General features: G+C 35.0%; 13 protein-coding genes and 1 long non-coding RNA gene across 22 annotated transcripts; 9 read left to right on the top strand and 5 right to left on the bottom strand.

Moving 5' to 3' along the window:
- Positions 1 to 3,576: 3,576 nt before the first annotated feature.
- LOC148933139 (uncharacterized) lies at positions 3,577 to 4,161 on the bottom strand. Its single transcript, XR_016135643.1, has 2 exons — positions 3,987 to 4,161; positions 3,577 to 3,910 (listed from the first exon to the last, which is right to left on the bottom strand). It is a non-coding gene; the product is annotated as an uncharacterized LOC148933139 (long non-coding RNA).
- Positions 4,162 to 16,107: 11,946 nt separating this feature from the next.
- Positions 16,108 to 17,204, top strand: LOC125219853 (ethylene-responsive transcription factor ERF039). Its single transcript, XM_048121938.2, has one exon. It carries the CDS (start codon positions 16,302 to 16,304, stop codon positions 17,013 to 17,015), a length of 714 nt encoding a protein of 237 aa, XP_047977895.2. The 5' UTR covers positions 16,108 to 16,301; the 3' UTR covers positions 17,016 to 17,204.
- Positions 17,205 to 24,334: 7,130 nt separating this feature from the next.
- On the bottom strand, positions 24,335 to 35,280 carry HUB1 (histone mono-ubiquitination 1). 3 transcript variants are annotated; one of them, XM_048122366.2, is made up of 19 exons: positions 34,739 to 35,280; positions 33,344 to 33,505; positions 32,614 to 32,701; positions 31,490 to 31,723; positions 31,163 to 31,324; positions 30,519 to 30,712; positions 30,348 to 30,431; positions 30,120 to 30,239; positions 29,820 to 30,006; positions 29,592 to 29,752; positions 29,420 to 29,491; positions 29,081 to 29,157; positions 28,582 to 28,776; positions 27,635 to 27,707; positions 27,390 to 27,476; positions 25,838 to 25,975; positions 25,567 to 25,769; positions 25,319 to 25,484; positions 24,335 to 25,017 (listed from the first exon to the last, which is right to left on the bottom strand). In XM_048122366.2, exons 1-19 carry the CDS (start codon positions 34,847 to 34,849, stop codon positions 24,886 to 24,888), a joined length of 2,646 nt encoding a protein of 881 aa, XP_047978323.2. In that variant the 5' UTR covers positions 34,850 to 35,280; the 3' UTR covers positions 24,335 to 24,885. The 3 variants fall into 3 exon arrangements, with proteins under 3 accessions (XP_047978323.2, XP_047978321.2, XP_088918561.1); XM_048122364.2 differs by having other exon boundaries at positions 27,635 to 27,710; XM_089062435.1 differs by lacking the exon at positions 24,335 to 25,017 and adding an exon at positions 25,045 to 25,158 and having other exon boundaries at positions 27,635 to 27,710.
- A 6,110-nt stretch (positions 35,281 to 41,390) lies between these two features.
- On the top strand, positions 41,391 to 43,435 carry LOC125221823 (pentatricopeptide repeat-containing protein At2g20710, mitochondrial-like). Of its 2 annotated transcripts, none has more exons than XM_048124097.2 (2): positions 41,391 to 41,925; positions 42,009 to 43,435. In XM_048124097.2, the coding sequence occupies exons 1-2, from the start codon at positions 41,665 to 41,667 to the stop codon at positions 43,233 to 43,235; spliced, it is 1,488 nt and encodes a 495-aa protein (XP_047980054.2). In that variant the 5' UTR covers positions 41,391 to 41,664; the 3' UTR covers positions 43,236 to 43,435. The 2 variants fall into 2 exon arrangements, with proteins under 2 accessions (XP_047980054.2, XP_047980056.2); XM_048124099.2 differs by having other exon boundaries at positions 41,802 to 41,925; positions 42,013 to 43,435.
- A 100-nt stretch (positions 43,436 to 43,535) lies between these two features.
- Positions 43,536 to 49,914, bottom strand: LOC125200448 (alpha/beta-Hydrolases superfamily protein). Of its 4 annotated transcripts, none has more exons than XM_089062375.1 (8): positions 49,814 to 49,914; positions 49,540 to 49,674; positions 48,587 to 48,839; positions 48,289 to 48,417; positions 48,166 to 48,215; positions 44,808 to 44,905; positions 44,445 to 44,732; positions 43,536 to 44,114 (listed from the first exon to the last, which is right to left on the bottom strand). In XM_089062375.1, the coding sequence occupies exons 1-8, from the start codon at positions 49,836 to 49,838 to the stop codon at positions 43,638 to 43,640; spliced, it is 1,455 nt and encodes a 484-aa protein (XP_088918501.1). In that variant the 5' UTR covers positions 49,839 to 49,914; the 3' UTR covers positions 43,536 to 43,637. The 4 variants fall into 4 exon arrangements, with proteins under 4 accessions (XP_088918501.1, XP_047954051.2, XP_047954052.2 ...); XM_048098094.2 differs by lacking the exons at positions 48,166 to 48,215; positions 48,289 to 48,417; positions 48,587 to 48,839; positions 49,540 to 49,674; positions 49,814 to 49,914 and adding exons at positions 45,185 to 45,234; positions 45,308 to 45,436; positions 45,657 to 45,909; positions 46,639 to 46,773; positions 46,901 to 46,948; XM_048098095.2 differs by lacking the exons at positions 48,166 to 48,215; positions 48,289 to 48,417; positions 48,587 to 48,839; positions 49,540 to 49,674; positions 49,814 to 49,914 and adding exons at positions 45,185 to 45,234; positions 45,308 to 45,436; positions 45,657 to 45,909; positions 46,648 to 46,773; positions 46,901 to 46,945.
- A 1,253-nt stretch (positions 49,915 to 51,167) lies between these two features.
- Positions 51,168 to 54,245, bottom strand: LOC125200443 (type III polyketide synthase A-like). Its single transcript, XM_048098086.2, has 2 exons — positions 52,477 to 54,245; positions 51,168 to 52,249 (listed from the first exon to the last, which is right to left on the bottom strand). Exons 1-2 carry the CDS (start codon positions 52,658 to 52,660, stop codon positions 51,270 to 51,272), a joined length of 1,164 nt encoding a protein of 387 aa, XP_047954043.1. The 5' UTR covers positions 52,661 to 54,245; the 3' UTR covers positions 51,168 to 51,269.
- Positions 54,228 to 55,626, top strand: LOC125221395 (deoxypodophyllotoxin synthase-like). The gene is made up of 3 exons (XM_048123513.2): positions 54,228 to 54,668; positions 54,797 to 55,127; positions 55,232 to 55,626. Exons 1-3 carry the CDS (start codon positions 54,229 to 54,231, stop codon positions 55,478 to 55,480), a joined length of 1,020 nt encoding a protein of 339 aa, XP_047979470.2. The 5' UTR covers position 54,228; the 3' UTR covers positions 55,481 to 55,626.
- Positions 55,627 to 70,653: 15,027 nt separating this feature from the next.
- Positions 70,654 to 74,378, top strand: CCD7 (carotenoid cleavage dioxygenase 7). Its single transcript, XM_048122011.2, has 7 exons — positions 70,654 to 71,429; positions 71,561 to 71,689; positions 72,508 to 72,639; positions 73,022 to 73,288; positions 73,386 to 73,471; positions 73,560 to 73,880; positions 74,003 to 74,378. Exons 1-7 carry the CDS (start codon positions 70,661 to 70,663, stop codon positions 74,216 to 74,218), a joined length of 1,920 nt encoding a protein of 639 aa, XP_047977968.2. The 5' UTR covers positions 70,654 to 70,660; the 3' UTR covers positions 74,219 to 74,378.
- A 5,841-nt stretch (positions 74,379 to 80,219) lies between these two features.
- On the top strand, positions 80,220 to 84,903 carry LOC148933140 (uncharacterized). Its single transcript, XM_089063908.1, has 4 exons — positions 80,220 to 81,668; positions 81,735 to 81,800; positions 82,921 to 84,170; positions 84,387 to 84,903. The coding sequence occupies exons 1-4, from the start codon at positions 80,220 to 80,222 to the stop codon at positions 84,901 to 84,903; spliced, it is 3,282 nt and encodes a 1,093-aa protein (XP_088920034.1).
- A 1,015-nt stretch (positions 84,904 to 85,918) lies between these two features.
- EMB2766 (structural constituent of nuclear pore) lies at positions 85,919 to 90,859 on the top strand. Its single transcript, XM_048125995.2, has 9 exons — positions 85,919 to 87,611; positions 88,274 to 88,367; positions 88,649 to 88,727; positions 88,834 to 88,956; positions 89,478 to 89,555; positions 89,929 to 90,032; positions 90,242 to 90,329; positions 90,398 to 90,496; positions 90,592 to 90,859. The coding sequence occupies exons 1-9, from the start codon at positions 86,012 to 86,014 to the stop codon at positions 90,682 to 90,684; spliced, it is 2,358 nt and encodes a 785-aa protein (XP_047981952.1). The 5' UTR covers positions 85,919 to 86,011; the 3' UTR covers positions 90,685 to 90,859.
- Positions 90,860 to 91,413: 554 nt separating this feature from the next.
- LOC125224249 (PLAC8 family protein) lies at positions 91,414 to 93,492 on the top strand. Its single transcript, XM_048127615.2, has 5 exons — positions 91,414 to 91,546; positions 91,638 to 91,760; positions 92,270 to 92,384; positions 92,722 to 92,987; positions 93,053 to 93,492. The coding sequence occupies exons 2-5, from the start codon at positions 91,665 to 91,667 to the stop codon at positions 93,278 to 93,280; spliced, it is 705 nt and encodes a 234-aa protein (XP_047983572.1). The 5' UTR covers positions 91,414 to 91,546; positions 91,638 to 91,664; the 3' UTR covers positions 93,281 to 93,492.
- A 600-nt stretch (positions 93,493 to 94,092) lies between these two features.
- LOC125221543 (Translation elongation factor EFG/EF2 protein) lies at positions 94,093 to 100,051 on the top strand. Its single transcript, XM_048123662.2, has 20 exons — positions 94,093 to 94,533; positions 94,650 to 94,871; positions 94,999 to 95,120; positions 95,199 to 95,349; positions 95,564 to 95,635; positions 96,406 to 96,501; positions 96,588 to 96,676; positions 96,782 to 96,848; positions 96,998 to 97,036; positions 97,421 to 97,481; positions 97,644 to 97,753; positions 97,859 to 97,933; positions 98,047 to 98,115; positions 98,188 to 98,309; positions 98,470 to 98,595; positions 98,871 to 98,991; positions 99,149 to 99,249; positions 99,339 to 99,399; positions 99,544 to 99,597; positions 99,682 to 100,051. The coding sequence occupies exons 1-20, from the start codon at positions 94,126 to 94,128 to the stop codon at positions 99,784 to 99,786; spliced, it is 2,271 nt and encodes a 756-aa protein (XP_047979619.1). The 5' UTR covers positions 94,093 to 94,125; the 3' UTR covers positions 99,787 to 100,051.
- Positions 99,934 to 105,584, bottom strand: LOC125221544 (3-hydroxyisobutyryl-CoA hydrolase-like protein 1, mitochondrial). Of its 2 annotated transcripts, none has more exons than XM_048123663.2 (14): positions 105,356 to 105,584; positions 105,189 to 105,269; positions 104,828 to 104,896; positions 104,605 to 104,668; positions 103,494 to 103,573; positions 102,788 to 102,871; positions 102,220 to 102,304; positions 101,543 to 101,628; positions 101,305 to 101,426; positions 101,028 to 101,088; positions 100,664 to 100,762; positions 100,479 to 100,580; positions 100,351 to 100,392; positions 99,934 to 100,257 (listed from the first exon to the last, which is right to left on the bottom strand). In XM_048123663.2, exons 1-14 carry the CDS (start codon positions 105,557 to 105,559, stop codon positions 100,138 to 100,140), a joined length of 1,299 nt encoding a protein of 432 aa, XP_047979620.1. In that variant the 5' UTR covers positions 105,560 to 105,584; the 3' UTR covers positions 99,934 to 100,137. The 2 variants fall into 2 exon arrangements, with proteins under 2 accessions (XP_047979620.1, XP_088918587.1); XM_089062461.1 differs by having other exon boundaries at positions 104,828 to 104,909; positions 105,356 to 105,372.
- Positions 105,585 to 107,109: 1,525 nt separating this feature from the next.
- On the top strand, positions 107,110 to 110,670 carry LOC125218373 (P53/DNA damage-regulated protein). Of its 2 annotated transcripts, XM_048120027.2 has the most exons (6): positions 107,110 to 107,239; positions 107,713 to 107,828; positions 107,909 to 108,167; positions 108,904 to 109,048; positions 109,136 to 109,197; positions 110,194 to 110,670. In XM_048120027.2, exons 2-5 carry the CDS (start codon positions 107,751 to 107,753, stop codon positions 109,152 to 109,154), a joined length of 501 nt encoding a protein of 166 aa, XP_047975984.1. In that variant the 5' UTR covers positions 107,110 to 107,239; positions 107,713 to 107,750; the 3' UTR covers positions 109,155 to 109,197; positions 110,194 to 110,670. The 2 variants fall into 2 exon arrangements, with proteins under 2 accessions (XP_047975984.1, XP_088923121.1); XM_089066995.1 differs by lacking the exon at positions 107,110 to 107,239 and having other exon boundaries at positions 107,894 to 108,167.
- The last annotated feature ends 6,362 nt before the right edge of the window (positions 110,671 to 117,032 follow it).

Raw genomic sequence — 117,032 nt, forward strand, 5'->3', positions numbered from 1 at the left:
CATCAGTTAAACATCAATACTTATTTAAAAATAACATATAGGAGTATATAATTATTTAAATTATTTTTATCATAGCAAGGGACAAATTTTCAAATTACCAAATATAGGTGATTGGAGAGAAATATTTTTTAAATAAAGTTAATATATAAGTTATTGAAATTTCCTTTAAACATTTCAAAATTGCTATGGAGTAGTGGGCCTGTGGATTCTGGGTCAGCACGACTCTGTCATATTAATCTGCTAATCCGGACCGTTACTTTTTTTTTTTCTTAATCTTTTTATTAAATTGAATCCTAGCTGCACCGAACCACCTTCAACCAATTTTTCACCTTTCATTTTGGTCTTATATTCACTATTTTTTCTTCCTTCTATGTCTTTTTGTGTATTCCGTACTCATGCGTATGAATATAGTAGTATTTTTTTTCTTGGTAGAGATTCGACTATGCCTCTTGGTGACGACTTGGAACCTGACATCGAAAGTTGTGTTAAATATAAAAATATTAGGTGTATAAAATGACATTCAATAATTTATATTGCATACTTATTATTTAAAGTTTTTTGCAAATATAAGAATCTAACTATTATTATTGTTTTGTCCATGTATATAAATTATAGTAGCATCTTTTTAATTGAGATTTCATTGCGTTGAAATTGAATTGCACAAATGCAAAAGAATTCTAAGTTTAGAAGACTTGTTTCATTTACACAAGTACTACACAAGTTCCATTCAAGAAGATAAAAAAAACTACTTATATATAAAAAGTTATTGAACTTTCTTCAAAATTCAAAATTGTTAAAAAGCAGTGGGGCCATGGATCCAGGGTCAGCAAGACTCTGTCATATTAATCTGCTGATCCAAACTCATTAAATTTAATCTTAGCTGCACGAACCATCTTTAATTGATTTTCTCATCTTTCGTTTTGACCTTATATTCACTACTTTTTCTCTATTTGCTATTTTTTGTGTATTTAATATTCATACAAATACGTGTCTTTTTCTCTTAGTAGAGATTCGACTATCTCTCTAATTTTGACCCCATATTAAAAGTTGTGCTGAATATAAAAATATTATGTGTATAAAATGACATTCATTAATTTATATTTGATGTTTTTGGCAAATAATCTAACTAATGTCATTGGTCCATGTACATAAAAATTATTGTAGCATCTTTTAGAGTGAGATTTTAGAAGGTTGAATTAAATTGCTTTTCACCTCTGCAAAAGGGTTCTAATCTCAGAATTGTTCTCATTTAAACAAGCTAAGTACTTACTACGTACTACAAATTTCATTAAAGAAGATAATACTAACAAACATCCAAAAATCACCCCATTAATTTCAGAAATAATTAAAATTAGTCATTTTGAATAAACTGGTGTGCTGAAATTCGGAAGAAAAAGAAAATAAAGACATTCTCTATAAATAATGAAACAATGATTTGATGTCGGATTTTAGGGCAATTTGCTTCAACCAGTAGCGACTACAATGCTCATTTAAAAAAAAGTTTAATTAGAATTATAATTTATGGATGATTTAAATCGAAACATTAAAATGTTTAGATTTTTTGCTCAATTTGCTCTATTTGAAAATTAAATGTCGGGAATCAAATATTTCATTGCAGATTTTTTCGCATTTAATAGTGTGCAAATATATCCGTGTTTGCTAGTATATATTTTTCTAATTTTAGTGTTAATTCGTGTATGGTCATCGCGTAGTTTAAAAATTCAAATTCAATGTAATACTATGATATTGATAATATATATAATGGTAACTAATTAAGTATATATTCGAAAAATTAAATGTAGTAATACCATATTACTGTACTAATGAATATACAGTCAATTCATGGTAATGTCAGAGCAATCAAACATTGTGCTTGGTAATATTATTTTTTCTAAATGACAAAGGTATGAATTCCAATTAATCCTTCATTTTTTAATTATGAAAATTTATTATAATGGCTTAATTTACTTTATAATTAGTGCAATACAAATTTATAATGGACGAGCGCTTATCTGTTCACTTAAGTCGTGCAGCTTTTCCTTATCTGTAAAGTTTTAAAATTTAGTTTGTTGGGTTCTTTCATTTAAGTCTTATGTACTAGTATCACTTATGAAGGAATATTACTCATATATTTGTTTTGCATTTCATTAACTTCGTCTACTCATATTCATTAATTAAAAATCTAATATATATAACGTTCGTTCATAATTTATAGTTCTATTTTGATTTAATACATGTTTTAAAAAATATAAAGTAAAAATATATTAACAGAATATTAATTTTATATTTATATAGTTGTTTTATAATGAAAATATAAAAGTATGTAATTTAGTAATTCGTGAAATATATATGAGAAGGCAAGATGAAATAATCTATCATGATTGAAGAGAGTATATAAAAACGACAATCACATATCACTAACTATTTCAATACATTTATTTACATTCGTAAAACTCAAGTTGAAAAAAATACTTTATGAATTATTCTTAAATAAAGTCTCAAATTTCACTTTATGGTGAATTTTTAATCTACATATAAATATTATAAATATGATATACACTTATTTATATTTTCATTAGTTTTCAGCATTAAATAACAATATTAGTAGTATTATTAGTCGGTATATCATTGAATTCTATCCTTGTCTCTCGAAGATATGTTAGTTTAAGTTATTTATACCGGTTTTTTCAGTTGCATTTAACAAAATATTTTAGATTATTTGTCGGCCGTTGAATATGATCCACGTTTCTCAAAGACACGTCACTTTAAGTTGCCCTAAAATTCACTAGTTTTTCAATGACGTTTATAAAAAACATTTAACATTATTTGTCGGCATATCATTGCCTTTAACCTATATATGTTTCTCGAAGTTACATCAGTTTAAGTTATTCGAACACTTCACTATAGTTTTTCAGTGGCACTTAACAACAACATTTCAGATTATTTGTCGGCATATCATCGAATATTACCATGTTTCTCGAAGACACATCACTTTAAGTTTCCCGAAAACTCACTATTTTTTCAGTGGCATTTATCAAAAACATTTCAGATCATTTATCCGACCTATCATTGAGTTTGATCTATATATGTTTCTCAAAGACACATCAGTTCAAGTTACCCAAAAATTCACTAGTTTTTCAACAATGTTTGTCAAAAACATTTCAAATTATTCATCGGCATATCATTGAATATAATCCAAAGCTTCTTGAAGAGTGAAGATATGCCACTTTAAGATACCCTAAAATTTCATGAGTTTTTTCTACATTTATAAAAGCATCGTCGGTTATTTGAAAGCATAAAATTTTATTTAATATTTGTTCCTCACAGTCACATCAGTTTAAGTTGGCCGGAAATTCGAACTTGAAAGTTAACAAAGCATCGAAGATTGGGATGAATCTTATCTTTTCTTTTTTCTTTTTTCTTTTTTCTTTTTTTTATATTAGCAAGACAATGGTGTTAATTTTTAGATCCATTCATATAAGCAAGAAATTCAATTGAAAAGCTCAATAAAAATACTTCATTGCACTAAAACTGGCGTCACCATTACAAAGTCATCGAATCTTCAATTCCAAAGCAACCAAAAACAGCACACATCTAATTTTATTTTTAGAAGCAAATGCATAAGTAAGATTTCTTAATAGAGAAGCTCAAATACAAAGATAAGAGCTAGTTATTCCGATGCAATACAAAGCTCTCCTTTCACATACTCCAATTAGGATGTCGTTCGCAGCGGGGAATATATTTCTTCAACAAAACAGTCTTACTATTCACAATCGCTTTCACACATTGTCGATCTCCCATTATCATTTTTGGTAGTACTTCAGTTGTGAAAATTATTTTTCCAAACCTTTGAAAGTGTTTGTTATACTTCTTGTTGATGTATACGTACTGTACACATCGCCCGTACAAACTGTCACAAATCCAAATAAAAAATAAATTATAAGATACATATACAAAAATCATCAAAAAAATTAATTTAAATCTACCTCGTGAAAAAGTTGGCTATTTCTTGGTTGGTGACAAGTGGGCCACTAGAGAAAGTCATAAACAAAGATCTATCATCAGTTCTTAGATGACATGGCAGAAATGGTCTGGCGTTGGGGTTGAGATCTTTCATGGCAGCTTGTTTTGGTGAATGGGAGAAAAGTGAGAAATTTTCTAATTTTGTTGACAAGATGAGTATGGAAAGAATGGGGGTGTGGGGGGGCTAATTTATAGATGGTTGGAACCATTTTTTGTGAATTAAATATTGTTGGGGTAATTATGATAGGGAGATTTTGTATTAAATTCGATGGTTCCTATGTTTGAAATTTTTGCATTTTTGGTGTTTGATTAAACAAATACTAATAGTATATATGAAATGTTGCTTTGTTGGATTTATTGAATCGTATTCTTAATTGCTCCTATTTTTCTAACTTTACATTTCAAATCCTTGTTGGCTGCAAGTATAGTGAGTGGTGAAAGGATTTTTTCTTTTATTATAGATAAAAAGAACACAGAAATATAGTGAAAATTGTAACGTTGAGATTATAGTTTTTTATTTTATTTATTTTTTAGGGAACGTTCGTGTAGTGTGAATGCATTTTTAGGCAGTTATAACTGAAGATTACATAAATTAAAATTCATGGAACAAAAAATGGAGTCAGGAACAATTTTTAAATAATGAATACACTTTAATTATTAAAGTGATATTTACTCGATCTAAAATATGACCACATGAGATTGTGCTATCTTCTGGAGTTGACTGCCCAGTTTTCATTGGTCTTGTGTGTTTTTTTCCCTCTTGTTGTGGATTATTGCTTATGTTGGGGTTTTGTTAGTGGTGTTGAACTGTTGATGTTGCGGTTGTCCTGGTAGCTTTGTTTTATTGTCGTTTATGGCTTCGTGGGTTGTGTTTACTGTTGCTGTCGAGTTCGGTTTATAATGCTTTCATCGTGACATCTTAGGTTATATAGTCTCGAGACATGAATAATGTTATTTTGTTGGTAGTGTTGATGCGGCGGTTGTCCTGGTAGTGGTAGTTTTGTTTTATTTTCGTTTGAGTTAGTTGGGAATGTGTTGTGTTGTTGTCGTGTTGGCTTTTAATGCTTTCATCGTGACATCTTAGGTTATATAGTCTCGCGGCATGAAAAATGTTGTTTTGTTGGTGTTGATGCGGCGGTTGTCCAAGTAGCTTTGTTTTATCGTCGTTTTATGTGTTATGACTTCGTTGGGATTGTGTTGCGATGTTGTTGTCAGCTTTGGTCTTTATTGTTTTTATCGTTACATCTTAGGTTATATTTGTCTCGCGATATGAAAAATGTTACGTGTCACATTAAGTGGAAATGTTTAAAAGGTCAAAATTTATGTTACACAGGAAAATGTTAGCTGCTTAGAGTGAAAATTGTGTTTCATTAGGGTTTTGTTGTACTACTGCTGTCGGTTTCGGTCTTTAATGTTTTCATCGTTACATCTTAGGTTATAGAGTCGCGCGGCATAATAAACTTACGTGGCACATCGGAATTAATTTGCATAGGGAAATGTTAGCTCGAGCTCAAGCTTGAGCTTAGAGTGAAAATTTTGTTCGTTGGGGTTGGGTTGTGTTGTGTTGCTGTTATCGGCTTTCGTCTTTAATGTTTCCAGCTATACATCTTAGGTTATATTGTCACACGACATAAAAAATTTTACGTGGCACACCGAAATCTAATTGTGAAAATCTTTACAAGGTCAAATTTTATTTTGCACATGGAAATGTTAGCTTGAGCTTAGAGTGAAATTTGTGTTTCATCGGGGTTGCTTTGTGTTGTTGGTGTCGGCTTTGGTCTTTAATGTTGTCATAGTTAGTACTCCCTCTATCCGCGAATATGATTCTAATTTTTCCATTTTGGTCCGACCACGCACAAGAATCCCGGTTCATTATTACTATAAATGGTAAAGAAGCCTCGTATTCCACCAACTTATTTCACTCACATATCATTTAAAACTAATACTCCATATGCAAGTGAGATCTACATTCCACTAACTTTCTTCCACCCATTTTTTATAACTTTTCTTAAAACTCATGCCAGAAAGAAATGAAACTCCTATTTATGGATGAAGGGAGTATATATTAGATTATATAGTCGCGCTACATAAAAAATCTTATGTGGCACATTGGAATTTAATTGTAATAATGTTTAAAATGTCAAAATTTATTTTGCACGGGAAAATATTACGCTTGAGCTCAAGCTTGCGCTTATAGTGAAAATTGTGATTCAAACTATAATTAATTCCATTCATTATTATGTCAAAATTCATTTTTAAAAGTGAAAAAAATATCAAAACTTTCGGAAGAACTTAAATATAGTTTAATACAAAAGCCCAATGTGTATGCTTGGACTATAAGCCCATTCATGAGCTTTAAGAAAATCTAGAGTAGCTCCACTCATGGACTTTGAAATTAGCATTTTACATTAGTACTTAAAAATTATTAATAAAAAATTATTAATTTATATCCTATAACCCTCAAATTAGGATTTTTTTCATAGCTAAATTAATTACTAAACTTTACATATCCCCCCTACCATGCAACTTGACGACATAAATCTTTGAAGAAAAGAAATGTCTGTTTTAGTAATGGGCTTTATGTGCATCTGAGCACTTTACCATTTTGAATCAGTAAATGGATAATTAAAAAAGCAATATTAAAGGAGTAATAAATATTTATATATTAAAATAAAAATTATACTACTAGAGATGAGAAGATGATGCTCTTGGAGCGTGTTTTTTATTAGTCGGCACTAATAATTTCTTTTTGCCATAAGTCACCAGTAATTAATGCTATTGTCTTAGTTCAGTTGATAGAAAATTAGTACTACTATCAAACACTCTTTTCCATATTGATATATGGAGTAATAGATTTAAATTATTCAGATTCTTATATATGGAGTGTGGTCGTCCGATTTCATCAACGGTCCATTAGAAAACTTTATTACTCCCTTCATCTCCCAATAGTTGTCTATTTTTTTTTGTACAAGTTTTAAAAAATGTAATATATATAATAAAATGTGAGTAGAATAAGTTAGTGGGATCAGGGATGTGAGATCTATTATCATTTATGGTAAAAGGTGAAAATGAAAAATTAATGGGGAAGACTAAAATGGCAAAAGTGAACAGTTAACAAAGGACGAAAGGAGTACATTCTATCTTTGAAAAACCAGTTCTACTGTGCTACAGTTATGAGTCTATTTTTCAAATAATTCACTGAATATGTCATCATGTATTCGTATGAATGTACTAGTTTCTAAGGCAAAATTCACTGCTCATGTCTTCTTGATGCCGTTTACAACCTTCTTTATTACTCCTTTGCTCTATATTAATTAAGTCATTTTGTCATTTTTGTACGTTTTATAGTCGTAGAGTCATTTTTCTTTTTTAGTAAAAGTCAACATATTTCTTTTCTCTTACTTTATTATCTCTTTATCTCTCTATCCTTTTTATTTTCTACTTTATTCTTTCTTTACTTAACCCACTTAACATAATTTTTTTAAATTTTTATACTAAAAATAAATGACTTTACTATTATGAAATGAAACGAAGGGAGTATATCTGACCTCACCAATTCATTTCTTAATGAACCATTGAATATGTCATTCAATATGTCATAACATTTTTATGAATGCAATCTCAAGACAAAATTCACCAAATTGTCAACTCTTGGTATTATAGCGAATTAACATTTTCAGTAACAGAAACAAAGAAAACAAAAATAAATAAATACCACCATGAAATTTCCGTTATGTAACGTATGATGTTTTATCATGTTATGGTTGAAATTATTATGAGATAAGTTTTCACATGCCACCCACTAAGAGTAGTCAACTTAGTGTATTATGGAATATTTGTTGTGAATTTGATTATAAAAAATTAATACTCCCTTCCTTCAAAAAAAAAATAGACAAGTTTTAATATTTTGGACAGTCCATCAAAATTAGACTAATTCTAAAAATAAAAAATTTAAAACCAATACTAATTATACACATAATTCAAAATGTGCACCTCACAATCCACTAATACTACTTCCACTATATTTGTCCTCTCTCTTTCTTACTTTACCAATTATATTTTAAATTAAAATTCATGCTATTTATAATTTTGTCTCATTTTTTTTAGACTGTGGGAGAATATTTATATAAATGGACAGATCAGTGCAAAAGCTTTTGTTTGCCAATATGCAATTCTAGATGTTATAAAAATAGCAATTGAGCTACTTTTGTTTGGGCCCATAGTATATAATGGTAACAAATTTACTATTTTTTTTTCCTAAGTCGCCATTTTAATCATGAGATGACAGAAAAAGGCCCAACTCTTGGCTTTTTATAGAAGCATAACTTTGTAGTACAATTTTAATAATGAGATTAAATCTATGAGATACAAGTTCGTAAATAGTGGTATCATTATTATCGAACATAAGAATTTATTGGTTATAGTTAAAATCAATAAACGAAATAAACAATATTGTAAGGCCAACAACTAAAATTCATTAACTTATTTTTTTAGTTTTAATTAGTGCTTTTTTAAGGTTGCTTGGAGTAATATTATTTCTGATCGACCATTTTCAGTCCTCAACTCCTTCATGTTCATTAAAAACAATATTCTAATGAAATTCCTCAAAATAGAACAAAACCTTACAAACCAACATGTTTTTTCACTCCAATTAAAAGTTAGATATTTATATATTGTATCAAATGAAAATAATATATATAATGAAAGAATGGTTATGAGTAATAAAAAAAACTCGGTCATTTCAGCAACAGTGTTAGCCATTTTTGTCATTTTATAAGTGGGACAAAATTAAGATATGTAGTACAGTAGTACTATTTTACTTGCAGTAGGTATATATAAAGTCCCAAGTGAAGATAATTTAATTTGAACAAAATTCACAACATAATCGATACAATATATTTAAAATACTAGTATGTTATTTTCAGAAAAAAATAAAATTGACTCAACACACTCTCCTCAAAGCCAAATGTGATTCGAAACTCAATCTATTAATTGAACGAGAAGCCTTTTATTTCCTTAGCTTTAACGGAGTACTTTAAAAAATTTACTGGGTCTCTTTCAAGCCCGTTATAATTTGTCCATTAAAAATGAGACACGTCATCTGCGACTAGATCATCGCACGTTGTGCCACGTGTGCCACTTAGTTTTAAGAAAACATCTCAATAACTCTTGTATTAAAAATCTCAACCTCCCCCCAAAAAATGGTGTTGGTTGCATTCAATACCTATATACTTCAACTACATCATTTTCTTCATTTGTATGCTCGACTAGTTCATGTCACTTCTCTTATCAATATATCAATATCGTTTTTCATGTTTCTCTAGAAAAACGTATGTGCATTTTTCATGTCACATTATTAAAATTTGCTCAAATCAACTAATTGGTTCATTAAATCTTAAATCATTATTAGTCTCTTGTTATATTGCTATATATTTTGCAATTCCATTTCTTGCAACTTGCAATACATGTGATGGTAGGCGCCGAGTTTTAGTTTTACCACATTTCATGCAATTTCATTTCATGTCCTTTTTTGCAAGAAAAAAAGTAATATTCATAATCAAGTGAAATATTTCATTTCATCATTTTTAAGTTAAGAGAAAATGCACCGATCTTTTCATCTACAAAAGTAATGAAGCTCATTGAACAATTTTGGGTTAGGACTTAGGAGTTACAAGAAGAAGAGATTCCTTCAATGGATGAATAACAATTATCAAAGGCTCTTATTAATTTGAACTATTGTTAGTAGATAATTGAAAAGAATAATTGAAAATTCATGCATATTTGATAAGCAAACAATGATTCTTATCCTAACATATTAGTATAAATTTATGAGAGAGAGCCATTCGTCATTACATTCTCAACAATATTATAGAAGAAGTTTAATTGTTTAATTATATTGAAGAATGTTCGGTTTATTCGAACGTATGCGGCTCTAATTGTTTCAACAACTCCACTTTATACTAAATGCATACTTTTTTCTTAATTATATATAAGTATCTGGTTAATCACTTCGTTTAATACATCCAAATTAATGATTCCATCCTGAACTAAATTAATTTGATGATGCTAAAGAAAGAAGGGACATTGTATTAATAGAACAACTTATAAATGTTCATACACAGCTTTGACCAAATTACTTGATTGTCATTAGGTTTTATCATGTTCTTACTTATATCCTAGGCTAGCATTATAGCCGATTTATGTTGATAGACACTTATAAATTACTTTTAACATTAAAATTTATAAATACAAATGAAATTAATCCAACTCCTTATCAGAATTCAGAAGAAAAAAATTCATAGTCGCCACCAATTAAAACTTGCAACTTTCCAATTAAATATGAAAACTGATTTATTATGTATTTTACTTAAAGTTTATTAAATAGTTTACTTAAAGTTTAACAAAAAATTAGATAGTTTACTTAAAGTTTATTAAAGTTTATAAAGAGGAAATGAAAACTAAATTTATTAAATAGTTTACTTAAAGGTTAACAAAAAATTAGATAAAATGTTTAAAGGGATATTTTATGCAAATAAACTTCAGAATAAAAAATTCGTTTTATAGTTCCGTTTGAGATTATGTCCAACGCATGCATTTTTTTTAAAAAAAAATATACACATTTTTATCAAAAATATAATATGTATTTATAATACGAAAATACACAAATTTAAAATGAATTTTTAATGCAATTATAAAATGAAAATAGCATTGAGTAATACTCCTATATATAACTAAGGAGCGTTGATGAACTTAGTGGCTCTTATTTCCTGTGCATCGATCCCACTTAGAAAATAAATATCTTCTTACATCACATAACACTTCCTATACTTAATAATAAAAATAATAATATAAATTCAACACCACATATTTGCAAATATTATCTGGCATGTTATAATCAAGCTAATTATGAATGTTGGAGAATCGTAAGCATTTGATGTGTGGTTCATAAATTTTGCCTCGTGATTGGAGTTATACTCATATATATGTCGACAAACATTAATTTCCAAAACTTTCACAATCGATAAATTAGCTACGCGTATTAAATCAGTTGTATTACATAAATTGGTGATGTCTATTTTCCAACAAACTCTATCTTAATGATTTGGAGGTTTATTTAAATTTTAAAGTGGGGAGGTGGGTTTAGAATTAAACTTCATTAGTCACTCGCGTGTATAAAAACGAGAAACACTAAACGATAATAGTATCATTTGAATCTTACTTTGACGAATTATGATAGTTGTTATTCATCGTCTATAAATCGTGTATGGTTTTCCATTTAAAAAAAGGTCGCGACTGGATATTATCATAATGTGGCTACTATTGATAAATTTGTATGTAAATTATTAGAAATAGGTCACTCACCCTTTAAAAGGCTTCACAAGAGGGAGAGTTATCCACACTTATATAGATTAGAATGAATCTTCACAAGTCGATGTGAGATAAAATTTTAGAGAGTTTAACATGCCCCCTCACGTGTGGGCCGAAAAGGACATCGGTCTTCCATCACGTGGGTAGGCAATGCAAGAGATAAGAGAACCATCATCGATGTGGGCCGGAAAGGACATCGGTTTACCACTCGTGAAGTAGATAAGAGATAAAGAGATAACCATCATCGATTTGGGCCCCGCTCTGATACCATATTAGAAATGGGTCACTCACCCCTTAAAAGGTCTCATAAGGGGGAGGGTTATCCATACTTATAAATTAGATTGGATCTTCACCAAGTCGATGTGGGACAGAATTTTAGAGAGTTTAACATAAATTTTTTTCCTTTTTTTACTAATAATAAAATGCAGACATTTCTCCTTTAACTAATAACGAAAATTCGAGTTACCATTAGAAGGATGATATGAACCATCTTAACAAAATTTATGTCATATCTTATAGAAAATACTCCTTTTTTTTTTAAGGTTTATTAATTTGAGATGAAAGGAGGGTGGACTGAACTGCATGCAATGATGCAAAGGGCTTACTAAACCTTAATTGCCATATTGAGAAAAATTCTCTAGCTGAGTGCTTGTATATTTATGCAGGTTACATCCTGAAATCAATTGGTAATAGATGGAATGGAATGATCCTTTAGATTTATATAGTGGTTTCAGTTTTTATTTTTGCACCGATGTGAGATATTGTTTTTAGTTTTTATTTGTTTTCACTTGCCAATATCCTCCCTCACATCCTTCAAATGAACCTTGGAGGGTTGGACTTTTTTTCTGTTTTGTCAGACCTCTGGCTCAAATTTAAAGCCCAGATATACTGTAGGGTCAGTTAATTTTGGCCCAAGGTCAATGACCCACACTAATACCATATTGAAAATAGAAATAAGATTCAATGTGTTTCTGTATATATCTTGATAGGTCGAATTCTCCCCCCTAATATAGGGATATTGTAATATAAATTAGGTAGAGAATAACTCTATTCCTAGAGGTATATACTTTCCTATGAATTACATATCTTTTCTTCTGATACCTTCTCCTTATTTGGTATGTCTTGTGTATGGTATGTTTGACAGTAAATATTGCATTGTATTATACGAAAATGCACAACCACAATAATTAAATGGTTTATATTTGAACGAAAAATAAGTGTTAGAGCGACTTACTCCTACTCCCGCAATGCAGGGGATATCAACTCCATAATTCCAGCAGCTTAGGTCCCATAGCAATTAATAGTATTAATACATATATAGATGGTCTTTGTCTTTGCTTTTTTTAAACAATGCATGTACTATATTATATATGAGCAATACTTTTCATATGTCCATCAAATTTAAGTTCCCTATGTAATGTCATTATATTACATGAGCTTTAGCAAAATAATCTCCGAAACATTAATAAGCAGCAAAAATAGACAACAAAGAGTTTCTCAGCCCCATTTTACCTTCTTAATGATCTTAATAAGTAACAATTCATTGACTCAACTAAATGGTTTGCTATTTTACGCTTCTACTTTCATAGTAGTATTTCTTAATTTTCTCATCTAACTTATGATTTTCTCTGTAACGTATTACCTCAATTTATCCCAACTTATGATTTTCTCTCTTCAAAGATTATGTTTTTTTTTTTTGTAAGGCATAACTTTGAAATAATTAAATGTATATATTGAGGTCACTATTTCTAATTAGGGTTGCCAGTCATAATTAAAAATTAATTAGGGCCCACGTGAAGTGTGCCTCTTTTTCTAGTTTTCTTATACTAGCATCTTTTGGGATATGATCATATGAAGATGAAATGGGGTTTTTGGAAGATTGTTAGGCAAGTAGGCAAGAGATGACAAATTTACAAACTCATGAAATAGTGCATGATCAAGGATATGCATGTTCATTCCACTTTAATATTGCCTCAATTAGGACTATATACATAATATATCTATATGTGTGTGTCCAGAGTCAAATAATAAATAATTTATTATGTAATAAAATTGATGTCTTTTCAAAACTGCCCGGCCAAATTAGAAGTCCAATTTGACTCTTAAAATACATAATAAAATCGTCATATAGTAAGAGTACATTTTAATAATACGTTGATCACATGATATATATCTAATCAATCTTAATTATGTTATATATGTGGTAAACATGCTCGCCAGCTCGTCGGACTAAGCAGAAAATATACGAGTACAATATTATAAATTTTGAAATTAATAAACATAAAAATTAGTGGGAGCCTACCTCAGGCTAAGATATTCTCACAAAGAACAAAAATAAGCAAGGGATGTAAATGATAATCACAAATACCAAAAAAAAAAGCTCATGAAAGAAAACAACATCTAAATTAAATCCTACAAACATCAGTTAATTTGCGGTTTTAGAGAATTGGCAAATATTAAGAAATTTATAGACATGGATGATTCAACTGCTTACTAAAGTGGAGGAATGATATGTTCTACCCTATATGAGCAACATCCGTGAGCACCATACTCGTTTAAGGAACATTCAGCATTGTTTATAATGTTTTATGCATTTAGTTTGATTTTAAAATATTAAAAATTATTATTGGCAGTTTTAATTTTACAATTTTCATAAAAATTAAAACTTAATTTGTCATTTTATTTATTTATTCGAAATTATAAAGAAAACGAACAAATCGAACTTTGATTTTTGTGAAAATAATAAAATTAAAAGTATCAATAATAATTTTTATTGTATTAGAATCAGTTTAGATGTATAAAATAAACAAACAACGTTAAACGTGCCTTGAACAAGCGTGATGCTCACATAAGGTATGTAGCATATCATTCTTCTACTAAAGTGATGTCTAAGATTGAAGTATCATATATACTAGTAGTAAATTGTACTTCATCCATCTCAACTAAGTTGAGTCGTATTACATTTTGGGATGTCCAAGTCCAAACCAAGTTGAGTCATTTAATTTTTTGACAAAAAACAAAATATGGAATCACATTATTTTATTCCATCACCTACTCTATTCTCTATGTATCTTTTCATCACCTATTTTACTCTATCTTTATATTTCCACCACCTACCTTACTCTTACTTTATGTTTCTATCATCTACTTTATCTTTATCTTTCATACTTTATTCGTCTCTTCACCTTTTAATATTATTTCTTAATTCTGTGCCTAAAATTTTTGACTCAACTTAATTGAAACGGAGGAATATACATAGTCCAACCAAATAATAAAAAAACTTACTCCATTACACTTAGTTTTAATTGAAACCAACGAAAAAAACGAATTCACAGGACCCCTACTTAAAGGTTGTCCAGCCCACTCATATATTGTCGACTAAATAATTAGTGACATCCACGTAATCTTAGTCGTATAACAAATTAGGGTAAAAACTAAAAAGTGATAAAAATATGTTTACAAAATTAAAATAAACAATCGTAAAGCCTAATTTTCATCAAATGTTGGATGGGGCCCACTTAGTCGAGCATTGTGGACCCACAAGCATGTGACCCATGTGTGACTCAGTGACATACTTAAATTAATTTTAAAATTTATGGAAACGATTTTTCCAGATCCATCTGTGCTTCATTAATTTGATAGAAAACATAACAATTCACAGAATAGCATGGTTGAGAAATTATTATCAAAATCTGCAGCCATATAAATTGTCACACTGTGAAATAAGTTTGGTCATGTGTCTTGATGTTAGCGGCACTGTCTTCATCGCTAGCAACAAAATCCAGATGTATATTTGTATGCAAACATTGGAAAATATATTTTGTCCCTCAATTATGTAGTCCTTAGTAGTTTGATTTTGATTTAATATCTATATATAGTGCCAACATATATCTTAATTTAGTCAAATTTGATTTCATGGCGCCGCTAGTATATTCAACATAAAGATTCAGTGTATTCGGTGATATGAATAGGGCAACTAGAGTTGATATATTGATTTCGGTTCAACTAGTGTGGCACAGATTCAGCTCTAAAATTGAAATTATCAGTCCGATTCTGGTTCTATATGTCTCTCCAATTTAAAACAAAGTCGGAGATTGTAATTATGCTTATTTTTAGATTTTTGCAAATAATATTATTGGTCAAATTTATCATCATAAAAATTTAAACTAACCACTTGTTTCGTGAGTTAATTTTGCATAAATTATAATGAATAAATTGTAGTACAATAAGATAGTACTCCACTTTGAGGGGCATTAAAGTAAATTATCCTAAGTATACTGTTTGTTTGATAAAATGTTATTACTACTATATGATTTCTTGATTACTGTAGCCGGCGTATTATTATTTAAATATTTATATGAAATGACAGAAGAAGGACGTCACAATAAATGTTGAAGCCCAAGGGTAGCAAAATAGTCTTCGATCATTCAAGTTATAGATTTAAATGATTTCTACAAAATTAATGGAAATCCTTGTAAATAACCCTACCTGAAGGGACGGCCCCTACCCCCCAATTCCAAATTCATGGTTTATAAATATACACAAAATTTGCATGGTCCCTTTCTTAATTAATTTCCAAAACTAATACCAACACCATATGTATCGACACATAGGGGCTCGGCACTATATTTCTAATCACATTATTAATAAGTCCAAATCCACATTATTAGTTTCATGGATTTTTCAGGACGATATCATGGGCCTAACATAAATTAATCTAGATTTAATATAATTATCATATCACTATTAAAATATCGTGTGTAGTGTGTGTGGTATAGTGTGTGTAGTGTGTCTCCTTTATAGAAGTATAAATTAATCGAATTTGTGAAAGAATCTTATATTTTCCCAAAGTCTCCTACTTTATGTAGCAAAATTACATATTCTCTCAACTTAGTCTTAGCCCACAAGGCATGGAACACAAAAATTTCTTTGATAATATAGTTGAACACCAACTTTTCTCCACCACCACCACCTCGGCCGCATCCGCGTCCGCGTCCGCGTCCACATCCTCGTCCTGCTCAAACGAGAGCCTCGACAAGGCTAGTAGTAGCAACGAAACCACAAAGCCGTCATCTCAAGGCGAAAAGAGCGGCAACGAGGTCAGCAAGCGGCGGAGGGGCGGTGCCGCCGCCGCCGGCGAGAAGCACCCGGCTTACCGGGGCGTGCGGAAGCGGAATTGGGGGAAATGGGTGTGCGAAATCCGGGAGCCGAGGAAGAAGTCGAGGATATGGCTGGGGACGTACCCGACGGCGGAGATGGCGGCGCGGGCCCACGACGTGGCGGCGCTGGCCATCAAGGGGCAGGCGGCGTATCTCAATTTCCCTCATCTAGCGCAGTTCCTTCCCCGGCCGGCCTCCACCGCGCCGAAGGACATCCAGGCGGCGGCGGCCAAGGCGGCGGCGGCGACATTCCCCGCCGAAGCCGAGCCGCGGCTCGTGAGCTCGTTCTCGTCGACGGATTTGGCGGCGGAGAGCATGCAAGAGTCGGCTCATGACGACGACACGTTTTTCGACTTGCCGGATCTGTCGCTGAGCACGGCCTCGGGTCGAGGAGGCGGGTATTGCTACTATGTTTCGTCGTGGCCGATGGCCGGAGAAGATCCGATCTTGTGGGAGTGCAGCTAGCTAAGCTCTACGAGTATTAGTATTTTTATTTTTTATATAGTTAATTTTTTTTTATTTTTTTCTACATTTTTTGAAATTTTTGGGATAGCTAACACACATTTTGATCTTGTTCTTGAAAGTGAAATAAATGTGTATGATCTAGTTATGGTTTGGAGGAATCGAATAATAGTTTGAAGGGTTGTCAGCCAATTAATGTTGTGGAATTATTCTATATCACTATACGCTGCGCATTTTGGTGAGTTGATATAGTAATATGGAATTTCAATTTAAAGTCATATATACCTAAATTTGAATATTTTGGTGTCAAAAAATAGACTACACTACACTCCCTCTAGTGATTGAATAATTCACCATTTGCAACACCGAGTTAATTTCATGGTTTTTACTGATTTATTTATACATCTTTATATATTGAAAAATGACATTCTATGCGTTGTGTTCATAGCTTCAAAGTGTTTATTTGAATAATGAATATGATTATGTATTGCATGTGCACTAGTATATCACATTGATTCTATAATTGGGTAAATTAATTTAAATTGCATGAACTTTGCTCCAATTAAGAGAGAATTATAAAATTTAATAATCATACAACCCAAAATATGATGCATGTGTTAAAAAAAGGGAAGATTTGTAGAAACATGTAGCTAACTGAAGTCCAAAATTTACTATTTATGGATGTTCTTTCCATGCTTCTATTGCGGTCCTGTATCAAACTTCCATTTTCTAATTTTGGGCAAATAATTATTATTTTATGAAAAAAGATGTAGATGATATTACTATGCGCAGTGTCATTATCACCATGACAAGTTGCTTTTAATCACTAGTTAAAATTATTAATGATGTGACCGTTTGAATTTTTATTAACTTTTGTGGTTGATTATGATCTCCTTCCCAATCTGGCAATCTCAACGAAAAAACTACATATATTGATATATAAACCAAATTCCATAGCTGATTAAGTCATATATATGGATGCAAATGTACTGATCTAAATCAGCAAATTGCATAATGATTGTGCATAAACATATGGAGTATAATATTCTTGAATAATTTTATGTGCGATTAATTAATTAAGTACACTAATCATTTGTTTGTGACGTGTATATTTTATAATTATAAATATTACTAACTTTTTACTTAAATACTTAGCAAACCGCTTTATTCCTCTGGAATAAAGTTATATTCATCTTTACCCATTTTTCAACTTTGTTAATGTGATTATGTGTATTTAAGCATTTATTCTAGAAATATTCTAATGAATGATAAATTGACATAATTAGTACTACTGCTGTTAATGATCCACGGTTCTTGGCAATTTTTAAAAACCTAACATCGTAGATAATTTGTTTGTAATTTGAAGTCACAAGTTTAGATTTTCACTTATTTCTTTCATTGAGTTTTCCCATAAAAAGTTACTACTTGATTCAAACAAGCATAACACATGTAATTTGAATTATTTTAGTTTACTTTTCCATATTCAAGAAAGTATGCTTGTAGGTCAAAAAACCATCATCGATCCTATTCCTATATATTATTACTATCATAATTCATAATATGGGCTACAAGAAAATACACTTTTTGGCTCTCTTGTGATGAATCGATAAGATATTATAGGCAATAGGTAGTAGGTATGTATTCACATTTATTTCATTACTATTTTTTATTCACTATTTGGTCTAGTGGTAAGTGATCTCACCATCACTATCTCCCTCCATCATTTCTATATTTTCTACTATGTACTCCAATCTAAACCTCCTTGATCTCTTTGGGGCCCACACATATCTTGCATCCAATTTTTTTTTTATATGTTATTACCATAATAGGGAGTACTTATTATAATTAGGACCATTGCAGTATAAATTTCTTATATAGAGGAGTCACTGTTCTTGGATTCGATGAGGTAATAATTACAATGATATAGATTACAAATGATATAGATTACAAAGTGCAAACAATTACATACAAAATCTTAACTTTTCAAATGATTAGATTTCTTATGAAAGTGCCCAAGAGAGTAATTCTCCATATTGAGTCTGAATTTGGTTTTAAGTAAATTAAACTCAAAAAAAAAAAAAAAATTGATCCATACAAATGGTTCACACTGTCTATAAAAAAACCCAATTATAATGATATAATTTATGCAGCACTAGCTAATTGCATGTGAATCTTCATGTTTTCAGCCTAAATTTTAGTTGAAAACCTACAATATTTTCTCCTATGGTTCTTGGTAATTGTGCAGTAATTTTAATTTAAGAAAGTCATATGTTGATCAGGCAGAAGTTGACCAAAAATATAATTATTCCAAAATAGGTAATTGTACAGGAGTATAACAGCAGGTTAATACTTAATTGTGCAACCTTCATACCAAGTTCCAAGTCTTTGATATACTAAACAATAGATTAATTAAGCAACGACTTGATTAAGATAAGTTAGATAACAGATCAAAAAATTGTACTTCCATTAAATTCAAAGAGAAATCTTCTTCAATTACGCTTGATCATAATGTAGAAACAAGTATTATCGCAATATTTTAAACACAAAAATTTTAGTTTTACCAATTAGAATCCATATTTTAATTCAACTCGCTCGTGAATAGAAAACTACAAATTAATACTCCTACTATAAGAACAATTAAAATTAAAATTAACAAATGGGAGACACAATCTACATGATTGGTCGGCGGCATCTACGACTAGCATCATGTGTGAGATTAGTGGCCATTAATTACGTTGCCAAACAGCATTCAAGATCTTAATTATTTAACCATGTATTTAATTAATAGAATATTCCATCACCTAGATATTTGCTCTAAGTTGAAAATTTTAATGAATGTATAGTAAAAGTATTATATAAATTATTTTAAAAATTGACCACATTGTCGAAGGTGATTGGTTGGTCACACTCTAGCTGTCCTTCAAATACCATGTGAATTTATATTTCTAAATTATGTACTATATTTGTTGTTTCTCTCTTTGATCAAGCACGTTAATCTTCTAAATGAGTTTTCCAGTTTTTAATTTTTAATTAACCATGTTGATACATGATAGTACGTAGTACTTAATTAGGTTGTTAACAATGTTGAAACTAATCATTTAGCTCGATAAATACAATGTTAAGTAAAAATTTATGCTTAAGTAAACACTGATCGTATATGAGCTCACTTACACGAGGTGCGATCAGACTATCACGATCGTCTTAGTACCTCTTTTGTCTTAATAAGGTTTTGTTTTTATTCCAATATAAATTCATGATTAAAAAAAAGTAGTACATTTTACAGCAAGGATCGTTGGAGGTGGGCCTATTTTTTTCTCTCTAGAAAATAATGACAATCGATAAAAATATAATGACTAGTAAAAGTGTAGTAGATAAATATTACTAATAAGAACTATATTTTATCATGCATTTGTAGAAGTCTTTGTTATTTAGAGAACTGTTTTATTAATTGTTGGGCAATTTTTGAAATATTCTATGTACAACTATAATTAAATAGCCATTAAAATAAAAAGGATGGGGTAATATTTTCATTGCTTTATTTGAAGTTTAACCTATAAAATGTAACAACATATGTGACTATTGAGTAAGAAATAAAATTAATAAATTACATATGACGTATGTACAAATACTGTAACTCATCAAGTCCAAATCTAATAAAAATCAGTTATGACATTCTAAATTAGTTAGAACTTTTCCTTTAGTAGAATATGAAAATTTCTTTACATTCATTTTTAAATCAACTCTAATTCGCATTTATTTCTAAGATCACTATTGTTATGATAGTTATATTTGTTGATCTATATTGAATAACAAGCATTAAAAAGAGAAAATAAAAGATGGATAGAAAAAGAAAAGGAAAAAAAACTAGTACACCAACTCTTTACTCATTAAAAGTGGTGTAGAATTCCCAATCAATTGCTTTCCCAATCAATTTTATTCACACATTTTATAATATTAAATAAATAGTCACACTAAACTTTTTGTAGGACTGGTTTGAAAGAAAAAAGGCACTAAATTATATGTAAGTGGGCTATAATTGATAATCTTTTCTTATCTGGAATCTGTAAAGATGGTGATTGAAGAAGATAGGATTAAGGCATTGCCAAATGTTTTCTTACACTTAGCTAAAGACAATAACAGTGAACTATTCACAATTTTTAAAGCTACTTTTGTGATTTAACATCGAGTTTTCCGTACGGACCATTTGTATTTGTCTACTTTAAAGCGGATATTTATTTTCTTTGTACCAACATAATAGAAAGAAAATTAAATATTTTGCTCCCTATAAAAAGTTGAAAATTTTTCAAATAACATTGAGATTTGAAAAGATGGTCATTAAATTGACAAAACATGATTTTCAAAATGTTATTGTCTGAGTAGACTTGAAACAACATCGTCTATATCATTATAATCAAATTTAGAGTTAATTTTAATTTTCATAATTGATGTTTAAATTCAATGGTTTCACTATTTGAGGTTTACAACTTCGAATCAAGATTAGAGTATGCTACTCACCACAACCAACAAACCACAAGTCAAGAATTCACATATTTGGACTTTCTCTTGGGACAATTGCGTATTCTATTTAAGTTATAAAATTAATCAAAAGTCGACCAAAAGTTATGATTTTAACCGTAATTTTCCCCATTGATTTGCATTATTTTGGATTCATCAAATCACGCACCATCTATACCATCGATGCTATGATAGGATCCGTATGCCATGCTTACAGGAAAATGAGAATCGAACGCAAATAGCTACAACCACAGTCGAGATCACTATATTCTTTGTGACTGACTTGATCTAAAAGACAACGTTGATTGTTCGAACTCAATGGCCTTAAAATACAAACTCGTCCAGCAACAAGAGTAAAAGAGATTAGCAAAATAAGATAGATTGCCTAACCTACATGCTAATATTCCAGACAAAGACAACAAATGGTCCTAACAATCACATAAATAGTTGGACGAAACCCACATGGGAAGATGTCTCAACATTCAAGAATCCTATGTTTTATATACTTCTTTCTTTATTTCAAGCTCTACTTTACACATGATCCACAATTTCACCAACAAATCATCCCAATTATACCAATTTGCATAAGCATAATTAAATTTCAGCTTCAAATATCAGTGTCGTTTTCGCAGCAACCGAGAGCAATGTTGGCATCAGTGAATTTCAATCAATCAATATCCATGTGGGCACACAACAACATGCTACTAGAAATTCACCAAATTACATTAAAAAATATCTCAAGTGATTCAGACAATTTTACTTGCATTAAGCTTACCCCTAACTCATAATTCCAACTGCATACATGCACTTAATCGACTGTGATTCAAAACGAAGGTTCTGATCACCATAACTTTCAAGGAGGATGGGAAGGATATATAAGATGAGATCCTATCAATCACCTAAATCAACAGTCAAGAATTCATCAGATCCTGACCAATCATGATCAGAAACATGAATCACAACTTTTCGTTCTCCAAATATATGAAGACATTTTTGTCAGTTTGACCATATAAGCTCATGTTTTGGAGAGGGGGGCTCTCCTCTCTCAACACCCATTCACCATTTGGAGCCACCAAGATTAACATTATCTTCTCCAAACTAAACCTAATAACAATATCTACTCATTTATTGAAAGTGTACGGTCTGGGAAAGCAGCACAAACACCAGAAATTCGTGGTTGGATCCTTACCATATAGTCTTGGAATGAAAATGACATGATGTACCTCCAACTTATCATCTGGTCCCAAACTGTAAGAGCTCAATCTCACTCCAATAATATACACATTGGCCCAGAGGAGTTGGGACGGACGATAGCCACCAAGCTCATGTACTGTTAAAATACAAAAAGTCGTGAGTACGGTTGTTGCAGAAGAATATTCAAACATGACAAGCCATCGCACATTTTGTAACTGGCATTTTATATTTTACAGTTCAAGAATGGCAAGCATGTTTGAAGCAACAGAAATTCAGATATGGAAGAGTAAATCTAAGCTGAAGTCAATGAATCAGTCTGCTTGAAGCATCACACATATGACAATATATTACTCACATTCACTTCAACAAGGCATGTCCTATTTTTTTTACATTGTGCTTTCTGAGTGCCAATCATTGTGACCAATTACAGCTACCACAAAACTACGAAGAATGTACTGTTAACAAGGACTAAAGACATGATAACCAGTACTATTTAATAAGGCAGAAGATCTGCCCTTATATTAATTGACGATAGTTACAAAGTGTCCCCCGGTGCTATGTAAAAATTGTTCACCTAAACTTCATTCCTTAACACTCGCATTGGAAGAATGAAATAGAGCACAAGCATTAAGCAAGTGAATACTTGGCCTTTGCCTCCACTTACCTTCATGTCAAGCATACAAACGAAGATTAAATCTTTATGGTAACTAATTACTGTAGTTTCAAATTAAACTAGAACAAAGACCTAGTGTCTGCCCAGTCCCCTTTAGGAAAAAAGAGAGAAAAATAACAAAAACTAATGTGCACTACGTTACAAGCCAAAAAAGGACTGAATTGATAGTTTAATAAACTTTCATCCAGTAAATAAGTACCTAACAAACAGTAAAGCTTAATCACACAAGAATTGATCAACTCCAACCAACCTAAACACTCGAAATGAATTATTATGCAGCTTGTCAAAAAACTATTGGGAACTAACAGAACAATTGATTGACTATTATTAGAGGAAATCATCTGTTTGAAAAAAATTATCATGCTAGTAAGGTACATAGCATGCTTCCTATAGGAACACATAAAGATTGTATCTGCACGATCATGCACTTGAATAAAAATAAAATCCATTCAGCTATGCATAAACATAATAATTTTCTCCAAGATACAACTTTATTCTAAAATAACAAATTCAACAAGAAAAAGAAGATAAAAACCAGCACTAACATGACAACAATTATACATCAACAGCCTACCTTCTTCAGCTAAAGTCACTTCATGAGTTCAATCTAGAACATTCCATGCCTTCAATCTTATAACAGCGACGGAACCCACTTTACCTAAACAAGTAGCCAAAGTAAATATTTGTCGTAGATGATAACTCCATTGGCTGTAAATATATATATACATACATACTATATTCTACAAACCTTAGCTCAGTGGTGAAACTAACCATGATAATAAGGATATTGATGAAGAAGATGCATGTCCGTCTCCATCTCACAAACGATCAGTCAAGCACACAACACACATGCAGATCTTTAAAACTGAATGCCCAAAACAAGCTTACTCATAAGGATGTATTATTCAATCAGAACATTCAAATGGTATGGGCGTGCAAATTGACAATAAAAAATTACTGATTGAACATTGATATTTTGCTTGTTTCTCCTAAAACAACTCAAACTAGACACTAGCAACAAAATTGAGATACAAAATCTGTACACAGCGGCATAGAAGAACCTAAGAGTCTAAGACCAAAGTCATATGAAGCTCCATGCTAATCCATACACACTTGGAAACCACGGGGCTTTGCATCAATTGCTTTCTTTACTTGCAAAACCGTCATATGGAGAACTGGACTGAATTCAATCTGCAAGCAGCAAGTCAAAAAAGCACCCAGTTTCTTGGAGCAAGCAAATGATGAGGGCAACTCATGAACACTATTTCAAAAAAAATCAAAAAACACTTCCAGCATCTAAACCAGAAAGAGCAAACCTACGCTACAAGCAATTTCTAGAAAGGGACCTCTATCAGTTGCGATGTGGTCTTTTCTTGGATTCAGCAGAGCAAAAAGTATTATATAGTACATGTGAAACATCATCGTCAGAGTGAACTTCTAGGTGCACACGGACCCGGTACACATATGCATTGGTGCCAGGAACCATAATGATCAGATGTATACAGGTTTGACATCATTAACGCCAAAACTTGCCGCACAAACTGGGCACTTACGACGGCGTGTTTCAATTATTCTCTGAAGGCATGCATTGCAAAACAGATGATAACATTTTGTGATGACCACCTGGCAAAAGGTAATTGTTAGCTCCTAACTGAAATAAACCCACAGCATGAACGAATATAGTACCCTCTAAACCTAATCATCCCATAAGTCGTCCAACCATATTGTGTGCCTGGGGATATGGTATTGTTAGGTAACATACACCTGAAGTGAGAAAGTCATTCTTTTATCATCCAAATAAATCTTGTAGTCTCGTATGTTTCAAAAATCTTGAAAAGGAAATAAAAACTTGTACAACACAGCAATCTCTTATAAGATAATGCTAGCTTATTCATTTTCTCATGTATCTCAAAATGGGAATTACCTCTTTCCTTCTGTCAAGGCAGACACTGCACTTCAGAATTTCCTTGTATTCCCTGAGTTCCTCTTTGAGCTTTTCAATTACAGAGGAGCCCTCAACTTGGGATTTTAGTTGTTGACCCTTCTTCCTTAGATTATCTAGATCTTCCTCAACTCTTTTTCTCTCAAACCTAATTAAAAAGAAAGAGCCGCAAGAAGTGAGAAAATAGTTTTTCATGTAGCTGAAATAAGAATTATATTAACCCTGAACACCTTTCTTTCTCTAGTTCTATCTGCATCTCAGTAAGAGACACCCTACTCCTATCAACCTGCGCCTGTGCTTCTTCAACTGTTCCCATCAGTAGTTGAGAAGTTTTCCTCACATCTAACAGTCTTCTTTGAGTGCCTTCCAAAGCAGCAGCATTGTGGGCTCTATCTTCTGCAAGCCTCTGTCTCTGATCTGAGTACCCCTTCAACTGCAGCCAAAAAGATTATTAATACAATCAACTTCCACAAATGACCCTATGTATGCCACTCATACTACCTGGTCTTCAATTCGGCTAGCCTTAAAGTTATAAAAATCTACAGTTTTCTTGGTCTGTTGTACAGATTTATCCAACATTCTCTTCTCCATAAGCAGAGCATCTCCTATCTGTCTTGAATGCACGCCTTCTAAAACAAGCTGAAACACAAACCAAAATGGAAGTGATTCATCAACAAAGGCATCCACCAGATATATGCATCAGAGGTTGGAAACAGAGTTTCTTTTCCCAGAGTTTATAACCAATTTGAAAGAATATATATTGATTAGAGAAAACAAACCAAAGGTTTGACATAATTATCATTTTTGGGAAAATAATAACAATAGTTTTTTGAGGAGTGGTTTTCCCACTTTTTTCCTTGGAGCAACAAAAGACTTTCGCCAACTCTATCTGTGTAATCACCCTGTTCCAATACTATAGAAAATTTTCAAGATGGTTGAAAATGAGTTCTGAGCCTCAAGTGTTACAGTATTGCATCATTATTTTGGTATGCAATTAGTTACAAAAACAATATATGGGAATATTGTAGATTTTAGGATATTCTAGAAAAGAAGAAAGATCAAGTTTAGGCCTTAGGACGGTACTAATCTTTCCCTTGTGTTTCCGATTTCCAAACCAACATTAAAGTACAGATACATTTAAGAGAGACTATAGTACAAGGAGGATACTAAAAAAGAGCCAGGCTTAGTTAAACTCGAACAAGGACTACTCTCCTCTAATATAAATTGTTCATGAGAAATGCTGCTGAACAGAGATTATTAAAACCTAAACTTCATTCTGGACAATTATCTCAATGAGCGTAACTGAAAAGTGAAAAGCATAATGGTACAAAATAGAAACTACCTTTGCTAACCCTACAACAGAATCCACATGACATGACAGAAGATCGTTAAAGACAAACCCTAGAGTTCAAGGAATGTGAGAATACACTTGCATGGCCTGGTGGGTGTGCGAAAGTTAGAATGCTCAGCCCCGGAAGAGGGACAAAGTATTCCTCAGAGCATGAACATTATAAAGCATAAAACTTAGTTAACCATGACAAAGATCCACAAGGAAGCATGTGCAATCATGCAGTCGATATCATGCAATATATCATGAAAAACATATGATACAAACGCAAGTAATTGATAGCAACTAGGGTTTAGGGAATAGTATTCACAATTTCACATTGAAAAATAAGAATAACAGCTATCCTGATAACAGCAGGCACAGACTCTAAAATGATGGATCAAGTATAATCTTCTGTTTTGCATCAGAGTTTTTTAATAATATTCAGGGTGGTGGATATGCAGATAGTGTCCAATTGATAAATGGATTTCTGTGAATTTACTATTTAGGTCCCCATAACCAAATAGATATTGAAGAAACTTTAATGTTGATAAGTTACTTCCTCCTACACAGTGTATGTAGATGCATTCCTTTTTTAAGTCCAAAATAATACTCGTACGAATTTAAATGTCTCGCCATAATATTTTGGTTCAATTGAAAGCAAACAATCAGAAAACTTATTCTTTAGAAATCCAGCTGAAATTACAGAATCAATGGAGTTATAACCTTAACATTATAGTCATCTCTCTCGGTGATTTGTTGCAAAAGCTGCTGGTTCTGGCTCTGCATATCATCATACGCCTGCCCAATAGTCTGTAGCAATACAGGCAACTCTTAGTCTAATTTAGGATGCATGATAGAAACCTATCCAACTTTAGAAAATATGCCAGAACTCAGAATGTGTGTAGAAAATAAGGATCAATTTCATATTTGAGAGCTATGACTCATAGAAGTTAAGATGGAATACAAACCTCTATCTCAACCAGGTAGGACTCGGTCTCTTCATGCTTGGATTTTAAGCCATCAGAAAGGCTTGATTTTTCCCTGCTATAGCAGTAGAAGAAACTATAAGAATGCACGCAGATATAAATCAAAGTCGCAGCCATAGACAAATTTCTGAAAGGGTTAAGCTAGCAGAAAAGCTTGATTTTTCCCTGCTATGGCAGTGGAAGAAACTATAAGAATACACACAGATATAGAATCTGGGCCGCGACCATTGACTAATTTCTGAAAGGGTATATGGTTTAACTTGACCAATTCGAAACCAACTCTAATTATCATCTACCTAGACACACAAATACACATGTTCCTACGGTTTCCACACATTGTCATGACATCTCGAGTCTTCCCATTTGAAAATTTCAGCTTATAATTTAGGGGTTCCAGGTAGCCTATTCACATGTATAATAAAAATGTAAGTAGATTCAAAATAATGTTTCCTCATCTTTTGGTATTCACAGATGTACTGGCTTTCAATTATTTAAATCACTAGAAAAGTGGCCAGGTCATTGTTTCCTTGGCACTGTAATCAGAAAATGACAATCAAAACCATTATATCATCTAGCTACTATTACTATACATTTAAAAAAGAAATACAGCATAATTTAGATGAAATATAGGGAATCTATACTGATATACTGGTTTCTAATAATTTTTTTACTAACTAGATAAGGTTCACCTTACAATGGTAAGAAGCAATTATACAATATTTGTTTTTACTATTTATAAGCTAATATCACATAAAATGTCCCAGGCACAAAATTACACAAGTATGGTAGATCCATCCAAGTATGGAAGATGTAACATACTCAGGCATAACCAGATGAAGAACCATATTCAGCAAAAGCCAATAGCACGCCTAATTTCTTAATGCAAAAAAGATGAGAGCAACATTTATAGGATTCGCAAAGAAATGGACCTCTTAGAAGACTCTAACTTCTGTCTCAGCTCAGCAATCTCAGCCTCCGAAGCAGCTAATTTCTGCTGGGCTTTTGCTTCTGCTTCAATTGCAACTTTAACTCGCAACTCCAGATTACGCTCGTCAAGGGAGGATTTAAGGCCTTGAACTTGAGCCCATGCCTTTATCTCGGCACTTCTAGCTGCACTAACATCCCTGCATATGACATAGTATTTCAAAAACAAAAGGTATGAATACAGTGGTAGTTCATTCAGATGGACCCACAAAGATGACCTTAGATTTTAATGACAGACATGCAGCAAAATATATGCATCCAACCATTCGAGTGCTAATTTTTCCTTTTCATAATCTGTTTTGAAAACTTAATGAATTTGTAGGGTTTGTAGAGAAAGATTCACCAGCAATTACATACCAGAAAATCATTTGAAGCCGTACTCAACGTAGGTACTTACATTATTGAAAGTTTTATGAATATATTAAAAATATGAAGAATACCAACCTTGAATCAACCGATTGGTGCCCATACATTTCTAGGAAGAGCTTCAAGTCTGTAACTGTCGCCTTTAAATCACTGATCTGTGCCCAAAAACCAAATTTTAAAATTCTTATCAGATCCCTCTATTTCGAAATAGTTCTTGCAAATCTCATTAGTCATTTTTTTCTAAAAGCCCAACTACAGTAGATAGGGATTTTCATTATGTCCTTATCTGAGGTCTGTTATGTTAAGAAATAGGCTATAATCTACTGTTACAAACAAAAACAAAAGACTGCATACAGAGTTAGCCTGAGTCAGTAAAGATATGCGACCAAATGCATATAACATAAGAAAATTCTGTACCACTGCTTGTAGTCTCTGAATGTCAGCATTTTGCTGCGCTGATCTGGAAGTCAAAGTCTCCAACTCCTTAGCCTGTTTATGACACGCAGAAGCACATGTACATATGTGGAATTTTAGTAACTTTGAACACCGAGCTAAAACAAAATAGAATGGACAAGTTATCAAACTTCACCTTGCAGTTGAGAATATTAGTCAGTGATTCAACATCAGCTCGCAAACTGTGAATGTCTGCAGCAGTCTCCTTGTGTTTAGCTAACTGATTTTGCATGCGACCCATTTTCTCAGGAAATGATGAAACCAAAACTTTAAACTCCGCAATAATCTCTTTCCTGCCTGTAATTAACAAATTAAACTAGCGACAACAAATCTACTGAATTACAATAATATATACTATCCATACCAGGTTCTTTAGATGCTTCGTCCAGCTTGACCTCAATTAAATCCTTTTCTTTGTTGTATCTCTCTATCTCTGCTTCCAAGTCACTTATTCTGGAGTTAGCAACAGCTGAAGATTGCTGAAGCACATCAACTAATTCATTTTTCATGAAACTTTCTTTTTCCCGCCAGTATAGACTCTCTTTCTCAACCTGAATTTGAAAGGGTGAAAAATTGAATATGTTCCCTTTTTCTCTTCTTTTTTTAATAAAAAAAATGGCTACAACAAGTGAACTGAAAATGTGAAAATAAAAACAAATTTAACCTGCAATTTCTCATAAAGGGCTTGATATTCAACTACATCTGCTTTAGCCTTTGTCAATTGATCTTTCAGTAAAATATATGCTTGGGATGAACAAATGCAGTGAACATTCTTCAAGTTGCTCTGCCAATATAAGTTGCACAGGCTAATAAGAAAAGCAAGGGCCAATGTGCAATAACAAGAAGTGGAAAGAAATGAGAATACACAGAAGATACGAGGAAACATATTAACCTGCAAATTTGATAAGTTTCTTAATGTGTTCAGCCTATCTTCATGAAAACGCTTGAGCTCTTCTAGTCGAGATGATGATTGCTCCTATGCAGAGATACTTTCTATGAGCCATTTCTATATAGAGCAACTATGTTCTCTACACTAGAGGAGTAATAGAAAAGCAGTTTATACCAATAGTTCCTTCAGGGTTGACTCCATATCTTCCAAGTCTCTTTCTTTGTCCCTTACTTTATCATTCGTTGCCTGTCTATTACCTTGATTTAGAACAGGGAAAGATGCTCCCTTTGCCACATCTCTTTCTGCTTTTATAACCGCCAACTTATGGTTGCTTTCTTCCAGTTCACAAATTGTAGTTTCTAGTTCTCCTTTAAATAGAAAAGCAAAAGAATGCAGTGACATGTATGAACTTTGTTGAAAACCATGCATTTGGACACAATTAAAGAGACTTAATGCAGAACATGTGAATTATCAGATTAATGCAGCATTCAATAAACACACGTCCCCTATAACATAATAGACAGTTTATGTTCCAGCATATATATTATATTATTACCAGTAACTCAACTAAAAGAGGCAAGCTGAGAAACTGAACAGAGGTAGTTAATCCTTTCTTATTTTTTCATTCTGGGTCTGGAAATGAGCTACATAAGTTCTTTTGTACAGGTGGGTGTGGAATACCATACATAACATGTCTATCAGGTGAGCCTTTTCAAATTCTATCAGGTGCATCTTAAGCCAGACCAGAAAGGGGAATACACTGAGAAGCGGCTATTTTGTGTGTGGAATATAGAGAAGAAATAAAAAAAAAATAATACCTTTCAAACGCTTCAGATCAGCTTTATTCTTCGCATCGGTGTCTCTATGTCTTTGCAGCTCACCGGCCAACGATTTATGCTTCAAGTGGAGCTTCAAGGTTGCCATCCTCATATTTCTAACCTCGGTTAGCAAATCAGAAAAAACCACCTTCTGGCTCTGTCCTACAGTGGAGTGCCAAAAAGTAAATAAGTGACTAAACACAGAGACAGATGCATAAGCATAGCAACACTGGGAAAGAAGGAAGCCATAAAAAAGAAATTGTAAAAGAACTTGATGAACTTCATTCACAAACTGACGCATCATGCAAAATAACAATATGGTCTTACCATTAGAAGAGAGTGTCTTCAGAGATGCCGCGTACAATATACTCTTCAAATTGTTCAAATCATCAAAAGAAGCTATTATATTCTTGAGTATAATCTCTAATTTCTCTGTCATTTCACCATTTATTTTTTTCTCTTCTTCAGGTGGATTCATTAATGTACTGGCTGAGCTACTTTCAGTTGCACCAGTTTCTAAGAGCCGGCTCAGTAAAGTATCCTCTGGTGGCGAATCACAATCTATTAATGCAATTTGTATGACTTTGTTAGCAAAAGCTCCAAAAAAAAACACAGCATAGAGCAAACAGCATTTAGACTGCAAATTGTGTGAGACAGCAAAATTCATCCGAAACTAGGAGCTAAACCGAGTAATTCATATACATACAGACAAAAGTATTACATTTAAATACTGTTTGTACTTTGTAGATATGGCAATGCAATTTTATGCAAAACAATACATCTAAAAGAAGCTAATCACTGTTTATAAATAGAAGAAATGTCTGGAAATGTTTCATGATAATATAATGGAGCTCGACTAGGTGCCACACAGGTGACTGTCCAGAAAGGAATTTATAGCTACAAATCCTCTGTCCTTTTTTTCTGAGGTGAAGTTCTAGAAACCAACTCTTATTGATATAATATTAATAGTGTACTAAATGTCCACCCAGTCACAGAAAGAGAAGGCCTATTCTAAAATATCAGGCTTTAAGAAAGACAAGATCGCCACAAACTCTGAGACTCATCATAAAATTTGTTCTGTGAGAGCACACAGGCTCATTAAAATAGGTGCTACACCCCTCCCCCTGGAATGATGGAGTGCCTGCCTGCATACCAGAATATGTTTGTCCATGTATATAATTTTGACCAATCAAGCAAAAAAGATATGCATCATCTAACAGCCAATCAGATAGGCATGTAATAATAGCCCTCTTTGAGTCACAAACTAACAACACAGAAAAAATATGCACATAAGACGATATTCATCAGCATATGCTCATAAAAATTGGAAGGTGTCATCGTCAAAAATTAAAGCTATTACAATAAAACAATGTTTGAACATATAGTTTAATCTCCAAAAAATAGGAAAGAAATGCATTTACATAAACACATCTGCAATTAGCATCGCTTACCTTCTTTTGCTAGGTGGCGTCCAAAACCTCGAACATCTTTTGTATTTTCTAGTGTGCAGTTAGAATGTGACGCCAAGTGATCAACCAGCTGGTGAAATATTGGAGCCATTTTAAAATGAGTAGGCAAATATTTTGTAAATGCCAGATAGATCTATGTATAATTTATGTTTACAGCTATCAGCATCAAGTTTCACTAGCTTAACGGGTGCATCAGATTATTATATATCCCTAGATATACAGCAAACTTATGGAGCTGGTTGACTACACTCGAGGAAAATGAAGGGTAAGCCCTTTCTTGCATAAATGTTCACCTCCTTACCACAAGTCAATCCTACAGCTCTTTTATAGTAGCATTTTTTAGCCAGTCACCAGTTAGAAATATATCTAATTATGATTACATAAATCCTTAGCCGGATATAGTTCCATTTCTCTGCGTCCATTAATAATTGTGAGTAGGTGTAGAGGTCAAAATATTTTGTGTTATGATTCTCCAAGGGGCCAATGTAGCTTGAAATGGAATAAAGAGTGAGCAAAACTGAAGATACCATTACGTAATCTCCATTACGATTTTATCAGGCTCTCTGATAATTTTAAAGTTGATTAACCTGCTTGAATTGATGCTACAAACAAAAACTAAATCTAGACAAAACCTCAAAATATAATCAACATACATGTTTTTATCATTAGTAAGAAAAATAAGAAAACCCACTCATACATCATACTCATGTACCTCTTTCCACGAATTGTCAACCTCAGCTAAAGTTTTATGATATGAATGTTGTTTATCCCTCAACTGACACAATCTGTCCTCAAGGGCATTAATCTCAACCTTCTGAGTTTCCAACTTCTGTACGAGTTTTTGATTTTGAAATTGAAGCACTGCTGCGTCGAGCTACAGCAATTCAAAAATTTGACTATTAGTTGTCGCCACATCAAACACTATAAATTTCACAGGAAAGTGTGCAGTCACAATTTATCAGATATATAATCAATGATCCAATGGAAGGAATGCAATCAAGTTCAGTACCCCGTCTGATAAGTGTACACAGACAGCAAATCTGCAGCTTACAAACGTGTGAAAATGAAGAAAAAAACTCCTTTTATCAAATAGAATTGGTTAGCACAGTATTTACTGAATACACTGGTCATCCAATACAATAGATGCCTGCACCACTAGTGCTTTTGATTCACAAAATGCTGCTGCTATCATCTAGTACTCCCTCCGTCTCACTCAAGATGTCCACCTTTCCCTTTTAATTTATATCCCACTAAAGATGTCCATTTTCTATATATGGAAATAAATTCTTTTCTCCTCTCTCCTCATTAATATATTCAACTACCTTTTTCTCTCTACTTATTCCACCTAACAACTCCTCCTAATGTGGCACAGGATGTGGACATCTTGAGTGGGACGAAGGGAGTAATTGTTAATTTTCACAAGCAAGAACATGTTTTGTATGGAAAAAACAAGAACAAATAAATAGTACATGACTTCTAGTTAACAATCATGGACATAAACAAGGTATCACAGATACCTTCACAAAATAGTATAATACCAAACACGGGTGAATGCAAAAGATTGGCACTATAACCCAACTTTTCTACCATGTCGGAAGTAATTGATAACAGAATCAGCAGACTATAAACTTAGCCAATTAAAATGTGATGGTCTCTGAGGGATATTTAATGAAGAGAGCCCATCCAAACTAAGTCTACAAAAACATAAGACATGCTAATGCATTCACAACAACCTAAAATCAGGACTCATTCACACAAAACAATGTATATGGATATTAGATAAAGAAACTCAAGGTCCCTGATAGAAACATGGTTAACTAAAACTGCACCATGAATAACATACGATTGGAAATTTGCCATCAGATTAGCACGAACAAAGCACAGAACTTGTGAATTTACATGAACTTAGAAACACCTTCATCCCAAGATCATTAGTGCATTTCGTGTGTCTCTCCAACCAATAATTATCACGTGGGAATCAAACACTTTTCATGCATAAAATTGCTTGTAAACATAATTCTACTTTGAGTCTTAGTAACAGAAAGTTCTTATTTAGAAATATTAAACAAAACAAAAAAAAAGGAAAAAGAAAAAGTAGCAGCCTCACCTTTTTCTCCTCAGATAGCGCCGCCAGATGACGCTTCTTGGCCATGGCGGCAGTGGGCGATAAGGAGCTAACATGACGCCGTTTCTTGTCAGCTTCGCCTGTACTACCCATTACAGACCCACCCCTCAAAACCCCAGAATCATCACTTTTCTCTTTAAACCCCACAGAATAAAACTTCCAATGACTATTTCACAAAACCCCCGGATAGTTCAACACAGAAGCAAACATGCATGCATAAAAATGCAGTCTTGGCACAAATTGGAAATACCCAGATTCTAAAAACCACAGATACTTATCAAAATCAACCAAAAGTGTAGATTTGACTCCAATTTCCAGCCAAACCCTAGGTCAGAGAGAAACCCGCGATTGCTAAGCTTCAATTAGCAATTAACAGCGGTTTTCTGTTACCTTGTTATCCTTTATCCTGAATTCAATTTTTAGCCTCTTTCGATATGTGAATGAATTAACTGGAAGAAAGTGTGAAAATTTTACACACACACAGAACCTCTGAACATCAACAATGTGGGGGTGGGGGAAGAGAGAGAAAGTGAAACTGCTTTGCTTAATATGATTAGAGGGGCGGAATGGGGCTTTTCAGAAATTTTCAGGGGTAGATACGTCATTTGCAATTCGGCTGCTAACACAAAATCGGGGCTAATTGCCTAAAATGACCAAAAGACCCCTCTAAGAGAAAATAGGGCTGCGGGATTTGGGAGATCTGATTGGCTGTCGACATAAAACGGGTATGGGCCATCTCTATCTCAGCCTGCTACGTTGGAGGCCCAACATATATTTACATACACGTACCATATCCATTCCATGAAAAATAATTTGAATTGTTAACAATTCAAATTTTAATGCAAAATTCAATAGTAATAAAAAAAATAAAAGAATTTTTTTTTAAAATATTGTATATACAAGGATAATTTTTGAAAAATATCGAAACCTCCATTTGTGATTTGACATTGTTTTGATGGGAAATGTTAATTTATAATAGTACTATATATTTATTAATTGTTCCGGTTGTTAATGTGTACTAAATCATTATGTACATATTGTACAAAGGCCAATTGTGTGACTGAAAGAGTAATGAATTATCTCAAGCAATTAAACTATGTGGCACGAAACCTATTTGACTAACTACGGAAAAGCTATACAAATAAGAAGGCTTCAGTTAGGTAGTGTGAATTGAAAAGTCTGGTAATATTTGACATACTATGTAAACTTTATAAAATAGAGTGAACTACAAAAATGGTCCCTGGACTATGGGTTTATCTCGTCCATAATCCCTGGATTTTAAAAATATCGTCAATAGTCCCTGGACTAAGGGTTTATCTCGAAATTAGTCCTTTTGGCTTTTTTTGGTACGAAAATACCCTTTGATATTATTTTGGGGGGTTTGGGCAATTTGATCTTTTTACACTTTTAACATTTTAAATCTGATATTATTTTAGTTGTGTACTAACTTTGATATTATTTCAAATTTATCATCCTTTTTCCCTTTTGTCATCCTTCACTTTGTTTCTTTATTTCAATATTAGATTTAATTTTACAAAATTTTAAATTTTAATTTTTAAATATCAATAAATTTTTTAATTATAAAAATTATTAAATAGCAAAAATTAATAGTTATAATCAATATTTGATAGTGATAGTACTATGTAATCAATAAGGTATGACAACGCCTTAGTTTAATCAATATTTAATATTTAATCATAAATAGATTATATAACACAATTTATTCTGAAATAAATATGCATCTAATGTAAGACTAATATAATTTTCGTTTATTAATTTGAAAACAATCAAAATTTACTAGAAAATTTCAACAAAAATACTCCTATATAAAATTTTAAGTAGGATCAAATTTTTAGTCAACTTCATAATATTTAATCACAAGCAATTATAACAACCGAACGGAGGCTAAATAGAATAACTCTTATTTTTCCATCATGATTAATATTATTTTTCCGTACTTCTTCAATTTAATTGAATATTATATTAAATAACAAAAATTAATAGTTTTAATCAGTATTTATAGTGTCCATGAATTAATAGTTTTCATTAAAAAAATTTATTGATATTTAAAAATCTAAATATTAAATTTAATTTTATAAAATTAAATCTAATATTGAAATAAATAAAAAACAAATTCAGTGAAGGATAACAAAATGGAAGAAAAATGATAATTTTGAAATAATATCAAAGTTAGTACATAACTAAAATAATATCAGATTTAAAATGTTAAAAGTGTAAAAAGACCAAATTGCCCAAACCCCCCAAAATAATATCAAAGGGTATTTTCGTACCAAAAAAAGCTAAAATGACCAATTTTGAGATAAACCCTTAGTCCAGGGACTACTGGCGATATTTTTAAAATCTAGGGACTATGGGTGAGATAAACCCATAGTCCAGAGACCATTTTTGTAGTTCACTCTATAAAATAAAGTGAATAGTCTGAGAAAGCATGATGGTCAAAAAAATTTTAAGAATATGGAGTATTAGGTTAAAGGTGGATAAAATCTTAAGCAAGATTACAGAGACTTGGGCTTCAACATTTTTTAAAATTGAAATATTGTAATAATAAACATGTCTTATCCATGATGTTTGGATCGCTTAATACATGTTTAAAATGTAATTTTAGAGAACTTATTTTCTAAATCATTTTTTTCATTAGAGATGAGCTTTAATCGTTTAAAGTACACTTATTTTCTAAATCATTTTTAGGTTATCGAGTGGATAAACCCGTTAATCTCGACATACCCAATTTTTAATATTAATTTTAATTATGCAAATTAGAGAGTGATTTTTTAACTTCAGCTCATTCATCGTTTGAATCTTTTAAATAGAGTTAATTTTTTAGTCTTTTTACATTTTCTCTTCTCCTTCCACTCGCCGCTTCCTTCCACCCGCCACCACCCGTGTCTGAGGGCACTAGCAAGTAGCAACGACTTCGGCCGCATATGCTAGTTCAGGTAAACATGAGTTTTGTTTTTGTTTTTTATTTTCCTAACAAGTTAGTTTATAACATCCAACAAGTTTTTTCATCTCCAACTTTTTTTTTATTCTTGACTTATTTCCATTGTATTTCGTATGGAATGATTATGGCTTCTAACACTAGTTATTAAAACTAAAAAAATTTCAGGTCGGGTCGGGTGCGGGATACCCGACTTGGATATCGGGTATATACACAGTGTGGGAGGGGTATTGGGACTGGTATTTTAGCCGAAATCGGGTGCGGGTACTTGTTTTGATACCCCTTAAATAAATCACATAAGTAGTACTCCCATTTTTTTCTTTGAGTGAACTACATAAATGGTCCTGATTTTTCGATTTCGCACGTAAATGGTACCTGATCTTTATTTTATATCGTTTTAGTACCTATAAATCACATTTTTGGTACCTGATGCAATTTTCTTCCAAAAATTCCCTTTAAACATATATATTTTCCCATTTATGTCATAAAGGGTATTTTAGGCACACATAAAATTAGTACCAAAAGTGATAATATATTTTCCCATTCTCCTCACTCTTTATACTATTATTATTAATCAATATTAATATTGTTATTTTGATATTATAAATTAATAATTAATTCATTTTTAATATCATTCAAAAATACTTAAATATAATTATAAATATTATGTAATAATAATAGCCTTAATATAGCCTTAATATAGCCTTATAAATATAAATATAATTTATTATTATTATTATTATTATTTTACATTAAATTAGTAACCAATCAATATAGCCTTAATAAAAAATTTACATTGTGAATTGTATTCATAATGATATAAAAAGTTGAATATTTTTAGTTAGGATTCGTCTGGTACGCGTGAAACGCCGTGAAACACCCACCCATGCACTTTCTTTCCGGCATTTGGTAGGCGGTAAACGTTTCTAGTGACCCTGTATACATCTACCGGGTTTCCCACCTACATCTACTACTATCAGCAAAGGTGTGCCAACTCCATTAGGGTGTGGAGGAGGTATATGAGACGGGATTTTCAAGAGTTGGCTGAAAACGTAGCAATTGTTCGATTTTGCCCTCCAAATTCCTCTATTTGTTACCGTTGGAGGTTGAATTTTTGTCGCAGCGGCTGACCAAATTCCGGGTAACCTCCGATACGAATTTTCGATTCTTGTTTGTAGTGTATATCTGCGTCGGTTTTATGGTTCGATTTCCGTGGTTCTATGGATTCTTGTTCGATTATGTTGTTTATTGATATGGTTTCCGATCTGCGATTTCGTCGTTGACATCCATTTTTGGTTTGGGCGAATTGGAGGAACTCCTTGGGTGAATTTTTGCCTTTTTGAATTGGTTGCCTTGCTACCTGGATTTGAAATTGTTTGGGAAATTAGAATTGGGCGTGAGTTTGTGCATATGCTAAATTAATTGTTTGACAATTTGTAACCCCCTTCGTATCTCTCCTGAATATGTGCAGTGATCCGATTTTGTGCTCTGTTTCTCTTAAACTATCTTGTGTGCAGCATTTTATTTTCAATTGTAAATGGAGTATTGTCGTCCATAATGTTCCGGTCACATTTTGCACACACACTCCCTTCCCTCTTCTGTATCAACATACTCCATTCCCAATTCTGGTTTGTCTATGTTCATTGTTGTTTTTAGTTTACTTAGTTTGGCCCTCCATGCAAGCTGTTGTGCCTTGTTTAATAATGCTCCTTTGTCGATGTTTCCATTTGGGAGGGACGAGCGGACAAGTGAAAACGAGAAGGGGTATTATAGTTATGGGCCTTGTATGTTTCAGGCCTTCCCCAATTCAACCAAACAATGGAAAAGGGATTAACAAATTAGATGGGCTGAACCAAACAATGGAAAATGCTGCCCATGAATTCAGGAAAACTCATTAACCATACATCCATGTTAATTAGTTACAGCCCTACCAGACGAGCCCTTAGGTGTTTCAACCTTAAAATGAGTATAAAATAATTCAATAAAAAAAATTTAATTGTTTTAATTACTTTAAATAATTAATTTAATTAAGTATTTTGTTTTTTTATTTGTATTATGAATACAATTAAATGTATGTATAAAACACTAAAAAGAAAGAAGAAAAAAAAGAGAGAAGAAAAAAAAGAGAAAGGAAAAAAGAAGGAAGAAGAAACATAAACTAAGGAGAAAAAGATAACAAAAGGAAGATAAAATACTAAAAAGAAAGAAGAAAACGAAGAAAAAATAAAGAAGAAACTAAAGAACGAAAAAGAGAAATAATAAAGAAAGAAAAAATAATCACATATTTGGTACTATTAATTGAAATTTTTAAAAGAGTGAACTACAAAAATGGTCCCTGGACTATGAGTTTATCTCGCCCATAGTCCCTGAACTTTAAAAATATCGCCAGTAGTCCCTGGACTAAGGGTTTATCTCGAAATTGGTCCTTTTGGCTTTTTTTGGTGCGAAAATACCCTTTGATATTATTTTGGGTGGTTTGGGCAATTTGGTCTTTTTACACTTTTAACATTTTAAATCTGATATTATTTTAGTTATGTACTAACTTTGATATTATTTCAAAATTATCATTTTTCTTCCATTTTGTTATCCTTCACTGAATTTGTTTTTTTTTTTTATTTCAATATTAGATTTAATTTTATAAAATTAAATTTAATATTTAGATTTTTAAATATCAATAAATTTTTTTAATGAAAACTATTAATTCATGGACACTATAAATACTGATTAAAACTATTAATTTTTGTTATTTAATATAATATTCAATTAAATTGAAGAAGTACGGAAAAATAATATTAATCATGATGGAAAAATAAGAGTTATTCTATTTAGCCTCCGTTCGGTTGTTATAATTGCTTGTGATTAAATATTATGAAGTTGACTAAAAATTTGATCCTATTTAAAATTTTATATAGGAGTATTTTTGTTGAAATTTTCTAGTAAATTTTGATTGTTTTCAAATTAATAAACGGAAATTATATTAGTCTTACATTAGATGCATATTTATTTCAGAATAAATTGTGTTATATAATCTATTTATGATTAAATATTAAATATTGATTAAAACTAAGGCGTTGTCATACCTTATTGATTACATAGTACTATACACTATCAAATATTGATTATAACTATTAATTTTTGCTATTTAATAATTTTTATAATTAAAAAAATTTATTGATATTTAGAAATTAAAATTTAAAATTTTGTAAAATTAAATCTAATATTGAAATAAAGAAACAAAGTGAAGGATGACAAAAGGGAAAAAGGATGATAAATTTGAAATAATATCAAAGTTAGTACACAACTAAAATAATATCAGATTTAAAATGTTAAAAATGTAAAAAGATCAAATTGCCCAAACCCCCCAAAATAATATCAAAGGGTATTTTCGTACCAAAAAAAGCCAAAAGGACTAATTTCGAGATAAACCCTTAGTCCAGGGACTATTGGCGATATTTTTAAAATCCAGGGATTATAGACGAGATAAACCCATAGTCCAAAGACTATTTTTATAGTTCACTCTTTTTAAAAATATCCTTCATGAAAAAAAATCACATATTTAATACTCAGAGTTATTTTTGTTAAAAAATATAAAAAATAATATAAAATAAAGATCAAGCATCAATAGTTTTTTTTTTTTTATAGCTTCTTCTTCTTTATTTATTGTATAGACAAGAGAATGCATAAACCGCAAAAATGGCTAGGATTCTGAAATATTGAAATCGTAGGAAACTGATAGCGATCGTCCATGGGCGTAAAGTAAGGGGAGGTGAATTGAGTCAAGTCTTGCAACGGAGGCGGAGGCGTAAGAGGAATGGAACACTTCTTTTTCTTTCTTTGAATTCATTGCCTGCACAGTGTAATTTTGTCGAACAGGTTGTCTGCGTTTCATTAATCAGCCGCATTTCGCTGGTTATATTATATTATATGGAGTGAAAACTGAGGGCTTGGGATGATTAAATTCCTCCAGAAATTTTCTGATTCGATAATGAAAAGGGCAGTTTTGAGCTCCCCAGGTTGGAGAATTTCAATGTATTCGACCGAGAGATCGCCCAATCTGTACGACAGACTTGTGAAATGTTATCGAGACAGGGTTTCGGTGATTCCAGTTCTGGACGAATGGGTCGCTCAAGTTGGTGATATACGCCAACAAACACTCCAACTATTCATCACAAACTTCACCAAACGCCGTCGTTTCACACCCGCCCTTCATGTACGCTTCCTCTTCTTCATATCAGTTGATTCCGTTGTATTTGCTGATTTTGTGTATCAAATTTGCTTATGGTTTCATGACAGATAGTTGAATGGATGAGCCGTAGCAGGAATCAGTATGTAATTACCCCAAAACTCGCTGCGCTTCAGCTAGATCTATTGTTTAAGGTTTATGGCATAGATGAAGTAGAGAAATATTTTAACAAACTCGACCACATTTTACTCGATTATCCCGTTTATGTAGCTCTTTTGAACTGTTACGCCATGGTGAAATACGTGGAGAAAGCAGAGCAAGTAATGGAATGCGTTCGGAAGTTCAAATCCCGCAGCACTATGCCTTACAATGTAATGCTGAGTCTTTACTGTACGAACAGGGAGCACGTGAAGCTCGAGGCATTGGCACGAGAGATGCAAGATGAGGGCATTGTTTACACCAGGCTCACTTACGAAATATTGTTAAAAGGATACGCTCGTTTTGATCTAGAGCGGATGGAGAGGCTTTTGGTGAAGATGGAGTCAGATTATTGGGACTATATCAATTTTCATACCTATGCTACAGTGGCTAAAGGGTATCTCAAAGCTGGTGATTCGGAGAAAGCTTATGCACTCTTGAGGAAGGCCGAGAGTCTGACTGGAGTTCATGGAGGAAGTAGCACGTATCTGAGTTTGATTACTTACTATGCAGCAATGCAGAGAACAGAAGATGTGTATCGTGTATGGAATCTGCTTCCGGACTTTGCTGAGTTATCGAATAAGTACTATGTTACTATGATAAGTTCACTGGAGAAGTTGGAAGACCTTGATGGTGCCAGAAATATCTTGGAGGAATGGGAGGGAACAAACGCAGACTTTGACATTGAGATTCCTAACCTTGTCATTCGCGCTTACTGCAAGAAAGGTGGTGTAAGAGATGCTGAGATAATTCTGAAGCGACTCATGGATGCAGGGAAGGAGCTTAATGCATTGACATTTAGTCATATGGCGCTCGGATACCTAAAAGATGGGCAGATGGAGAAGACCGTGGAGTTTACTAAGAAGGCGTTTCTGGCCAGTTTGCCCAGCTGGAAACCTAACCTCATTGTAGTCTCAGCATGTTTAGAATATCTGCAAGAGAAAAAAGATGCAAATGGAATGCAAGAAATGTTGATGCTGCTGGAGAAGTATGGCAGCTCCAAAGACGGCGTCAAGGATATCATACAAAGATTCTCGAGCAACGAGAAGCCAAAGACTGAAAACCGGAACAAGACAGCAGCTACAGGAGATTTCTACATCCCTTTATTCTCCTCAATTTATGGTGGGAAAACCAGCTGACCCCCCTCGAGATGAAGAAGCTATGCTCCCCGGGCCTTCTTCATCGATGTTAGGCTGGCAGCATCCATCCATATCCTACTGTGAATTTGGGATAGAGATGTGTATACCTTCAACATGATGATTGTTGAAATGAATTTTGCAAGTAGCCATTTTGGCATTTGAGTTGGGAAAAATCAATCAATTGCTCAAGTTTGGATGAAGTGCAAATTCAATAAATTTTGTTAGTATATGTGCTTTTACTAAATGTGAACCATGCTTGAATTTATAATTAGTTGAACATAGCCAATTCAAAACGAGAAAAGAAAGAAAGAAACAAAGAATTAATCTGACTGTAATCACCTATTAGTACAAAAGGAAGCAAAAAATTAGTAAAACTGAAGCAACCAGAAGTCCATAACCATCTCATTCTTGTTTCTTGGCAACTTCGTCTTTCTCTTTCTTCACATCCTCCACAAGCATGCGGAGAAGTGCTTCACATACTTGAGAAGCGTCTGCTTCTGATGGATCATCGTTCAGCGATGAGTAAACCATCCAGGCGTGGTCTAGCTTGCGCTCTGGCCTGACCACTATCGAGCCAGGAACCTCTGCATCACGGCAAGTGACGAGGCCATCACTCTTCTCCCCATACCTAATCTGAAGCAGCTGTGCACAGGCAGCCATTACAGCACCCAGAGGTATGATCACAGGCAGTGTTGTAGGTTGCCCAGAGAACATTGGTAGCTCTGCATGAGCAACACGAGATAATGTGGCCAAAACTGCAGGGGAGATCCTCGCCTCGGTGTGGAAGGAAACGACAGGCAGCTCCCTCGGTAATTGATATTTCCTCAAGAACTCTTTCCTTTTCTCATAAGTTAAGTCTTCTAAAGCCTGCAAATCACCCTATATAACACATGCAACATTAGCAAACATTTACAATGAACCAATTACCTATCCGTCTACTCCCTCCCTCCGACCTTGAATAATTGTCAAAACATACATACCAAGGAACTGGCTAGTTTTACTCTTGTTACTCATAATTATTGCATGTAAAACTGAAAAAGTAAAGAATTTGTAATTCTTAGAAGGGGAAAATTGGAAATTCAGTATCACTTTACCCTGTATTATGAAATGGGGCACTTATTCAGGGACAGAGGGAGTATGAGCTATAAGAAAATGCATTTCGAGTAAGCAGCATAACGTTCAACCATACGAGCAGTAAAATTTTCATACCTTGATGACTTTACATATAAGGATCTCCATCAGCTTACGCATGTTTACATAATCGCCGAGTTGACCTTCCCGGAGTATATCAGAAGCGATTGGACTACCACCATATGGACTCTGCGCTAACGCTAATCCAGCAACCTTGTCTTTCAGTTCATCCCAATTCATGGACAAAGAAGCTGCAGCATCTATTCCACCTTTACTATGACCAAGCAGCAACACACGTTTCTTGGAACCCCAATATATTTCTTCTATATAGTCCTTTATCTCTTTGGCATTCTTTTCCACTGAAGCCTAAAACTCTACTTCGTCAAGGAACAGAAGAACTAAGAAGCACACACAATGGATAACAAAATTAATCAGACGTACCTCACTGTGAATTTTGGCTATATGACAAGTGAGCCCCATCTTTGAAAAACTTTTCTTTATGTTCACAAAATAAAGAGGACCGTGGTTGCTGAAGAGACCTAAGGAACAGCGCAAAACTACAGTCAATATCGACGAATGTCTTCACAGAATTTATGATATAACAACAAGAGAGAAGCTATCTTTAGCCTTTTACACAGTATGAATGTTGACAATGTCCTCACAGATTTCATTCTCGGCCAATTTTCCAACCATATAGCAGAAATGGAAGATTCATTATTTTCTTTCATATATACTTACTACGTAATATTGACACTGAATCGATCAATTGCATTGAAATCAAGAGAAAATGAATACAAGGAGCATAGAAACATCAGTACCAGGGACTAACAAGTAAATCATTGTGTTTGGCAACCGGTGCACACCATGTCTGATTCACAAGGCCAACACACTGTTATAACGTTGGACTCTGGGACTAACTTGTCAGATTTAAGAGTAAATACCGTATTTCATCAAGTATTTCAGTAAATCTTTCAGTTCCATCTTCAACCGGTGGCATGTCTGGATCTTTTTGTAGCCAGCCAATATCATCGGCAGAGCCCTGAACTGTCCTCCTAACCTTTTCAATGAGGCTAGTAGCAGAGGATAGTGAGAGAAATCAATTCACCAAAGGAACAAGAAAATATGGTAAATGGTAATAGAATATAAATGAAAGCATCCAAGATAGCTATTAAGAAACAATTTTACAGGACATACAGATATTGGTTTTTAGCATGTAATGCCTATATATCTACTCCTAAGTGTCGTGTCCATAAAAGAATATATCCATAAGTGGGTTTAAACTATAAATACCCCTGAAAAATGGAATTTCCGTTTAGGTTGGTATTTGCTGGCACAATCGCATTAGAATTTTGAGAAGACGCTTGAGCTGAGCCCCTATTGATTGCACCATGGTCTAAAGGAGCATCAAATTCGGAAGCAGATAAATCATGTCCACTTGAAGAAACATTTCTGTTAGTTATTAAAGATGTGGTCTCTGCTGAAGCATCTTCCGAAGCAAATTGAACCATTTCATTTCCATGAGGTTCTTCAGATGCAGGGCTTACTGCAAAAAGTGTGGAAGCAAATGTGGCATCAGAGAGATTTTGACTAAGATATGTATAATGAACATAGCAAGAGTAGTATTTTTTTTTTTTTTATGTTTTTCTGTACAACAAAAAACATATAAAGATGGAGGAGCTGCCATTGAATTTAAATCTTGCATGAAAAAATTACAAGAACTAATTGAGTTGAGCAAGATAAGGGATAGCAAAATCACAGCACATGGGAATTTGTTAAGTACTATAGTACTATACAAAAGATTAGTTCCGATCATTATCCATCTTAAAAGCTTAAAAAGACGACGCATTAGACAAGCATACTTCATCCCTCGACTCAAACTTGACACAAATCTCATCTTTTCTCTAGCTCATGCTGCTAGTACGATAGTCGATATCTTATTCGAATACACTGCCTCCTTAGCTAACATTAATTCTCAATTAGGTTGCATCCTATCACAAGCAAACACTGAATCAACAAACAACATCCTAACACGAGAATCGAATCGCAGCTAGTGAACATCACAAAATCATGCAACAGTGCTTCCCTGTCGATGAAACGATCAAACCCTAGTATTTAGCCGACATAACAGCTAGTTTCAAGATTCACCTCCTAATGTAGCTTTGTATCAGCAACAAACAAAAGATGAGCTAGCTAACATCCAACAACAAGAAAACAAAATTGAATCACAACTTCATCAATCAAAATTCTAAGTCAATAACAATTAAGAAATTACTTGAAATACCAGGGAAGCAGCGGGTGAAAATCGACGTGGTTCCGGCGAGATACGATGCCGCCTCATTCAGAGATGGCACTGAGATAAATAATTGAGGAATCCCGGACGATCGTCTCCCGCCACCGCGGTGCTTCCCTTTTTCATTGCAATCCATAAACAATTAAAATTATAGTTTTTGAGAGTATATTAATAACGAAAAAAATCAATCTTTTTTTTTTTTTAATGACAAATGGAGATAACTACCTAAGCGGTGCGCCCTCACCGATATCAGAACCTCTTGCTTCCATACCCAAAAGCCAAAAGCCAAAAGGGTTTATCCTAAAACTGAACAAGATTTAGATTACGCAGCAAAGCCCCTCTCTTTTCCTAAAAGATGAAATGGCGTCAAAATTCAAAAGAAATTAATTATGGGGCGGATAAAGAAATTAATTCAAAATTTTTATTTACTGTACAATTTCTTAGTACTATCAATTATAATTCTTAATTTTGTACACAATTGTGTAATTTTGGTTTTGGTTTTTCGTCTATAGTAGTATTTTTTTAGTTTGTTATTTTTTGTATTTTTATAATTTTCTAATACCTTTTTTTTAAAAACAAATAGAAATTATTACTTACATAAGTATATCGAAAGATAGTACTCCATATACTTGTATAATTGGGTAGTCATTGAAAAATCACGAAAAATAAATATGGTTAGGTTGAATGAATATTGATGATTTAGAGAAAATAGAAACAAATTTTACATTCAAAAAGTGGATGTTTGGATTGGATCATGGTTGCTAATAAACATAATCTTAATCATAGTGTTCCTGTTTTCTAGTTTTGTTTTATAAATGAATACTACTACTACAAAATTACTCGTATCTCATAAAAAAAAATTCAACACTGATAAGCTCTACTCTAATAGAATCTAGAACGTAAGAAGTACTAGCATATATGACAAATTCAGAAGAAAAAATTATTACGGGTCAAAAACCGAGAAAAAATGTTTGTGATTGTTGTTAAAAGGTAGAGACGACACAATGGTCGTTGCTAGCAATGGTTGCTTGGGAAAGAAGAAAAGTGAATCACAACCCCAAAAATTTGGAGCAAAGTTATCGAATCTTGGAGTCAGCTACCTTCCTATGAAAACACTTTATAGAGCTATGTACCCATCTTCGAAAAACTTTGGCTATATGACAAGTGAGCCCCATCTTCGAAAAACTTTTCTTTGTGTTCACAAAATAAAGAGGACCGTGGTTGCTGAAGAGACCTAAGGAACAGCGCAAAACTACAGTCAATATCGACGAATGTCTTCACAGAATTTATGATACAACAACAGGAGAGAAGCTATCTTTAGCCTTTTACACAGTATGAATGTTGACAATGTCCTCACAGATTTCGTTCTAGGCCAATTTTCCAACCATATAACAGAAACGGAAGATTCATTATTTTCTTTCATATATACTACGAGAAATTGACACTGAACCGATCAATTGCATTGAAATCAAGAGAAAGTGAATACAAGGAGCAGAGAAACATCAGTACCAGGGACTAACAAGTAAATCATTGTGTTTGGCAACCGGTGCACACCATGTCTGATTCACAAGGCCAACACACTGTTATAACGTTGGACTATGGGACTAACTTGTCAGATTTAAGAGTAAATACCGTATTTCATCAAGTATTTCTGTAAATCTTTCAGTTCCATCTTCAACTGGTGGCATGTCTGGATCTTTTTGCAGCCAGCCAATATCATCGGCAGAGCCCTGAACTGTCCTCCTAACCTTTTCAATGAGGCTAGTAGCAGAGAATAGTGAGAGAAATCAATTCACCAAAGATAGCTATTTAGAAACAATTTTACATGACATGCAGATAATGGTTTTTAGCATGTAATGCCAATATATCTACTCCTAAGTGTCGTGTCCATAAAAGAATATATCCATAAGTGGGTTTAAACTATAAATACCCCTGAAAAATGGAATTTCCGTTTAGGTTGGTATTTGCTGGCACGATCGCATTAGAATTTTGAGAAGACGCTCGAGCTGAGCCCCTATTGATTGCACCATGGACTAAAGGAGCATCAAATTCGGAAGCAGATAAATCATGTCCACTTGAAGAAACATTGCTGTTAGTTATTAAAGATGTGGTCTCTGCTGAAGCATCTTCCGAAGCAAATTGAACCATTTCATTTCCATGAGGTTCTTCAGATGCAGGGCTTACTGCAGAGAGTGTCGAAGCAAATGTGGCATCAGAGAGATTTTGACTAAGATATGTATAATGAACATAGCAACTAGTATTTGTTTTTGTGTTTTTCTGTACAACAAGAAGCATATAAAGATGGAGGAGCAGCCATGGAAGTTAAATCTTGCACCAAAAAATTACAAGAACTAATTGAGTTGAGCAAGATAAGGGATAGCAAAATCACAGCACATGGGAATTTGTTACTACTACTATACAAAAGATTAGTTCCGATCATTATCCATCTTAAAAGCTTAAATAGACGACGCATTAGAATAAGCATCCTTCATCCCTCGACTCAAACTTGACTCAAATCTCATCTTTTGTCTAGCTCATGCTGCAAGTACGATATCTTATTCGAATACCATGCCTCCTTAGCTAACATCAATTCTCAATTAGGTTGCATCCTATCACAAACATACACTGAATCAACAAACAACATCCTAGCCCGAGAATCGCGCTAGTGAACATCACAAAATCATGCAGCAGTGCTTCCCTGTCAATGAAACAATCAAACCCTAGTATTTAGCCAACATAACAACTAGTTTCAAGATTTACCTCCTAATGTAGCTTTGTATCAGCAACAAACAAAAGATGAGCAAACATCCAACAACAAGAAAACAAAATTGAATCCCAACTTCATCAATCGAAATTCAAAGTCAGTGACAATTAAGAAATTACTTGAAATATCAGAGAAACAGCGGGTGAAAATCGACGTGGTTCCGGCGAGATACGATGCCGCCTCATTCAGAGATGGCACTGAGCTAAATAATTGTGGAATCCCGGACGATCGTCTACCGCCACCGCGGTGCTTCCCTTTTTCATTGCAATCCATAAACAGTTAAAATTATAGTAGTATTTGAAAGTATATTACTAATAACGAAAAAAATCAATCTTTTTTTTAAAAAAAAAAAACGACAAAAGGAGATAACTACCATAGGCGGTGCGCCCTCACCGATATCGGAACCTCTTGCTTCCATACCCAAAAGGGTTTAGTTTATCCTAAAATTGAACAAGATTAGTTTACGCACCAAAGCCCTCTTTTCCTAAAAATGGCGTAAAAATTCAAAGAAATTAATTATGCGCGGATAAAGAATGTCAAAAGTCGTTAAATGTCAAGCAATTTTTACTGCTACTCCGTTTCAGTTAAAAATTTAAAGAATGGAGGAATTTGAAAACGTCTCCAGGGAAAAAATTAGGTGGCCAAACAAAATTTCTTATTTTTACATAATATTTTTAATTATAATCCATTTTTGTTTACTACAATTTCTTAGTACTATCAATTATTTATCCTTAATTTTGTATACAATTGTGTAATTTTGTTTTTGGTTTGTTTGTATATACTACTTTTTTAGTTTGTTATTTTTTGTGTTTTTATAATTTTTCAATACTTTTTTTAAAAACAAATAGAAAATTATTACTTAAATAAAATATAGAAAGATAGTACTCCATATAATTGTATGATTAGATGGTCATTGAAAAATCACTAAAAATAAAGATGGTTGGGTTGGATGATATTGATGATGTGAACGAAATAGAAATAATTTACATATTTAAAAAATGGATATTTAAATTGGGTTGGATGGTTACTAATAAAATTACTCGTTTCTCATAAAAAAAGTTCAACACTGATAAACTCTAATAGAATCAGAAACGTAAGAAGTCCTAGTATGTATGACAAATTCATAAGAAGAAATTCTTGCGGGTCAAAAACCGAGAAAAATGTTTGTGATTTTTGTTAAAAGGTTGAGACGACACAATGATCGTTGCTAGCAATGGTTGATTGAGAAAGAAGAAAAGTGAATCATAACTCCAAAATTTTGGAGCTGAGAAATCGAAACTTGGGATCAGCCACCTTCCGATTCCACCTGAATCTATCATTCCATGCAAACTCCGGGAAAACACTCTAGAGATGTATCCCACTTTAATTATTTTCTCCAAATCAAATCGGAACTCATAATTATTACTACCTCTGTCCCTGAAAATTTGATACAGTTTACTATTTTGGTCCGTCCCTGAAAATTTGATACACTTCACTTTTACCATTTTTAGTAGTGGACTTCATATTCCACTAACTCATTCATACTCACATTTTATTATAAAACTAATACTTTAAAAGTAGGACTCACATCCCACCAACTTTTTCAACTCACTTTCCATTACATTTCTTAAAACCCGTGTCGGATCAAAGTGTAGCAAATTTTGGGGGACGGAGGTAGTAATAGTTTAATTAATTTTGAGACTCAATTATTTCATAAGTAGAGCACTAATTTATAAATTGGGACCACCGATTCCATAACACGATCATATGGATGAAATTAATAAGTAAGATTAATGAATACTTTATAATTAATCACGACGACATCATCCATTACAGCTGAACTCTTCTTCTTCATGATCATTAGTTTTCCTTAAAAAAGCAGGCTTCGCAGAAGCATCCCTTCAAAGGTAATCCCCGGCCCAAACGCTAAGGCCAGCCCCCACTCCTCCCCTTTCTCTCCCTTCTTCCCCAACTCCTCTCTCATATACTCCATCACATAAAATATAGTATTACTACTCACATTCCCATAATCCATCAACGCCCTCCTGCTGCATTCCAGCTTCCCACTCTCCAAACCCAGCGTGCTCTCCAGCCGGTTCAGTATCGCCGGTCCGCCCGGGTGAACCGCCCAGAACACCGAGTTGTAGTCGCTCAGCCCGGCCCCGGCCATCAGCTTCTTGCAGAACTCCTCGATGTTCTCCTCTATCTTCTGCGGCAGGTCCCGCCCTAGCTTGAAGTATATCCCTTCCTCCGACAGCCGCCCGTCGATCACGCTGCTCGTCCCCGGGATGAACTGCTGCACCGCCGTGTTCAGCTCCATGAAGGGCGTTTCCACGCCGGGGATCGGGTCGGCGCCGACCACCACCGCCGCGGCGCCGTCGCCGAAGAGGGCCGCCCCGACGAGGTCGTAGGGGCGGGCCTTGTTCGGGGGCCGGAAGCCGAGGATGGTGGTCTCGGAGGTGGAGAGGAGGACGCGGCTGCCCGGGTTGTTCTCCGCGATGTCCTTGGCCACGCGCAGCCCCGTCGCCCCGCCGTAGCACCCGAGGAAGTAGAGCATCACGCGCCCCACGTCGTTGCGGAGGCCGAGCTCGGTGGCGAGGTAGAGGTCGCCGCCGGGGAGGCGGATCTCGCTCGAGGAGACGTACACGATGTGGGTGATGTCTTGCGCAGGGCGCTTCCACTCCTTCAGGCACGCCAGGCTCGCCTCCTTCGCCATCTCTAGGACTGCCGGGTGCGCGATCTCGAGGCGCTGCTTGATCGTCGGGGACCCTTCCGTCGCCAGCTCAGGGTACTCGTCGAGTATCTCCTTCGACAGCACCGTGTATCGGGTTTTCACCGTGGTGGTCTTGCCTGTCAGTGAAAGTAGTTGTTATGAAAAAGACTCTCAGTATATAATAAATAATACTCCCTCCGTCCCATAAAATTAATCGTTCATATATTTTTCAAATACTACTAAATGTATTTTCTTACTCCAACGTAAAAATTGAAAATGAACTATTTTAATAGAACGAAGGGAGTAAATAAGATGAAAATACGACAATTTAGATAGTGGCAGAGTGGAGCCCGTTCGGACTTACAAAGGCGTTGGAGTTTCTCCTTGATGGCCAGGTCATCGCAGTTGGTGTCGCGGATGTAGCCCTCAACTAGGAGATCTTGAAGCACGAGCTGGCGAGGGAAGGCCTTGCCGATGGCAAGGAGGGTGGCCTTGCCTGGGGTGGGGGTGCGGCGGTGGTGGTGGTTTTCTTCACCATTAAGGGACATGGTTGGAGGGTAGAGCTAAGGGGTGGAGAAGAAATTGGTGGGAGATAGCAGCAGTAGGGGGAATATAAATGGGAAGTTGAGCATGTTGTTGGAGAGTGGTTGGTGCCCAAGAACAGCAGCATGACAGATTAAACAATCTTTCAATGGGAATTAAGTGCACTGTTGAATGTGTGATTCCCTTAATAGATTGCAATAATCTCTCTCTTACCTAAAAAATCACATAACATCCGCTACAACTATTTGTGTGTGCGTGTTTTTATATATAAACAATCATGCACACAATGTTGCTTGCTCTCATAGACTCTATTTCTTCATTGCAAGTAGATATGACAATATCATATGCAATGTATTGTGTACATAGTACATATAGTAAACCCAATATGCAGCTAACATAAGCGACTGATATTTCTATATTGGAATTCCTAGTGACACGTATTCTCTTCACTTAAATCTCAAAACAAAGTTGAATAAAATTTAATTGCGTACAAGAAATACTCCACTTCAAGTGAACAAAGATAATACTAACAAATATCATATCGTTGTTTCATGACAATCTCCAATTCGTGGACCACATACACAGACATCAACATAAACATAAATTACAAACCACATCAATCATATTTCATTGTGAACAATTAGAACTTGGTCAGCCAGGAGTGTGACATAAAAAAATCACATTGTTGTTTCATTCATGTCACCAATTCATGGACCACATACACACATACCAACATAAACATATAAGAACATTCTAGTTACAAACCACATCGATCAATCATATTTTAAAACAAATCATATTTCATTTTGAGCACTTGAACTTATAGTCAGCCAGGATTGTGACAAAAAATATAGTAGCAAAAATCCACATAATTTTGTGGACCACAATTTGTTTGATCCTTTCAAGATTCAAATTTTAAACTCTTGATTGTACCTGGAATAAGATAAATCACAATTATACCTCCATAATTTCTCATGTTAGGCAGGAATTTGTTAGTAAGTAACAATCAATCAATTCTTTTCACATCTTCCACCAAAATGGTAGCCCCCCTGTAAAACAAACCGATGCTGTGACAAATCTTAGACTTGACATTGTAATTTAAGTAGTATTTCATATATACATCTTATTATGCCACATCATGCCAATTTTGCCATCATTTATTTATTCTGAAGGGACCATAATTAAGTGGAGCGTCCAATAAACAACAAGATCCATCACAAATTAATAGATTATGTGATGTCAGCCAACTACATGAACGACCATATCACAAAACAAATAGATACGATTGATAAAATCTTAGACTTAAACCTTTTAATTATTCGATATATAACATCCTAGTCTTCCATAACATGACAATTTGCCCCATTTAATTAGCATTGTTTACCATGAAGGACCATATCTACATTGTCCAATTATCAAGATGATTCATTAAACTAGTAATAAGTAGATTATGGGTCAATCAAGATTGAGTTTAATATTCATGCCGATGTCATGGACACCCTAACTTCATTATCACACATTTTTATTAGTAACTCTTGTATATTTCTGTAATATTCAAGTGCATTTTGTATAAATGCAAATCACTCCTACAAACCTTCCCACCAAAACATTTTCTTCAAATCATTGTAAAACTTCCATGGCTACTACTCAAGAACTTCCCAAAATTCCAATCTTTGATCTCTCAACTAAAAACTTGAGTCCTAGTTCCAGCTCATGGCTTCCGACTTGCAAGAGCTTGCGAGAGGCTCTTGAAGAGTTCGGATTTTTCTTGGCAAAATACGAAAATGTTTCATCTCAACTAGACAAGCAAGTATTCCATGTTTTGGAACAAGTGTTTAATCTGCCATTTGAAACCAAATCTAGAAACACTTCTGACTTAAGTTTCTATGGTTATGTGGGAAAACTGCCCCATGCTCCCGTCCACGAAAGCATGGGAATTCCAGAAGCAACTACTCTAGATGCTGTTCAAAGCTTCACAAATCTAATGTGGCCATCAGGAAACAAAGAATTCTGGTATGTCACATATGCATATGAATATGTAACTTCAAACTAAAACCCTACTTTACTTCTAGTCATTCCTTGTATGTATACATATATATCCATGCCCTTGAGAATGTGTCTGTGTGTGTGCACCCTTGCAGTGAAAACATCCTATGCTATGCAAGGCTAGTTTCAGAGATGGAGCAACTAGTAGACAGAATGGTGTTTGAAAGTTATGGTGCAGAAAAACACCATGATTCCCATGTTGGATCGACAACTTATCTGCTAAGAACCATAAAATACTCGGTTCCCAAACTTGATGCAGACAACAGTAGTAATATGGGAACAAATATCCACACAGACAAGAGCTTCTTGTCGATACTTTACCAGAATCAGGTCAATGGACTGCAGATACAATTGAGGAACGGGGAATGGTTGGATGTTGATGTCCCACCTGGATTATTTGTCGTAATGGCTGGTGACGCTTATGAAGTATTACTTTAAATCTTAAGTACCTTAGAAGCACCACTATTTCTACTACATGGCATATTTAATTCTTGTTTTATTTTGTCAATTTGAAAAATATTTGAACATAGGTATGGAGCAACGGAAGGATATATGCAGCCAAGCATCAAGTCATAATGAAAGCTGACAAGCCTAGATACTGCCTGGCTATGTTTTCATTTAACCATGGGATAATTAACATACCTGAGGAGCTGGTGGATGCCGAACACCCTTTGCAGTTTAAGCCTTTTGATAATTTTGAGTTGGCACGCTTCTACCTCAGTGGTGCAACCTCGATGACAGAGAGCACTGCTAAGGCATACTGTGGTGTTAGTGCATGAAAATTTGTCCGTCAAAAGAACAGTGTGTCGAGTGCCTGTGTGTTGAGTGTGTGTCTGAGTGCTTATGTGTGTGTGTTGGAGTGCATACTTTGGAATATGTTTTATGGATATTACGTTATGAATAAGAGTTTTACAAGACAAGTTAATTTTTGTAGCATCCTAATCAATCAGAGTAAATTACACAGCAATGAAAGCATCAGCTCAAGTCTAATATTTGACAGGATGCTTCATTCAGCGCACTGATAATAATATGTGCACAAACAGATAGATTGCTTCAAATCGATGAGAGTCCAACTACCAAATGGGTTAAGAATATATCAGTGGGATCGTTAAATCATGTAAATGAGAAACAAATTTATTTATCTGTCCATGCCAAATGCCAATATGTCTATTCAGTCTGATGATCTATCACTATTATTAAAGGGTATATTCTTACCAATTTCGACATGCCAAATTTATCTTTTCTTATTTTAATTCTGAATAATAGTTTTATAATTTATTTATACATGTATATATTCACTTTGAAAAATAACAAGAAACACCAGAACTGCAGAAAGAGAAACTTACATATAAATATGTATGCCATACATTGCTGCAAATTTTTGTAGCTAGCGTTCAACCGTATCCCATTCTGAGCGATCTATACCATGCTGATAATTAATTCAGTGTATGTGGATTGAAGCTGCCAAGTTTCTCTGAAAGGAAAGAAGGGAGACTAATTAACACACGTGTTTGTAGATATTGGCATACTGCAGATTAGATTAGAAGAATGAAACCAAAACACTGGAGCTTTTATAACGATAAAGTTTACTTAAAAAAGTCACTAGTCTTCATGAGCTTTTTAAAATATTTGCTTGACATGCGGGAAATCAATAGATACATGAGTACACAGCAGCACAGAATTACTCAGATGGCAAGCAACATTGCGATAAGCAAATATCAATTTTATACTTTCTAGACATTCATCCATAATGTGCATCTCTCCCAGTGAGCAAATTTAAGCATCTACCTGTCAAATTGATAATGTGCATACCTACATTCAGGAAGAAAATTGTATAGCTCATAAATGCAACTGCAGCACATCACTAACTTATCAAAAGTTCAGAATTTAGGAAAAACACTGCCCTGATACCTTTACTCATTCTCTAATCCAAGAAAAACAGGAATCAGTTCTTTAATGCTGAGAGACTTGGATCAGTACTCCAACACTCAAACATCAATTCAGTGGCCCCTTCTTTACTCATTCCCTAATCCAACAAAAATCATTATTGTTTTCTCAACTTTAAATTAAAGATTATCCAGAGAAACTTGTCAAACTATGATTAAGCAGTTATACGTATTAAAATTAGGAAAATTACAGTATTCTGAAAAATCATGGTATGAGGTGCCATACATATCCCCTAGTTTCATCTCCACAGCTTTTAACTTGCCTTAGAAGATGTACATCCTTAGGGATCAATCTGCATAAGTCCAAACATGTTGTGCAAAAGGAATAATCTATCATGTATTCTACTGCATATAGTTCATGAAATCTGAATCACTGAATCCAACATAAAATCATTCTTTCCCCAAAATATGGTATTATGAAGCATAAACTTATTTAGAAGGTAAAGTATGAAATGTTACTATAAATTTACTAGTACACAGCAGAATACTACTAACTACAGAGTAAGAATTATTTATAAACACACTTAGAAAACCAGCTTCGAATCATTATCTGTCATAACCGTCACAATGCACCCCCTCTCTTCCAGCATAGGAACAAATCCGAATGTTGCACACTCGACTAAGAGTAAATTTCTAAACCCAAACTGATTGCATTAGAATTTTTTCAAGCAATGCTCGTTAAATTTCCTAATCACTCATGAGTCAGAAAACTCACAACTGTAAGACATTGCGAAGAAGTCGAAGTAAACCTATCCGCAATTCCAACACAAAATAATTTTGAATTCTACAATGCGGAAAGGTAAAGGCTAAATATTAGTACCGCCGGAAGAGATCTTCGACTTGGTACAGTCTGGGTGCCGCCTGGATTCCATAATCCGAATAATCGAGATGCGCTTATCGGTGGCGCGTCGTAGACTCATTTCGCCGCCAAAATTAGCTTCCGTGGAAGGAGGTATGGTGGTGCACGGCGGTTTCAAATTTGGAATGAAGTTACTATTATGCCCTATAATCTATATATTGTGGTTGCTGCTTTTGTCGCGTTTATTTACTCCCTTTTCTCATAAAAAATCATTTTTTACTATTTGATAAATTTTAACATGCATTTGGTAAAGAATACTCCTAAAATATTTTAAATGTTAGGCGATGAGACATGGTCGGTGGATAGTATGATAGTTCAGAGTAACGCTTGGACACTGAGTCTGGCACAATTTTGTTACACACAAAGCCAAAACCAAAGTTCCACTGAGAAAGTGGGTTAGTTGGTCCCTTCCAACATCAGGTATCTTGAAGCTTAATATCGACGGACAGTGAAGAAAATATCTGGAGTGGTATCAGCCGGTGATGGTTTTAGAAATAATGTCGGGGTCTTGTTAAAGATACTCGAGAAGTTTAGGTCAAGATTCAATAATTGTGGCTAAGTTATTGTTTCATATATGATGGTCTACAACTTGCTTAGGATAACGACATACGGAGTATTGAAGTCCGTGACAATCAAGCTATGGGTTAATTCTTCTTTTGTTCTAGCTTGGTAATAGCATTCTATTTTAATGAAGAAGAATAGATTTGTTCCCAGTTAGGGAGTGACGCATAAAGGTTATGCGTCTTTACATAATGACGCATAAGGGTTATGCGTCGTCAAGAAAAAACGCACATAAAATTAGCGTTTTGGAGTGACGCACAACAGTTATGCGTCTTTATTTAGTGACGCATAAGCATTATGCGTCTTTCACTAGTGACGCATAACCGTTATGCGTCTTTCATTAGTGACGCATAAGGGTTATGCGTCTTCCAGTCGCGATTTAAACAGCAGAATAGAGGCAGAAACACATTTCGACAGAGGCAGCGAGCAGGCAGCGAGCAAAGTCGCGATTTTCCATCTTCTCCGGCGCAATTGTCCATGTTTTCCGACGAATTTCAAACATATTCGGTATTTGTTCTTCAATTTGGCTACATTCATCATTATTCATGTTTATTTTGCTCTACTTTGTTAGTTTTACCCAATTTATTAAAAATTAGGGCTTATAGAAAAAATGTCCCTCATTGTTGTTTTTGGAAAATGTTTGTGATGCAGAAATCATGCAAGTATTTGTGAGTTTGTATTGGGGTGGTAGAGTAGTTCAACTACCACATATGGGTATTGGTTATGATCCACCTCGTGCGAGGAGCTCCATCGTATTAAATTCGTGTGTTTCCTATTCTGAATTGGTAGCAATGATATGTGATGCGATGAGAATAGATGTGAACCAACACACTATAGAATTATTGTGGAGACAATGTATAGTGTTTGCTTCCGGGATGAGTTATTGTTCTGTGATTTGCAATGATGAAAGTGTAATGTTTATGTTCAACAATGCTCAAAATTCAAGTGGGTGTATTGAATTATTTGTTGAGTATTCACCTGTTAGAAGTTCAGAAATCCCACGAGTTGTTGATTTTGGTAGTGGATCATCTGCGAGGGTTGAACTTTTGAGCTCTGAATGTGGTATTGGATCATCTGCGAGGGGTGAACATATGAACTTTGATCATAGTATGAATGAGCAGAGAGATGTTATAGATGCTGTTGATGTTGGTGGTGGATTGAATGATGAGGTAAATGTAGCAGATGTTCTTAATGAGCCAACAACACTATCTGATACTGAGTCAGAACCCGATCTCTGTGATGGTGATGGTTCTTCTGATGATGGTGATGGTTCTTCTGATGATGAGCTAATACCATGTAAACCTGTTGTACAAGGTGAACAACCACTTCCGGGATACAACACTAGAGGGTTGAAATTCTTTCACGAATTACCAAGTCGTCCTTCTGGAGTATCTGATGATGGTGTTGATAATGAACACAACAATTTGTATTGGGATGAGAATGAGCCGCATCGGATTGTGTTGGGAACAAAATTTGATTCGAAGTTTCATGTGAAGACAGCTATAACTATGTGGAGTTTGTGGCAGGAAAAATAATTTAAGGTCGTCAAGAGCAAATTAAGAAGATGACATGCCGTATGCAAATTTCCTGCAGGAACGACAGCAACAGGTATTGGCATCATCAGCACCACCGACGCTGAAAAAGCAAGGGAATGTAAGTGGGAGATTTCAGTTACTCAAATGGCGCATGACGATATGTGGGAAGTTAGAAAGTGGGTGGGGCGACATACTTGTGTAGGCCATCGTGCTAACAGAGATCATGCTAACTTCTCATCGGCAATGATTGCTCTGTGTATTCGACATCATGTGCGACAATGTGCCGATTTCAAGGTCTTCTCAATAATAGCTGATGTTCAAGACAGATTTGGTGTGTCAATCAGTTATAAGAAGGCATGGTATGCAAAGAGGAAGGAGGATACGTAATCAAATGGATGTCCGCGAGGAAGATGAATCGAGGGCTCCCCGGCGTTGCAGAAATTGTGGGAAAGAGGGGCATGACCGAAGAAATTGCACAGACGGTGCTGTTCAGTAATTTCGTGGTATATATTTCCTTGCTTTTGGCATTGATTGAGTTGTGCATTTGAGAGCTATTAGTTTTTTTATTGACTATTTTTGTTGATTTGCAGGAACAGCTGACAAGAGAAGGCATGACTTCGAAGCTGAATATCGTTGATGTTTGTTTTTTGCTGCAGAAACAGATGGTGGATCTTATTGGACAGTTACTATGTTTATTTATCAACATTTTGTGGTAGATGTTGTTGACACTTATTATATTGACTTTTGTTGACAGTTATTATGTCAGATGAATATTGTTGTCATTTTTTTTATCCAGGTGGAATGATTATTTGACAATCGATACTTTGTATTGTAAATATTTTCGTGTGCTATTAAGAATTTAAAAAGAGAATAGTTGTAAAACTATTATAGAAGGGATGGAATATGGTAGATCTAAATAGATAAATATATAAATTTTCAATGGTGCCACATATTGAAGAAATGAATATTAAAATAGTAAATAGTAAATAGTAAATAGTCAAATAGTCGAATCAATATTACATCAAAGTAATTAAGGTTTTGTGCAGCATGACATCCAAATATAAATTAAATATGTTTATGGATCGAATTATTAATAGTGAATACTTTTTTAAAAAAAAAGGTCTTGATTAATATATCTCTTTATCGTATCAGAATTGTGAAATCTTAAACTTGATTTAATTGGGTGTTACAATTAAAACATATAAGTTCACACTAAAGATACAAATGAAGCCCCTATCAAACACCTATTTCCTCGAAGGCGTGAATTTTGTTGGAGCTTTCCCTTTGTTCTTCCTTGTTGAAAACCCCCTCAATACATTATGCATAGCCTTCCCAATCTTACTTGATGAACTCTTCACTGTTGGTCGTGACGATCCCTCGGTGGGTGGTCGAGATATTACTACTTCATCATCTTTCTCACTCCCTGATTCTCCACCCTCTTCTTCCTCGCCCTCACCCTCTTCGTCCTCGCCTTCTTCTTCCCCAACCGGATCCACGAATTGATAATTCTGGAAGTATGGATCACGTCCTGCTAGCGCTGCGTTCCAATCAGACCCACCGCCAAAGAATGAGTCACATGATGATCGTGCTCCCCATTGCGAGTGCTCGTGGCTTGCACCACTCAACTGAGACTGTGACCCTGGGTAGACAGTCCAACCTGGGGGATCGTATTCTGGATGCAGTGGCGATGGTACCGTATACTCGGGCTGCGGCTGCGACAACCTATGCTGTCGTGTCCACCCGTGTCCACCCGTCCGAACACCCGGCAATCCATGACGAAGAGAAGTTGGTGGGCGTGGCGGCATGGCCACATTTCGCCGTTGCGAAGCTGGATACTCCATCACATCAGTGTGGTTCGTCGCACGAAGGGCCTCAGTAGCAATTTCTCAGATCTGTCGTAACCGAGGGTCGTTGTCGTGTTCAGAGGTCAAATGCCATATCCCCTGAAGGGCCTCAACCTAGATAATACAAATATATAATCATTATTATCAATCTATACAATCAATCTATACAAACATCAAACTAAATACATTTTTATATACAAAAACATAACATACCGTCAACTTCAACGAAGAGGCTGACTCGTTCATCCCAACTGTTGACTGCGTCCCGGTTGAACTAGGTACGACACTGTGATCCTATTGTACCAAGCCATATAGCCCGGATGACAGGAACCTTCCATGGACGCCGTTGCATGGTGAAAAGTTGATTGGGACCTGTCGTGTCTCAAATCCCATTCATCTATGTAGAATTTATGTATCTTTGCCCAATCAGCACCCTTCCTCCCATGGCGGTGACTTTTAGACAAATGTCCCGCATCACCTAGCATCCTATCACGATACTCAGGAATACCTTGGTAGCGGTTAAATTGTCGGCAAACTCGTCCAGCCTCGTGTGCCTCGACAAATGACCAACACACCAAGTAAGTGTCGCACAAGAAGGATACAGTCGAATCAATGCAGTAATCAGGCAGGATACAATCTGTATACGGTGTCCACACAAACTACAAAAAAATAATATAAATATCAAAATTAATTTCATAGTTTAGAAAATAGTAAATTCATTAACTAACCCAACAAAAATAAATTTCACCTGACCGGGACAAATTAGTGAGAACTGATCACGATAATGAGCTACTGAATATCGGGGAGCATTTCCAATTTCAGTAACTCCGTGCCACCTATACAAAACATTTATGTCAAAAGTTAACAAAGAAACATAGTTAAGTGAGTTAATGTAAAAAATACATTACTTGGCTCCAGATGGGGTATACAGCGTGTGCATAGGCGATATCAAAAAGGATGGCCTCAATGTGGGCATTCTTTCCCACGCCCATAGCTGCAAAAGAACCATAGGTCCACCCACATCTCTTTTCTGTCTGCCTATAGATGCCTCGCATAAATAATGATACAAAAACACTAAGGCAGCGCTACCCCAACTGATACTAGACACGTCAAAGGCATCGTCAAAGGCATTCAACCACATAAAGGGGACCTTGCACCCTGTGGTGTCCGGTATAATAAGACCCCCTAACAAGATCAACACATGAATACGTGCCATTTGCATGTATACATAATCATACAGCCCATCTTCCAAAGGTATCGTCGTTTGGTGGATAAGAGATGTCATTAACAAACCGCCCTGCTTCGTTTCATTTTCTACGTCAGGTATCCATCCTAACATATCTCGACACTTGCTGGGCCAATCGTCATATCCGATAGGGTAGTCACGGCCAGTGAAAACACGACCGTCTGCTCTCAAGCCCCACAAGCTTTGCACGTCCTGTAAGGTTACAGTAACCTCTCCAACTGGTAGGTGGAAACAGTGTGTCTCAGGCCTCCAGCGCTCGATCAAGGCAGTGATAAGCTCGTTGTCTATCCTCATCGGCCTTCCACATTCCAACAAGCCTTTGAAACCCCATACATCAAGTCAATGTTTCACATTTGGATGTATTTGCACTGTCCAGACCTTACTTTCCGTCCGACGAACTCTAAACACATTTGATGTGCCATTCGCCAACAAGGAGGCTGAAATGTGTTCGGTTTGATGAAAGAGTAATGATGGATCCTCAGGTCCATAACATAATTGTTCTTCAGAACTTGAAGATGCCATCTGCTTCAAAATAATAACCCAAATTGAATCAATATTCCAACATAATCATAAACTCTAAACTCAAATTGAATCAACATTCCAACATTCTTAAGTTCAAAATAATCACCCAAAATAATCACCAACTTAATCAACATTCAATTTTAATCATAAAAACTCAACAATCCAACTTAAATTGCAACTACAACTGAAAAACACACTTCAATTCAACTTAATCATAAAATTCAACTTCAACAATCCAACTTCATCAAAAATTGAATCACTTCCTAATTATATACATGTGAAACACACAAATAGGCAACAAAACAACAAAAATCGTCTGAAATTTCATCCTAAACCCTAACTTTGTTAAATTAGGGAAAACATACAGAAATTAAGCAATAAGGGATAAATGTAGCCAAATTGAAGAATAAATGCCGAATATGTTTGAAATTCGTCGGAAAAGATGGACAATTGCGCCGGAGAAGATGGAAAATCGCGACTTTGCCGCTGCCTGCTCGCTGCCTCCGTCGAAATGTGTTTCTGCCTCTGTTCTGCTGTTTAAATCGCGACTGGAAGACGCATAACCCTTATTCGTCACTAATGAAAGACGCATAACTGTTGTGCGTCACTCCAAAACGCTAATTTTATGTGCGTTCTTACTTGACGACGCATAACCCTTATGCGTCATTATGTAAAGACGCATAACCTTTATGCGTTTTACTTTTAAAGACGCATAACCTTTATGCGTCACTCCCTAACTGGGAACAAATCTATTCTTTTTCATTAAAATGGAATGCTATTACCAAGTTAGAACAAAAGAAGAATTATCCCATCAAGCTATAGTCTTTATGATCAACTAGATAGAGAAAATGGAAGTTGCTTAAGTCTTGTTCATAATATATGGGGTACGTGTTACAAAAATTGATAATTTGTAGTTAAATGTGTATAGTGTGAGGCTAATTCCGTTGCGGATTATTTGGCAAGCTGATCGTCAAGTCGAGATACAAAACTATATTTGCATGAGGGGCCACTAATTGGGGTACGAAACTTGTTATTGAGTGATTTGCTTGAGACCTGGATATGCTCGAGTTGGATAGGTTATTGTATTTTCTTCGGGTTTCTGCCCTCTCTCGTAACCAATAAAAAGAAGTTATTGGAATAATGTTAGTGGAAAAGGAGGTCTACCTCATTAAAGATAAAATAAATTCTAAAATATAAATGGTTGATTTTGATGGGATCTTTAGAAATGTCAAAAGTGATCTATTTTTATGGGCAGAGACTGAGAGGGTATACTTTTATCAACGAAAATTTGGACAACACTAAGTTTTAATCTAAAATTAAGGCTTCGATTTTGGTTTCCATTGTAATCATTATCATTAATCTAGACTAATTTATAATTAATTAGTTAATTAAACTTAATATATCATTAATTATGTGTTTATGTAGATTAATTCATTCTTACTATTATTTTGAGATAATTATATTTATATTTTTATAAAAGCATAAACATTATTTTACATCTAATGTGTAGAATCATAGCTATCAAACACCTTACTTATTTTGATTGAACTTTAATTGAACTTTAGAAATGGTAGAACTAATAGGTTATGAATTAGAATTAGAGTCATCACATGAGTAGATCGACCATTATTAATTATTTTTAAAAATAAATAAAAGAGCTTGAAATGTACTAATTGATTTGAGACGCAATTTCCCGCTAGTAAATGTTACTCTATTAGTCGATCGGTGGTTAATTATATACTAGTTGATGACAGTAGTTTTAAGAAACGTGAATGTCAAAAATAGTGCAATATAAGTTTTTATTTATATACTGTATTTTTTTTTTAATAGAATGAATTTACTACTTAGGGAATGTAAATCATAGTAGTATTTTCTAAATGGAAAATAACACAATGAGTCATAATATAAATAACTCGCCTTTAGGTAAGTTTAGCTTATTCTCTCAACAACGGCCAGGCTATATAAATATTTTATAAGTTGATGTACTGTGAGCACGCCATTTTATTTATATCTAACTAATATCAAAATATCGAATTTATCATATATAGTTACTATAGTTTTATTTTTTTATTTTTATTTTAAAGACAATTTTTTAATTTTTTGGACCCAAAAACTTATAGTTACATTTTACAATTAACAACCCAGAAGATGATCTTTGAGTCTTCAATTGCATAATTTGAATTTAAACTGCGCGAAAAAGTATTATTCATGCAATATGCCAATAAAAAAATGATTCAAGGAATATAATGACGTAGATGTCAATTAGATTTTAAATTCCTTCTGTCAGATTTTAATATTTACTACTCCATTTGGGATTGAATATTGAATAGACAGTTTGCGACCTCGAATGGATTAATAAAATAGTACTACTGTTATAAATATGTATAGCATATAGATAACAAAAAAAACTTGTGTTAAATGAGATGAACGGCCAAGCAAGTATGTACTATAATAATATCGCACGGGTTAATTGCGGCTAATTACATTGCAAATTTGCATTACATAAAAATCATTTTTACATTTTATGCACGAGTTGAAATTAAGGTTGAGCTGGAGATTATTTGTAAATTTCTGGCTTGACTAACTAATATAGGAGTACTAATTAACAAATGAACTGAAATGTGAAATTCACGAAAGAAAATTTTAATCTGTCTTACGTAAAAAGAAATTGAATAGAAGAAGATTAATTTAAAATGATAAATAGATATATGTTTCATTTAATAAGAAACTATCCAACATTTTGTCCATATTAATTAGGAATTCAGTAGTTCAGCACTTCAGCTCATTTTTTTATTTCGCTGAAAGTAGAACTAATGGGAAAATTTAAAAACAAAATACAATAAAAACAATTAGACTGAAGTTCATATATTGTTATTCAAATGTCAAATTAATTTGCAATAAGAAAATGGGATCAAGATTTGTGTATTTAGCAACAAGTAACCTTGTTATTATTATTTCACCAACCAATTATACAATAAAGTGGCCAAGAAGAACCCAATTTTTATTGCTATTTCCCTGTACCTATTTCAGACATGACATGAGTGATGAAGAAAATACCAATGATCACCTGTCTATTATTTAAATAAATCAAATATCGTGTAATTAATATAAATAGAGTATTACGTATATATATATCAAGTAGTGGAGTATTAGATTTCCTATTGAAATGCCATGTCGGCATGTCCTAAGTCCCCTCTTGCGGAAAAAAAACACTAAACGTGTCGATTAGTATGCGATTAGATGCCGGATTAGAGTTTAAAGCATCTTTTGCAGGCATTTCATGATAAATAAATAGTTCAGGTACGAATCACTACGCCACAATTTAATCACTAAAGTGGAGTTGGCAGTAGAGTAAATTTTTACCATAAATAGAAATGATTCAAGTGTATTGAGACACCCTAAAGTGGAATATGGGTTTAATATCTTGGGACAGAGGGAGTATTATTTATGACCCTATTAAACAATATAATGTGAGGATTCCAACACATGTGAACGTGCAAAACACGATTTATTTTCAAATTCAAAATACAATTTATTTTTTCTAATTTATTAAAACAATCAATAGAACCTTGAGCCACTAATACCCGACCTAAACCACAACTCTAATACCACTATATAAGGATCCAACGATGGTCAATCGATCAAACCCTGAGTCACATATGTCCGAGTTAAACCAAAACTCTAATTCCACTAGGAGGGTCCAGCGATGCTCACTGCCTACCCAAACACACTTTAATAATATATCGTCTATTTTAAACCAAGTCTTTATAATTTTATATTTGGTACACTTTCCAAAGGGCCTCGTATTAATAGAGCTGCACTCCAACATTCAACATATACTAATCAAAATGACTTTATATCCTGTCATACAGTAACCCACATCAAATTTTTGTTTGATAGGTACAAAACATTCAAATTTCAAGCCAAATAGTCACAATTCATAATATACACAACACTAAAAGCAACAAATTTGTGTAGCATTAAAAGCATATTTTTAACCCAAAAACCAAAAATAAGAAAACATAAGCAACGAAATAACAAGCACCTTAGTCACTAACCTCATCTACTAGAGATAAATAGTTTCATAATGACATCCAAATCGAATGAGAACATCCAAACAAACAATCACAAAACACACATCAAAGTATCCACCAACCAATAATTAAAACATCTAATGCAAAATAGCTATATAGAGATTTCATCGTTGAAAATAACATAGCATTCATTTAATCCCTCGATGTTACAAATTATAAATGTAAACATTAATATAAATTAAGATTTTAACGTTAACTTATTTTCTCAATATACCAATTAAAATTGAATCGTATTTACCTCAAATTGTCAACTAATTATACCATTATAAGAAGCAATGTTACAATTTCAACTTTGTCACTAGGTAATGTCCCCGTGATGGGGTTTAAACCCTAGTTCAATTGCACACACAACACACACTAAATTACACCCCACCAACAATGCCACTTTCAAAGATCCTCCCCCATTTAGGCCATTCGATTGTAAGCTTTAGCCAAACGCCAAAATTGGAAACTCCCATAGTTTTATATATATGTCCACTTTCAAATAATATTTTGGCGACACATCATAGTTGAAGATGAAATAATCAGATTCCCTCATTAGACGGCAATTGATTAATTTTGTGACCCATTCATTTGCATTGTCCCTTTGTGAGGCAGAATCAACGCCATTTATGCGAATAGGTATCGATATTCATCATTATTCCTTGCACTAGTTTGATTGTTAAACATATTTTATTTGTTGAATTACATCATCCCATTAACTTGCCATAAACGAATACATGTTGAGGACTTTATATAAGATAAAAGGGTCTCTAATATCGTTATGACCGATTTATTTATTTTGCGGATACCAATAAGAATTTTCAAATTGGTAGAGGGATTCATTGAATTGATCAAGATATCAAATCATTTTACGTAGAATTTAGAGTGAACTGCAAATTTAGTATCTAGCGAATAAAGGGTGTATAATTGTGATACTTCATAAAAACAAATTACTCCATTAATGTTTTTGGACTAATGTTTAAATTTATTTAAGGTACAAAGTACTTTTTAAAAATCTTTTGGAAATATTTATTTTCTATTTTACCCTTTCAGTCGCAAGGGCAAATTTTATCATCTCTTTTCTCTAAAAGAGGTATATTAGATTTTTATTTTATTTAAAAACACATGTTAAAGAGGTTAGAAATGATTAAAATAAATTTGGTCAAATCTATCTTGGGGTTTGGAAGGAATAAAATGGAAAAGAAAGTATTAAAATTTGAAAAAGTATTTTAAATGAAGAAATAAAGTAGAATAGGTGATAAAATAGTGAAATTAATATTTCTATTTTTAGAATAAGTTATATTCTTTTAAATCAATGCTGGTGATCATTATAAAGAATTCGTAGTCAACTTGATTTAAATTCGATAAAATATGAATTTTGTAATTTTCTTCAAAATAGTAAATTCAATTTTGATATAATTACATATTCATGATGAGGCATTCAAGTAGGTGATGATTGTAGTAGTATAAGGTCTAATTGATTTTGATGACCCACGTACTAAGCCTATTGTAATTCATCGATTGCCTAGTGCTTGTCCGGTCAATCATGGAGTAATAAGGTTACCAAAAATATTTTTTAAAATATTTTGGTTATTATTATTTTCCATCATAATTATGACAAACCAAGAAAGTAATGTAAAGTGGGGGCATAAATACAGTTCGACTATATTAAATGTGGGGATCTAGTTACCAACGAGTAATTTATAATTTTCAACTTGTCATGTATTGAATCCACGTCATCTTAAACTTCTCTAAGGCATAGTACTATTTTCTTCTTCTTCTTGGAAGCCAAGTAAATTACAAAATCTTGCTCTTTAACACTCATGTCGAATATATTATATGATGGCCTAGGTCTATGGCACCATCCTTAAAATTTATAAGGTGAAAAATCTAATGACAAAGATATTTAAAAAAAAAGTGTGTAAAGATAATTGACTCAGTTGGTACGATACTCGCCTTCAAGTAGGACAAGTTAGCTCGACTTTAGCATGTATAATTCAATTTAGATATTTATTTATGTTTGAACACTAGTACAAATTTAGACTTTAAATCAGTTTATGAGCTTTTAAAAGCCCTTATTTCATTATTGCATGTAAAACCCAAAACAAGTAAAATATAATTAAATAATTATAACCCAAAACAACTAAAATATCAAAACCTCAAAACTAATTTCCCTCATTAATTGCTAGAGCTCTGTCCTCCAACAAGGAAGAAAGTGCGAAGCATAATTGGCCCACCCATTTTTTCTATTTTATTAATGACAATAATAGTAATATCATAATTTGGTGACAGCGATACGCACAACTATAATACTTCAGCCATATAAACGGTCTTATTTTTTCATTAATTTCCCCCACTAAAATTAGTCTCATTTTTATTTACAATTTTTTTTAATGTTACTTATTTATTTTTCTCTCATATTTTATTTCAATTTTATCAATTGCACCTTAAAATATGTGTATCCATAAATATGACTATTTTTTTTAATGAAATGAGTATTAGAGTTGGGGAAAGAAAAATATTTGATTACGAGCTAGACACGGGCCTTAGTAGCGAGCCGAAATTAAATGTGTTTTGGTAACCAAAATCCTAATTAAAAAGTTGGTGAGATACAAGATAATTGGGCAAATAATTGAACGTCTGCGCCAATGGAGAGAACCATGCATCAATGGAGAGGTCCCTTTTGGGAACTTGATTTTCTATCCTGCCTCAGTTTTCAAGTAGATAAGATCATAAGACTAGAAACACGTCCGGGCTTTGGCTAGCAAAAAAAACAGCCTATTCCAAGATTAATTCAATCACCTCGAATTAATCATAATTAGAAATTAAATACACATTTAAATGACTTATAAATTTATCATGAATAAACGACTACTATATTGCTTTTTCACAAGTTATTGGATTTAATTATCATATCATTGCTCTGAGGTAGTGAGCTTTTCACTACTTAAAACTTCGACAGGTAAATGGCAAGCATCTAAAAATGAAAATAGGATGAATTTCTACACCGTTACACGTACACTAGTCACTACAGGTGCCTTCGACTAAGATGCTTTAAATATCTATCGTTTTTTTAGTTTTTAACTTTAACTGGTATCAACATGACATGTAAGATCCCTCGCATCTATTTTATCAACAAATACCAAAAAAAATAATGATTTGACTTTTTTTTACGTAACATCACAAAAATGATCGTATTTGATCACACTTTTAATTTGTGTGATAAACTCAAGTCAAGTTTAAATGAATAATATTTTATTGGTGGATATTTCAAATTACATAGTACTATAGGCTATGAGATCGTAAATTTTGTATAAATAGGCACATATTCCACTCCAAACTTCACTCAAATCATAAGCCACTTCAAAAAATGAAAGCAATATCCTGCCACCTCCTTCCCATCAAACCCCCCACATCCACCCCCCTTCCGCGGCTGCTGCCACCGCCAACACACAACACCCCCTCCACCACCACCACCACCACCACCACCCGCGCCATCTCCATCACCGCCCCATCCATCCCGGCCCCCGACACCAATGCCTCCGACGACGCCGTCTCCGCCTTCTGGGACTACCAGTTCCTCTTCGTGTCGCAGCGCGCCGAGACCGCGGACCCCGTCCCCCTCCGCCTGGTCGACGGCGCGCTGCCGCACGGATTCCCCTCCGGCACCTACTACCTCACCGGGCCCGGCCTCTTCTCCGACGACCACGGCTCCACCGTCCACCCCCTCGACGGCCACGGCTACCTCCGCTCCTTCCGCATCGACGCCGCCGCCGGGAGGGTCGACTTCGCCGCCAGGTACGTCGAGACCGAAGCCCAGACCGAGGAGCGCGACCGCCACACGGGAGAGTGGCGGTTCACGCACCGCGGCCCGTTCTCCGTCCTCAAGGGGGCGAAGATGGTCGGGAACACCAAGGTGATGAAGAACGTCGCCAACACGAGCGTCTTGCGGTGGGGAGGCCGCCTCTTCTGCCTGTGGGAGGGCGGCGATCCCTACGAGATCGAGCCGCGGAGTTTGGAGACTGTCGGGAGGTTTGATCTTGCCGCCGAGAGGACGGATGATGCCGGCGATGATGATGGTACGGTCAGGGCGAAGTTGTTGGACGTTGCTGCTCGGGTTTTGAAGCCTTTACTATACGGTGAGGATCGGATTTTTTTTACTGTTTATAGCACTAATTGAACACTTTTGTAGTAATGTTTTATTTAATTTTGTTATGCATGTAAGGTGTAAAATTATGTGCACTAATGTGTGTGGGAATCAATGGTGCAGGGGTGTTCAAGATGCCTCCCAGGAGATTGTTGTCTCATTACAAAATTGATGACAAGAGAAATAGATTATTAATAATGTCATGCAATGCCGAAGATATGCTACTTCCACGTAGCAACTTCACTATTTTCGGTAAGTTTTTGTGATTTTCTCTTTATAACCGCGTAATGATGAGAAATACAAGAATTTTGCATTAAAATCATCTATAGATAGACCTTTATACTTTAGAGTTATTGGTTCTTAAAATCGTAAATTTTTGACTAAATTATGATATTTTTAGTGAATTTTAAATTGGTCTAAAATATTATTTACGTCGGCTACCCACGTATATTTAGTTTTTGCCGAAAATATTTTATTTTGGGTTGGTTTGATAAATTACAAACAGAATGTAAAGTTTGTAATATTTTAGAAGTTTATGAGAAATATCAGAATTTTACATTTACAAATGGATTCTAATTATTTTTTAAAAAAATTCTTTAATCTATTTCCTTTTCCTATACATATTATAAGTTGTTTCATTGCAGCTTTGTGAGTCACATGTATTATAGATAGACTGCAAATTTTGAAATGAAATAGTAGATGTTTTTATTGTTACTTGTCTACTTCGGTTTCCTAATTGATACAATCGAGGACTACGCTGATTAGTGGTTATTTGTTGGTAATATTCAAGAATGATAATATTGGTTGTTTTAATTGTTTGTAATTTTCAAGAATGACAATATTGGGGTTTTGTCGGAGAAAACGAGATTCAACATGTTAGCCAGGTGATTTAGGTGAAAACAACAGATCCAATTAATTATGTATTTAAGATGGATACATATTCCGAAATTATGCCATGTTGAAGTATTATTATCCTTTTTTGTTTTATATGCATTATAGATAGTCCAATCTCTAGCGTTCATTTTTTGAGGATAGGTAATTCAATTTCATTTTATGGTTTATTTTTTCAGAATATGACTCCAATTTTAAGCTGCTGCAAAGCCAAGAATTCAACATCCCTGATCACTTGATGATCCATGACTGGGCCTTTACAGATTCTCATTACATATTGTTTGGAAACAGGATCAAGTTGGATATTGCTGGTATGCCTTTTTTCCTTTATTTATGAAAACATTAGGTTTGAACTACTTCCTAAATTGACATATACATACACTCAATTCGATTCTTAGTGAGAAATGATTTGTACCAAAAATTAACATCTATAGAGGAATCATGTATATGTCACCTCGTATTATATTTCAAAAAGTGTCGCAATCGTCCTAAATTGCACATAAAATGACAAATAGCAAACATAGTACTTACATGGAATCATACTAAAAGAATCATTCTATAAAGACAAATTAATCATTATTAATAATTCTATAAAAATACACTCCAAAGTCCAAACTAATATTCTATGGACATCAACTTGGTTATTTTAAAATAATTATATGTTTATATAATTTATACTTATTATGAATGTAGGTTCAATGACAGCATTATGTGGATTTTCTCCAATGATATCGGCATTATCGGTAAATCCAAGCAAGACAACTTGTCCAATTTATTTACTTCCAAGATTTGAAGACACTAAATCTAGGGATTGGAGAGTTCCAATTGAAGCACCTTCACAAATGTGGGTTCTTCACACTGGAAATGCATTTGAAGAGAAATATGAAAATGGAGATCTTCATATTCAGATCCAAGCTAGTACTTGTTCCTACCAATGGTTCAATTTCCAGAAAATGTTTGGTAATTTTCCTAATTTACAATTAAATCAATAACATGTAGTACTATATGTATTTATTTGGGTGCTGAAATTTTTGTTTTATTTACTAATGTGTCACAGGATATGATTGGCAGACTGGTAAATTGGACCCTTCCATGATGAACTTGAAACGAGGCCAAGAAACTTTGCTACCTCACTTAGTCAATGTAAGTACTATTTATTTTGACTTTTGAAATGGATTAAAATTGTGAAATGAATAATGTGTAAATTCTAAATCTATAATAATTGATGCAGGTTAGTATAAAATTGGACGTGGATGGGAATTGCCAAGATTGCAGTGTAGATAACCTGGCTGAGTGGAGCAAACCGACGGATTTTCCGGTGATAAATCAGGAATTTTCCGGCGGCCGAAACACTTACGTCTATGCAGCTTCCTCCTCCGGCTCGCGCCAAGCCTTGCCGCATTTCCCGTTCGACACAGTGGTGAAGATGAACACGGCCACCAAAGCCACCCAAACTTGGTCTACCGGCCGCCGTAGATTCATCGGAGAGCCGGTATTCATACCGAAAGACAGCGGTGGTGGTGAAGACGACGGCTTTCTTCTCGTAGTCGAGGTGAGTTATTGATTTATTTATATATTTATTTATAGTGAAATGACTCAAATATTTTACTTATTTGTGTGTATTGAATTTTTTATCAACTAAATTGACTAAATTGTGTTTCATCGTTTGTGCAGTATGCGGTATCTACACAAAGATGTTATCTTGTGATTTTGGACCCTAAACTTATTGGCAAAAGGAATGCTCTAGTGGCAAGGTTTGAAGTCCCAAGGCATTTGAATTTTCCTCTTGGATTTCACGGATTCTGGGCTCCTACGTCCCCATCGGAGCGCCACGTGTCATCCCCTACAAGGAATCTAGAATTTTCTCATGAATGTATTGGAGCGACCTAATTGTAATATGGTAAATGAAAAATAGGTGCAAATTATGACGGAGATGCTAGAGTAGTAAAATGGTCATATTTAGAACTTTGTTTATGAACATTGGTTTAGTGAATGTTATGTTCGTTTTCTCTGTAGTCAATGTTATATGAAATGATATCTTTATTTAAAATATGTGCATTAAAAAATATATGCATTTAAAATGTTGCTAGAATTAATTCACAATTGTTAAAGTAAGTGACACAAAGAGTAGGATAGTTAATGTATTGTTAGTGGATAATGTGACTCATATTATTTTTGGTGTTTAATGTCGGACGGACGGAAATTGCAAAATTGTTGTAAATAAGTTGATGTATAAGTGTAATTTATAAATAAGTTGATGTATATGCGTAATAAATTGAAGATAACTTTTCATACAAGGAAATGCCTATACATATTTTGAACAAAATTATGGAAATACAGGCATTTACAACTTAATGTGTGATGGATGGAAATTGCAAAATAGGACTTTTATTGTGAGACGAAGAAATATAATGTATCGAATAAAAGTTATCTGTATCATTTGCTATTAAAAATACTCATTAATGTGCAGTAATTAATTCTCCAAATTTAAGTGATTTAACATGAACTTCATCTCACCAGACTAATAATCATAACCAGGCTATCAAACATGATCTTTTAATAAAATACTTGTACTAGTTATTAGCTCATCAATTGTTAAAGGACCTCTTGTGTAATTCGGAAGGTGTAATTGATTCCGAGTACACCTTCATTCCTAGCACTTGCAAGGTGCTCGAAACAATTCCTAGCACAACTTGCCTGCTCGATAATATTTCCTAGCTCTTGGAAGGTGCTTGGAAAATTCCTAGCACAAATTATCTGTGCTCGAATTATTTCCTAGCACTTGGAAGGTGCTCGGAAAAACCATGATTTTTTTTCAAAACCAGATCTAGATCTGGCTTCTTCCATTTTACTTCTTCCATTTTCTCTCCAGCTCGTTTCTTCAGGTTATCCTACATATTTTCAATCTCACCTTGTTATTTCTTCGAATCATAGTAGTCTCTTTGCCCGTTGCCATCTCGCCTCATTATCTTTTTGTTATCTAAAGGTATAATTTATATTTATTAGTTACTCTCTCTAACTTCTACGTTAAATAATCTAAAATATTGTTATATCTGTTTTAATATATATTAATTTATGTTATAGGATAGTAAAATGGATAAGTTACTAATATATAATGAACTTACCTATGAAAATAATAGATTAGCTAACTTAAGAATTTTAATAACTTGAAATAATATTTTTACTCAAGTAATGTTTTGATGATCAAGTGTAATTTTTATTTGCTAATTATTCTCTCTAAACTTTTTGTTAATTTATTGAAAGTATTATTTTTTTTCTTTTGATTTCATACTACAGGATAGTGAAATAGATAAAATTCTTGGACGAGAATGGATGTATGAGAGAAAGCATCCCACCGGAGAATTCAATCGTGACTTTATCGACGGGTTAGATATGTTTATGAATTTTGCTATGTCATTTCCCTCTAAAATGGATGGTTCGAAAATTAGATGTCCATGTAAACATTGTGATAATAGCAAATTTTTTTCTACTGATACGGTGAAAGAGCACCTTGTGAGAAGGGGGTTTACTCCAAATTACTATGATTGGAGATTTCATTTCGATGTGGAAGCGTCATCCAGTTCAATACCGGCTGAACCTATGCATTTCGATCCATCATCGGATCCATACCAACATATGGTACACAATGCATGAGGACAGACAGCCATTCACGAGCCTTATCATTTCCAGGCGCAACATTCCGAACAATATGACCCGCCTACTTACATGCCAGAATCCCCCACTAATGAGTCGCAACAATTCTATAATTTATTAGAAGCGTCTCAGGCCGATTTGTGGGCGGGTTGTGATTATCCTGAGCTGTCAACAAATGCTCGACTGATGACTATGAAGTCTGAACATCGAATGTCTCAATGAGCTATTGACGAATTGTGCCAATTTATGGAGGAGCGCCTGCCGAAACCAAACCGTATGCCTAGTAGCTTCTATAAGTGCAAAAAAAACAAATGCAGGCCTTAGATATGCCGGTTCTTAAGATAGATTGTTGCAAGAGAGGGTGCATGATCTACTGAAGGGAAGATGAGAACTGAACTGAATGGTGCTCAATTGTTGGACTTTCATGTTCTTGATAACCCAAATGGTGCTCAATTTTGTTTGAAAAAAATAGTTTTTGTTTGAAAATGACAATAATGTTTGGCGATATATGTGATGTCAAAATTACTATATTATTTTTCCTTCCTACATGGCTACTGAAAAGTACTAATCACATGCTTCTTTCTGTATTGTCTTCATGATTTTTTTGTAGCACTGATTCCATAAAACGAGCATCTCAGATCTTAAGTCAGATTCCTTGAAAAGCAACTGGTGCATATAGTCAGTCAGGTAACATATGGAGAATGAGAGAGGGAGGATAGATGATTTTGAATATTAAACTCAAACTCAAACATATTAATGTTTATGTTTCTTCAAGAATAGGGTGCCATAAATCATGAGTTTGTTAAATATGGTTATATATGATGGTGGACAATGTTTATTGAATTTAAATTCATTTCTACTTGTCTGAGGTTGTTATAACAGCTCTGAATTTAAAGTCAATTCTACTTGGCTATTGTAGTTATTTAATTCTAGAAATGAGAGGGTCATCATTGGGACGCTCAACTACACACTCCAATGACTTACCACCACTTGGTACTTTAGAGTTATTGGATGAGAACAGTGAAGGAGAACATTCACCCGGTGATAGCATTGAAAGTGGGGCAAGGGCAAGTACTAATAATGCAAAAAAGTCAAAAAAAGATGGATATAAGAGGGACGCAAGAGGGCGCATATATGTACACCTTAGAGGTGATAAGTACGTGCTCGCATAATTTTATGCACTCAATATATTATTTGAAGCTACTAATTGTATATTAATTTGCAGATTGTGTCCGACTGGTGTAGTGGCCAACATATGCAATAAGGCTTTTAAGCACATAGTTGACCCGGGAGCATACAGCCAAGCAACGCTTTCGGATGAATATATTGAACATTATTGGAAAGAATTTGAGGTCAAATTGTGCATTTTATATTTATAACTCAATTATCATATATTATTTAATACTTTATTATTTTGCTGAAAGATGCCAACTGTGAAGCTTATGATCAGGTGGAATGCAAGAAAGCTGTTCACAGTCAATGCAAAGCTAGATACGGCGATATCATGGGTTATAAGAAAAAGACAATGAAGAAACCGGCCTACTTCACGGATGACCAGTGGACGAAATGCACCGATGCCTGGAATCTTCCTGAGAATATCACGGTTTCTGAGAGGTGCTCGAATAATTGAAGGCAGGGGCGGGAGAAAGCCTTTGGAACACATTGTAATGGCTGTATTCCATTTGAAGAGACCGTTGAGAAAATGGTAAAATTTATATTTTTCTAGTTTAATTTTTACTTTTTAGTTATTTTTAAAATCCTTTTTAATGTTGTTTGCAGACTGAGGAAAACAACGGGATAATACCTCCATTTGTAGATGTCTTTGGTAAGACCCACACGTTCAAAACAAAAGATTCACAAGGGATGGTTTCGCAAAACGCCACTCGGATTAATGTAAGTTTCATTCTCATATTCTACTTACTTGGTGAGCCTCCTGATTAGCTCGTTTCTATTTGATAGTAACTGTGTCATTTCTGGTAATGGTTCAATGGGGAACTTAAGATTTGATCGAATTTGCAATTTGAATGGTTTTTTAGATATCTTATTGTTATTGTTGACCCTTCTCCTTGAGTTATAGGTTACACAACACAGTATACTATACTACACTAAATTAATTCCCCTCTCCACTTTGCTGTATGAAGTGTACATATGAGATTATTCATTGCCTGTCACATTAAAAGGTCATGATAACCTTGCCATATCTCACAGCGAATCCATACATGAATCATGAAAACTCCTGATGTGTATATAGAAACTGCAATGTTTAAATACACCAAAGTTACTGCTTATTTTCTATGTTGCTGCTTATTTACTGCTGCTTAAATCCATACATGAATTGCTGCTTATTTTCTATGTTGCATTTACTAGTTACTTGGTCTGGATTGTCTATACTCTGTAATTTGTATAATTCTCAAAGTTCAATGTTTTAATACAGAATTGCTGCAACATCTGCAATTCTGAGTGTACATGAAATTTGACTGTTGCCTCTGCCCTAAAATTCTGATTTGACTATTGTCTTGCTGAGCATTTTCAAACTTTAGATTACTTATGATTATACATGAAGCATAATCCAATTAGTTAGTCCACCATCTGTTGTTGCCTCTTGTTCAATCAACATGATAACATGCTGCATTGCACTATTGAAGAGAAAGTTGTGAAACAGTTTGTTTGTTCGCGTGCTTGTGATAGTATCTAATTTGTGTTTGCTTGTTGGAAGAATGATATTATGAGAAGGGCCGAAGAATTAAGAGCCGAAGGGATAGACAATCCAGATAAAGATGCCATCTTCTTGGAGCTTCATGGTAAGGTGAAGAAGAGAAAGCAGATTCCCGGTGCAGGAAGTGTAACAAAATTATACTTCCCGTCAGCTACTTCAACATATGCATCTGGACATTCGATAGGCAGCGACCCTAGGAAGATGGACGAGCTCTACGAGCAACGACTTCAAGAAGAACGGGAGCGAATGGAAGCCCAAATGGAAGCCCGGATGGAAGAGAGAGTTAGAAAGATAGAAGAAGCGTCGGAGAAGAAAATGGAATTGATGAAGGAAGTCGGAGAAGAAAATTGAATTGATGAAGGAAGAGTTTGAGAAGAAAATGGAATTGATGAAGGAAGAGATGCAAGAACACCTTCAGACTTTATTTACTGAAAAATTGAAAAATTTGGGTAAACTATAGATATAACTTGAGCATTTTGACTCATGATATTGTGAAACTCTTTAATTCGTGTCTGTGAAACAATTTTATTCTCATCAATCCATTGGGTATTTTAGTTTGATATATTATTCTTACTTTTAGTTTAATGCTATTTTGATTTCATTGAATTAACAATTTAAAATGAAGCTATAATAATAATAATAATAATAATAATAATAATAATAATAATAATAATAATAATAATAATAATAATATAATAATAATAATAATAATAATAATAATAATAATAATAATAATAATAATAATAATAATAATAATAATAATAATAATAATAATAATAATAAAATCAAACAATCCGAGGACATGAGTGCTCGGACAATTACATGGCAGAAGTATCCCTTTCCTAGCACAAGCTAAGATGTGCTAGGATTCTCGAATGGCAATACTTCCGAGCACACGCTAGTGTCAAAATATACAAGGGAAGAAATCATGTCAAGAAATCAAGGGAGGAAATCAGGGAATATCACCTAATTGATATGGTGATTGATATGATAATATGTAATTTAGAATAGATTGATTTATTCCTCACTTAGCCGTATTCTTCCTCTATAAAAGAAGAATACTTGTACACAAATTTCTATACTGAAATAAGAGAAAAATAGCAATCTTCTTCTCTGCATACAATGTTTAGCCCTTCTTGCTCTACCTCTCTCGATTACCATCGTTAAGATGGTATCAGAGTAGGTGTGAGACTCAGAAAAAAATTCATCACCGTCCCGGGCATACCTTTCCCGACCTTTGTTAACCTACAAAAACCAACAAATATGTCAGATTCCGACGAGCCCAAAAATGAATCCACAGAAACCACCCAAATATCAAACACAGCTTTTCCTGCACAGATTGTTGCACAACTTATAGAACTCTTAAGGCTAGGCTTCAGCCAACCACCAAAAACACCATCAATACCAACTCCACAACCAACCCAAACATCAACCCAATCCACTGCCCAGCCGGAATCATTTGGGGAAATTCACCTCTCGGCCAAATTGGATGGAGATAATTACTCCTTCTGGGCAAATTTAATGGAAAGGGCGATTGGAGGGAAGGGCCTAACTTCTCACATCTCTGGAGTTTCAAGCCCTCCCTCAACCGATGACCCAAATTATCCAAGATGGCAGCAAAGGGATCACTGCTGCTTCAACTGGATCATCAACAACATCGGTGCCAACTTGATGAGCGAGGTATCTCAGTATGCGACAGCCCGAGACCTATGGGAGGGACTAGCTATCACATACGGGAGTGGCGTCGATCCCTTCCAAGTCAGTGACCTACACAGACAGGCATATGGAATAAAGCAAGGAAATATGTCATTAGAGGCTCTCTGGACCAAATTCCAGGACCTCTGGATCTCAATTGATGCAAAGGATCCAAATCCTATGGATACTCCTAGTACAATTGAGAAATACAATAGAAACACACAAAGTCATAGACTATACCAATTTTTATGGGCATTGGATGAAAAATATGATACAGTGAAGAGAGAACTATTGAATAAAGATCCCTTACCAGCTGTAAGGGAGGCTTACGGGATTATCAGAAGAGAATCGGCGAACGAGAAGGTCATGAAGACCAGTGAGCCGAAGGAGTCCGGAGTCGGAATTGGTCTCGGGGCTTTTGACCGTAATCGTCCAGCAACCAACCCACCGCATCGCCTTCCGGCCAACCGAAAAGGAGACGACGACAAGAGCAAACTTTCTTGTAGTCACTGTGGCGGAAAGAAGCATACCCGAGAGACATGCTTCTTGATTCACGGATATCCGGAGTGGTGGGAGGAGATGAAGAAGGCACGCCAGCAACGGAGTCGCGGCGAAGGACGGGCGGCGATAGCCACTGTAGTCGGAGACCGAGCTACCCACGTCGATTTCACGACGGGCAGCAATGGTGCTCCAAACCCAAATATCGTTCGAGATGAGGACAAGGCAGTGGCAACAGTGGCTAGGGTGTGGAGCTCCGGAACGGAGGCGACAGGAGGCGAGGCGGCTAGGGCTGAGAGCTCGGAGAAGGCGGCGGCCCAAAATGAAATGACTAGAGTTTGGGCGAAAGGTAAAGGGGGATTCAATTTGAATCCCTCTAATATTCTGGATTCCAATTTTTTACCCCATTTTATTAATAATTCCAATCATGATTATTTATTGCCTTTTGGTCCCTCGAGTTCTGTTATATGCTTAGAAGAACCTCACATTCTCAACTCATCCATACCCTGTCACAATTCCTTCAAGGCCTTAGCTAATTCATCAACCTCCGAGATTGGGGAACGAGATCATGATTGGATTTTTGACTGTGGGGCGACAGATACTATGTCTTTCGACCGATCTGGTTTTTTAAATATCACAGAATCCAGAAAATCCTTTGTTCAAACAACCAATGGGGAATTAGCGCCGGTCCAAGGGTCCGACACCGTTAATATCTCTTCTACACTTCGCTTGTCCAATTGCCTCTATGTCCCGTCATTATCTCATAAATTGCTATCAGTGAGCCACGCAACTCGGGAACTCAATTGTAAATTACTGATGCAACCTCACTTATGTTTATTACAGGATACCCGGATGGGGATGACAGTTGGGCGTGGCACTGAGCGGCGCGGGCTGTATTATGTAGATGAGGTGACTCAACAAAGTACTGCATTGTTATCTCATGGGCTGACTGAAAGACAAGCCTGGCTTTGGCATCGCCGGTTAGGGCACCCATCTATAGGATATATGCGTATGATTTTTCCTAAGATTAATTCATTTTTTGCTATGAACTGTGAGACTTGTTTTTTGGCCAAGAGCCACAGACATCCATTTCCTTCAAATAATACTCGAGTGGACACTCCTTTTTCTTTATTTCATTCTGATGTTTGGGGTCCTGCACCCGTTACCGGGGGTTTGGGTATTCGTTATTTCTTGTTGTTTGTAGATGATTATTCACGTATGACTTGGGTTTATTTTTTAAAAACAAAATCAGATGTTTTTGAAAACTTTATTCAATTTTATACACTTATACAAACTCAATATAAAAAAACCATCCAAATCCTTAGATCTGATAATGGGGGGGAGTTTGTTAACTCTGCAATGCAGAACTTCTTTCGGGAAAAAGGGTTAGTCCATCAGACCACTTGTCCACATACACCTGAACAGAATGGGGTAGCTGAGAGGAAAAATAGATATATCCTAGAAATAACACGAGCTTTTCTCATCGAACCAAAAATCCCTAAATCCTTCTGGCCCGAAGTCATTGCCACTTCTGTCTACCTCATTAATCGTCTTCCAACCAAAATCCTCAACTTCAAAACTCCTCTCGAAATCCTAGCTACACAAACATCAATACCATCATCTCTTACCTTGGAACCCAAAGTGTTTGGATGTACAGCTTTTGTTCATATTCCAAAACAAGAACGATCCAAGTTCACCATGCGCCATTAAGTGCGTCTTCTTGGGATATGGGAAAAGTCAGAAAGGGTATAGGTGCTATGACCCAAAAACCAGAACCTTATACACTACCATGAATTGTGATTTCGTTGAAGGAGAATATTTTTACAACCAATCCGAGAGTCAGGGGGAGATCTAATTAGACAAACCAACAGATGACTCGCTTGATTGGTTGCCTTCCTATACACCAAACCACACTTCGAGCCTAAGGGAAATCAACTCAGGGGGAGAAGCCTGTCGGGACTCTTGTGAGGAAAATCAACTGCCTAGTCCAAGCCCAAGCCCGACCACTAAAGTCGATACTCCTGAACAGAATGATGATAACAACGAGACACCAATTCCTACTATACAGAACGAGGCGCTCAGTGACATTCAACATCTGCCAGACCCGCTCTTGGATCCTGAGGTAACAGGTTCTGATAGTATTCCTCAAGATAGTATGATTATTGTAACTAATATAAGGCAGGAAGAGGAGATTATCCGAAACAGTGAAGAAAGAGGAAATGACGGAGATACCGGACAGTACTTACTGCCCTTAAGGAGTTCACGAGGGATTCCTCCAAAAAGATACTCCCCAGATTGGAAGGGAAGAAAAACCAGATACTCAGTTGTTAACATGGGCCAAGAGCAACTGTCAGAGATGGCTCGAGCATTCGAGACTGCACTCTATGAAGAGGAGGACATACCTCAATCAGTCCAGGAGGCAATGCGTCACAAACATTGGAGAGCAGCCATGAAGAAAGAGATGGATGCACTCATGAAGAATCAAACATGGGAGAAATGTTTGTTACCAGAAGGGAAGAAACCCGTGGGGTGTCGTTGGGTATTCACTATCAAAAGGCGAGCAGATGGTTCAATCGAGAGATATAAGGCAAGATTGGTGGCTAAAGGATACACTCAAGTGTATGGGGTTGATTATGCAGAGACCTTCTCTCCAGTAGCAAAATTGAACACAGTCAGAACTCTACTATCGGTAGCAGCGAGTAAAGATTGGCCGCTCTACCAATTCGATGTTACGAACGCATTTCTTCATGGAGAGCTTGAAAAGAATAAGGAAGTATATATGGAGGTTCCACCAGGATATGCGGGAGAATTTGGAAATGGAGAAGTATGTCGACTCAGAAAGACCTTGTATGGACTAAAACAATCTCCAAGAGTATGGTTTGGAAGGTTCTGCCAGGCGATGGTTAAATATGGCTTTAAGCAAAGTCATTCTGACCACACACTATTCTTGAAAAGAAGAGAAGGCAAGATGACGTGTCTGATTATCTACGTTGATGATATGATCATTACAGGAGATGATGTGGAAGAGATTGAAGAGCTAAAGCTTAATCTTTTTAAAGAATTCGAAATGAAGGATCTAGGAGCGCTGAAGTATTTTTTGGGAATCGAAGTGCTGAGATCAGACCGAGGAATTTTCCTAAGGCAAAAGAAATATGTGCTAGACTTGTTAGCAGAAACAGGCCTACTAGATTGCAAGCCCGCGGAAACCCCGATGGTAGTCAATCATGGACTAAGGGTATTAGAAGGAGCAAGAGCATCAGACAGAGAGCAATATCAGAGGTTAGTAGGCAAGCTAATCTACCTTTCTCATACAAGGCCTGATATTACATATGCTGTTGGGGTAGTTAGCCAATTTATGCACCAACCTCAAGAAGATCATATGGAAGCCGCTTTGAGAATTGTGAGATATTTGAAAGGAACCACAAGCCATGGAGTATTTCTAGAAAGGAAATAAGACCTTGAGGTCTATGGGTTTACTGATGCTGATTGGGCAAGTAACCCAGTCGACAGACGATCTACTGGAGGGTACTTCACCTTTGTAGGAGGTAACTTAGTCACCTGGAGGAGTAAGAAACAAAAGGTGGTTGCCTTATCAAGTGCAGAAGCCGACTTTCGTGGGATGAAAAGTGGGTTATTGGAAATCATGTGGCTAAGGAGACTTCTAACCGAAATAGGCTTTCCTCCCACGCGGAAGAGGCGACTATTTTGCGATAACAAAGCAGCGATTAGCATCTCTGTCCAACACGACAGGACCAAACATGTGGAAGTGGATCGACACTTCATCAAAGAGAAGCTTGAAGCAGGAGTGATTGAATTTCCATTTGTCAAATCAGAAGAACAACTTGCAGACATACTCACTAAGGCGGTGAATCCCAAGGTGTTCAAGGAAGTGCTTGGCAAGTTAAACATCAGACATACCGTCGTTCAACTTGAGGGGGAGTGTCAAAATATACAAGGGAAGAAATCATGTCAAGAAATCAAGGGAGGAAATCAGGGAATATCACCTAATTGATATGGTGATTGATATGATAATATGTAATTTAGAATAGATTGATTTATTCCTCACTTAGCCGTATTCTTCCTCTATAAAAGAAGAATACTTGTACACAAATTTATATACTGAAATAAGAGAAAAATAGCAATCTTCTCCTCTGCATACAATGTTTAGCCCTTCTTGCTCCACCTCTCTCGATTACCATCGTTAAGAGCTAGTGCTAGGATATGCTGTCAGGTATCATACTTCGAACTTCCGAGCACTTCTGGTGCTTGGAATCTAATAGAAGAGTTGACCAACTTTTCCGAGCACGTTTCGGGTGCTAGGAAAAATCAGCGTTTTGCTCGGACATGCGCTCGGAGAAAATTCCGAGGGAGCGAATTACTAGCACTTAAGGTGCTCGGAAATGTGCTAGGAAACCTCCATTTTTCCTAGCACTTTCGGGGTTTTCCTAGCACTTTCGGTGCTAGGTAAAGGCACCTTTTTTTGTAGTGGTAAAGGCACCTTTTTTTTGTAGTGGTAATAATGCTTTTGTTTTGGTTGGTGAATTCGTAGAACTAAACAATATACTAAAACCCCCCACCCCAACTAAAATGACATAGTTTTCTTTTTAGTCTGTCCTATTTGAGATAACACATTTCTATTATTGATAATATTTTACTTACACTCAATCTTTCAGTGTCCAGTTAACCACATTAACCAACAAGTCTTAAAATTTAATATCGACCAAGAAATGAGTCATCCTAGATGAAACGGAAGACAATAGTACTTTTTTTTGGTGGAATATTACTACTTTTTAATATTCAATTTATTCAGTTTCCCTTTATTTTTTCTACAAAACAATTAATAAAGATAATATTTTCGATCTAATTAATTTGGGTAAATTTGAATGTTTACATTGGGCTTATTTAACAGTCCGTATCTTAGAATGTCATAATTGGATCACAAGATGGGCCTGGTCTCATGGGCCTTAGATAAACCATCAACCAAAATAGGAAATTTTATTGAAGAAATCAAGGTCTTCTTCCTAAAAAAAACTTCAATTTCCCCAAATTTCAAAACCCTGATTTCCCCCTTTGCCAAAACCCTTCTCCGCCATATCTGCGCAGGTCCCACGTCCACCGCAATGGCCGGCACAGGATTCTCATTCTCCTCCTCCTCCGCACCTGCCTTTGGAACCTCATCGCCTGCTTTTGGCGCCGCCACCGGAGCCTCATTTGGCTTTGGCACCGCAACGACCTCCTCCTCCTCCACACCTTCTTTTGGCTTTGCCTCCAACCCTAGCTCCGCCTCCTCGGCAAATACGTTTGGTTTTGGATCGGGAGCAGCGTCGTCTGGCTCATCTCTGTTCGGCGGTTCCTCGCTCTTCGGCTCATCCTCTTCCGCCGCGGCCACTGGCTCCAACATTTTTGGATCAGCTTCTACTGGAGCTCCGGCTTCTGGCGTTTTCGGATTCTCGTCTGCAGGCACAGGCCAAACAGCTAATGCATTTGGTTCTTCGACTCCAACTCCCGCTCCATCAACCCCCACGCCTTCCACATCTCCGTTTGGCGCCCAATCTCCATTTGGATCCCCTGCCCCCGGATCCAACCTTTTCGGGTCGGGTGCTCCAACTCCCAGTCTATTTGGTAATACTTCTTCTTCCGCGAGCAATACCGGCTCTCTTTTTGGGTCAGGGGCTAGTGCAACACCTAATCCTTTTGGATCAACTACGGCCACCAGTGCCCCGGCATTTGGGTCGGGCCTGTCACTGAACTCAGGGCTATTTGGCTCGTCGACATCGGCTCCATCCACTGCCACTGCCGCCCCACAATTTGGGGTAAGTTCCGCGACTGCAGGCATATTTGGATCCTCAACTCCAGCTTCTACCGGTGGCAATCCTCCGTCGTTGTTTGGGGCAAATTCTGGATCATCTCCAAGTCTTTTTGGTTCTTCCACCTCATTTGGATCATCTTCAGCTTCGGCTTCGCCATTGGGTGTGGCAAGTTCAGCTTCCCCTGTTTCTGGCTTTTCATTCCCCAGTTCGGTTGCTTCGACTTCAGCATTCTCCATTTCAAGTTCAGCTGCGTCAGCACCCGGGTTCTCATTCCCCAGTGCTTCATCTTCAGCCTCTGCCGCGCCTGGACTTTCGATTTCCTCATCACCAGCCACGTCTGCTCCTGCATTTTCATTTAATACAGCTTCTAGCACCACTTCTTCTGGCTTTTCGTTTTTGAAGAGTACCGCTAGCACTGCCTCCTCAGCTTCGGCCACAACGTCTGTATCTTCTTCACCTGGTTTTTCATTTGCTTCTGCACCATCTCTTTCGAGTTCTTCAGCCTCGACATCTCTCTTTTCAACTGTCACAACAACTACCGCAACCAGTGCATCAGCTCCAACTGTGTCTTCTGCTAGTTCTGGTTTGACGTTTCCAGCATTGACAGTGCCTGCATCGGGGACGAGTGCATCTGCTCCAACATCAGGGTTTACAGGTTTCGGCACCACTAGTACGCTTGCATCAGGGACCAGTGCATCTGCTACAACTTCAGGATTTACTGGTTTCGGCACCACTAGTACGCCTGCATCAGGGACCAGTGCATCTGCTCCAACTTCAGGATTTACTGGTTTCGGCACCACTAGTACGCCTGCATCATCCTCAGGAAGCGCAAGTTCTTTCTCACTATCTTTGAAAACACCAGCAACCACAGCCTCACAAGCACAGTCAAGCGTTGCACTGCCTTCTTTTGGTGGGTTTTCTTTTCTATTACGACTTTCAGGTTTGCATACTTAGTTGTCTACCTAAAGCTGTTGACTAATTGTGAAATAACTCTATGTGGATATGAAACCGAACTTTATTTAATTGATCCACTATTTTCCTAACTGAAATCAAAGGCCATGACATGCGGGTGTTGTACTACTGTTTAAAATTTAAGTTGATATTCCTATGGTGATGTCTAATCATTCCGATAAGACTAAGTCCTGGGGAGTTCAGATCAGGTGTGATGGAACAAGCTTGTTGATTGCAAAGGTGACTACGCAATAATCTCAAAGAGTATTTCAAACTTCGAAAGAAGCCATAACTGATGGGACATGGTACTCTTCAATGTGTTGATGGCCATGAATCAAATAGGATTCTGTCTGTTTGAATGACTGCACAGCTGCTAAATGCAGATGTTGGTCTGTCATGCAGACACTGTACAGTTTATGCATAAAAATCTTTATATTCCAGTGTATTGGGTCCTAGAATTTCTATCTCTGTTGCTTGTCTCGCATGTTGTAGTAGTAGACATTGGCCGATTTGCTAAATAGCTTGCTTATGCACCTTCAGTATAGCTTATGCACTTCTGGTGCATTTTACCTCTACATCATGAGGTTGGCTGATGTTATGGAAATTTAAAATTGTATGTAGGTGTTACAGCTGCGAGCTCAACAACGGCAGTGAGCTCAAGTACCAGTTCTGCCACTCAAACATCATCTGTTCTCGTTGCAGCTGCCAGTAGCGGGTCTGTACATCTCTCCCTCTTGATCAAGTTCATTTTGGTTTTTCTTTCATTACAAAAAGATTAGCTCAAATTCCTGAGTTGGTGGGTTCTTTGGGGAAATGTTGTTAATTATGTCATTTCTTATCATCTTGAGAGTATTTTGCTAGTTTTTCATGGTTCACTGTGTTGTATTTCAGTACTAGAGTGGAACAGGCTGATACTAGCATTAAATGTGCATCATAAACATTTAAAGCTTGTCTTACTGATTGCTGAGTTGATGAGTTCTAATGCTTGTCCTGTAGGGCTGCTCCAGCCACTAGTACAGCACCAGCATCTACGCCAAAGTTACCATCTGAAATTACTGGGAAAACAGTCGAGGAGGTAGTAATTTTTACCTCTGCTCTGTTTGACCTATCCTATACTGTTTCCACGTCCTTATGTTGTGATCCTAATCCTGTACTTCTTCTCTAATGCTGAGCTGTTGCAGATCATTAAAGAGTGGAATGGGGAACTGCAGGAGCGTACTGGGAAGTTTAGGAAACAAGCTAATGCTATAGCTGAGTGGGATCGCAGGATTCTACAGAATCGTGACATTCTTCTTGGGCTTGAGGTATTCTAATACTTGCGATGGTAAAAGAAACGAGCTGTCTTTATGTTGCTTTGATGGATGCATATCTTGTGCGTGTTTTGACTTTTCTGGTCAATCATATTACTATAACTTAATATGTTTTACAGTTTCTTGTCCTGGAGGATTGTTTTTAGTTGGCTTCAGAAAACTATGGGGATTTGTTGCAACTCCTTCAGCTCCTTGGAAGACTTGTGTTTTTCGTGTTCTCTTTTGTTTTTAAGACTCAAACCTTACTAATCTTTGGGAGGTGTGTCATATAAACTGTGCATAAACATTTTAAGACCATGAATACTTATTTGTCTGCAATGGAAGTGTATAGAAGTTGACTGGGTACTCTTGAATGAATGTATTCCACTTTGAACATAATTTCCTTGTTTTTTGATGCTTGATATTCAAAACTTCATCCTATAGGTTACGCATTGCATTACATCGGTAATTACTTATCAGTGCTATATTTAGTTTGGTGGTTCTCTTGCTAACTGTTGTTCTTAAAATTCATTCAGACTGAAGTTGCAAAGGTAGTTGAAACACAAGGTAGTCTGGAGCGGCAGCTGGAACTAATTGAAACTCACCAAGATGAGGTATCAAATCTATGTTTGTAGTTCTGGAAACGTCATAGTCTGCTTCATGTTATATTCCATCATGATAAGTTTATAGGGTCAAATGGAAATTTATTGAAGGAAAGAATATGGTATTGCATTCAGTTGAACAAATAGGTCAAGCTTCTATCTGTAATTGGATCTTCATTGTAATGTCATTTTCTTATATTTTCAATAATACACTTAGAGCTGGAGATTTTAATTCATAAGAATCATCCGGAAAAGTGTATGTGCCTCAGAATGATTCATTGGGGAGTTTCAGTTCTAATCAAGTCTAACATGCTGCACATAGCCTAAGGTTGATCTTCACCAAGCTTTATCGATAAAATTTTATTTTTCTCATGTGCTTTGTTAGGTTGACAAAGCCCTGCAAAGCATGGAGGAGGAAGCTGAGCGACTGTATAAAGAGGAGCGTGGAATGCTTCTTGATGATGATGCTGCATCTACACGAGATGCAATGTAAGCTCTGATTTTCATATGCTGACTCTGCTTTATAATCCCTTGTGGTGTTCCTATATCTGTTGAGGACATCCAATGGAAGGCTCGGTTTAGTTTGGTTTATCAGTGGTGGCAATCGGTCTGGTTTTTGTAGCTAGCAACTAGCATGGCTCTTTCATCTTCTTTTTGGTTCCTGTTTTCAATCATGTTTTCTCTATTTATGATGTCAGGTATGAGCAGGCTGAACTCATAGAGCGGGGATTGGAGCAGATGACAGAACAGATCAAAACAGTTATAAACAGTCTTAATGCCAGTCAAGTAGGTGCCTTAATTAATTTTATTTTCATTTATATCTTTTGAATAATTAAACAATGATTCTGCATTAGGGTGGAGAGCTTGAGGCAACAGACGGAATGAATCCCCTAGATGTTGTTGTCCGCATATTAAACAATCAACTGAGTTCATTGATGTGGATAGATGAGAAGGTCAGCCTCTTCTTCACTTTGCTTAGCTTGTTTTAGGTTGCTTGTTTTATGCCACTACTGTATTAGACTGTACGTTAACTTGTGTCTTATACTAGGCCGAGGAGTTCTCATCACGTATTCAGAAGCTTGCTAGCCATGGCTCTACTGCTGATCGTGAACTGACTGGCCCTAAGCTGTGGTTGAACTGAGTCGCTGAATGATGTTGAATTTTTCGGAGGTTTTTTCAGTTACATGTGGAGATTCCTATAATCTTTTCTTGTAACAGATAGTTTCAGTTTTACCTGTGTATATTGCAATTTTTTTGAATTCGTGCTTATGACGTGCCTTTTTTTATAGTAAACTTTTTAATACTTTTATGCTGAATCTCTAAGTTTGATGGATCACTAAAATACTATGGTATGAAATTGGAGCAGTGGAGTTTATAACAAATATTTCGCCAGATATTTGTTAATAACCCAATAATAATCCATCCTCTGTTTGGAATATAAGTAGTACTAGTATATTTTAAAAAAGATTTCATTAATTATGCAGTAATTCATATTCGAGATAGATTGTCAATTTCAGTAAAGATCTTTAAAGTCAATGTCTCGTAACTAGTAAAAAGTGCTGTTTTATAGGCGAATAGAATATTCTCACTTGATAATTAACTCGTCACATTAAAATAATTGGGATATAAAGTACACGGTCAATACATAAATATTCGTACTACTACTACTACTACAATTTATTTATGTTTTCTTTGCTTTGATAGTAAATCTAATCAAATATTTGAAAGTAAATATAATCAAAAAATAATTTGACAATATAATGCAATCTCATAATATTTGAAAGTAAATATAATCAAATAATAATTTGACAATATAATGCAATCTCATAATATTTGAAGTAAATAATAATCAAATAGAGAGAGAGTTGATTCAATGGCGAAGACGCACGACGTGGTTTAATGCGACATCGGCGTGTAAAAGATTGGCATCAATTCGCATTTTCAACGAAGCAGCAAACAATAAAATAAAGGGGATTTCGCATTCAAACGGCGCGATTCTGTTTGTATGTATCAACGCACACCTTTATCGTGATCTGCATTTTGGTAACCTTTTTCAACATGATGAGAGATGTTATTTAACGTGAATATTTGAAGGTACATGTGAGTGTTGATCGGTTGGAGATGGCGGAGGGGACATACGTGAAGCTCACCAAAGACCAGGTATCTCTGCAAGAGATCACCCCAGGCGAACTCAATCAGCCCATTGATATTGAAGCGGTACCTCATTTTCCTTTTTTTCCCTAATTTTCACGATTTTTATTGGGGGATCGGTGTTGTTCTGTGAATTTATTTGTCGTGGTTATGGAATTTCCTAACCGGCTGCATTTGCACTCTAATTGTGATCAGTTATATATCCCTGGATTGTCGATCAGTGAGCATAATGTGTGAAAGTTTACTAATCATCGATGGTAGATGATGTACTGAATAAACTTAAGCAAATTAACCACCTGCAAATCATAGCAGCTTTGAATTAATGGAAATGCATTCGGTTCTGCAAAATTGATCTGGAACGTGTTAGGATTCATTTTGCATGCTTAGTGATCTGCTGCTTGGTTAAACATAGAGTGTGAATTTGATTTATGTAGAATCTGCCTAGTCCGCCCTGATCTTCAAAATCGTGACAAGTTTTTTGATCTTCTGGTGAAAGTTTATTACTCCATATCCAATCTCAAATTATCGAAGTTTATATATTCTGGTTATTTTGTTTCCAACTCTTCCACTATCAGATAAGTGCTCCTAGATGTGAACAATGTGGACAAACTCTACCACCGAGCTACTCTCCCCCAGCTGATGAAGATTGGGTATCTGGGATTTTCGGTTGCTCTGAGGATCGTGACAGTTGTAAGTATTCGTGAAATTTAACATTGTTAAGATCCATGGAATATCAATCTATGTACAGTAACATCTTAGAAACTACAGCCTACAGGACACAGGCGTGACTCTGAAAGATCTGATTTCGTGTTAGTAATCTTTCTTGTGTGTAGTTTATATGAGGCTGATATTGTTTGACATGTTGCTTGTTTTCTTCATTCTGTATGATCTGATTCCATGCTTAAACTGGCAAATCAAGTAGTCATTTTGATAACAATGTGATTTTAGTAACCGAATCTGGTTTTGTATCCCACTCCAAACTTGATTTTGTTTGAGGAAAATGGTTTCATATTTTCTCCAAATACAGGCCTAACAGGAATGTTTTGCCCCTGTGTACTGTTCGGGCGCAATGTTGCAAGCTTGAACGACGATATCCCTGAGCGAAGTGCGTGCATCAGTCACGTTGTATGCATTGAAGGTGGCATTGCTCTTGCTATCGCCACAGCAGCCTGCAACGGCATAGATCCAGACACGGCCTGCCTCCTGACCGAAGGCTTGCTATTCGCATGGTGGGTCTGTGGCATCTACACTGGCATGGGCCGACAACTGTTGCAGAGAAAATATCACCTAAAGGTAGGCCGTAAGCAGAAGTACATACCTAGTAATCATCAAGAACTAACACACACTAAAATCTGCAGGATTCACCTTGTGATCCTTGTATGGTGCACTGCTGCCTCCACTGGTGTGCGATATGCCAGGAGCACAGAGAAATGAAGAATCATCTGGCAGAGGGCACTGCATCCGAGGTGACGGTGGTAAACCCCCCGCCGCGGCAGGAGATGAACGCTGCTGAGAAACATGAGGATCGAGGCTCAACTTCACACCAGAGTGGGGAACAGAATAATCTGCAGTTACAACCTGTGTGAAATTCCTTGACAAAAACTATGCTAAAAGTTTTCATTTTTTGAGGGAAAAAAGTATAGTTTCTTTGGTCAAAATAAAACGAGAGACACAAAGCAATACTGGTCTTAGTCTCGCGATATTTTTCATAGTTCGAGATAGAGTATACCAGAGCTTCACTCTTTTGCAATGGTTGAAACTTGCATATGTGAAAAATGATGAATACTGAATTTTTACACTCCTATTTTTCTAAATCTCAACCTATTAGTTCTAAGGGGATATTTACTATTGCACTTTATATTTAAAAATAATATTAGCACTAGTTTTTTAACATTATTAACAAATAACAGTACTATAACATTTTCTTGTGAAAATAAATCGTGTTATGCAAATTTTATAAATTTATTAGTCAAACCATCGCAAATAGTATCATACTCATACAAGATACTTATAACAATTGGTATGTTTCGTGTCCCCAAAATTATACTACTAGTATTCCTACAATTAATAACAAAATTCATGCTAATAATATATTTTTATTCGTTTAACGAAATTCTTGTTATTCGTTTTGATTTAGTTAATAATCCAAAAAAATGCTGTAGTCTTATATGATGGACATATATTAATATAGTTCACTCGTTAACTTCTGTGATATTGAATAATTCAATATGAGATTATATTAGTTGGAGTATCATTTATATTCAGACAAAATATACTCCATAATTGGATTAGTGAGTAGGGACTTATTATTATTATGGATACAAATACGAAAAATATTACAGTTTGAAATGACGAAAATGTCCCTGACAGAGATTAACTAGTCACCGTTGCGAGAGTGCGCAGGGTTTTTCCCCTAAACCCTCAAACGAAAATGGCAGCTCGGTCGGCCCGATCCTCTACGACGCGCCTACTATACTCCCTCTACGCGCCTTCCATCGGCGCGTCGCCGCATACCTCCAGAGCCGCCTTGGCTGGGAATTTCCATTTGCGCTATTTCTCCGCCGGCAGCGCCGCCGCCGCACGCTTGAGGGAGGAGAAGGAAGTATGGTGGAAAGAGTCTCTGCAGAAGCTCCGCAACATCGGTATTTCTGCTCACATCGATTCAGGTAAAACGACGCTGACCGAGCGAGTGCTGTATTATACGGGCCGGATCCACGAGATTCACGAGGTGCGGGGGAAGGATGGAGTTGGGGCGAAAATGGATTCCATGGATTTGGAGAGAGAGAAAGGGATTACTATTCAATCCGCTGCTACCTATTGTACCTGGAAGGATTATCAGGTCTCTTCTGATTCAAATTAAGTTCACTTGTTGGTGTAAAATGATTTAAATGTGGATTATATTTCCTTATGAAGGGATCTCGAGAAATTTTGATGACCAATTTGTTTGCTTTTCAGGTTAACATAATTGACACACCAGGTCACGTTGATTTCACTATTGAAGTTGAGAGAGCTTTACGTGTACTCGATGGCGCTGTTCTCGTCTTGTGTAGTGTTGGTGGTGTTCAGAGTCAGTCGATTACAGTTGATAGGCAAATGAGAAGATATGAGGTTCCTAGAGTTGCTTTTATCAACAAGCTTGACCGTATGGGGGCTGATCCATGGAAAGTGCTCAATCAGGTTTGGAAATTTCTAAATCTCATATCTGGGAATTCAAGACCACCTTAAACTTTGGTTGATTAACTTTGCTTATTGAGAAGAAGACATTATGTCGACCATGAGCTGATTCGTTCCTTTCTATATACAGGCACGGGCCAAACTTCGACACCACAGCGCTGCTGTGCAGATGCCAATTGGTCTGGAGGATGACTTCAAGGGTCTAATTGACTTGGTCAATATGAAAGCTAACTACTTTCATGGTTCCAGTGGGTATGTTTGCTAGCTTGTGATTGATGCATATAGTGTGCTTCCGTCGACATTGTTGAATACTTTTTTATTCTTTTGCAGTGAGAAAATTGTGACTGAAGATATTCCTGCTAATCTCAATGAGCTTGCTCTAGAAAAACGACATGAATTGGTTGAATTAGTCTCGGAGGTTGATGACCAGCTTGCTGAGGCATTTCTTAGTGATGAACCTATATCGGCTGCTGAACTTGAGGTTTATTTCTTCAAAATTTGTAACAGATTTTTATTTTACTTCCTTTTTTCAGTTCTGGGAACATTTCTGATCGCTAAAGCCATTTTCTGGTGTTAGAGTTATTTTTGTGCTTCTGTATTTGAAATTTTATGTATTAAAACTTGAGCAAGCGCTGGAGACAAAGATCGAGTCAAAAAGTTACTACTATGTTTTAATAAACGTTTTTATTATGTAGGGAGCAATCCGAAGAGCTACCATAGCACGAAAATTTGTGCCAGTGTTCATGGGTAGTGCTTTCAAGAACAAGGTGAGTCCATTAATCTTAAGCATTATTGAATTACAAGTGTCCGTGTAGTGCTTTCAATAAACGTGTTTTCCGTTGCTGTGTTGCGTGTGATGTCATTACAAGTACTCCTATAAGATTAGCTTTAACCTCTTCACCTATGCTCTGAAAATGCTAAGATGATCCTCTTGGCCCATGAGGTGGATTCAAGGAGAAATAATGTGGACTATATCTATATAATTATCCTAATTTGATGCAAAAAAATATGAGTATATATAAATTGGAGTTACTGCCATATTCGTCCAATGCATCATATATTTGACTAATATGTACTGTTTAAGTCAAATAATGGTTACTGGTAAGTGATATGTTAAGAAGTAGGTCACATATGCTTATTGCCTAAAAGCTATCAAAAGGTAAGTGCTTCCATTATTCAACCCGAAAGTGGAAAATTCTAACCAGGCAAGAAAATTTGTGAAGTGATGAAGTGACTTTTACTCTTGTAAACGGAAGAATAGTTTGTGTACTCAATTCCATTAGAGCTAGTTTAAGGCTAGGGCCTAGGCAAAAAAGAGTTGCTCTAGTATAACAAAATTTATAGCTTTTCTTGTACTTGGCCTGATTTGAAACTATTCTCAGCCTTATTTTATCTTGTATGCAATACCCTCCTTTTACATGACTGAGAAAGGCTATTCCTTGACGGAAAATTTGTTAACTCTCTATGCAGACCTTTATTTACCCATCGTTTTTCTTAATATGTAATTCCATTATTCTTTTGTAACATCACGTTTCAGGGTGTTCAACCACTTCTTGATGGTGTACTTAGCTATTTGCCTTGTCCGATTGAAGTTACTAACCAAGCTCTCGATCAATCTAAGAATGAAGAAAAGGTGTGTCTTATTTTTTGTTCAATCTTTATATTGTAAACTACAGGCAATGAATTCAACAACTGAGCCTCCACTTTCCATTGTTGTAGGTTACCTTAACAGGAAGCCCCGCTGGTCCTCTTGTTGCCTTAGCTTTCAAGTTGGAAGAAGGGCGATTTGGCCAGTTGACATATTTAAGGTATTACTTTCCAATTCCATATGTTTTTGGGTTCTTCATTTTAGAGGAACATTCCTCTTGTCAACCCAACTACTAATATGCCTCCGGACTTTTTTCTTGATGCAGAATCTATGAAGGTGTCATAAAGAAGGGTGATTTTATAGTTAATGTAAACACAGGGAAGAAAGTCAAGGTAGGCTAATTTAAAATGGTATGCTTTGTGAATTCCCCCCCCCCCCCCTCCCAAAAAAAATAGGATGGTTGGCCTGTATCTCTTTGATTATGAAGTAAATATTTTTTTTTGGATGCTATAATCTGATCATTCATTGGACATTGCAATAGGTTCCTCGCTTGGTGCGGATGCATTCAAATGAAATGGAGGTTAGTTAGTGGTTCTATAGTGCAGCTTGGGTGTTTCTTTGTGTCGAATGAGATTTCTGCATTTTTTGGAACAATGAACATGTCTCTCTAAGTACTTCCAATAAGAGTTCAGTTGATTGATAGTCATTGCATTTCAGATTTTGCTAGATACTGGAATTGTATCTTTGGATTAGGAGAATATTTTTTTTAAATGTTAGGGATGGTGGATCCTTTGTATTTTAGATGTTTAAAAAGTGCACTTAATAATCATTTCATAATTTTATTCCTATGTGATGGCATATTGCTACTGCTTACATGTTGTACTTTCACAAGATATTAATGATATTGACTTCTCCTCTTGAAGTTTTTTTTAATTCTTTTATTCATTACCCTTTCATTTTACAGGATATTCAACAAGCTCATGCAGGACAAATTGTTGCTGTATTTGGTGTAGATTGTGCTTCAGGTACTAATACTTGATTACTTATCCATAGAGACCCTTTTCCTCTTTGCTTTTAGTTTAAATGGTCCCGTAAATAATTCGTATACTTTACCACTTTACCCTGAATCTTATTAACTCTATTGCACAATCTATTGCTAATTAACTTCGATAATGTGCTCTTGCCAGGGGATACATTTACTGATGGTTCAGTCAGATATACCATGACCTCTATGAGTGTGCCTGAGCCAGTTATGTCTTTAGCAATATCAGCAGTTTCTAAAGATTCGGGAGGGAATGTGAGTTAATAAACAGATTTTATCTTGTTTACAGCTTTATTTAGATGATTGTGTGCCTAGATGTTATCCCTTCTCATTGTTGACTTAAGCATCTTTGATGTGCAGTTTTCAAAAGCTTTGAATCGTTTCCAGAGAGAGGATCCAACTTTCCGTGTTGGTTTAGATGCTGAGAGTGGTCAGGTACAATTTTCTTTCATTAGCCGGCCCTATTTTTTCCCCTTCGTATCATTGATGTTTTATTGTATACGAAAGAAATAGATTCTGTGTTTTGATTACTATGGTTTTCTGAGCAGACAATTATCTCTGGAATGGGTGAACTCCATTTGGACATCTATGTTGAGCGCATGCGGAGGGAGTATAAGGTATTGTTTTTTTTGGTTGATTGTGTAAAGTTTAGCGCATAACCGAATGTATCTGACCCTGGAAATGTTAAGGTTGAAGCGACTGTTGGGAAGCCTCGTGTCAATTTCAGAGAGACAATTACTCAGCGTGCTGAGTTTGATTATTTGCATAAGAAGCAGAGTGGAGGACAGGGTCAATATGGAAGAGTTATTGGGTAAGTCTCAACCTGGCCCTTTGTTACTGAGATTTATTTATTTTCTCTGCACTGTATTATGCAGTACAATTTTTTTTACAAAGTTGTATGGACTAGGAACTGCTGTTACCTTGTTTTCTTTCTTATTCTCCACCTCACATCTTTTTCTTTTCTTTGACAGTTATATGGAACCACTACCACCAGGCTCGGGAACTAAGTTTGAGTTTGAGAACAATCTTGTTGGACAAGCAATACCTCCAAATTTTGTCCCAGCAATTGAAAAAGGTTTCAAGGAAGCTGTGAACTCGTATGTATCGAATTTCTCTCTCTATATTACTCAATTTTCCAAAGTTGTGAGTAGCCATCATTATTCTGTATGGAGATAGCAGCAGGGCACAATAGGCTAGCAAATGATCATATGTCCGAAGTACAAGACTGTTAAATAAACATTGGTTTGCTAGCTTTGCTGATTAGTTGTTTTGGATTGACTGTTAACACCACCTACACTATGGTCTATCCATGAACATAAACTCTTATCTTATTCTCTGAATCTGTAATATCTGATTATGCTTGCATGTGCAGGGGTTCCCTTATCGGCCATCCTGTTGAAAATATTCGCATAGTTTTGACCGATGGGGCTGCCCATACCGTGGATTCAAGTGAACTTGCATTTAAGATGGCATCGATATACGCCTTCAGACAGGTTTATCTCTATAAAGCTGAAGCAACAATTTATTTGTTTCTTCTCATGTTTATTCGTCGCCAAAGCCTCTTTCATCAGGGTCCCAGGCCTTTACTGTTTCGGATGATTCTCGTGTTCAATTGATGATCTCTGTTTTCTTTTTTATTTTATGATATAGTGCTATACAACTGCAAAACCTGTTATAATGGAGCCTGTGATGTTGGTAGAGTTAAAATTCCCTTCAGAGTTCCAGGGCACTGTCACCGGTGATATCAACAAGTTAGTGTTCCTTACTGATTTGATTAAGTTGAAAGGCTATATACTAGGAAAGCAAACTCCAGCTTACAAAAACTATTTATGATACACAGGAGAAAAGGCTTGATTGTAGGGAATGACCAGGAAGGAGATGATTGTGTACTAACTGCACATGTACGTACCACATGTTCTTTGCTGTTCGTTTCGTCTACTCATCCGCCTGAACATATATTCCTCCTGTTAAATGGGATATCCAAGCTATACACTTATGCATTGTTTGAGAATTTGGTTTATAATTGCGTTTTATCTCAATTTCAGGTACCTCTCAACAATATGTTTGGTTATTCGACATCCCTTCGTTCAATGACTCAGGTAATGCAGTTGATTGTTTGCTCTAAGAATTTAAACTAGTGGTTTAATTTTGTTATGACACAATTAATTTTTGTTATCTTGCAGGGAAAAGGTGAATTCACCATGGAATACTTGGAACATTCACAAGTCTCTCAGGATGTTCAAGCGCAACTGGTTAATGCTCACAAGGCCACAAAACCCGGTGAATAGGCCTCGAAGCATTCGACAGTTATCCGAGGACAGGATTCAAGTCATTTGTGCCATTTTTCGTGTAGTTAGGATGATATTAAACCTTTACTGAGGACATAATTAGTCTTCGTTCATTTATTCAGAAATTTTGAGTGTGATATAGAAATGTTCGCACACAAATAATGACATTCTGTTGTATTATAAGCCTCAAAACAATAATACTATCAATTAACACATTTGCTGTTTGCAAGAGATGTGATAATGCAATCAGTATATTTAAATGCCACTATTATCCATGTCATTATTTTTCTGATGATATATGGACTACTTTATGGTGTACAAGGATTGCCGGTAGCATAAACAATTCCTTCACTAAATAAATGCTTCACGCTGCATTATGGGAAGGTCCAGTTCAGGCTCAAATGCAGAGAGAGGAGTGAAGTATTGATCAACCATGTCTTGAGATACATGTTCCAACGTTGGAGGATCCCACTGCATTTATTTATATTGCAAATATTAAAGATTAATAGAATGCAGACGACGGGGGAAATCGGATGGGGGATTTATCTGTAGAATTCAGATTACCTTGGGGCTGAAATCTTTTTCAACCACCTTTGCCCGAACACCCTAAAAGGAAAAGCAATGGCGATCTCAATATCTCATGATGAAACAAGTAGATCGATATCACTGGAATTCGTAAGTGTCATGCATACCTCACGAAAATCACCATTTATCTGACCGGAGATTCCTTGTAGGGACATTCTGTACTCACGAGTAAGGCACTGATCGAAAGTCTGAAATCTACCTTCTCGTATCTGGAACAGGAATCAAGGCAAATTAGCAGGGAAGTGCACATATATCTCTGAAAAACAGAGTTGTAGATCATAAATGGGCTTACTGATTTTAATGAAACCTTCAAGCTCAATGGCGCAGCTTCTTTCAGCTTCTTCAAAGTTGAGACACACCATGTGTCATTTGTCTTAGCAGCTTCCATTTCCTAGGAAACTTTATAGCTCAGACTATCGTACAGTGCATTCTTGCATGATCAAACTGGGAAAGACCTTTCAAATGCTTCTAAAGATTTGCTCTTTTCCCATAAGATATTTTATCATGGAGAAAATGAAGCTTTGGTATTATTATTGACTTCATTGATCCCATGAGAGACGACATGCTAAAATCTTTTGTTATACAGTATAGTTTTGTTATCATATATGGTCTCTCCAGGGTTCATAGAAATGCAAAGTGATTACTACAAATCTTACCAAACTTTCAATAATTTCCTCAACTGTGTCGTGGCTGAAACATTTGTCTAGTACATCAATCCTGGCCAACCGGATAATATTATCAGACAAAATAATCAGCATTCATTATCACTGGTGAGAAATTAAAAACGGAAGGATTCTAAATTGGAGGAGAATTGTACCGATCACTGTCTACGAGTGAACATTCGCATACAGCAGCAAGGACATTCAAAGATTTTGAAACTCATTCTGCACTAGTTTATAGGAGTAAAATTTATCGAAAAGACCGGAAAGTTACCTGTGAACTACACTATTCTGATCTGGATGGACTGTAACTCCGTGTTTTGCTAAAGAACTTTCAATGACAGAGGGATCATCAGTGGCCAACTTTCCTAGATAATTTTCGACCAAAGGAAGTTTCTGCAGGGATTGTGGATGAGAAATTATATGATGAAATTGCGAAATGAAGAAGTGCCTCAGGTAAGAAAACCAAGCATGTATTCTAAGTAAATTAATTGTTACGTAGTAGGGAGGACCTCAATTGGTGAAAAGTGAGTAGCAAGCCCGCATGACAGCATTTCTGCTCCATTCAGCTTCTCCCCGGTCAATGCAAGGTACTCACCTGGAACAGATAAAAGACATGGAGGCTTAATTATCTGCTACACCAGTTATAGAGGGCGAAAGCTGATGGTTCCAGGGACAAGCATAACAATTTCCATGATTAAGTTTGTATCTAGACAAAATCACATTACAAGAGAACAAATGAAGTCAGAGGATCAAAGTATGCAGATATCTCAGAACAAATAATAAAGGATGGGTCATACAAATGGCAATTCTTGATGAATACAGGATAGGATGAATAAAATTAAAAATGATGAACTGTGAAAAATTAACTTGAGAAGAAAAGTGAACCTATATTTAAATGGTTTCTCATTATGTATTGCAGCAGAAACAAGTCTATTGCAAGTACATATACCACTTCAAGCGCAAAAGTAAAAAATTGTTGTGATTTGGTTATATTCATGTTCTGTAGATAAAAAGTTCATTAGAAGCATACAGTTATTAAAGAGCCATACAACAAATACGTTAGGTTTGACTGGTAATAGTGCAAGGAAGGGTTATAATCGAGCTAACTTTATATAAGAATCTGTACATGATCACAGGTTAAACCATCTATATGAAGTGGGATATGTGAATAATCAAACATAATTACCCATGTAGCCAGGAAGATGAGAGAGGTAAAAGGAAGCCCCTGCATCTGGGTGGAAACCAATTAATGTCTCCGGTGTGGCAAATATCTGGAGGAATCCGAAATAGTCTAGCTCAAGTTTCAAGTTAACAAAAAGATAAAAGAAAAGTTACTAGCATTAATAATCAGAAATTTTAGCATCCTAAAAAAATCTAAGTAGAAGATGCGTTTCCCCAGTACAACATGGACATAATAAAGACATTTGTGCAAGCAGTACCAAAATGCTACCACTTCTCGCCTGTCTTCTTCAAAATCATGCTTTACATGTTTATTTCATTTTATTTATTTCGAGAAGGAGCTTTACATGTTAATTTTACAGCATATCTAGTCTTCTTAAAAAAACATTAGTAGGACACCAAATATGCAATTACATGACAATGGACAATCATATATAGCAATATATTTCAACTTAATAACTGAATAAACACAATACAATGAGTGGACCTATTACAGATCTGCAAAATTTATTGAAAGAATGATAATAATAAATTAAAGACACAATTCAATATGCATATCTATATGTATATCATACAGTTTTATCAGTTGCAAGCCGAAATGTGCCAGGGATGGAAACTCCGGCGCCTCCACCCATTGTGATCCCATTCAAGAGAGCCACCTGAAAGAAGTACAAAGTCTTTCAAGTTATTTGAAGAAATTTATATCAAGTCATAATAATTGCATCATCTGAGAACATAGGCGGACACACATGTAACTAAAGAGGGGCTTAAGCCCCTCTCCAACTATTTTTTTATTATTATTTTAGTTATATAATATTATGATTTTGTTGATATTTTGTGTAAAATAGAGTGCAAAAGCCCCTATCAAAACAAAAAAATCTAGGAAAATTATTATCTTGTACTACAAAATTAGAATATATAGCCCCTATTATAACAATTTTCTGCGTCCGCCTCTGTCTGAGAAGCCATTGTCCAGTCTAAAATATGTAACCAATCCAAAAGAAGAAATAAGAAAGAAGGACACCAAACCATGCTACAAATTATTTCAAAAGGTACCTAAAGGAAGGAAATACAGGAAATCTAAGAGCATGCTGCATCAAGGGATAGAGTTTTATATACTACTACAAGATAAGAAATCAAATCCATTTGAGAACAAGTGCATAACACAAAACAAACTAAATGACCATCTCTAATAAAAGGATCCAGAATGATTTGGCAGCAACTATGTTGACATAAAATGACCGGTTAAAAAGAAATAGAAGCTTGTCACTCGAGACTCACATGTGGCTTCATATAAGTACCAAGAAAGTATATAAACCTATATATAGACCAAAAGAATTTTTTGCATTCTTCTAAGTTTCCTGCACGAATAAAAACAGAACATATAATTATTTTCACAAAAGAGAAAGGATTAAGAAAAAACAATATGGCAGTGAAGATATGCGGCATTTCTAGTCTTTTAGGTAGAAGTAATTGATCAAGGTCATGCTACTGTGAAATACTAGTAATTTTAAAAAAAGTATGACATCAGCCAAAAGTTAATCATGGACAACATGAAGATATTTTGGTGTGTATGTTCTGCAATGCAAAGCATATACATACTATCAAAACTTATCAGAATAAAAAAAACCATGTACTCCCTGGACGCATGCATAAGGAACATGTACTAGCAACACCTTGTGCGTAGTTCGTTACTCATTGGTTCATTATAGCTTTGAGTGAGAAACGAATGACATGAATGGTGAAATCCTTGTATCAACAAAAAATTTGACATGACAGCTATTATGATTGTTGCTTATTTTATTATTGATCATAGTCACATAAGAGATAGATAAAATGAGTATAAATAGAGTAAGAACGATGTTCTATGAGTAAATGGCATACATAGTATACTTCTGCATGTTATGACTGGATGCTAAGTCAACTTAGCTCATGAGCATTTTAAATTGAATACTTTCAATCTTATGAATCGGCTACTATATTAAAAACTATAAATCATTCAATTCAAATAAAAGTTGTGGAACTCTTCAAGATTTTACTAATACGTAATACTCCATAAGAGACTACTGTATTTACATAAGAGATATATACTGAATTAATTCCTTAAACCATGTCATAATGCTGCTAGTTAATTTCAACAGTGAAGGCACAACGTTCTCCAGATCATATAGTTCCGGTCCCTTAAATTTTTCACTCTGTCTGCACAACAATATAAGTTCCTACATTAACACAACTATATGCTTTGATCTACTAATCCTACAAAGGCCCATAATAATTTTTATGCATGCATATACACGTGGAAGTCTTTTTTGGCTGGTGGTGTGTTTATAGAAAATCATTAGATAGAGATGGGGAGGAGGGAATGAAGGCAAAAGAAATATAAAGACAGTACCTTTTTGTAAAAGATTATAAAGAGCAACAATATCTCCACCAGCAGAAAAAGCCCTCCCTCCACCCTTTAAAATTCAAACCATATATGAGCTCTTGTATGGAAAGAAACATAAAACCACAACTACTGTATTTGTAGAAATATACGACTGGGGCAACAGATATATTTTGGTTCCTATTGTTTTTCTATTTCGCAAGTATTTCTTTTGAGCAGGGGTGAAGAATACCTTTAGAGCAACAAAACACACCGCAGGGTCTTCTTCCCAATTTTTATACAACTCCTGAAGCCTGCCAACCTGCATTGTATAACTATAATATACCAAAGCTTCATACTTTTGGGGCCATAATAAATCAGAAAACTAAGTTTACTTGATCCTACTTGAGATGGAAGCATTCCAAGTACTACTATATCTAAAATAATCATTTCAGGTGAGCTATTTCTCGATAGAATAAACTAATCAAATACTATATGGAAATGAAATTTTAGACAGCCAGAATTTGGTGATTAACAAATATACTAGTGGAGTAAATGATAAGACTAAATTAATTGAAAACACAGCAGAAAAGTAAGAGTGAAATCAGACTTACTATAGACATGTTAAGAGCATTGAGAGCTGCGGGTCTGTTGAGAATTGCTGTTCTAGAACTCGCTTTGCCCTCAACAAGTACCTGACCATCAATCCAACAATCAAACCGGTTCGTTTTCGTTTTCACAAAACACATGGCCAGAGAGTAATAAGAGAGAGAGAACTTACTAAATTATCAGAATCATGAATGAGAGGATTGGCGGAGAGAGAAGCAAAGCGTCTGGAGCCATAAGTGAGCTTCTCGCCTGCCAACATCCACCGGCGAATCAATGCATATTTACACAATCGCATGATTTCCAGTCGAATTTCACAGCCTTTCGATTTCGAGTTTCCTTCCAATTTCAATTTCAATTTCAATTTCACTCTTCGCATTTCCTACTTATTCATAATCATAATGCCACCCTTTTTATAAGAGCCTAAATCCTAACTAAGTGATTAAATTTTTAAGTACTTAATTAAATTTCACTTTTTTTTCTGTAATTTTAGAAAAATCATTATCTTATATAATATGTCACGAGTGAAATTACTTATATAGTTCTATTATAACAAACAATGCTGATCTATTTATAAAACCATTATTTTTTCTAACTAGATTTTAAAATTGCGAGACAAATCAAATTTTATAATTTTTCGGCTATTGTACTCTTTTAAATGCAATTATTTCGTCTATTGTACGCTTTTAAATGCAATTACAAAAAACTATATTGACCTTATTAAAACTAGTTACACCAAAAACGTTCCTAATATTTTACAGGCCTGACTCTAAAAACATTAGAAGTAGATGACTTTACTTGATCAAATATTTGTACTAAAATGCATTTAAAAAACTATATTGCCTGTAATTAAACTAATTACACCAAAAATTTCCTAATATTTTATAGGCCTGACACTATAAACATTGGAAGTAGATGACATTACTTGTCAATTATTTGTACTAAAATGAATTTTAGAAACCATATTGCCTTTATTAGTTTTTTAATCGAATTAGACTAATTACACCAAAAACGTTCCTAATAGTTTATAGGCCTAAATCTATAAATATAGATAAGATGCTAAACATGTTATAGTCTCAATTTTGAAATGGAACCTATACTAAGAAACAAGAAAATAAATAAACACCGCTTGCAAATTATGACAATAATTAATGTTTGCTCTGCGGAATAAAAATGGACGAGGGCTATTTTCTAGCTTTAAAACTTAATTAAAATCGTTTTAATTAATTTTGGATCTATTTTTTCTAGCAATAACTTAAAATATACTATCGGTTTAATTAAATTTGGATCTATTGTTTGTTTGCAACTAGCGCGGCGCTATAACTATAATTACAGTTTGATTATGGCATAATTCGATTGCATCTAAGAAAATTAAAATGAAGGATAGTGTCGATGACAAAGAAAGATGATTTCTTCGACAACTTGGCTAAATGGATAAACACCACTACCCAATATGTTATGTTAAACTTGAATAATTTGTCTACTTAATTTTCTAAAATCTTCAATCCAAAATCAGATTTTATAACATATCATCAATTGAATACTTACATAATTTGAATTATACCCCTTATTTACATTGGCCCAATTAAAATAAAAAAAATTATTTCACATTTTATAACCATAATAAAACAAAGTGATTATAATTTATAAATTACAACGTAAAATGATTTTAATCGATTACACGTTAATATACTTAGAAACCAGTAAAATGATTTTAAATGGGTTACACGTTGATTTCATTTAGAACCAGTCTTTTTTTAACATTTTCAATTTTAAAATTCAAATAAAAGTACAAATAATTAAAGCGAAGAAATCGTTTTAAATTCTTGCTTTATTTTCCATATGTGGGCACGGCCCAATTCAAAATACGTGGGCCTCTAAGCCGAAATATAAAGCCCAGAAATCGTAAAGCCCAAATAAAAAAGCCCACTTATTTTCTAGGAAGAAGTTGTTAGCAACCATTTGCCTCTAGAGAAGTCACCGCCGCCGATAACAACCCTCAGGCGGCTCGTCTTCCGCCGCATAAACAGGCCAAAGCAGCCGTTCAAATCAATTACAGGTGCGGTTTATTCCATCCAGAAATGAACAATTTCAGTTTGATAATGCCTGTTCAACAAATTTCGTTGAGAAAAATTTCAATTTGAATTCACTTAATTATTCATGAATTTATTGGTTAGATCGTATAGTTAACTGAAGAGGCTAGATTGTTCATCTTTTGGATTTGGTTGATGCCTTTGTAATCGGAAAACAGTTTGCATCACTTAAGTTTGCTTATTGGGCATGAAAATAGGGTTCGGTTTGGATAATTTTGGATAAAAATTAAACTGCTTTTGTTTTTCATATTCGAAAATGAACCTTCAAGGATTGACCAATTGGCCTGGCCCGATCAGTATCTTATATTTTTGCATGTCATGTTGATTTGCCTATGATCCTCCTTCAGTTTGTGATGCTAGCTAATCAATAATTATGTGTGTTTGATGTGCAATGCAAATTAGATTTTCTGATTGATTGTTTCAAATTCATCATGTGTAGGATATTACCCCTCAAGCAATTACTTGAACTGGGGCATAATGGACGAAAATAAATTCCTGGATCAATTCATTGAGGTTGAGATTGAAGCTGAAAAACTCTTATTGGGACGCCATGAGGTGAATTGAATTGATGCGGTTGTGCAATCTGAAATCATTATTTTCAGATTTGACGTTCTAGTTAGTGTTTGTGATTGCAGTTGGTCGATATTGATAGAATGAGGAATGGGAACAGGGAGGCTTTAACAGCACTGAGGAAGAGAGCTAAAACTACAAAAACCAGTGTTCCTTCACCTTTTGAATCTCTAATGAAGGATATTGATCCAAGGCCATTGGTGAATGAGGTTTGTGCAACATGTGGTCATCATAATGCGAGGGAGAGCACATTGCTTATGTTCCCTGGAACTGACACCTTTGCAACTATACCGTTTCATGCTGCTCATACCATTTTGGAAGAAGGTAGCTGTTTCTTTGTTTGGAAAGAATAAAAAGTTATCTGCATTACTTATCCATCAAATTGCTGGTTGGAGGATTCTACATGAATACCTGCCCTGGAAATTCAAGTTTTCTTTTTGTTGATGGGTGGTTTAAGTTAGGTAATATATCTATGTTACTTCACAATATAGGAATGATGGTTTATTGCAACTGTTTCATATTGGTATTTAAGTTGTAATATGGTTTAATGGTGTCATTACTACAGGCATATATCATTTCGTATAGCAGAGGGTAAGTAGTCAATAGGAATCATTAATCTCTTCTGTATGAGCAATAGATTACTGGATGAATATGGCTGTGGATATTATAAAATCCCCTAATGTCAAGAAGGCCAGAAGGTAATTGGATGTGATATTCTATTCTGAATATCAATAGAGGTCCAGATATAAATTACTAGACACAGACTAACCTTTCATCCTTGTCTGGAATGTAAGTGTTATTAAACGCCTCTGCAGCATTTCTCTTTCACTCTGGAGCTACATAACTTTATACCAAGGTCTAACATACTGTTATTAGCATGCTACTTTGAGTGCTTATGTATCTTGGAACGTTGCTATCTTGAAACATGCTATGCTTGACAATTTATTACTCTGTCCTAATTTGATGGGGTTGGATGCACTTTAAAGCTTCTTCTTCTCTCTTGTCAAATAATACTGCAGTCTCTTTTTACTGATGGGATTCTTATATATGCTTATTGTAGATCAAGCACGCCTTGATTTTGATTCCAAAAAGCTCCAGAGCTTCGTGAAAGAGCAATCTCTAATTCTTTCAGAAAAAGGTGCCCTTTCTGACAAGATAGGCCCTGGAGTGCTAAAATCTCTGGTGGCCTTAACTGACAAACCAAAGTAATAGTTACCTTCTTGAAGAATCTAAATATCTCAGGTCTTCCTTTTATGTCAAAGAAATTACATTCATATATTACTTTACTTCAGGATTGAGGAGGATGATTGACAACCTGATGCAGTTGTTATGGATGGGAGTTATTTTTCATAGGGTATGTTAACACAATAATAATCTATGTGTTTTCTTTCATTTCTGCTTTTTACCACTAAGGCCACCTTGGAAAATGGGAGATGCGAAAAGCAGTCAACTTTTGTGATTTAGCTAAGCTAATAAAAAAATGTCAATCATAGTGCACATATTGATTTTTTTAACCTTTTCTGTAAATAAATTACATGTCCTCTAGTTTAGAATTAGTTTAATATTGAAGTTTTTATTTTCCATGGGATCTCTGTGATTGTATGAGAATGTTTGCTTGGTCATTGTTGGAACTCCACTCCTCCACTTTGTTTTTCTGTAGGGTAAAGTCTTAAGCCACTCCTCATCTCGTTCTTTTTTATATATCAGCATATAAATAAAAAGATCAAAATATGCACTCTAGTCTGTTTCATGTTATTCTAACCAAGCGAGACCAGTAAGTTCATTGTTGTTGTCATCTTCTATATTGTGCTATTGGGAATCCTGTGTCAGTGATTAGGATTGAATGAATTTTATGTGTTCATACCTTTCTTGTCCTTGCACTGTCCCTACACCAATCAAATGAGAAGAGAATTGATAAATACTTCCATCTTATCAATTGAAAGATACATTTACGGGCCATTTCCAATCTTGCCTATTACAATAAGCTTCCCTAGAGCTCAATAATATCTTCCCTATTCTCCATTATTGACTGTCGCATCGCAGGAGAAATTTCTACAGTACAATGGATGTTGGCTTTATGGAAACGTAGCTTAATGTTCCATCAAATTAATGAAATATCCACTGATTTTTGTTTCTGTCAGTGTCACTAATTATTTTCATTGAAGCTTTTCCCTACTCGTTTTTGTGATGTCTGTGGTCTCCTTAGCATTTTAACCACTCTCCCAGCAATCTTTACTTTAGAAATCAATATCCTCCTTTTATCTCTTTCATAGTAATTGCTTTTCTGCATGTGTGATGAAGCCTTTGGTTCGTAAAATAATCACTACTGAATTGTTTCTTTCAATTACAGGTGTTAAATTCTGCACGAAGATGGTCAAACACATGCTAGAGCGCGAAAGACAGTGACTAGAGAAGCTTCCCGTTGAGTATGAGAGGCAACTAACAACTAACAAATCACTTTTCTTGAATCAAGCCCAAAATTGTCGCTTAAAGGAGAGGTGCTAGTGCTCTACTATTAATTATGTTAGAAGGTCATTCGTGGCCCAACTATATGATGGATAACTGTGAAGTGTTGTGTCATATACCTTACTACTGCTGGAGCCGTTACACCGACGCACCTCTTTGAATGGACATGTTACGATAAAAGGTTTCATAGGGCAAAAGTAAGCACATGATTTCAATGAAATGGAGGAGCAGGCATGCTTCTGGGACCCAAAAAAGTTTGGTTTGTGCAGTTACATTTGTATTATGTTTTTGAAACATAAACATCGCATAGTGCTGATAACAACGTTATGGAATTTCGTCGTCAAGCCACTCCTTGGCTCTATATTGTCCATTCAATGAATGCCTTTGGATTACTAGCTTCATAGATAGGAAAGTTTGTGAACCGGTTTTGAGTGGAAGTCTTGAATTTTGTCTAGGGAAAAAAAATTAAACTTTTTTTCTTTTGGTTGTTTTGATTTTATTATCCAAAATCAGTGTATTGTTTCCATGTATTATCGCTGTCGTTACTTTGATGATTAGAGTTGAGAGATGTTGACAGGGCAGAGATTAAAATAGTTGTTGCTAACCACGAGTCTACATTAATACTAGTACTATGATTTATTAGGTAACAAGTAATCTAAATGTCCTTTTATCTGGCAGGAGTTGAATATTTATTGATTTTATTTATCTGGGTTTTGGGAGGTTTGAATATTTATTGACTGTAACAAGGTTAAAAATTGATTTTATAATACTACTATAAATTAAGAAATTACTCCCTCTTACCAATAATTTATCACTAGGCATGTGAGTCCTATTTTTATATATTAGTTTAGTGGAATTTGAAGTCCATTACAAAAAATGGTAAAAATAAAAGGTGATAATTTTTAGGGACGGACGGAAATGGATATAAGTGACAAATCTTCAGGGACGTGAGTATATAATATCTTATGTATATAAAATTTATACACATAATAAACCTAGTACTAAAACAAGAATGGTCAATCTTGAATAAAATAATAGAGTCAATAATAGAGTTTTGAAAATAAAATAAAATAGTGCATCCTGAGATTCTCACATTAGACAGCCTGAGAGAACTGTTATTTAAAATAATAATGAAAAGTCGGAAAATAAGAATGAATACATAGTACTAAAACATCTAAGATGGAAATATGAACATAAATACCTTTGTGGCTTTTCCTAGTTAGCTATCCTCTAATTTCAAAAATGGACAATCTTGAATTTCATCAACAAAGTGTTTAAATAGGTCATTTTGTATCTGTACAACAAATCAAATGGTCAATCAAGTTCTTGAATAGTGGAATTTGTCTTGGTTAGACCCAATTAAAATTCGAAACACATTATATTTTTAAATTTTTTACAACATTGCCCTACATGGATCTTCGGCAGTAAATTGTGTCACCTAAAAGCTCAACTTTTTATTGCACATTTTATGTGCTATGATTCAATTGCAATAACTCAAGCCAGAATTAGGACAACGACTTCAATCTAACAAAATAAATCAAAGGGAGTGTATGAGTATGATAATAATTTTTGATGGACCAATATAACTTTTTTTGTTGGGTATTAATACTTTTTTCCCAGAAAATGAAAATTTGGCAGTGAATTGAAATTGACTTATCATAGGAATTGCATGTGGGCATAGTTTAATCGTAATAAATATTTTGATGTTGTGTGAAGAGAAGAAAAAATAGGGTAATTATTGGGGAAGCCCCCCTCAACATGATTGTGCCAAAAACTAATAAGTAGGACTATCAACATGTGCAACATGTTGCTTTCAACTGACAAATTCATCACAACTCTTATGGTTTGTTGTATCTTTTGTTTGCATCTGTGAATGTTCATTTTCAACAAATAGTAATGCCTGCATCCATCTAACCTTTTGCTATTTCTTTAGAGCTTTTTAATATTAGATCACCACTTTTACCTTTCACCTTCATAGCATCTTCAACAAAAAGAGGTAAATTGAGATGGTGTAGTTCTTATTTAATGTAAGAGAGTACTTCTTTGACATTATAAACATATTTTCTTAAAAGCGGTAGTTAATACAAAAGGGAATGAGGTAAAATGAAAAATAAGTATATAAAAGCATAACTACCATATTTACCGTTGTTGTGAAAATAGATATTGAAAAAGGTATATCTTCTCAAATATCCTTCTGATAAGGAGTTTTGAAGATATAAATACGGTAGTTACCTCTCAATTTACCAATGAATTTACCTCCTCTTGAAGATGCTTTTATTGAGCTTGTACAAGACAAGGGGGCTCGAGCCCCCACCAATAAATTTTAAGGACTTTTTTCTTTCAAAGTTTTATATAATGATGAAATTGATGGTATTTTGTGTTCAGTGCCTCCTCGCTAAGTCGGTTTTGAAAAATTGACGTATCAAAATTCTAGTCCTATAAATTTACCTAGAATAGAATTCAATCGGTAGTTTACGATAGTGGTTGATATTTAATCGGTATTATCACATATGTATTTTATCTTCTAGCACATACACATGCAATAGCCCAAACTATACAACCGCCCTATCCCCATTTTTCACTTCACCAATATTTTTATCTTGTAAAAAATTATTAATGTTATTAAATAAATAAAATATCAAAACAACACGTGTGAGAAATGAAGGTGAAATGAAGTGTATATATAGAGTGAAAATGGAAAAAAAAACACAAAATTCATCGTTCGGGCTATCGTCCGGGCGCTCGCAATAGTGGACGATAGCTCGAACGACCGATCGGCCGACCTTCGGGAACGACCTTGGTGGAGGGCAGGTGTCTGGGGTAAGGAGTTGCAATAGTGGACGATAGCATGGACCATGCAGTGGTCCGGACTATCATACACTATTGTGAATGGCCTCAGAACAAAGATAGCGATCAAGAGTCCGACAAGTCACGACACCATAACAACAAGATTACAACTTAGTCAAGTACAAAGAAAAGAGGAATGGAAAGTTATATAATGTTTTAAAGTATTCTGGAAATTCTTGTATTTTTCCTTAAAATAATCAATTTACTATTTTATTTTTATATATAATGTAGTACCATTATGGTTGTTATCTAATTCGTCATAATAGGTAGTACTATCATTTTATTATTATTCTGAAATATATATTGATGAAAATATAAATTATAAAAATAAATAACAAATTAAAAATTGCCAACCTCATTAATCGCACATTTCGTAAGACAGGCTGGGACAGCCTCATTAATAAGAATGACTTTAAAATGAGTGGGATGAACGTAGTATAAATTGATATGTTGTGTGATTTGGTGGTGGTTGGTATTTTTGATAGAGAAAAAAAAAGTGATGTATCAAATTATCAATAATATGATTTGTAGTGTAAGGTGTTAGTTGTGTATTTTAATCTAAAAAGTTGGAATGATAGAATCGATCAAAATATGCATCATACCATATGTTAAATGAGTTAATTAATCTAATACAATTAACTAACTTCCTAATTACATATGTACTTAATTAAAATCCATTAAAAATAAAATTAACTAAATCTAATGAAATTCATTTCCTTATCCATCAAACCCAAGATCACATTTCTCTCCTCAACCCATGTAGTCTCTCTTCAAACAATATTAATTTAATCCAATCCATTCTCTTCATTTTCTTCATCGTCTCCCCACTTTAAATTATTTTTTTCATAAAACCACGAATATACCCATGCTTAAAACAAATTAGTTGAATTATTTGCCACGAAGCTTAATTTTATTTGAAATCCTATAATTCATATTCTGTGTTAGTACGGTTATATGATTTGGTTCTTCATAATTAAATACAACTATAATTATACTATTCGTTCCAAATATTCCACATATATCCAAATATTTTGTGGCTCACAAAATCTGTTGGATTGAGTACATACAAATTAATGTAGTGGGGTCCATATCTCTATGATTATTTAAATGTCATTTAGAAAATACTAACGATGTCAATAGTGTTTGGGAAAAATTGATTGTCGATGTGGTTGTGGGGGTCAATTTTTTATGTTTCTGACAATACAAAATGAGAAATAAATAAATAACAAAATCAAATCATATGCATGTCTCTTCTTTTCCCATTTAACAGCTTACCAACAGACAGCCCTTTCCTGGCCCGCTTCTTATTTATGGCCCGGCCCTTTTCATTTATTCTCAACTTTCATAAAATATAAGTACTATACTATTCACTTTGATCCACAATCAAATTAACAGAAAACTTCTTTGCTCAATTAAATGAATAATTAGCAACCATAATTAAACCTTTATCTAATATAGGAGTTAAGAACTAATCAAGATCATTTATTTGTATGAATATGCGGTTATAAATATAAAAAGCATAATCAAATTATTTATCACTGAAAAGACATTTGGATGAAATGTTTAATCATAATTAAATAAAAAAATTGTTAAAAGATTGAAAGATTAGTAAATTTGATAATTTGTACCTCTAACATTGTTAGTAAGATGCTCTCTAATATTTTTCTCTCATATATTTGTTTTGCTGATTTTGGAGATATAATATATATGCCCTCACAAAAAGCTGAGTACAATCTTTCTAAGTTAATCAAATCATTTTAGTTTCGCAACATATATAGGAGTAACTAGTAAGTATTAAGAGATGTAATTAAAAATAATTTTATTATGCACAATTACCTATGTAATGTATACGACCGTTATTAAACTGATTTTACGAAACTAGACAATAGTTTTTTTTCTCATTATTGATCTTGTATAGTACGACAATATCTCATGTTGTAGAGCTTTCATCTATGTTTTTTTGTTGTCTTTGTCGCAATCAACAAGAAACAAGAAGAAAAACAAGATGAGACGCAAGAGTTTACGTGGTTCAACTTAGAGCCTACATCCATGGGAAGCAAGATATTCAGAAACCAAAGCACAAGATGAAGAACAACTTTACAATGGGAACAAGAATGGATAAATGTTTCACTCTTCCTAACCCTCTTCTCTTTCTCCCTCTCTGTTTCGGTTGTACCGGTTTTAATCAACTGAAGACACACACGCATGCAGCTCGCTCATGTAGTTAGTCATAACTAACTCTTCATGCAAAAACATATAGTGTGTTTGGTGCATGCCCACCCAAGGCCCGAGCCATGTCTCATGCCAAAGTCCGAGCCTAGCTTCATGACCACAAACATACATTTTTTATTTTTCAATGTTGTAATGTAATTAAATAGTAATAACATGATGTTGTTAGTATTATTACTAGTTTTAATCAAAATAAAATATGCATCAATGTGCTTAGAGAAGGAAAACAATCTACTACTATATCCTTTAAGGGCATGCTTGGTATGATGGTGGAATGGATTGGAGGTTGGAGTGAAATGTCAATTTCCTGGGATTTTCTTGGCATTTTCATTCATTCACTCATTCATTCCATCACACCAAGCAAATGAATAGAATGGAAGTAGGAATTACATTCCATTCCATCATACCAAAAAACCCCTTAGTGTTTATTTATTTACCCATTCTTAAATGATTAGGTTATATAATCACCAAAAGATAAAAGAGAGATATTGGAAGATAAATTATTATGCTCTAATTTCACCAAATAATAGGAATCTTGTCCTATCACATTCTCCTAGGTCCTAAATATAGGCACCATACTTATATTTACATGAAACTATTCTTTTTTGAATATTGTTAATAGTGATACCTGGTTCAATAACTGAAGTTATCCTTAAGTTTACACACATAATTTTCCTAAATAAACATGACATGCAACAAATTATTGCCGCCTGAACTATGAAAATAGTATAATTAATTTAATGAATTAAAGTACATATATTATTCCTTTTCCTAAAAAATTGAAATCAAGAGAATATAAGTATTCCACTAACACTATATTCCAACTGATCTCTAGCATGTAATACTAATTGAGTAACTATTAGTGATTGCGGTCTCGGTCGCGACCCATTTTAATCTTTTGGTTATGATTAATTATAATACATTAAAAAACATTAATTTTACAGCATAAGCCTATATTTTTAGCATCCATCGAATAACAAAAAATTCAGTATAATTAAAATAAATCAAAATTATTATTATTATTATTATTATTATTATTATTATTATTATTATTATAACATGGGTAGACTTAATAGGACAATTAGTTAATGTACTTCCTCATCATTAATTAAGTGAATAAAACCTTGATTAGTTAACTTCTTTTCCACCAACTAACCTATAGCGGATAACCAAATGAAGTTGAACATCTACATATATGTTATTATTACTATTATTATAATTACTATGGGAAAGTCGAATATATTGAATTTGATACTACATGCTCTCTCCAATATGAAACTTAGATAAGAATAGCTGCTGAATTTACGTAAAATAATTGTAAACTCTGTTACAAATTGTAGTATTTTTTTTAACTACTAAAGATATTTACCGGCGGCCCAGTAAGAACAGTTGATCTAAAAATTGAAAATTGTTTTATTTAAAAAAAGTAATCGATATCCTGATCATTTAGTTAAGGACAGTGGAGTGGCATCATACCCTTGGATTACAATGAATCTTTTTAATAATATAAACTTGTGAATATCTATTTTGTTACATTGAATTAATGGATAATAGTTGTAACAAGTACCCTAATTACATAAACTTTTGTCGGTTGGCTGGTTATAGAATCAAAATACATTTAATGCAACCAGCATGGAGTATCGATCT

The sequence above is a fragment of the Salvia hispanica genome, chromosome 1 (genome assembly GCF_029641045.1).
Source record: "Salvia hispanica isolate PSC_SH4W2 chromosome 1, Shi_PSC_v1, whole genome shotgun sequence".
Taxonomy (NCBI): Eukaryota; Viridiplantae; Streptophyta; class Magnoliopsida; order Lamiales; family Lamiaceae; genus Salvia; species Salvia hispanica.

Bases quoted from the DNA above. Each gene is read 5' to 3' on its own strand.
- LOC125200448 (XM_089062375.1), bottom strand. From the start codon at position 49,838: ATGGAAGCAAGAGGTTCCGATATCG. The intron at 49,675-49,813 runs GTGAGGGCGCAC...GCAATGAAAAAG, and splicing joins AGCAAGAGGTTCCGATATCG to GGAAGCACCGCGGTGGCGGT. The intron at 44,115-44,444 runs GTATGAAAATTT...TGTGTTATATAG, and splicing joins TTATATGTAAAGTCATCAAG to GGTGATTTGCAGGCTTTAGA.
- CCD7 (XM_048122011.2), top strand. From the start codon at position 70,661: ATGAAAGCAATATCCTGCCACCTCCTTCCCATCAAACCCCCCACATCC. The intron at 71,690-72,507 runs GTAAGTTTTTGT...TTATTTTTTCAG, and splicing joins TAGCAACTTCACTATTTTCG to AATATGACTCCAATTTTAAG. The intron at 73,881-74,002 runs GTGAGTTATTGA...TCGTTTGTGCAG, and splicing joins GCTTTCTTCTCGTAGTCGAG to TATGCGGTATCTACACAAAG.
- LOC125224249 (XM_048127615.2), top strand. From the start codon at position 91,665: ATGGCGGAGGGGACATACGTGAAGCTCACCAAAGACCAGGTATCTCTG. The intron at 92,385-92,721 runs GTAAGTATTCGT...CTCCAAATACAG, and splicing joins CTCTGAGGATCGTGACAGTT to GCCTAACAGGAATGTTTTGC. The intron at 92,988-93,052 runs GTAGGCCGTAAG...TAAAATCTGCAG, and splicing joins AGAGAAAATATCACCTAAAG to GATTCACCTTGTGATCCTTG.
- LOC148933140 (XM_089063908.1), top strand. From the start codon at position 80,220: ATGGAAAGGGCGATTGGAGGGAAGGGCCTAACTTCTCACATCTCTGGA. The intron at 81,801-82,920 runs GTGACTCAACAA...ACTCCTGAACAG, and splicing joins GGCTGTATTATGTAGATGAG to AATGATGATAACAACGAGAC. The intron at 84,171-84,386 runs GTTAGTAGGCAA...TGATTGGGCAAG, and splicing joins GACAGAGAGCAATATCAGAG to TAACCCAGTCGACAGACGAT.
- HUB1 (XM_048122364.2), bottom strand. From the start codon at position 34,849: ATGGGTAGTACAGGCGAAGCTGACAAGAAACGGCGTCATGTTAGCTCC. The intron at 28,777-29,080 runs GTTGGTATTCTT...TGTCATATGCAG, and splicing joins CACCAATCGGTTGATTCAAG to GGATGTTAGTGCAGCTAGAA. The intron at 27,711-28,581 runs GTCCATTTCTTT...CTACTGCTATAG, and splicing joins AAGTTAGAGTCTTCTAAGAG to CAGGGAAAAATCAAGCCTTT.
- LOC125200443 (XM_048098086.2), bottom strand. From the start codon at position 52,660: ATGTCCCTTAATGGTGAAGAAAACCACCACCACCGCCGCACCCCCACC. The intron at 52,250-52,476 runs GTAAGTCCGAAC...TTTCACTGACAG, and splicing joins GGAGAAACTCCAACGCCTTT to GCAAGACCACCACGGTGAAA.
- EMB2766 (XM_048125995.2), top strand. From the start codon at position 86,012: ATGGCCGGCACAGGATTCTCATTCTCCTCCTCCTCCGCACCTGCCTTT. The intron at 88,957-89,477 runs GTATTCTAATAC...AAATTCATTCAG, and splicing joins ACATTCTTCTTGGGCTTGAG to ACTGAAGTTGCAAAGGTAGT. The intron at 90,033-90,241 runs GTAAGCTCTGAT...TTATGATGTCAG, and splicing joins GCATCTACACGAGATGCAAT to GTATGAGCAGGCTGAACTCA.
- LOC125218373 (XM_048120027.2), top strand. From the start codon at position 107,751: ATGGACGAAAATAAATTCCTGGATCAATTCATTGAGGTTGAGATTGAA. The intron at 107,829-107,908 runs GTGAATTGAATT...TTGTGATTGCAG, and splicing joins TCTTATTGGGACGCCATGAG to TTGGTCGATATTGATAGAAT. The intron at 108,168-108,903 runs GTAGCTGTTTCT...TGCTTATTGTAG, and splicing joins TCATACCATTTTGGAAGAAG to ATCAAGCACGCCTTGATTTT.
- LOC125219853 (XM_048121938.2), top strand. From the start codon at position 16,302: ATGGAACACAAAAATTTCTTTGATAATATAGTTGAACACCAACTTTTC.
- LOC125221823 (XM_048124097.2), top strand. From the start codon at position 41,665: ATGATTAAATTCCTCCAGAAATTTTCTGATTCGATAATGAAAAGGGCA. The intron at 41,926-42,008 runs GTACGCTTCCTC...GTTTCATGACAG, and splicing joins GTTTCACACCCGCCCTTCAT to ATAGTTGAATGGATGAGCCG.
- LOC125221543 (XM_048123662.2), top strand. From the start codon at position 94,126: ATGGCAGCTCGGTCGGCCCGATCCTCTACGACGCGCCTACTATACTCC. The intron at 94,872-94,998 runs GTTTGGAAATTT...TTCTATATACAG, and splicing joins CATGGAAAGTGCTCAATCAG to GCACGGGCCAAACTTCGACA. The intron at 97,482-97,643 runs GTACTAATACTT...TGCTCTTGCCAG, and splicing joins TGGTGTAGATTGTGCTTCAG to GGGATACATTTACTGATGGT.
- LOC125221395 (XM_048123513.2), top strand. From the start codon at position 54,229: ATGCAAATCACTCCTACAAACCTTCCCACCAAAACATTTTCTTCAAAT. The intron at 54,669-54,796 runs GTATGTCACATA...GCACCCTTGCAG, and splicing joins TCAGGAAACAAAGAATTCTG to TGAAAACATCCTATGCTATG. The intron at 55,128-55,231 runs GTATTACTTTAA...ATTTGAACATAG, and splicing joins TGGCTGGTGACGCTTATGAA to GTATGGAGCAACGGAAGGAT.
- LOC125221544 (XM_048123663.2), bottom strand. From the start codon at position 105,559: ATGCGAAGAGTGAAATTGAAATTGAAATTGAAATTGGAAGGAAACTCG. The intron at 101,089-101,304 runs GTAACTTTCCGG...CCGGTTGGCCAG, and splicing joins CAGAATAGTGTAGTTCACAG to GATTGATGTACTAGACAAAT. The intron at 100,763-101,027 runs GTAAGATTTGTA...AAAGTTTCCTAG, and splicing joins AGGAAATTATTGAAAGTTTG to GAAATGGAAGCTGCTAAGAC.